The following is a 141597-nucleotide window of genomic DNA, read 5'->3' as shown; positions in this document are numbered from 1 at the left end:
ATCTCCAGTACCGCAAAAAAAAAAAAAAAATTAGAAATGAAAGTGGGAAGAGAAAAAAAGGACTATAAACAAATAGTATTCAACAATAGCAGTTGCCGGACGTGGTGGCACACGCTTGTAATCCCAGCATTCGGGAGGCTGAGACCAGAGGATCGCGGTTCGCGGACAGCCTCAGCTACTTAGTGAGGCCCTTCGCAACTCAGTGAGACCCTGTTTCAAAATAAAGAATAAAAAATTGGGCAGGGGGTGTAGCTCGGAGGTCAAATGCCCCTGGGTTCCATCCCCAGACCCGCCAAAAAAAAAAAAAAAAAATAGCAGTTAACAAATTATATAATCCAGAAGAGAGAGACAAATTCCTTGAAACACACTGTGATGGTGTTGACTGGGCCACAGAGTTCCCAGACATTTAATCAAACATTATTCTCGTGTTTCTATGAAGCATATTTGGATGAAATTAACATTTATTTACATTTAAATTGGTAGATAGACTGAGTAAGGAAGTTTGCCCTTTCTAATGTGTGCGTGTGCTTCCTCCAATCAATCGAAGGCCTGAATAGAAAAAAAAAGGTTTATCTTCCCCCGTATCAGGGATAGTTCTAGGGCAGAGGATGTAGCTCATGGTAGAGTGCTTGCCTAGCATGTGCAAGGCCCTGGATTCAATTCTCAACACTGGAAAAAAAAAAAAATATATATATATATAGAGAGAGAGAGAAGTCTTCCTGCATGAAAATCTTCCAACTAAAACAGTGATTATTTCCTTTCCTCAAGTCTAAACTGAAACGTCAGCTCTAACCTTGTGCCTGTGGACGAAAACTTTAACATCATCACTCTTGATTCTCGGGCCTTTTGACTCAGACTGGGACTAAAACATTGCTCTCTTGGGGTTTCTCTCTTCCCGACTCACTCTTACAATCATGGAACTTGGCAGACTCCATATCAGTTGAATCAGTTCTTTATAATAAAAGAGAGAGAGCGATTACCTAAGCTGACTCTAAAAGAAATAGAAAAACCTCAAAATACTTATGACAAATAAAGAGATTGGATACATAATTTAAAACTTTCCAGACAGGTGTGCTGGTGCACACCCATAATCCCAGTATTTGGAAAGCCAAGACAGGAAGATTGCAAATTTGAGGCCAGCCTCAGCAATTTCTATTTTATTTTATTTTATTTTATTTGGTGGTGGTACTGGGGTTCCTGGAAGCTACCTCTGGGCTACACTCCCAGACCTATTTTTACATTTTTATTTGGAAACAGGGTCTCCTGAGCCAGCACGCGCGGCTGGCTTCAAACCTGCGTGATCCTCCTGTCTCTGCTTCCCAAGCGCAGGGATTACAAGCGTGCGCCACCACGCCCGGCAGCAATTTCTATTTTAAAATTAAAAATTAAGCTGGGAGTGGGCGTGGTGGTGCACGCTTGTAATCCCCACGCTTGGGAGGCAGAAACGGGAGGATCACGCAGGTTCAAAGCCAGGCGCGCTGGTTTAAGAGACCCTGTTTCCAAATAAAAAATATAAAAATAGGTCTGGGAGTGTAGCCTGGAGGTAGAAGGGCTTCCAGGAACCCCAGTACCACAAAAAAAAAAAAAAAATTAAGCTGGGCATGGTGGTGCATGCCTGCATCTCAGTACTTGGGGATGGGGAGCTAAGACAGGAGGATCATAGGTTTGAGCCAGCCTTAGCAGTTTAGCAAGGTTCTCAGTAACTTAGCAAGACCTTGTTTCAAAAATAAAAAGGATGTAGCTCAGAGGTAGAATACCAAATATCCTGGTTCAATCCCTTGTACAAAAAAAAAAAAAAAAAAAACTAACAAAGAAAAGTATTGGTCCAGGTGGCTTCACTATTGCATTCACCAAACATTTAAAGAAGTATTAATACCAATCTCCAATCGTTCTCAAACTTCTCCTAGCCAGATGTGGTAGCACACTGCTATAATCCTAGAGCTGTGGGACTAAGACAGGAGGATTGCAGGTTTGAGACACCCTCAGCAAGTAGCAAGACTCTCGTCAACCTAGAGAGACCCTATTTCAAAAATAAAAATAAAATAGGACAGGGGGTATAATACGCTCAGAGGTAGAACACCTCTGGGTTCAATACCAATTCTCTCTCTCTCTCTCTCTCTCTCTCTCTCTCTCTCTCTCTCTCTCTCTCTGTCACACACACACACACACACACACACACACACACACACACATCCTCCAAAAAATTGAAGAGAAAGAAAACTTTCTAATTCAGTCAATGAGATGAGTATTATCCTCATACTAAAGTCAGATGAAGAACCATTAGAAATGATAATTATAAGCCAGGCGTGGTGGCCCATGCTTGTAATCCCAGCACTCAGGAGGCTGAGACCAGAGGATCCTGGTTCAAGGACAGCCTCAGCTACTTAGTGAGGCCCCCGCAATTTAGTGAGACCCTGTTTTTAAATAAAGAATAAAAAATAGGGCAGGGGGTGTAGCTTGGAGGCAGAATACCCCAGGGTTCTATCCCCAGACCCACCAGAAAAAAAAAAAAAAAAAAAGAAGAAAGAAAAAGAAAAAGAAATGAGGCCGGGCGTGGTGGCGCACGCTTGTAATCCCTGCGCTTGGGAGGCTGAGACAGAAGGATCACACAGGTTCACAGCCAGCCTCAGCTACTTAGTGAGGCTCTCAGCAACTTAGTAAGACTCTGTTTCCAAATAAAGTATAAAATAGGTCTGGGAGTATAGCCCGGAGGTAGAAAAGCCCCTGGGTTCCACCCCCAGTACCACAATAAAAAAAAGAAATGAAAATTATAAATATCCCTTATAAATATGCATGCAAAATCCTCAACAAAATATTAGCATGTTGCTAATATTTTGCAGTCTTAAAATGAGTATTCATCATACGCACATGGTATTCACTAGGAATGCAAGTATAGGTCGACATAGGAAAATCAACTCATGTAATACCTCATATTAATAGACTAAAAGAGGACACCACAAGATCATTCCAGTAGACATAGAGCCAGGATTTAACAAAACCCAACCTTTTCATGATGAGAACTTGAAAAATAATGAACATTCTACAACATGACAAAGAGTATCTATAATTTCTTCAGTTTGAAACAGGGTCTCACTAAGTTGCAAAGTTGTGAAACTCTAACTGACACAAGGAGATATTCAGAACAGATCAATCTATTCAGACAGGAAGTGGACTAATGGTTTCCAAGAACTGGGGGAAAATGAAGAATGGGGAGTATGCTAATAGGTATACCTCCTTGTTATTCATTGTGTGTGTGTGTGTGTGTGTGTGTGTGTGCGCGCGCGCGTGCATGTGTGTGTGTGTGTGTGCGCGCGCGTGCATGTGTGTGTGCGTGTGGTACTGGGGATGAAACCCAGGGGCTTTCTACCTCCTGGCTATACTCCCAGACCTATTTTATACTTTAATTGGAAACAGGATCTCACTAAGTTGCTGAGAGCCTCACTAAGTAGCTGAGGCTGGCTTCAAACCTGCGCGATCCTCCTGTTTCAGCCTCCCAAGTGCGGGGATTACAAGCGTGCACCACCCCGCCTGGCTTAGTTTTTATTTTGAAACAGAATCTTGCTAAGTTACTGAACACTGGCCTTAAACCTGCAATGCTGTGTCTCAGCCTCCCAGTACTGGGATTATAGGCATACAGCACTGCGCCTAGCTCATGACACTTCTTTAATTTTGCATGCTGGGCTTTCTTTCACACATTCCCTACGGGTTTCCCCTCCTGTGTTAACCCCCGCTGCACTAACACTCTCAGTCAGATAGTCCATGCTAAAAAGAAGGGTGCCAAAAAGAAAAGACTAATCAACAGCTGCTTTTCCAAAGGTTGAGCAGGTTTAACGTTACATGGGCCCCTTCTAATGAGCTCGCCAGTCTTGGTTATGTGTGGTGAAAGGAGGAACAAAGAAGTCACAGAAGCCAGGAGTAAAACTGTCCCCTGGGGAAGGCCCTTGGGATATTAGGCTCCACACGCCCCATGCATTAATACACAAGTTCTAGTGGCCGATGACTTTTGATAGACTCGATTATGTAATAACATTTTATACTTAAAAGTGCTTTCTGAGGCTGGGTGTTCATGCCTGTAATCCCATCCATTCAGGAGGCTGAGATGAAAGGATTATTTATTTGAGGACATCAAGAAGACTCCAGGGAGGAATGGAGGGAGGGAGGGAGGGAGGAAGGTTTCCTACCTGTTATTCTATACAGTCTTCGTGCACATGTTGTGAGGGATGCAGGCCAAGAATACCTTAAAGAGGAATCTGAGCCTCAGGGAAATCAAACAATTTGTCTAAAATCAGGACTCAAAAGTTCTGCCTCCAGGTATTTGTTCCACTGCATCTCACACCGCCACCTGGTGGTCAAGGCCCATGGTCGGCTGCGTCTATTATTTCATTCCCAGAAGTGAACAGAGCAGGGAATCTGAGATTCCAGGTTCTAATTACTTCCTTTGCGTTTCCCAGATTAGAGCTTTGTTTGCTGAAAGGAATGGATTCTAAAAGTTCAGAGACTATAGACCTGACCCCGTACAAAAGGGGATATTAAGGTTAACCCTTGAGAGCTCTAAACTGAATAAGCAGAAACTTACCAATAAATGCTCCCTCTTTTGCTCCTCTTCCCTCTGCATTGATGTTGAAAGACAGAAAAAAAAAAAAAAAAAGAATGAATCCAAGAACCCAACTCTCATTCTTAGGCAAATTGTAGACAGTCATCATATGTGAATAACATGATTAAATTAATGAATTTCTATGTTCTTTCTCTAAAGCTCATATTTAAAAATGGATTTAATGTTTCCTTTTTCTGGGTACAGTGCTGTACCAGCCACTCAGGAAGCTGAGTCAGGAGGATCACTTGAAATTTGAGTCCAGTTCAAGCCCAGCCTCAGCAACATAGCAAGCCCCTCCCCCATCTCAAAAAGAGGGAAGGAAAAAGAATCACACAAAAAATTTTTTCCTTTGATTTTGTGGTACTGATGCTCAAACCCAGGAGTACTCTACTTCCAAGCTATACCCCCACCCTACTTTTTGTATGTGTATGGCACTGCAAGTGGAACCCAGGGGCTTTTCTACCTCCGGGCACTCCCAGACCTATTTTATACTTTATTTAGAAACAGGGTCTCACTAAGTTGCTGAGAGCCTCACTAAGTAGCTGAGGCTGGCTTCGAACCTGAGCGATCCTCCTGTCTCAGCCTCCCAAGCGCGGGGATTACAAGCGTGCGCCACCACACCTGGCTTACATTCTTCTTTTTTAACATGTGTATAGGACTAGGAATGGAACCCAGGAGCATTCTACTTAGGGGCTACACCCCCAGCCCTTTTTTTTTTTTTTAATTTTGAAACAGGGTCTTGCTAAGCTGCAATCTTCTTGTCTCAGCCTCCCAAATACTGGAATTACAGAGTGTGCCACTACACTCAGGTTATTATTTGTATTTTGATAATTGTCATTCTGACTGGAGTGAGATGAAATCTCAGTGTACTTTTTGTGTGTATGTGGTACTGAGGAGGAGCCCAGGGACATTCTACCTTGGGGCTACAGATCTATTTTATTTTTTACTTGAAAACAGGGTTTCACTACATTGCTGAGAGCCTCACTTTGTTGCTGAGGCTGGTTTAGAACCTGCAATCCTCCTGTCTCAGCCTCCCAAGTAATGGGATTATAGGCTGCTCCACCACGCCCTGTTCTTTAGTGTACTTCTTTTTTTTTTTTTTTTTTGGGTGGTACTAGGGGTGGAACCCAGGGGATTTTCTACCTCTGGGACGTACTCCCAGACCTATTTTATACTTTATTTGGGAACAAGGCCGAAATTGTGAGAGCCTCACTGAGTAGTTGAGGCTGTGCAATCCTCCTGTCTCAGCCTCCCAGTTGCAGGGATTACAAGCGTGCATCACCACGCCCAGCTTTCTTCAGTGTACTTTTGATTTGCATTCCTCTGATTGCTAAAGATGCTTAACATTTTTACATATTTGTTGACTATTTAAATTTCTTCTTTTGAGAAATGTTCATTTAGCTCATTTGTCCATTTATTGACTGGGTTATTTTTTTTGGTAGAGGTGTTTTTGTGAGGGAGGTTGTCTTGTTTTTGCTTGTTTTGGGTATTAAGTTTTCTGAGTTCTTTATATATTCTGGATATTAATCCTGTCATGAGATAGGAGCTGCCTGTGGTTGGGTGGGCCGGGTTGAGGAGGAGGTTTTGGCCCTAGACCATAGCTTACCTTGGTTATCCTTAAAAGAAGGAGCCCAGGATAGACAGCAAGGCTCCCCAGCAGGGGAGGCATCTCAGAAAGGGCTCCCCGCCACACCCCCTCAAGTGCTCGACCGGGCCCTGGCTGCCGCCTCCTGCAGGGAGGTACAGCTGACTCTGAGAAGGGACCGCTAAACTGCCAGCCCTTCAAGGAGCCATGCTCCGATGCTCCCATTCCCTCCCCTGCAGCTCTCACTGTTGCTGTTCTAGAAGAGAGACAGTTCTTGGCTTCTTGAGAGGCTAGCTTTTGTAGACTGGCCAGTAATCTATTTTCAGTCTCCCATTTGAGTCCCTGCTGTGATTGGTCCTTGGATCTGGGACATGCTTGGTCTATTTTGAACACTGTTTTTGCAGCTCGGTGGGCTTCAGGTGCCAACCGGCTCCTTTCTCTCTGCTGATGCCCCACCTGGCTCTGCAGCTGTCCTCGCTGCCTCAGCCCAGGGCTCAGCAAATGCTGCTGCTGTGGGCTGTAACTGGGGGGGGGGGGGGCTGGACCTATCACCACCCCCAATTAATAAGAGTAGTTGCCAAAGATTTTCTCCCAGGCTCTCTCTTCATGGTATTATTTGCTTTGCTGTGCAGAAGCTTTTTAATTTGATGCCATCCCATTTATTAATCCCTGGGTCTATTTCCTGAGTGTTTCTTTTTACTTATTTCAGAAGTGTCTTTATGTACAGACATCATAAAAAATATACAGACGTTGGATATTTCCCAAAGAATAGAAGCTGAAAATAAATATAAGGGCAATCAGAAGAACTGAAATGGTCCCAGAGACGTTCTGAGGATCACTCTTCCTTAAATGTCCTTCGAGTTCTTCCTTTGTGAACACATGGAAATTCTGGCTATAGGGTGGCTAGCCCTATGTGAGTTGTGTGATAGAGCGAGCCAAGGCCCTAGCTTTAGTGATGCCATAATGTTACCCTAGGTGGTCCCAAGGCACTAATGTTTGTCAACCTGAGGACTTTACTAGTCATGCATAGCTGCCTGTTTGTCTGCTTAGCTTGCACCTGCAGAGTAACAAAGGCCATTAGGGACTTTCTATCCTTAAACAATCAAGAGGTGGGTAATAGAAGGGACTGACATGGGTGGTTGAGCTCCGGCACGATGCTGTTCTTGGCTTCTATACTTTCCACTTGACTTGCACGCTTGCTGAAAGAAGCTGTTGGAATTGTCCACATCTGTGAAAACCTAATTTCTCTCCCAAGCTTGTGATTTTTATATATAAAAGGAGCCCTGAGAAACGGCTCTGGATTGCACTTAGGACTAAACACCCTGCAGTGTAGTCACTGACCAGCTAATAAAGACGTGTGTGTGTGTGTGTGTGTGTGTGTGTGTGTGTGTGTGGTACTGGGGTGGAACCCAGGGGCTTTTCTACCTCCGGGCTATACTCCCGGGCTTATTTTATATTTTATTTGGAAACAGGGTCTCACTAAGTTGCTGAGGCTGGCTTCAAACCTGTGCGATCCTCCTGTCTCAGCCTCCCAAGCGCTGGGATCATGAGCATGGGCCACCATGCCCAGCTATAAAGACTGGTTTTTTTTTTTTTTTTGGTGGTACTAGGGGTGGAACCCAGAGGCTTTCTACCTCCGGGCTATACTCCCAGACCTATTTTATATTTTATTTGGAAACAGGGTCTCACTAAGTAGCCGAGGCTGGCTTCGAGCCTGTGCGATCCTCCTGTCTCAGCCTCCCAAGCGCGGGGTGCACCACCACGCCCGGCTTAAAGACTTTCTATTTGGCTTAAACTAAGTCTGAGCAGTCTTCTCTGTAACCGTTGCATTCAGTTTCTCCTCCGTTACTGACGGGTCCAGCCCAACAGCTGTGGGGCTGAGAGGAAGGTGAGTGCCGACGGCCCCGAACAACAGCAATACACGGAGCCGGGAGGCCGGGAGACGGTCAAGCAGGATCTCGTTTATTTCTCTCAGGCAACCCAATTTAAAGCAAAAAACCACAAGGGGGATTTCCAACAGGAAACTGTTCTAACCTATCATACTAAAGGTCACTCTTGCATGTGCAAAGCACGTAACTTGTAGCCAATTCATGAGCACGGAAGCATTATATGAGCCAATAAGGCTCAACATTACCAAATTGGGCTAGCGGGGGCAAGGGGAGTAGTTGCGCCCTCCAAATCCACTCAGTGCTACATGTTGCAGATGCATCGGAAGTTCTGTCAGGCGGTTGAGCAGACCCCAACATCTCCCCCTTCCTTTTTATATATGAGGGCGAAATGCATGGTCCCTGTCTTAGGTTGTCCTCTTTTGAGGATCTTACTCATCATTGGGCACTCATGCTTGATAGCCACTCATAAGCCACCCCAAGCCCCTGTCTTAGGTTGTCCTCCTCTGAGGATCTTACCTGTCATTGGGTACATGGGGAGCAGAGGAGGGATGTTTATGGTCAGAACGCCAGTCATACTGATTGGGCTCTCTCTCAGTAAGCTTTTGATATTGGATCTCTACTTGATGTATTTTAACTGCCTACAAACTGAACTAATCTATTGAGGATACAGGGGCCCAGGGTACAAACAATCAGGAGAGACACAAGGGGGCACAATAGAGGGAAGAAATCTTGTAGATCTTGCTGGCGTTTTTTAAGGTCTTCTTGGAGTTGCTTTATCTTGTCCTGGACTAAGCCCGATTTCATAAAAAAAGCATTTTTCCTGTAAAAACAAGCATATGCCTCCCTTTTCGGCCATTAACAAGTCTAATTTTTTTCGGTTTTGTAACACTACATTTGCAAGGGAGTCTAAAGGTGGCTTGTAAAATGGATTACTCTGGATAGCCTGTCCATCCACTGGGAGTACTGGGGAGGTACCCCCTCCACAATCACAGGGCCGCCCCATCCTTTTATTAAGGATCTCTCTTGCCTTACCTGGGTCTCCAAATCCTTGTATACTATACCTTACTTGTGCTAATAGGATCAGACCGATGAGGATTTTCATCTCCATTTTGTATCTCTCTTTTTGCAATTAAGAAGAGAGAGCTAATCTCAGGGACCTCCTTTTCCCTGAAATCACAATTATTAGGGCATGGTGGAAGATATTTAATGTCTCTTGCTGGTACCCACAGGGGTCTTTTTTCATCTGGAGGGAAGACACATCCAAATCCCCTTCCAGCCGTAATCAATGGGTCTGGCCCTCTCCACATGCCTGTGAGTGGGTCTTTCCATTTCACCAAGACAGATGTGTATATGATTGAGGATGACCAGTGTTTCTGGAATGGTGAAAGTTCTGGGCTGTATTTATAAAAATTTAATATTCTAAGCTGATCATGTGGGAGTAATGCGTCCCCCATTTATTTTTGTAATTCAACCTTTAAGATATGATTAAATCTTTTTATAATGGCCTGTCCTCTAGGATTATACGGAATGCCCGTAGTATGGGAGCTATTCCAGGTTTGGAGGAAAACAGCAAAGGCCTTGCCCATAAAACATGGTCTGTTATCCATTTTTATCTAAAACATGGTCTGTTATCCATTTTTATCTGGTCGAGCAACCTGAGGGTGGCAAAACATTGTAGCATATGACTAATAGCATGTTTGCTCTTTTCTCCCACATGGGCTGAGGCCCAGCATGTTTGGGAGTAGGTATAGACTGATACAAAAATATATTTTAATTTACCAAAGGGGGAATAATGAGTTACATCAATTTGCCAAAGATTGTTGGGGCGCAATCCTCGAGGGTTGCTGCCCGAGATTTGTAGGGGGTGGTATTTGAAGGAAGGGTTGGCAGGATCGACAGGCACACACAATCTTTTTTTAAATCAGTTGCCGATGCCTGTGGGTATTTATGTTTTAAGCCCCTCCAATTGACGTAAGTTGATGGAATTTGGTGGCCTCCGTTATGGAGAAAATAGAGGAGGCCCGGTAGATTTTGGTGGCCTCACAATTTTCTCAATGCTGCTAGGTTCCATGAGTGGAGAGGTAACTCTTCTCCACAGCTAGGCAGACACATTCTGATCTCTGGACCCCAGTGGCTGTAGAACCAAGCTTCATAGCTTCAAGGGCATATTCCGCTCAAAATAGTCTTCCTTCAAGAGAAAAAGTATTCACTCCCCTGTTGTACTCAGATGGGGTGAGGAACATGGGGAGGAAGAAACAAGGCAGTAGGGGTTAAGCCTGGGATTCTGAGCATCAACACTACTCCACCAGCACCAACTCAGCCACAGCACCAAGCACCCCTATTTTCTGAGTGTTAAGAGTTGTACAGAGGATGTCAGTGCCTGTCTTGCCCCAGTGTTTTTTCTAGCAGTTGTAGTTTCTGGTCTAATTCCTAGGTTGTTGTTTTTTTTTTTTTTTTTTTTTTTTTTTTTTTTTTTTGGTGGTACTGAGGGTGGAACCCAGGGGCTTTCTACCTCCAGGCTATACTCCCAGACCTATTTTATATTTTATTTGGAAACAGCGTCTCACTAAGTTGCTGAGAACCTAAGTAGCTGAGGCTGGCTTCGAACCTGTGCGATCCTCCTGTCTCAGCCTCCCAAGCACATGGATTACAAGTGTGCTCCACCACGCCCGGCTTAATTCCTAGGTCTTTGATTCACTTTGCATTGACTTTTGTGCAGGGTAAGAGAGAATTATCTAGTCTCTTTTTCTACATATAGATAATCCAGTTTTCCCAGCACCATTCTCTCTAATGTATGTCTCCGGAAATTTTGTCAAGGATCAGACAATTCTACTTGTATAGTTTGTCTGTGTCTTCTATTCTATTGGTCTATATGTCTATCTTTATGCCAGTATCATGCTATTTTTATTACTATACCTCTCTTTTGTGTGTGTACATATATAAACCATATATATATATATATATATATATATATATATAGCATGTGTGTGTGTGTGTGTGTGTGTGTGTGTGTGTGTGTGTGTGTGTGAGAGAGAGAGAGAGAGAGAGAGAGAGAGAGAGAGAGAGAGAGAGAGATGGATACGGATACTGGGAGTAAAACCCAGAGGCTTTCTACCTCTGGGCTATACTCCCAGACCTATGTTTTATTTGGAAACAGGGTCTCACTGAGTTGCTGAGAGCCTCACTAAGTAGCTGAGGCTGGATTTGAACCTGTGCAATCCTCCTGTCTCAGCCTCCCAATCACAGGGATTACAAGCGTGTGCCATCACACTCGGTTCTGTTGTATAATTTGAAAGTGGGGATAGTGATGCCTCTAACATTGCTCAGAATTACTTGGGATATTCTGTGCCTTTTGTTTTTCCATATGAATCTGAGGACAAATTTTTCTATTTCTTTGAAGAAAGTCATTGGTATTTTGATGGAAATTGCATTGAATCTGTAAGTTGCTTTGGTACTTTCTCCATTTAGCAATACTAATTCTGCCTATCCCTGAACATGGAAGGTCTCTCCATCTTCTAGTGTCTTTACTTCCTTTTTTAGTGTTCTGTAATTTTTGTTGTAGATGTTTTCCACCTCTTTAGTTAAATTTATTCCTATGGTTTGGGGTTTTTTCCTGTTATTGTTTTGAGGCTATAGTGAATAGAACTGTTTACCTGATTTCTCTTTCAGCAGATACATTTGTGGTGTATTGAAGAGCTACTGATTTTTGTATCTTGATTTTGCAACCTGCTACTTTGTTGAATCAGTTTATGAGCTCTAGAAGTCTTCTTTCTGGTGGAGCTTTTTGGGTCTTTTAAGTATAGGATAATATCATTTGCAAATAATAATAACTTAACTTCTTCCTTTCCTATGTGTATTTTTTTTTTTTTTTGGTGGTACTAGGGTTCCTAGAAACCCTTCTATCTCTGGGATACACTCCCAGACCTATTTTTTTATATTTTTTTATTTGGAAACAGGGTCTCCTAAGTCAGCGCAGCTGGCTTCGAACCTGCGCGATCCTCCTGTCTCCCCCTCCCAAGCGCGGGGATTACAAGTGTGCACCACCATGCCCAGCTGTATATCCCTTTTATTTCATTCTCTTGTCTAATTTCTCTGGTTAAATTTTGAAATATGTTGGATAGAAGTGGTAAAAGTAAACATCTTTGTCTTTTTCCTGATTTTAGAGAAATGTTTTCAGTTGTTCCCTTTTCACTATGATGCTGGCTTTGGTTTTCTCATATATAGCTTTGATGATGAAGTAAGTTCCTTCTAGCCTTAGTTTCTTCCATGTTTTTATTCTGAATTTGTGATGAATTTTGTGGAAATCCTTTTTCTTACATCTATTGAGATGATCTTGTGATCACGTCCGGCTTATTACTCTGCGTTTTAAAAAATATTTTTAAAATAACCAATAAAAAGGCAAACAGGAATTTTAACAGAGACTCCATTGTAAAATCCTCAAACCTAAAACAGAATCCAATTAATTTTTGTGCTGGGGATCAAATTCAGGGCCTTGTACATGTTAATTACACACTGTTACTGAGTTAAGAACACTCCCAACTCCAGAACCCTATTTTTTTATTTAATTTTATTTTTTGTGGTACTGGGGATTGAATCTAGGGGTGTGCCACCATGCCTGGCTCTATTTATTTTTTATTTTTATTTATTTGTGGGAGTTAAATTTTAACTTTAGCCATGTGTGGTGACAAAGGTTTATAATCTCAGTACATGGGAGGCTGAGATAGGAGGGTCATGGGTTTGCAGCCAGTCTCAGCTACTTAGTGAGGCCCTTTGCAACTTAATGAGACTCTGTTTAAAAAATAAAGAATAAAAAATAGGGTTGGGGGTATAGCTTGAAGATATATGCCCCAGGGTTCCATCCTCAGTTCCAAAAAAAAAAAAATTAACTTTAAATTTAAAACAATAAACCGGCCAGGCATGGTGGCGCACACTTGTAATCCCCTCACTTGGGAGGCTGAGACAGGAGAATCACACAGGTTCAAAGCCAGCCTCAGCTACTTAGTGAGGCTCTCAGCAACTTAGTGAGACCCTGTTTCCAAATAAAGTATAAAATAGGTCTGGGAGTACAGCCCAGCAGTAGAAAGCCTCTGGGTTCCACCCCCAGTACCACACACACAAAAATAATAATAATAATAAATAAAATAAATAAATAAAACAATAAGCCAGGCATGGTGGTACACACTTGTAATCCCAGCATTTGGGTGGCTGAGACAGTAGGATCGTGGTTGGAGGACAGCCTCAGCTACTTAGGAAGGCCCTTTGCAACTCAGTGAGACCATTTCAAGATAAAGAATAAAAATAGGGCAGGGAGGTGTAGCTCAGAGGTAGAATGCCCCTGGGTTCCATCTCCAGTAAGACAAAAAAAAAAAAAAATTAAAACAATATATATATTGTTGAACTAATAAAACATATCAAGCCAAGAGTCTTGCTACAGTGCTGAGACAAATCATCCTATCTCAGCCTCCCAGGCACTAGGATTGCAGGTATGTGTTGCCACACTCAGTTTTGTAAGTGAAGTCCATGGCGAGCTGGGGATGTAGCTCAGTGGTAGAGCACTAGTCTAGCATTTGAAAGGATCTGGTTCAATCCCCAACACCGAAAAAAAAAAAAAATACAAGATTCTGTTTCTGGCCATTTAACTACACTATTCTGAACTGATTTCTACTGCAAAACATCCAGTTTCTAGATAAGTTGGTGCAAATACACTTAAACACATTGGTGAGGTCACAAGAAAGTAATGGAAGCTCTCAGTAACAAAAGAAAGGGGCAGAGAACAAGGAAGAAAGGTACAGAAGGAGGGAACGAGTGAGGGAGAAAGAAATCCTAGAGTATTAATTTTTTTTGTGTGTGGTATTGGGGGTGGAACCCAGGGGCTTTCTACCTCCGGGCTTTACTCTTAGACTGGTTTTCTACTTTATTTGAAAACAGGGTCTCACTAAGTTGCTGAGAGCCTCACTAAATAGCTGAGGCTGGCTTCAAACCTGTGCGATCCTCTTGTCTCAGCCTCCTAAGCGCTGAGATTACAAGCCACCATGCCCGGCACTAGAGCTAAAATTAGATGGAAACAGACACCAGGGTTGCCCTAAAAATATGCCCAACCCAGAAACCTAAACCTTTGCTGCTTATCTACACCAGTAAGGAACAGTATTTAGGCTTGACAAAGTAGAAAGTCTGAATCTAAGAATTGCAAATAAGCCAAGTACCCAAAAGGGCTACATCTTCTGTTAAAATGGTGAACAGAGAAGTATGTGTGCTGATTACATGAATCACCAATAATATCAGGAGCTGGGCGTGGTCGTGCAAGCTTGTAATCCCTGCGCTTGGGAGGCTGAGACAGGAGGATCGCACGGGTTCGAAGCCAGCCTCAGCTACTTAGTGAGGCTCTCAGCAACTTAGCAAGACCCTGTTTCCAAATAAAATATATTAAAAAAAAAGGTCTGGGAGTATAGCCCAGAGGTAGAAAGCCTCTGGGTTCCACCCCTAGTACCACCCAAAACAAAAACAAACAAACAAACAAACAAACAAACAAAAATCAATATCAGTATGTTTCTGGTATCAGTAAGATTGGGAGGATAAACAGATTTGGAAAAGTAAGCAAAATGGGCAAAAGTGGAAAAGACTAATAATACTAATACCCAATAATTCTACCTAATCATTTATACTGATGGCCTCAGTCCTATGTAGTACCAGCATTTGAATTTACAGCAGTATGAGCCACCCCGATTCAGGAAATAAATAAGGTCAGATGTGGTGGCACACACCTGGAATCTCAGAACTCGGGTGGCTAAGACAAGAGGATCGTAGCAGGACAGCCTCAGTAATTTAGTGAGGCCTTAGCAACTTCGCAAGACTCTCAAAATAAAATAGGAGCCCGGCGTGGTGGCGCACGCTTGTAATCCCAGCATTCGGGAGGCTGAGACCAGAGGATCGCGGTTCGCGGACAACCTCAGCTACTTATTGAGGCCTTCTGCAACTCAATGAGACCTGGTTTCAAAATAAAGAATAAAAAATAGGGTAGGGGGTGTAGCTCGGAGGTCAAATGCCCCTGGGTTCCATCCCCAAACCCACAAAAACAAACAAAAATAAAATAGGACTGGGGTGTAGCTCAGAGGTAGAATGCCCCCTGGGATTAATCCCAAGTACCAAAAAACATATGTAAATAAATAGAAACAGTTCAATTTGGTAATATCACCTAACACAGGCAAAACCAAGACAAATCATCTCAATTTGGGCCTCTCAGGATTCTCAGAATTAAAGTTCAACCAAATATGAGCTCCTAATAAAACATATCAAGCATACAAGGAAACAGACCTGCATAGGTAAGAATCAAGAGGATACTTAAAATTGAAAAATAAGAGCCGGGCGTGGTGGCGCATGCTTGTAATTCCAGCATTAGGGAGGCTGAGACTGGAGGATCATGGTTTGCAGACAGCTTCAGCTACTTAGTGAGGCCCTCTGCTACTTAGTTTCAAATTAAAATCTAAAAACTAGGGCAGGGAATGAAGCTCAGAGGTCAAATGCTCTTGGGTTCCATCCCCAGACCCGCAACACACACACACACACACACACACACACAATTTGAAAAATAAGACATATAAGCTAGGCATAGTAGCATAGCATTTGGGAGGCTGAGACAGGGAGATTGCAGTTCGTGGCCAGCCTCAGGTACTTAATAAAGCCCTTTGCAACTCAGTAAGACCCTGTAAGAATAAAAGGCCAGGCGTGGTGGTACAGGCTTGTAACCCTAGCATTTGGGAGGCAGATACTGGAGGATTGCGGTTCACAGACAGCCTCAGCTACTTAGGCCCTCCGTAACTTAGTGAGACCCTGTCTTAAAATAAAAAAATTAAAAATTAAAAATAAAGAATAAAAAATAGAATAAAAAATAAAAAAATAGGGCAGGGGTTGTAGCTCAGAGGTAGAATGCCCCTGGGTTCCATCCCTATTGCCGAAAAAAAAAGACATACAGACTATAGATATTAAAATGATAAGAAATGGTATATGAAGTAAACTACCTTAAAGTGTTTTAATTGAAATGACAGAAACAAGCCGGGCATGGTGGGTCAAGCTTGTAATCCCAGTACTTGGAAGGCTGAGAGAGGAGGCTCACAGGTTGACAACCAGCCTCAGCTATTTAGTGGAGCTCTGTTTCAAAATAAAGAATTAAAAGTAGAGCTGAGAGTGTAGCTAGAAGGTAAAATACCCCTGGGTTCACTTCCCAGTTCTGAAAAAGAAAAAAAAAAAAAAAAAAAAAGACAGAAACAAGGTCTATGCAGGACAAAAAAAAAAAAAAAAAAAAAGGCCAAACTGGACCTTCAGGGTAAGTTTCCTGGGAAAATGCTGCCTGAGTTGGTCCAAGAACTACCCAGGTGAAAAAAAAAAAGTAGTGAGGACATTCTAGACTAAGAAATCAAAATCATGAGGAGCGATGACATGGTGGTGCTCAGCAGCCTGGAGGGCTCAGGGCCAGCTACAGGAATCTCTATTACCAGAGCGACACGTGCAGGGAAGGGCCAGGGAGGCTGAGGTACAAGTGAAACGGGGGTTTCTTGCGAGAAAACCCTGGCGAGTTCTTGTCTACAGAGACCGAAGAATGACACCCGCAGACCTCAGGAAGGGGAGTAAAAGGTTTATTGGAAGCAGCAGGGAAGGGGGCAAGGGTGGCTGAACACCCCCAAAGGGGCTGGAACTCTGGATCCAGCAGCTGCCTTCAGGACAATACTTGAGAGTAGCCCAAGCCGAATTGCCTTCAGGTGCAGGCTGCTTTCTTCTGGAGTCCACGCGATTGAAAAGTGGCCGAACACCCCATAGGGGCTGTCGGAACTCCGGGGTCCAGTAGCTGCCTTCAGGGTCACTACCCAAGTGTCGCCCAAGCCAAGTGTCCATCAGTTGCAAACTACTTTCTCCCAGAGTCCAAGCGATCTGCCAGAAAAGAGGTACAGGTCACCCCTAGGGGCCTGGTCAGTCATGATGTCCAGCAGAGGCCTTCAGGTCACTACTCGAGAGTTGCCCAAGCCACGTGCCCTCAGATGCACTCTGCCTTCTCTCAGGGCTAACACGACCTGCAAGAGAGAGAACAGCTCCCCAAAAGGGGAGAGGGTCCCAAGCAGGAAAGTCCCTGCTTTTGCCATCTGATTGGCCGATGCCTGACTGCTTGCAAGTCTGTTTGTGGTTAGGGTGACTTTGGGATTCCAAGGAGAATTTGCATAGGACATTTGCAAGTCCTTTGAAGGGTCTCCTTTCAGGAATGCCAGACTTGCTCAGTGGGTTTGTTGATTAGGAAACTCAGGATGGCTTTGTGAAGCTCTGGCCTTCTTATCTCTGAACCTTTGGAATTTCAGGCATTTGTCGCCCCTCAGGAAACTCAGGAAATTAGCTTTTTTCTACCAAGGCCTTTTCCCTATCTGCCTATTTCCTTTCTATCTCCTCACAAGGAGAGCAGCAGCTCTGTACACCATGTAGGAAGTATGGCCTCACTGAAGGGTTTGAAGGAGGAGCATCCCCGTCAGTTTTGGTTTAAGTAGATTCCTTTGGTAGCAGTGATGGGAAATGATTTCAAATGGGCAAAGCTGAAGGAACAGAGATGACCTAAGAGGCTAAACACAATATATAGGAGAAATGATGAGGGTCTGAACTCCCAGGTAACGGGATGGGGTAGGGGGGAGACAAAACTGAGAAACAGCAGACAAAATTAGCAGAATTTGGTGACTACACATGAGAGGAATAAAGGAGAAGTAGTGTAGAATGGTTCCTTTGTTTCTTGCTTGTGACTAGGTGACACTAATTGACTTGGGGAATACAATAGGACCAGCAGGTTGGAATAGAAGATAATGCCCCAAAGGAATACTTGTGGGAAATCAGGCTTGGGGATTTTTTTTTTGGGGGGGGGATAGAACCCAGGGGCATTTGACCTCCGAGCTACAACCCCAGCCCTAGTTTTTATTCTTTATTTTGAGACAGGGTCTCACTGAGTTGCAGAGGGCCAGGGTAGCTGAGGCTGCCCGTGAACCGCAATCCTCCGGTCTCAGCCTCCCAAATGCTGGGATTACAAGCGTGCACCACTATGCCCAGGAATCTTGGAGATATTTAACAATCAACTGGATTTATGTGACTGAAGCTCATAGGAGAAGTCAGTGTTAAAATAACCATGCTAGCCGGGCGTGGTGGCGCCGCTTGTAATCCCCGCGCTTGGGATGCAGAGACAGGAGGATCGCGCAGGTTCGAAGCCAGCCGCGCTCGCTGGCTTAAGAGACCCTGTTTCAAAAAAAAAAAAAAATGTAAAAATAGGTCTGGGAGTATAGCCCGGAGATAAAAGGGCTTCCAGGAACCCCAGTACCACCAAAATAAATAAATAAATAAATAAATAAATAAATAAATAAATAACCATGCTACCTCACCTAAGGAGAGAGAAACAGAATGGCCCAGGTGTGAAATTCAGAGTTAGGAAAATAATATGAAATTTAGGACAAGCTTTATGGGTTGTTTGTTTTGATACTGGTTATTGAACCCAGAGACATTCTACTTCTGAGCTACACCCCCAGTCCTTTTTAAGTTTTTAAATTTTGAAACAGGGTCTCACTAAATTGTTGAGGCTGGTCTTGAGCCTGAGATTTTCGTATCTCATCCTCCTAAAGTAGTGGGATTACAGTTATGTGCCACTGAACCTGGCGGTTGCTGCTGCTGAATACCAACTCTACATCTACCCCATAGCTCTCTTAAGTTTCAGATCCATGTTTCTGGATCATGCTTCATGGACAGCCTCAGCTACTTAGCGATGCTCCTTGCTGTTGCGGGGGGTGAAATGTGCGTGGTGTGTGTGTGGGAAGAATAATTCCCCCACCACCACCACACAGACAGACAAACAGAAAAACCGTGGATTCTTGTCCTAAGCTAAGAATAAGTATTCATCACTTGGACAGCTGCTGAAGATTTAAAGAAGTTTATTAAAAAGATAGAAATATAGAGATAGGTACATCCCTGTGCCGGAGCAGGGCACAGGGGGCAATTAGAATGAAAATGCCAAAGAACTCCAGTTTACTGAGTTTTTATCCTGTCTAAGTCCAGCAGGTCCCTCTGATTTTGGAGATAATGTTACCCCTTATCTCCAGCCCTGGCTCTGCTTCTGTTATCTCTCCAGCCGGATTTATGGCCTTATGGCCGGAGGGGGAGGCATCTCTGTCCCCAGACACAGGCTTTTACCTTTTGTCTTATCCCCCAAAATGTGTGAAATTGTTCTTAGGAATGCAAGGACACACATTTTTCCTGGCTCCAGCCTTCTTTCCTTTACAAATGGAAATTACAAGTCTCCTTCTTGTTAGCTAACCCTGGCTTTCTTAGTAAAGAAGATATATTATAAAATTGGAAATCTTTCCCAATACTGATACATTAATAAATTTTAAAACCTCTTCCCACTACCAGTACACTTGCAACTCAGTGAGACCCTGTTTCAAACTAAGCCAGGCATGGTGGCGCACGCTTGTAATCCCAGCATTTAGGAGGCTGAGACTGGAGGATCGCGGTTCGCGGACAGACTTAGATACTTACTAAGGCCCTCCGCAACTCAATGAGACCCTGTTTCAAAATAAAGAATAAATATTGGGTGGAGGGTGTAGCTTGGAGGTCAAATGCCTCTGGGTTCCACCCCTAGATCCACACACACACAAAAAAAAGAATAAAAAATATGGCTGGCAGTGTAGCCTGGAGGTAGAATGGCCCTGGGTTCCATCTCCGGTGCTGCAAAATCATCACCATCATCATCATCATCATCATCATAATCATCATCATCATCATTGAATAAAATAAATAAAAGGAAAATCAGGACTGGGTATGATGGTGCATGCTTGTAATCTCAGTACTTGGGAGGCTGAGACAGGAGAATCATGGTTCACAACCAGCCTCAATTACCTAAGAAGTTCCCTCTGCAACTTAGTAAGACCCTGTTTTAAAATAAAGAATAAAGCCAGGTATGGTGGTGCACGCTTGTAATCCCAGCATTCAGGAGGCTGAGACGGGAGGATCGTGGTTCGCAGACAACCTCAGCTATTTAGTGAGGCCCTCCACAACTTAGTGAGACCCTGTTTCAAAATAAAGAATAAAAATAGGGCAGGGGGTGTAGCTTGGGGGCTGAATGCCCCTGGGTTCCATCCCCAGACCCACAAAAAAAATAAATAAATAAATAATAAAAATAAAAGCAAAACCATTCTCATTGCTATGTCATATTAATAATCACTGACTCCCAGCACTGTGCATGCTCCTCTCCTGGGATGTTTGAACTTGGACAACTTTTCTTCCTGTTCTTCTATGCTCAGAGTAGACCTAAATCAAGAGTGTCTGCTCTCGCTTGAAATTCATCACCAGCAGAGAAAGTTGGCACATTCACACTATCTATAAAACCATCAACATGAGCACGAGACAGTGCATATCTGTGCAGCTCACTGCCACCAGAGTCAGTACGTACCCTGCTCTGTTCATCTGAGTCACTTTGCTTTTCAAAGCAGTGTGGATGACTTCTGGTGTGTCAGCATTCCAAACAACAATGAAATTTTTCATCATATCAAGAATATGCCAAGGTCTGGGAGTGTAGCCCAGAAGTAGAAGGGCTTCCAGGAACCCCAGTACCACCAATAAATAAATAATAAATAAATATAAAAAAACAGTAAGAATATGCCATATAATGTGCCAAGTACTTCTGGCATACAATTTTTTCTTTTTTATGTCTCAACCTAATGGCTGCATAGAGCCATGCTGCTGCCAGGTTAAAAAAAAAAAGCTCACATGTATTAATTTAAACCTCCAATGGGTGTATACAGCACATTTATCAATCAGTACAGAACATTCATTTTCTAGAAGCAGGAGCCATAACTCAAAACAACCTGCCAAGCCAGGCGTGGTGGCGCACTCTTATAATCCCAGTATTTGGGAGGCTGAGATAGAAGTTCGCAGCCAGCCTCAGCTACTTAGTGAGGCCCTCCCGTAACTTAATGAGACCCTGTTTTATTTTTTATTTTTTTTTTTTGCAGGTCTGGGGGTGGAACCCAGGGGCATTCGACCTCCAAGCTACACCCCCTGCCCTATTTTTTATTCTTTATTTTGAAACCGTGTCTCACTGAGTTGCAGAGGGCCTCACGAAGTAGCTGAGGCTGTCTGCGAACCGTGATCCTCAGGTCTCAGCCTTCCGAATGCTGGGATTACAAGCGTGCGCCACCACGCCTGGCTTGTGAGACCCTGTTTTAAAATAGGGAATAAAAAATAGGGCTGGGGATGTAACTTGGAGGTAGAATGCCCCTGGGTTCCATCCCCAGTACTGCAAACAAAACAAAACAAAACAAACAAAAAAACAACCTGCAAGACCATTTTCAAAACATAAAAACAAATACACAAAAACCCAGAAGCAGAAATATTTTCTCTAACCTGGCAAAATCATTTCAGCATTCCATGTATCAGGTTGGCACCTCTCACTCCTCTCATTATTACCAACTTCACGTCCTTCTGCTGTTTTTCTTTATGTCTTGTCCTGATGTTCAAGGAACATGCACAATATAAGGAAACCCCATTTCTTTGACCATTTCACTTAGGCTTTTTTCCTTATTCACAGATTTGTAGCTATGGAAAACTTGTGGCCTCATCATCTTTTTTCTTCAATGCCACAATTGAACTCTGCATGAAGCACACAGAAATGGCACCTGCACCGTACATGAGCATTCTAGTAATGGCCACGATGGGGAGACTGGCTTGGTGGGGGAGCTGGAAGTGCAGTACCAACAAAGCAATTTTTCTAAAGTTTAGGACAATAAGGCTGATGTCAAATTTCAAAGTAAGGGCTATTTTTTTTTTTTTTTTTTTTTTTTTTGGTGGTACTGGGGGTGGAACCCAGAGGCTTTCTACTTCTGGGCTATACTCCCAGACCTTTTTTATATTTTATTTGGAAACAGGGTCTCACTAAGTTGCTGAAAGCCTCACTAAGTAACTGAGGCTGGCTTCGAGCCCATGTGATCCTCCTGTCTCAGCCTCCCAAGCGCAGGGATTACAAGCGTGTGCCACCAAAAAAAAAAAAAAAAAGTTCTAAGGATGAAATCATGAAATCCAGGTATGAGGCATCATTGGCTCACTTCTGTATTTGAAGATAAACTTAGCAGTTGATTAAAAGATCCATAGAAAAGATCTAACCAAATAGCAAACTATAGACAGACGTGGTGGTGCACACTTGTAATCTCAGTACCTGGGAGCTGAGACAGGAGGATGGCAAGTTCATGACCAGCCTCCACTCCTTAGTGAGGCCCTCTGAAACATCGTGAGACCCTGTTTCCAAATAAAAAATAAAAAATAGAACTAGAGTAGAATGCCCCTGAGTTTACTCCCCAGTTACACACACACACACACACACACACACACACACACACACACAATAGCAAAGCATAAAGCAGTTGTCCCTGTAAGGAAGCCAGCAACTGTGGAGTTGATATTTCCATCTTGCCTCATTCTCAACTGTTTGGAATTTGTATTCCTTAAGTCTTCTTCAGCATTTAATTAATTCTTTGTTGGTTGAAGGGGCTAGGACTGTTTCTCCACACGTAAATTAATCTTTGTTATAAATAACTTATTTTATTTACTTATTTATTTATTGGTGGTACTGGGGGTGAAACCCAGAGGCTCTCTACCTTCAGGCTATACTCCCAGACCTATTTTTTTAAAATATATTTTATTTGGAAACGGTCTCGCTAAGTTGCCGAGAGCCTCACTAAGTAGATGAGGCTGGCTTCGAACCTGTGCGATCTTCCTGTTTCAGCCTCCCAAGTGCGGGGATTACAAGCATGTGCCACCACACCCAGCCATAAATCACTTTTATAAAGAGAGAGCAGCTAGCACATGTTGCCACGTCTTCTCCATTCTCCAAATCCTCCTTGATAATGAAGAAGTTATTCCCACAGGGGCAAGGGCAGAAATACATTTCTAAGACCTTGTCATATCAGAAGTTTTCGATTTCCGCTTTGTTGTAAAATGCTACCATAGTCACAGGGGCTGGCCAAGGGCTAGAGCCCTTGCTGTCCCACAATACAAAGCTTTGTGGGTCTAACTTTGCTGGTAGCAGCCGGGCTATTAAAAAAAAATTTAAGCTAGGTATGGTGGCACATGCTTGTAATCCCAGTACTTGGGAGACTAAAACAGGAGGATCCAGGTTCGCAGCCAGCCTGTTACTTAGTGAAGCCCTTTGCAATGCAGTGAGACCCTGTTTAAAAATAAAGAATAAAAAATGTCTGGGGGTATAGCTCGGAGATAGAAAGACCCTGAGTTCCATCCCCAGTGCTGCAAAATAAATAGAGTACAAAATTGGGCTGGGGATGTATCTCAGAGGTAGAATGCCCCTGGGTTCAATCCCTAGCACCATACACACACACACACACACACACACACACACACACACACACACACACACACCAAAAACTTAAAGGGGTTGGGGGTATAACTTAGAGGTAGAATACCCTTGGACACAATCTGCAGAATAAATAGTTTTTAACAAGCTGGGGGTATAGCTTAGTGGTAGAGCATCCCTAGGTTCATTCCTCAGTATCACAAACACATACAGGTACACAATGATGGGACAGATACCATCTATTAAAGATGAAATGAGCAGGTATGGTGTTGCATGCCTGCTCTCTCAGCAACTTTGGAGGCTGAAGCAGGAGGATCACAAGTCTGAGGTCAGCCCTATTTCAAAAATTAAAAAGGGGCCGGGAGCGATGGTGCACACTTGTAATCCCAGCATTTGGGAGGCGGAGACTGGAGGACTGCAGTTTGTGGACAGCCTCAGTTACTTAGTGAGGGCCTTCACAGCTCAGTGAGACCTTGTTTCAAAAATAAAAATACTAGGCTGGGTGTGGTGGTGCATGCTTGTAATCCCCGCGCTTGGGAGGCTGAGACAGGAGGATAGCACGGGTTCAAAGCCAGCCTCAGCTACTTAGTGAGGCTTTCAGCAACTTAGTGAGACCCTGTTTCCAAATAAAATATAAAAAAGGTCTGGGAGTATAGCCCAGAGGTAGAAAGCCTCTGGGTTCCACCCCCAGTACCACCAATAAATAAATAAATAAATAAATAAATAAACTTTAAAAAAAAGTGTATCTTGGAGGTACAATGCCCCTGGGTTCTATCTCCAGTACTGCAAAAATAAATAAATAAATAAATAAATAAATAAATAAATAAATAAATAAATAAAATTAAAAGGGCTGGGAGAAGCCAGGCGTAGTGGTGTACACTTATAATCCCAGCATTTGGGAGGCTGAGACTGGAGGATCCAGGTTTGTGAACAGCCTCAGCTACTTAGTGAGGCTCTTTGCAACTCAGTGAGACCCCGTTTCAAAACAGAATAAAAAATAGGGCTGGGGATGTAGCTCAGTGGTGGTGTCCCTGGGCTTAATCTCCAATACCATGAAAATAAATGATGAAATAAGGCTTGTCATAGGGAACTTAAAATTTAAATATAGCATGCACTATGTTCCACATATCACTCTAAGCAGAATTATTTATTCATTTAATTCTCAAAACAACTCTAATAATCACAAGTGTGGTGGCACATGCTTGTAATCCCAGCATATGGGAGGCTGAGACAGGAGGATCACAGTTCGAAGACAGCCTCAGCTACTACTTAGTGAGGTCCCTTGCAACTCAGTGATACCCTGCTTCAAAATAAAAGAATAAGCCAGGCCTGGTGGCGCACGCTTGTAATCCCTGCACTTGGGTGATGGAGACGGGAGGATCGCGCAGGTTCGAAGCCAGCCGGGCTGGTTTAAGAGACCCTGTTTCCAAAAATTAAATTGGTCTGGAAGTGTAGCCCAGAGGTAGAAGGGCTACCAGGAACTCCAGTACCACCAAAAAAAAAAAAAAAAAAAAAAAAAGAATAAAAATAGGGCTGGTGGTAGAATACCTCTGGGTTCCATCCCCATCCTCAGTACCACCAAAAAAAAAAAAAAAGATGGCGACCGAGAAAAGCGGGGCTTAAGAGCCCTGCTAACAACCAATCTCCATTACCACAAAATCAGCGCCTTTCATAGCCAGAAAACACCATCACCAGAGAAACAAAAAAATCACCAGGCTTCAGAGAGAAAGTGGACTGAGAACAGAGCTCAGAGCCACAGAGGAGATACACCGGCCTCACACCCAAGGACGCGGCAGCAGCGCCATACTGCTGGCGGCAGCGGAGAATTCACCGGACGGCTACAGCAAGCCAAGGTGAGCCGCTGCGGAACAGCCAGGCGGGATTTTTCAGCGCAGGGAACATCTAAAGATCCCAGTGGCTGAGCTCAGCACACGCTGCAGGCACTCAGAGTGGAAATCAAAACCAAGAAGAAATAAGCCAGCCTCATGACCGAGGGCGTAGCAGCGGCGCCATATTGCCACCGGCAGCAGCAGCACCGAATTCAATGAGTCCAGTACAGCTACATCTGCAAACTCAAGAACAGTGAGTCAAATTGCGGGCCACAGAGGAGAAATCCCAGTACTGTACTCCCTGAGACTTGACCCAGTGGGGGAGGGGCGGTGGCAGAGATATCACACCATAGGAGAACATGCAACCTGGCACCCCCCATAGTTTAAAGCAGCCTCTATCGACTCCCTGGGTCAGAGACTCTGTGATACAACCCAGTAAAGGAGTAGTGGGGTCTGAGATACTACAGACTCGAGATCAAGAGCACCTTAAGTGAAGTCATAGTAACCCAAGGGAAGAACCCAGAGAAGGCACAAACTTCCGAAATCATGGGAAAGAAGAATAACACTGGAGCAATGAATGCCCACAACCCCACAACATCAGAACCCGATAAAACAGAAAATCAGAGATTTCTAGAAGATCAAATCAGGAAAATAACTGTAGAAATAATAGAGGTGCTTCGAAAAGAATTCAGAGAGAGCCAAAAAGAGATAAAGGATGCAATTAATGAAGTAAAGTCCTCAATTCAAAGCACAAACAACCGATTAGACCACATGGAGAACAGAATCTCGCTCTTAGAAGATGATCATTCCAAAAATGAACGCATAGTTTCTAATCTAGAAAAAAATATCCGAGAGCAGGAATCTGACATTGAAGAAATATGGGCCTATTTTAAGAGAGCTAACCTAAGAATAATTGGAATAGAGGAGGGAAAAGAAAGTGAAACCAAAGGGATCAACAATCTCTTCAAGGAAGTAATAGCAGAAAATTTTCCAAACATAGAGCAAGAGGTTGATACACAGGTCCAGGAAACTTATAGAACTCCCTTTAGACAGGATCGGAGAAGAGGATCCCCATGCCACATAATTGTCAAAATGACCAATGTGGAAGCCAAGCACAGAATCTTAAAGGCAACAAAAACAAAGGGCCAAGTGACATTCAGAGGCAAACCAATTAGAATCACTCCAGACTTCCCAAACCAAGTCATGAGAGCCAGAAGGGCTTGGAGTAACATATTCCAAACTCTGAAAGAAAACAACTTCCAGCCAAAAATTTCCTACCCAGCAAAACTTTCTATCAGATTAGATGGGGAAATAAGAAGCTTCCATGACAAACAGAAACTGAAGGAATTTATGTCTTCAAATTCAGCGCTAGAGAAAATACTCAAAGAGATTAACTACAAAGAAGAAATAGGTAACATACACCAGAACCAGAGAAACAAGATTTTTCATCCAACAGACAACTAAGATTGGTTATCTGTGGAGATTCATTATTTATGTTAGTCTTTTACCTATCTCTAAATTGTATTGTTTGCCTTTATTGTTGTTAATTTTTAGGATTTCTAGTTGGAATATTAATATATCTTCAGATATAGCATTTGGAAATATTTTATCCCATTCTATTAGTAACTTTTAACGCTGTTTACATTGTCTTTGGATATACAATATTTTTTTATTTTTTAGGGAGTTTGTATACTCTTCTGTTGCCTGTGCCATTGAAATCATATCCAAGAAATCACTGCCAATTTCAATGTTGTGAGGTTTTATGACCCAGATTTTCTTCTAAAAGTTTATAGTTTTAAGATTTATATTTAGGTCTTTTATCTATTTTGAGTTAATACTTGTATATGGGATTAGGTAAGGGTCCAATTTTATTCTTTTCCATGTAATTATTATTTTTCAACAATATTTAGTTAAAAGATTATTATTTCCACCACCAAATGTTCGTGGAAACCTTGTCAAAAATAACTTGATAATATAGGGAAGAATTTAGCTCTAGGCTTGTTTTTAACTCCAATGGTTTATATATCTGCCTTTAGAACAGTACTACACTGTTTCAATTATTGTAGCTTTATATGGTTTGAAATCAGAAAATATATATCTTCTAGCTTTGTTCTTTTTTCGAGATCGTTTTGGGTATCTAGAGTCCATATTCCATATTAGGATAGATTTTTTTCTGAAAAATAAATATATAAATATATGATAGTTTCACCTAAAAAAATAGAAAAAAAATATTCTCTAGTAAGAAAGCAAAAAGAAATATTGAAATGTTATCTTTAAGTCATCAAAAGCTTGGTATCAGACAAATGAAACTGTTATGTGAGATTATCATTTTTAATTTTGGATAAATTGCTATAATACTAGATGTCAACCACTAATTCAAGCATGGGAAGGAGGGATGGGGAGGGAATGGGGTGGGGATCGGGTAGGGGCTAACTGGGCGATGTGTGCATGTATGTCTACAAAAGTTTGTATTCCACTATGATGTATGAATACAGTGCACCAATAAAATAAATTAAAAAAAAAAAAGAAAATGGAGGCACTGAAAGAATTTGACTAGGTTTGACTAGGTTTCTTAGGTAGCAAGTGGGAGAGCTAAGATTTAAATAAGGTAGGTCCATGCTAGATTCCATGTTCCTTAATATACCTAAAGCATAACTCTAGCCTTGACAATCAACACAAAAAGGATAACCCATATCTCACTGTATGAATGATGGACAGTTTTCATTTTGGCACTAAATTCAGGGTGAAGGCTGCTAGCCATGGGCCCCAGTGGGGGAGGGGGTAGAGTTCTTTGTTCTGTGACCTCAGGGTAACTGCCACTAGACTGAGGAAAACACAATGGCTACCAGAGGACCTACTCAGGGCTAAGGAAGATATGGGGCTTTTCTGGGATCCTCTGGCCCATGTCCTGGCCTGTAGACACTGTGGCAACAGCTGCTTCCAGAGTCCAGGGAATCTGGTGATATTGTTCTTGTTCATGGTTTGGCAGATCCGGAGATGGTGGCACCTTGGGAGGTGGCAACAGCCCTGGTGCTCTGGGGACATGATGCAAGGCAAGGTGAGTGACCTTTGGCCATGGTCATGCAGTTGGATGAATGAATGTGGACACTACATGTAAGGTTAGGTGAAGGATCATTGGAAGAGATGTGGTTCCTGATGAGTGACTTTAATAAGCCCTAGATTTGAAACTGGGTATAGATGGGCGTGAAAAGGCTTCATGCCTGATAGTATCTTTATTTTATTTTTTTATGGGTCTGGGAATGGAACCCAGGGGCATTCGACCTCCAAGCTCTATCCCTTGCCCTATTATTTTGTTCTTTATTTTGAAACAGGGTCTCACTGAGTTGCAAAGGGCCTCACTAAGTAACTGAGGCTGTCTCTGAACTGTGTTCTTCCTGTCTCAGACTTCCAAATGCTGGGATTACAAGCATGCGCCACCACACTGGGCCTGATAGTACCTTTCTATATACCCAAGGGCCTACCACTTCTTTACTATGTGGCCTTCCTTGATCAATTGTAGAGGCAGAAATCAGAGGAGGAGGAAGAGGAAGAAGAGGAGGAAGAGGAGGAGGAAGAGGAAGAAGAGTTGTCATCTCTGGATCCATTGAAACTATCCTCTCCTCCTAAAGAAGTTCCCACAGCCTCAACCCAGCCATCCTGTGGTTCTAATGGCCTTCCCAAGGTCACAGGGACACCAGAGAAAATACTCACAGAACCCTCAAGCTCCTTAAGATCCTTCCCCACCTTCCAGATCCTGACCAACTTACCTGTGAGGAACAAGACTGCATTGGGGAGCCTCCTACAGCAGAGAAAAAGCCAGCTCTTCTGGGGTCTCCCCTCTCTGCACAGTGAGTCCTTGGAGACCATCTTCCTGAGCTCAGATGGCCCCTCTGTCCTGAAGTTGTCTGTTTGTTCTTCTGTTTTCTTCAACAAGCTTGCCTTCCTGCCTAGGTATAACCTGCTGGTTCCCCATTATCACTCCCCTACCCAATTCTCTACCCATGAAGCCCATACAATGGAGTATCTGGAAAGGATGGCCTTGGATCCTCAGCTAGTTCCCCTTCCATCCTCCCCTCCTGTCTCATCACTGTCCCTTCATCTTAAGCCCTTGCCTACAGACCACAAGGGAGTCCCATCTGGTGCTGAGACACACACACAGTGGCTTACATTGCAGAGAGAGGTTCCTTGGGTCTCGGAGGATCATGTCCTGCACTCACAGCCTGAACTCCAAAGAATTAGACCCTCTAAGCTCTTATCCTCATCTGAGGCCTGGTGGAAGATACCAAAGGACCCTAGTCTTTATCAACATAATCCTGAGTCACTCTCTGCCTCTCAGATGTATCCCTCTAGCCTTCTACAAGTTTCCAGTAGGCTTGAGGCCCAATGGAAAACCATGGGACAAAATGAGCACCCAAAAGCTTCTGAATCAGTAATGCCAGCTCCTAGCCCAACCTCTGCTTCCCTGCCAGAACTCCAGTCAGCCAGCCCTTTGGGAGGCCTGTCTGGATCCAAGGTCCTCTGGGAAACCAGGGAACAAAAAGAGAACCGTCAGATCTCTGAGCCCCCAGTCCTGTCCCTTTGCCAACCTATAGTACCCAAGATAGGACACCAAAGAACTAGCTCCCCAGACATCAAGGAAATAACTCCACTACCTGTTTATAAAGCTCAGTGGGGAACCATGGGCTATAAAAACAGTCTCCAAGCTTCTGAAACCCCAATGTCAGCCTCCTGCCAACCCCCAGCTTCTCTGTCAGAATCCCCAAAAGTCAGCCCTAAAGGAAGACTTTCTGCATCTGAAGACTTCTGGAGAATGGTCACAAAGTTTCCAGTGCTATCCTCCTGCCCTCCCCTAGACTCCCCACCAGAACCCCAAGAAAAGAGTCCCCTAGAATATCCATGCAGAGATGAACCCAAGAGGGGATCTGCAGAGAACCTGAGAAAACCCTGGGCCTTTGAATCCCCAGACTTGGACCTCAACCCAGGACTCTATGAATCCAGTCCTGCATGTGTCCCATCAGGATCTGAGACTCCACGGGAGGGCACGCAGAGTAAAAATCTCTGGGTCTCTAAAGACCCAGTTTCACCTCCCAGCCCTCAATTTCTGTCAGAAGCCAAAGCTTTGTGGAAGACCAAGGTGCAGTGGGAGAGTCCTGGGGTGTCTGATACCTCAGATCCTACCCTGAGAACTCTTCTAGCCCCCTTTATAGAACCACACGGAATTAATATCATGGATAGCCTCCCTAGATCAGAAGCTATATGTAAGGACATTAAGTATTCCAGGAATTCCTGGCCTTCTGAGACCCCTTCTCTGGCCCTCAGCCTACCCCCAAATCTTGAACAAGAGCCACTCCAAATTAGCCCCATGGGAGTCCTATTAGATTCTGAAGTTAGATGTGAGAATGCACAAAGAAGAAAGAATTCATGGGTCTCTGGGCTCCCGGCTCCCAGTTCACCCCAAGATCTGCATGAAGCCAGCCCCCTGGGTGTTCTGTCTGACTCTGAGCCAAACATGAAGCAAAAGGAAACCTGTGGTGTCCCTGTATCCCTACTTTGGGGATCCAGCCTACCCTCAAATTCTATTTCAAAGTCCCACATAAATGAACCTTTTGGAGACCAATGCAAATGTAAGCCTGTGGGGGAAGCAGTGGAGCAGAGAGAGGACTGTAGGGCCTCTGAGCTCCCAGCTCCCAGCACACTCTCTGCTCCTCTAGCAGAGCCATGTACTGACCTCGAATTTGTGTGTAGAAATGAACAAAGAGCAGTTCCCCGTAGCCCCAGTCGACCAGTAGTGGATCCCCTGTATCCAAAATCCTGGTCTTCCACCCTAGCTGAAGCTCCAAAAATTAAACATACCCAAGCTGGTCTACAGAAAGGAGAGGTGTCCTCAGGAGCTGAGGCAGGGACTCCATCCTCCCAGGCGGAGGCTGTCCCAGAGGTACTCACGCACCCTGGGATCTGCACCTGGCAATGGAGTAGGGAGTTGCAGCTCAGGCTGAAGAAACTGCAGCAAAGCCCTGACTTCAGTTCCCCTGGCCCAAGCCAACCATTTTGTAGCTCCCCTGTCCTGAGCTCCACACCACCAGACTCCTGGGGACAATCTCCCTGCTCCCCACAGCAGACTCACCCCTCTAACCTGCACCCTCATTCCTTAAGTTGTCATCTCCAAAAAGTTCAGAGCACAATACCTCAGTCTGTCCAGGCCCTCCACCGTCATCATCACTCCCAGTCCTCGTTCCTGCCTCAGCCACGACCTTCTGGCAGAGCAGAACAAAAGTCTCAGAAAGAGGAGAGGACAGAGGGGAAGATGGTGGCCCAAGTCCCACCCCAGGGGCCATGTGTTCACATGAAGGCTTGTGAGAACTATCCAGGCCTGAGGCCCTCAAACCCCATGAGTCTGGCTTCAGACAAAAAACACAAAGCTTCAGCCTTATCTTCAGCCAAAAAGAGAGAGAGTCCCAGAAAACCCAAAACAGGAGAATGTGGAGGAAGGAATGTAAGACTTGGCTCATCCACAGTCACAGGGAAGAGCCACCCCACCCAGCCCTGGAGACTAGTAAAGGCCCTTGTAAGCAGAATTTCCAAAAGGCCTCAATACAGGGACCAGAGCCCTAGACACAATGCTAAGAAGCTCCTCCCTGAGGCAGCAGGGTCCCCAAGATGAGAGAATTCCAGGGCTAGCAGCAGGTGACATACAGAACCTTTGCCACTGTGAGCACTATCCTTGGGCCCACATGGAGAAGTATCTCCTGTCCCCCACATCCCAAGCTCCCCTTACTGGGCTCTTCAGAGTGTTAAGACATATATCTGGGTACCTGTGGACCCCGGTCCAATAAATCCAGCCAATAGAGAAAGGCTGGTAATACTAGCACACAGTACTCCAAGGCCTGAAACCAAACTGGGTGGAGGGTGGGGAAACAAGGAGACAAGCAGAGAAACACCTAATAAATACCTAATAAACTGGCTGACTTAGACAAATTCCACTCATGTCTTCTTTGGAACCTAGGGGACTGGGATGTGTCAGTTCCCTATTAACTTCTACTGAAGCCATATCCTCCGGATCAGGTCCAAATGTAACTGCAGGGTTACCTTAGCAAACTTTCACAGATGATCACATCTGGAATCCACTCTACAGGGTGAGGCTGGAGCACAGCATAATATTGCCCTTGAAGGGGAAACTTCATAGCAAACAGAAAACACATCCATCTACATGAGCACAACTAGTCTGGGTCTAGAGAATTGTTCCCAGACTAGTACCTTGGACCTGGGTACTAACTAGTCCAGTACCTTCATCCATTTAACTCACATGGTTTAACTCACATCCATTTAACTCATCCACGGTCCCCTTCTTCATCCATTTAACTCACAAATTCTCCATGTAGCTTTCTGACCACGTCCTGTCAACTCTGCTCTGATCTCTTCCAGCTTCAGCTCATCCATGCCAAGGTCACAAGAACAAGTACCTTTTCACATTTTAATAATCATCAGGATTTTTCTTCTATAATTGTCTGTTCATAGCCTCTACTCATTTTTTTTTTTTCATTTCTTTTTTCTTTTTTGCAGGTCTGGGGGTGGGACCCAGGGGCATTGGCCCTCTGAGCTACAACCCATGCCCTATTTTTTATTCTTTATTTTGAAACCAGGCCTCACTCAGTAGCTGAGGCTGTCCGTGAACCGCGATCCTCCGGTCTCAGCCTCCCGAATGCTGGGATTACAAGCGTGCACCATCATGCCTGGCTTATTCACTTCCTTCCTTTTTTTTTTTTTAAATGCGGTACTGGGAATGGAACCCAGGATTCTACCTCTGAGCTACACCCCCAGCTCTATTTATTTTTTTTATTTTGAAACAGGGTCTCACTAAGTTGCAAAGGGCCTCACTAAGTAGCTGAGGCTGGCTTCGAACCTACGCAATCCTCCTGTCTCAGCCTCCCAAATGCTGGGATTACAAGTGTGCGCCACCACGCCCAGCTCTCTACTCACTTTTCTATTGCACAGTTGCATACTATATTAGTCTTCTACTGACTGCTGCTGTAAAAATTACCTCAACACAAATTTTAGACGAGTTTGATGGCACACACTGTAGTCCCAGTACTTGGAAGGCTGAGCAGGAAGATTTTAGGTTCCAGACAAGCCTCGGCAATTTAGTGAGACCCTCTGCAACTTAGTAAGACCCTATTTATTTATTTATTTATTTACTTATTTGGTCTGGGGATGGAACCCAGGGGCATTCTACCTCTGAACTATACCCCTACCCTATTTTTAAATCTTTTTTTGTGTGCATGGGTCTGGGACCCAGGGGCATTTGACCTCTGAGCTACACCCTCTGCCATGTTTTTTATTCTTTATTTTGAAACAGGTTTTTGCTAAGTTGCAGAGGGCCTAAATAGCTGAGCTGTCCACTGTGATCCTCCTGTCGCAGTCTCCCAAATGCTGGGATTACAAGCATACACCACCACATCCGGCTTTTATTCTTTATTTTCTAACAGGCTCTAAGTTGAGGAGGGCCTCACTAAGTAGCTGAGGCTGTCTGCGAACTGCGAACCTCCTGTCTCAGTCTCTCAAATGCTGGGATTACAAGTGTGCACCACCATGTGTGGCTAAGACCGTTTTATTGTTTATTTATTTATTTATTTACTTATTTACTATTTATACAAGTGTGCACCACCAAGCATGGCTAAGACCCTGTTTACTTATTTTTTTTGTGGCACTGAGGGTAGAACCCAGGGGCTTTTCTACCTCTGGGCTATACTTCCAGACCTATTTTATACTTTATTTGGAAACAGGGTTTAAGTTGCTAAGAACCTCAACTCAGTAGCTGAGGCTGGCTTCAATCCTGTGTGATCTTCCTGTCAACCTCCCAAGTGCTGGAAAATCAAGCATGTGCCACCATGCCCAGCTAAGACCCTGTTTATTTAAAAAAAAAAAAAAAAAAAAAAAAAGCAGCCAGGCATGGTGGCACAACACTTGTAATCCCAGCATTTGGGAGGCTGAGCCTGGAGGATCACAGTTCGCAGTCTCAGCTACTTAGTGAGGCCCTCTGCAACTTAGTGAGACCCCTGTTTCAGAATTTTAAAAAATGGGGCAGAAGGTATAGGTCAGTGGTCGAATGCCCCTGGGTTCCATCCCCAGACACGCAAAATAAATTAAATAAATAAATAAATAATAATAAAAAGGAAGCCAGGCATGGTTGTACATGCTTGTAATTCCAGCACTCAGGAGGCTGTGACAGGAGGATTGCAATTCAAGGACAGCCTTAGCTACTTAGTGAGGCCCTTTGCAACTCAATGAGACCCTGTTTCAAAATAAAAGAATAAAAAATAGGATTACGGGTGTAGCTTGGAGGTAATGCCCCTGGATTCTATCCCTAGTACCACAAAAATAAATAAAAAATAATAAAACTGGGCTTAGCAGTGTAGCTCAGAAATAGTATACCCGAGTTCCATCCTCAGTGCCACAAAAATAGAATGATAAAAGGGTTGGGACTGTAGTTCTGTGGCAGAGTCCCCCTAGGTTCCAGCTTCATACTACCAACACACATACACACACAAAATACAAATAAAAATAAAGCTGGGTGTAGTGGTGCACACCTATAATACCAGTACTTAGGAGGCTGAGACAGGAGGAGCACAGGTTTGAGGCCAGTCTCAGCAATTTAGTGATACTGAGGCCCTACACAACTTAAGGAGACTGTTAAAAAAAAAAAAAAAAAAAAACAGGGCTGGGGGTGTACCTCAGATGTAGAATCCACCTGGGTTCAATCCCCAGTATCACCCAAATAAATAAATACATAAAATTAACACAAGTTTTATGAGAAGCCTGATATATCTCAGAACTAAAATCAAGGTCAGCAAGACATTCCTTTCTATAGGCTTAGATAGGATTCAGTCCTTAACTTCTCCAGCGTCTTGGCTCCTTCCTCCATCTTCAAAGCCAGCAAAGGCAAGGCAAGGCCTTCTCACTGTATCACTTGGATCTTTGTGACTACACGGGACCCACCTGGATAATCCAGAACACTATAACTTTAAGTCAGTCAATGGGCAACCTTATAATTCTATCTTCAACTTTTTTTTTGGGTAGTATTGGGGATGGAATCTAGGATTCTACCTTTGAGCTACATCCCCAGCCCTATCTTTTTTATTTTGAAACAAGTTCTCACTAGATTACTGAAGAGTCTTACTAAGTTGCTGAGGCTGGTTTCAAACCTGTGGCCCCCGCCACCTTCTTAAAAATCATTTATTTTGAAGCAGGGTCTAGGTTGTGGAGGGCCTAAGTAGCTAAGGTTGGCTGTGAACCAGTGATCCTCCTGTCTTTGCCTCCCAAAGTGCTAGGATTATAAGCATGCACCACCACATCTGGCTTATTTTATTTTTTTGGTGGTACTGGGGTTCCTGGAAGCCCTTATACCTCCGGGCCACACTCCCAGACCTATTTTTTTTTTAATACTTTTTTATTTTGAAACAGGGTCTCTTAAGCCCGCGCGGCTGGCTTCAAACCTGTGTGATCCTCCTGTCTCCACCTCCCAAGCGCGGGGATTACAAGCATGCGCCACCACTCCTGGCTTGGCTTATTTTGAAACAGGGTTTTGATAGATTGATGAGTCTCACTACTTGCTTAGGCTGTCCTTGAACCTATGATCCTCCTATCTCAGCCTCCCAAACACTGGGATTACAGGCATACACCAAGCCCCCACTAAAAAAAGGTTATTTTAAGTGATTTGTCACCAGGTATGGTGGTGCATGCTTGTAATTCCAGTACTTGGGAGGCTGAGACAGGAGGATTACAGGTTCGAAGCCAGTTTCAGCCACTTGGTGATGCTTTCAACAAACTTAGCAAGACCCTATTTCCAAATAAGAATTAAATAAGTCTGGGGGTGTACCCCAGAGGTAGAAGGCTCCTGGGTTCCATCCCCAATACCCTCCCCCCACACACACACACTCCCACACAAAATTATTTTTCTGGCACAGACCTGTAATCCCAGTAATTGGGAGATTGAGATAAAAAGATTACAAGTTCAAGGACAGCCTCAACAATTCAGCAATACCCCCTTTCAAGACAAAATATAGGACTGGGGTATAGCTCAGATTGCCTCTAGGTTAAAAAAAAAAAAAAGTGAATTGTCAACAGGCACTGTGGCATACACCTATGATTCCAGTACTCAGGAAGCTGAGACCAGAGAATCACAGGTTTGAGGCCAGTCTGAGCAACTTGGTGAGGTCCTCAATAATTCGAGACCCCGTTTTAAAATAATAAAACCAGAAGTGGTGGCGCAAATCTGTAATCCCAGCATTTGTGAAGCTGAGATAGGAGCATTGCAGGTTCAAAGCCAGCCTCAGCAATTTTGCAAGGCTCTCAGCAATTTAGCAAGACCCTGCTTTTTTTTTTTTTTTTTTTGTGGTACTGGGTGTGGAACCCAGAAGCTTCCTACCTCCGGGCTATACTCCCAGACCTATTTTCTCTTTTATTTGGAAACAGGGTCTTACTAAGTTGCTGAGAGCCTCACTAAGTAGCTGAGGCTGGCTTCGAACCTGTGCGATCCTCCTGTCCCAGCCTCCCAAGCGCAGGGATTACAAGCGTGCGCCACCACGCCCGGCAAGACCCTGCTTTTAATTTAAAAAAGTTTTAGGGGTATAGCTTGAAGGTAGATTGCCCCTAGATTCAATCCCCAGCACCACAAAAATAAAAAGTGATTTGTCAGCCAGGTGTGGTGGCATAGGCTTATAATCCCAGCATTTGGGAGGCTGAAACAGGATTATGGGTTCACGGACATCCTCAGCTACCTAGTGAGGTACTCTGCAAGTTAGTGAGACCCTGTTTCAAAATAAAGAATAAAAAATAGGGCTGGGGGTGCAGCTCAGGGGTAGAATGTCCCTGGGTTCCATCTCCAGTACCACACACACAAAAAGAAAAAAGTAAACCGGGCGTGGTGGCGCAAGCTTGTAATCCCTGCGCTTGGAGGCTGAGACAGGAGGTTCGCGCAGGTTTGAAGGGAGCCTCAGCTGGCTTAAGAGACCCTGTTTCCAAATAAAATATAAAATAGGTCTGGGAGTGTAGCCCGGAGGTAGAAGGCCCCTGTGTTCCATCCCCAGTACAAAAAAAAAAAAAAAAAGTGGTTTGTCTATGCACAGCAAAATGTAGGGCAATGTACATGAAGTTGACATTGTACTATACACACACCGGGGGTTGAACACAAGGAGATCTACCAGTTATATCCCAGTCCCTCTTGTTTTTTGAACTTGTGATCCTCCTACTGCAACCTCTGCTGTCTCTAGGATTACATGGGCCACCCTACCCAGCAAATTTTCTTTTGTTACAATAAAAATAAAAAGGTAATAATACTGAAAGCTGACAATATCACTTCCTTACCCAAATTCCCCACCTTTCATACACTCCTAGCATTTGGGGTTCTTTACCACATGGTTCCTGACCTCTCCAACTTTCTGCGGCTTGAGCATGACCTGTATTTTCTGACCTGTGCCTTTTGTTCAAAGTGCTCTCCCCTGCTTTTCCATGTCCATAGTCTACCATCTTCCTTTAAGGCCCAGCTCACACTAACTCCAGCCTTCACAGATTCTCTTATCTTGGTATATTTCCCCCTGCTTAAGCCACACTAGGCTAAAAAGACTAAAAAATAGGACTGGGGGTATAGCATGGAGATTCAATACCTGGGTTCCATTAATGGTACTGCAAAAAAAAAAAAAAAAAAAATTCAGAGAGGAAAAAACTGAAGGCTAAGAAACACCTAAAAGGCGAAAGACCAAAGAGGACCAGTAACAATCTGATAAACTGTCATGGAAAATAAGGGATAGCCAACTTAAATTCCAACTGTAAAAATATCTTAATTCATAACATAAAAGTTCCAAAGCTGGGTGTGGTGGCGCATGCTTGTAATCCCAACATTTGGGAGGCTGAGACCAGAGGATGGCAGTTCGTGGACAGCCTCAGATACTTAGTGAAGCCCTCTGCAACTCAGTGAGACCGTTTCAAAATAAAGAATAAAAAGTTGGGCAGGAGCTGTAACTCGGAGGTCAAATGCCTCTGGGTTCCATCATCAGAACCTCAAAACAAAACTTAAAAGTTCTAGAGATACCCCAGTTTAACCAACCAATTTAAGTGTTTTATATCCTTGACAAGGCCAGATAAAGAGGAGCCAGGTCTTTCTTGTTTAGTGTAGGTTGTAGGATGCCTATTACATACTCTGCTTGGCGGACTAGTTCTCTTTGGATAAGGCATCACAGTACTGATCTCAGAAGTACTACTCTGCTGAATAACAGAACTCTATCCCACCTGTGTTTGGAGAAAACCACACCCCTGGGCTCAGTGGTAAAGCACTTGCTTAGTACACACACAAAATATAGAGCTGGAGTATAGCTCAGAGGAAGAATGTTTGTGGGTTCAATCCTGAGAACCATAAAAAATATGTAAATAGAAAAAACATGGCCAAAAATATAATTGTATACTAGCAAAAAGCTGGTTTTTTGTTTTTTGTTTTGGTGGGTCTGGGGATGGAACCCAGGGGCATTTTACCTCCGAGCTACACACCCTGCCCTATTTTTTATTCTTTACTTCGAAATCGGGTCTCACTGAGTTGTGGAGGGCCTCACTAAGTAGCTGAGGCCGTCTGCGAACCATGATCCTCAGGTCTCAGCTTCCCGAATGCTGGGATTACAAGCGTGCGCCACCATGCCCAGCTCAAGCTGGGGTTTTTAGAATACTAGATAAGGTGGGACATAACTGTAATTGATCCTCAACCAGGGGATCAATGTTTGGAAATTTTAGCAATGAAAAGAGGAAGCTCATTACCACAAAAGGGTCACAGAGAATACTTACCTGCAAACATGAAATTATATCTTTAGAGTTGTTAAAGATTTTAGCATGTACCCCAATCTGGTCCTTGGTCAGGATAATGGAGGTCTGAAGATCTAGCCTTACCATCCACATTAAATAATTAGGTAGAAGGACGCCTCATTCTCCACATACTGCAATTCCATCAGGCTACTACTTCACTGCAGTTCCATCCAGTGATACTGCAGACACATGGCGAGGCAGAAGATGTACCAACAATGTTCAACAGTGACAGAAGATGCAGTCTTACTTCCAGAATTTCACTTTTGGAATTGTGCCTTGCCAGCGAGGGGGGTAGCCCATGGCCCTTCCCAAAAAAGAAGCAGGCACAAGGGCCAGGACTCAGGCTCCATTTTGACCCAACGTTTATTGTCCTTTTACAACATATCAATTTTTGGTTTAGAAACTGCTTGTGATTAGTTTCCCAACAATAACTCAAAAGCATGTAAAATAAAATCAACCTACTCTCTATATATAAACACCCAGCAACTGTGGCCCCTCACCCACCTACCCAGGTTGGCTAGGGGAAGAGAGGGCTTGGGCAGTATCAAGTGAGGTACAGACGCCTTACTGCGGGAGGTGGTGGTATTGCCTTGGTTCATACCGCACATAGGTCCCCTGCACTGCCCCCAACTATAAAAGAAATGGCGTAGGCACAAGGCCCAATTCTCTTGTTGGTAATTCACTCTCCGCCTCCCAAATGAAAATCACTTTTATTTTATCGCTTTTGTATTTTTTTTTGCAACAGAAAACCCCTGTCCAGAGTCTCACTGGTAGCTGAACTGTTCAAACTGAGAAATGGAGCAGGCCGTGGGCACACCCTGGTCCCTCCTGGGCAAATGCTCCCACCCCCAGGGAACAAGGTCCAGCCAGGCCAGCTCGCAGCATGCTGGCCACCATCACTTAGCCATACAGGTCATCGTCATTATCTTCCGTGTACACGCTGCCACCTGTGCCACCTCCACTGCCCTGACTGGGGCCAGCTCCACCCTGGTTCCCTGAAGGGAATCTGTGTATATAAGAGCAGAGACAAAAAAGAGGATTAGGTTAGGTTAGATTAGGGCCTATGTAGTATTTCCACCTCCACCCTCCTTAGGATTCCTACCATTTTATATATATAGGTCCCTAAGGCAACATGGCCCATTACCCACAACCAAGCTACCTGAAGCTGCCGAAACCTCGACTCTGCTGAAGCGTCTGGGCAAACATTTCATACTTCCGAATATCATTGTCACTGACGGAACGACGGGCAAAGCGCATGGCTTCCTCAAAGTGATCTCTGCGGATCTCTGGCACTGGATCATCTTCTTCTACCTCCTATGAAATCGATAAACAGACCACCCAAAGCTGGTTAAGGTTCAGCCTTGACTCTATTCCTTGGCCTCCTGACTGGTCTCTCATCCCTCCAATCCAACCTAATTAACACGCAAACTTCCTAAAACTGATTCACTGCTCTGCCTAAAAACTTATCAGTGCATTCTGGAAAAGGGAAAAGACGCTGACTAAAGTGGCCTGAGAGAACTTTTTGAGATAATATAAATTTCCTTACCGCAACTGTGTAGCAGTTATAGAACTTATATACATTTGTCTAAAAGCACAAATTGGTAACTACAAAGGATGCACATATATATTATTGCACCAATATCATACCTTTATTGATAAACCTAAATTTTAAAAAAATGTCAACAGCTCTCAGGGCTATTAGTCTCTACCTATTGACCTTGCTCCATTAACATAAAGACATTTTTTGTGTGTGTGGGTACTGGGGATTTAATCTATGATAGTCCTACCACTGAGCTACATCTTCAACCCTTTTTATTTTGAGAGACAATCTTACTAAGTTGCCCAGACTGGCCTTAAATTTGCCACCTTCCTACCTCAACTTCCCAAGTTATTGGGATTATAGGTGTGGGCACTACACCTGGACTAGTTATATATATATATATATCTTAAATCCACTGAGTTGCTCCCATTCTGCTACTAAAACAAGCTATCCCTTGATCCAAATTCTACTTTTCAAAGCCCAGCTAAAGCCCTCCCTCTCCTATTGAGAGGCTACATTAGTTCATTAGTAGCTTTTTTTTTTTTTTTTTTTTGGTACTAGGGATTGAACACAGGGACATTTTACCTCTGAGCTACACTCCCAGTCCTTCTTGAAATAGGGTCTCACTAAGTTGCTGGGACTGGCCTTGAATATGCAATCCTCCTGTCTCAGCCTCAAATACTGGGATTACAGACGTGCAACCTCATTCCCAGCTCTCAATAGTAATTTTAAAGTTTTTAGTGGAAGAAGCACTGTAACACACCCCTTCCCTAGAGGTAAAGAAAGTCATTCACTATTTTTAAGTCCAAAACATGGAGCCAGTATATACTGGGAAACGAGATGATGGAATCTTCACCTTTACAGAGCACACACACAAATTTTGGGAGGTCTGTGGATCACCTGCCCCAGTATAGGGATAGATTTTCATATCCCAGGTCTGAAACCCTTTTCCATTTGTTTACTGTACAATCACACTTTGATTTCCTTCAAGGAGCCTAGTTTAAGCTGAGCGTGTAACCTGCCCATTTCTTCTAAACCTTATTCCAGAAAGAATACGTATTCTTTCTGAATACTGGGATCATCATCCACTCCCAGTCCAGTGCTCTTTCTTTTCACATCAGTGAATACTTCAATATTCTTTCTCTTTGATGCTCTGGCTCAACATTTTCTTAAATGACCTTTCTAATACCTTCTACTCTCAACTCAAGGACATACATGGTAGAATATATTCCCTCACTCACTACGGCACATCTAGGGAAAGAACAAAGACTCACCATGGCCGATGGGTTTGTCTGTCTCTCCCTTTCTCGCCTAATCTCACTCTCGATGGATTCACGAATGGCCAGCTTACAAGCACGTTGGCAAATCTCTGTTAGGTCAGCTCCAGAGAAACCGTTCGTCATCTTAGCCAGGAACTCCAAATCCACATCCTAAAAGAAATAACAGAGCTACCATAGCATTGAGCTTTCCCTCTCCTGGAATATATTGATCTCTGGGCTACCCAAGTACTCCCAACTCCAGTTTGCTCTACCTTCTGTCACCCAATTTTATTTGATTCTAGATTATCCTCATACGCCAAATCTCCTTTCCACTTTCCCTTTTGACTAGCCCCAGCCTCAGAAATCCCAAATGGAATCTCATTCAAAAACCAAATAGCACTCCACACCAGCCTCACCAAAGTCCCTCTGGCCCATGACCCTGTACCTGCCTTGGCAACTGGAGACTTGCGCAGGTTGGCCTTAAGGATGGCAACTCGAGACTTCTCATCAGGAAGGGGGATGTAGATAAGCTGGTCAAGGCGGCCAGGTCTAAGGATGGCAGGGTCAATAATGTCAGGCCGGTTGGTAGCGCCAATGATGAACACGTTCTTTTTTGTGGACATGCCGTCCATTTCTGTCAGGATCTGGTTGATGACTCGGTCAGCAGCCCCACCACCATCTCCAATGTTACCACCACGAGCCTTGGCAATCGAATCCAGCTCATCAAAAAACAGCACACAGGGGGCAGCTTGGCGGGCCTATGGAAGAGAAAGATTGACTCAAGCATGAACACACTGGGTCTCAGTCATCAAAGGAAACAAAGACAACCTTCAATGTCCTGGCTAAGCTACCAGCAATGATTCTGACTCAAGAAGCATATGCTCTCCCTACCTTGACACCAAGAAGTAAGAGAGCACAGTCTTTTATAGCTCACCTTGTCAAAGATTTCCCTGACATTGGCCTCAGATTCTCCAAACCACATGGTGAGTAGTTCAGGACCCTTGATGGAGATGAAGTTGGCCTGGCATTCATTAGCAATGGCTTTGGCCAGCAAGGTTTTCCCACAGCCTGGAGGTCCATAGAATAGAACTCCCTTGGAGGGTGTCATACCAAACTTGAGGAATTTGTCTGGGTGTTCCACAGGATACTAGAAGAAAAAGGAAAAGAATTCAAACTTAACTCGGTATTTTGAAAGAAACCTAACCAAACAGAAGCATTTCTTCCACCACTTTATGGTATACTCTACAGTCTAAGAACCAGGTTCTCCAGTGCCTCCAGCTAGAAAATAGCAGATTTCTGAGTGGTGTTCTCATAACTCTTACAACAAATATGCAGATCCCTGAGACCACCCTAATCAATCACATCATACTGAGGCAGTGACTCACTCTAGACCAAGTTACCCTACCTGGACTAGCTCCTGAAGTTCACGTTTGACATCTTCCAGGCCCCCAATGTCTTCCCAGGTTACTTGTGGTACCTCCACCACAGTTTCCCGCAGTGCTGATGGGTTGCTCTGACTCAAAGCCCACTGAAAAGGGAGAAAAAAAACAGTATCACTGCATGGGAGGGAGTCAAAGTTTGTGTGTTTATGCTTCAGGTGAAGATATAGTCCTTACCCGGAAGTCATCCATAGTCACTGCAAGAGAGTTCATGACCTCAGCATCAATGGTCTCATCTTCTAGGTCAATAAGATCCATCTTTTTGCGGATGGCCTGCAGAGCAGCCTCCGAGCACAGGGCTGCTAAGTCAGCCCCCACATGCCCATGAGTTTCATTGGCTACCTGCAGAGAGAAGATATATTGATTAGTCTGTCTCGAAGACTCAGATGTCTTAAGACTCAGATGTCTTAAGCTCAGAGACAGAATCCTACTCCCTTCCTGACTCCTATGTCTTGAGTCCTCTCATCCTTGAACACACATACATTAGCAGATTCCTCATTAGCTGAGGTTTAAGTACTCAAACCTAGATTTGGGTCCTGCAAAAAATGCTGCCCCAACAATTATGGGTTACTTTTAAGGACAATTGCCTGCATTCAATCTTATCTCCCTTCTTCCACCCAGGGATCAAAACCAATCTTCTCTATCTTAAGCTTATGTCTCTATCCATTTCCCTATAACTCTTAGAAATTGAGATATCCTAAATCCAGGTCAGCCCACATCACCACTCCACCTGTTCCAGGTCCACGTCATCTGCCAGTTTCATGTTCTTGGTGTGGATCTGAAGAATTTCCAAGCGTCCTGTAGCATCAGGAATTCCAATATCTACCTCCCTGTCAAAGCGACCTGTGGGATAGTGCATGAACACAGGGCTCATTTTTGGTCCAAAAGGAAAAAGGGATAGGCCTATGGTTCCAACACCTTATCCCAGGGCTGTTCTGATGTTAGCACTGAAAAGTCCAATGACTGGGAAACCCCTCAATCTCAGACAATCAGGGTGGTAGGTCACTCTAGATAGAACACAGAAGGGAAAAGGATTCCTGGGCTCTATCACTGAAAAAAGCTTCAAGAAATCCTCAGGATTAGGTGACTTAAAGGACAGAGGCGGTACCAAGGAGATTATGCCCCAAAGACTCATGATGGCCCTATTAGCAAGGACTGGTTGAAAGAAATCTGGGGTCCTTACCAAATCGCCGTAGGGCAGGGTCAATGCTGTTGGGTCTGTTGGTTGCTGCCATAACTATTACATGTGCTCTCTGCTTTAGGCCATCCATAAGGGTCAACAACTGTGAAACAATTCGCCGTTCCACCTCCCCATGAGTCTGTCAGGACAGAGTGTCTGGTCAGAAGAAAAGTCAGGTACTTTCAACCACCCTCCCTCTCCCTGTTAGGTAAATTCCTACTTTCTCTCTTTTGGGAGCAATGGCATCTAGCTCATCAATGAAGATGATAGCAGGAGCATTCTTTTCAGCTTCCTCAAAAGCTTTACGAAGGTTGCTCTCAGACTCACCAGCCAACTTGCTCATGATCTCAGGACCTGAAAGAACACAGAATGAATGAAGGCAATGAGAAAACTCTATTATTACCTAACCCCAAAAGAAGTCAATTATATTGTTTGCCCAGCCCAGAAATAGGTCCTGGGTGAGAAGGTGGTAACCGCCTACCTTTTCACAGGACCTACCAACCATTATTCCAGGACAGCTACCAGGCTAGGCTAGAGAGAAGCCTCAAAGTATAAAAGATGAGAGTCGGGTGTGGGGGCGCATACTTGTAATCCAAGCATTCGGGAGGCTGAGACCGGAGAGTCACGGTTCACAGACAGCCTCAGCTACTTAGTGAGGCCCTCTGCAACTTAGTGAGACCCTGTTTCAAAAAATAAAAAATAGGGCAGGGGGTGTAGCTCAGGTCAAATGCCTCTGGGTTCCATTCCCAAACCCACACACACACACAAAAAGTATAAAAGATAAGAGTAGATCCTCTGGGACCTCTGGCCAGAGTAGGTGGCAGCTTATCAACTGGACCTCTACCAGTTAAATACCATTCTCAGAGAGCTCAAATATATCCACATATACCCCTCCCTTTTTTTTTGATGTACCGGGGACTGAACCCAGGGGCGATCTACCTTCAAGCTATATACCCACCCCCTTTTTTGTTTCCAAACACAGGGTCTCACTAGGTTTCTGAGGCTGGATCAAACTTTTTATCCTTCTGAAGTACTTGGGATTTGAAGTACTGTGATTATAGGAGTAATTCACCATACTAGGCTAGCATGTATTTTTTTTCTCATTCCAGCTTGTTCCCCCTATATCATAGACTATCCCACAATCCTTCCCAAAGGAGGGGGAAGAGAGAGAGCACCAGTGTAAAATATCTTTCCCTTGCTGTTTATCTGCCTCTGAAGTACAGCTGGATGGTGGTACATGCTTATAATCCCAGTACTTGGGAGGCTGAGACAGGAAGATCCCAAGTCCACGGCCAGCCTCAGCTACTCAGTGAGGTCTTCTGTAACTTAGTGAGACCCTGTTTCAAAATAAAGAATAAAAACTAGAAGTAGGAGCATAGCTTGGAGGTAGAATGCCCACAGGTTCCATCCCCATTTTCTCAAAAAAAAATAAAAATAAAAAAATAAGTAAAATAAAATGGGTTGTATTTAAAAGAAAAATGTCCCTAGGTTCAATCTCCAGTACCAATCAATCAATCAATCAATCAAAGTACCCTACCAGAAGGAGTTAAAGTGTGCACAAGGGCATGATTGAAAAGATGTGTCCATGAACTGCCGAGCTCAGAATAGTGTCTAAACAGACATAATATGAACCAAGTCTCTTACCATTGATCAAGAAGAAGAAAGCTCCAGTCTCATTTGCCACAGCTCGGGCAATCAGGGTCTTTCCTGTCCCAGGAGGACCATAGAGGAGGATTCCCCGAGGAGGCTGGGGACCAACAAAGACTATGATTATATTTAAGACTCCCACTTTCTCCCAATCCCACTCATACTAAAAATGGCTTAACTAGAACTCTAAGAGAGGATGAGAATCAGGGTTCAGCCCAGATAGCATTAATATAAAGCCCCTGCCAGGTGTGGTGATACGTTTGTAATCCTAGTACTATGGGAGGCTGAGACAGGAAGATCACAGGTTCACTGACAGCCTCAGCTACTTAGCTGACACCCTCCGCAACTTAGTGAGACCCTATTTCAAAAAAAGATTAAAAAAAAAAAAAAAAAGACTGGGGGTGTAGCTTGGAGGTAGACTGCCCCTGGGTTCAATTCCCAGTTTCCTCACACACACACACACACACACACACACACACACACACACACACACACCCTTGAGTAGGGTGTGGTAGTGCACACTTGTAATCCTAGTACTTTAGAGGATAAGAGGATCGCAAGTTCAAGGACAGCCTCAGCAGAGTATTAAGTCCTTCAGTAACTTAATGTTATCCTCTTTCAAAAAAAAACAAAACAAACAAGAGCTGGAGATAAAGCTTAAAAGGTAGAATCAACCTCTAATACTAAAGAAAAGAAGCCCTTGAGCAGGAGGCATACGCCTGTAATTCTGGTCTTTTCTCAAGAAAGCTGAGACAAGAGGATCACAGGCTCAAGAACGGCCTTCGCAAGGTTCTTAGTAACCTAGCAAGACCGTTTCAAAATGAAAAAAAATTGGTTTATGCAAAAGAACTTATTAGTCTGCTCTTTCCCCAACTATTAATAGTTTTAATAAATGTAGAGCCTTCTATAAACTCAAAAAAGAAATCACAGCCAGGCATGGTGGTGCATACTTGTAAGCCCAGCATTCCGGAGGCTGAGACCAGAGGATCAGGGTTGGCAGACAGCCTCAGCTACTTAGGGAGGCCCTCCGCAACTTAGTGAAACCCTGTTTCAAAAAATAAATAAAAAAATAGGACATGGGGTGTAGCTTGGAGGTCAAATGCCCCTGGGTTCCACCCCCAGAACCACAACGCAAAAAAAACAACAAAAAAAACATAGACCCTCTCATCAAAGCCATATATGAAAAACATCCCAGGATTAGATACTTCTTAGTCATTAATCACCACCCTAGACTTGATCCCAGAGTACAGGATGCTCACCTTCACACCAATTGCCTTAAAGAGGGCAGGATGTCTTAGGGGCAGCTCTACCATCTCCTTTATCTGAGCCAGCTGCTTCCTACAGCCACCAATGTCATCATAGCCTACTTCATTCAAGGATTCTTCTTCATCCTAAATACAAAGAAACAAAGAAAGGAGAAGGCAAGAATACAGTTATCAGCAAGAGTTGAGTTTCTCCTATCTTAAAATGACTATAAAAATCCCAAGGCAAAGAATTCTAGAATGGCTCTTCCCTCTCACAAGCCCTCAGTCTTACTGGGAAGGACTTGGTAAAACTAAAGGTGGAAATGCTTGAATGGCAAAGGCCTGGATGCCACTATCAGCTTTACTCTAAAAAATTATTCCCAAGCTGGGCGTGGTGGCGCACGCTTGTAATCCCAAAGTTCAGGAGGCTGAGACCAGAGGATCGCGGTTCGCAGAGAGCCTCAGCCACTAAGTAGACCCTGTTTCAAAATAAAGAATAAAAAATAGGGCAGGGGGTGTAGGGTGTAACTCGAAGGTAGAATGCCCCTAGGTTCCATCCCCAGATCCGCAAAAAAATTTAAAATATTAAAAACAAAATTATTCTCAGACTGGGAATGTAGATCAGTGGTATAGCTCTTGCCTACTGTGTACAAAGCCCAGGGTTCAAAGGAAAGCAAGGGGTAGGAAGAGAAAAAAAAATTCCACTTGAGTTCAATTAAAAATTCCTAGTATTGGGTTCTTTCAAAAAACACCTCTATCCAGAAATGAATAGATTGGAGGTTTTCTACTTCCAGAAAGAAGTTTAGTTACAAAAAGCACCAATCTTGATAGCTATACCACATAACTGCCAAACTAAGTAAAATTGGGTACTGGAATCAGGAAGTAATAAACTTACCTCTCGTTTGATAGGCTCTCCTTCACAGTGAATCACTGTATCTGGAGCAACAATGCAGTAAGGGCTGGGATCTGTCTCCACAACTTTGAACTCCACAGCACGCATCCCACCCCGGACAAGGAAAATGTCTCCTATGAGAACAAGCAGTACAAACAAAGTTAGAAGTGTCAAATGCTAAAAGAATTCCTCAGATCTTAGGGTCTAAAATATGAAAGTCATCAGATATTGCCCTAGCTCTTCTCCCCACTCCACCTCCCCTTGTCTTACAGCCAGGCGTGGTGGCGCACGCTTGTAATCCCCGCGCTTGGGAGGCAGAGACAGGAGGATCATGCAGGTTCAAAGCCAGCCGTGCTGGCTTAAAAAAAAAAAAAAGTATAAAAATAGGTCTGGGCGTGTAGCCTGGGGGTAGAAGGGTTTCCAGGAACACCAGTACCACCAAAAAATAAATAAATAAATAAATAAGAGTTACAAGCGGAAAGCCAGACGTGGTGGTGGCACATGCTTGTAATCCCAATACTTGGGAGGTTGACAGGAGGATCACACAGGTTAGAAGCCAGCCTCAGCTACTTAGTGAGGCTCTCAGCAACTTAGTGAGACCGTTTCCAAATAAAATATAAAATAGGTCTGGAAGTAGGTAGCCCAGAGGTAGAAAAGCCCCTGGGTTCCACCCATAGTAACACACACACAAAAAAAAAAAAAAAAAAAAAAGAGAGAGAGAGAGAGAGAGAGAGAGAGAGAGAGAGAGAGAGAGAAAAGAATCCAAGACTGAGACAGAAGGATCGCAGTTCGCTGAGCCGAGTCTCAGGTCCTTAGTGACGCCCTTTGCAACTCAGTAAGACCCTGTTTCAAAATAAAGAATTAAAAAATAGGGCTAGGGATATAGCTAGGAGGTAGAACGCCCGAGTTCCATTCCCAGTGCCGCAAAATAAAATAATCGGGCCGGGCGTGGTGGCGCACGCTTGTAATCCCAGCAGCATTCGAGAGGCTGAGACCGGAGGATTGTGGTTCGCGGACAGCCTCAGCTACTTAGTGAGACCTGGTTTCAAAATAAAGAATAAAAAATAGGGCGGGAGGTGTAGCTTGGAGGTGAAATGCCCCGGATTCCATCCCCAGACCCGCAAAAAAAAAAAAAAAAAAAAAAAAAATTAAATTAAATAATTGTGCTGGGGGTGTACCTCAGACATAGACTGCCCCTAGGTTCAAACCCCAGTACCAAAAAAAAAAAAAAAAAAAAAAAACTGATATGCCAAAAGCCTGTGAAGTTTTTTTTGTTTTGTTTTTCTTTTTTTGCAGTACTAGGGATGGAACCCAGGGACATTCTACCTCCCGGCTATACCCCGGCCCTGTTTTTTATTCTTTATTTTGAAACAAGGTCCTGGCCCTGTTTTTTATTCTTTATTTTGAAACAAGGTCTCACCGAGTTGCAAAGGGCCTAATTAGCTGAGGCTGTCTGTGAACCGCAATCTTCCTGTCTCAGCCTCCCAAATGCTGGGATTACAAGCTTGCGCCACCACACCCAGCTGCCTGTGAAGTTTTAACTTCTGGAGTACAAGCAGCCCAAGCTTTGATTTCATGTAGAGCTGTGCATTTTGTACTATGACACAGCCAAAATGGACCATTTCTCCTTCAGAGATATATGAAATCATTTATTCTCCTGAAGCTCAGAGGGAGGCAGAAAAGAAAAATGAACACATGGCAGTATACATGTGTTACACGTGTATATATAATATATATATGAAAAATGAGACAGATATTCCAAGGTTTACATTCAAGTATTCAGACAAACACCTTAAGCTTACTTCCTAGGATTATCTCTTACCTTTCCGGATGGGCCGGTAAGCTTCAAGGAAGTACGGCTTAAGGTACACCTCAAAAAGATTGCCAGTGATGCCTTCTACAGTGTCATCAATGGGTAGCACGTGGATACGTTTGCCGTACTTCACATCAGGGCATGGCTGGATGCTGAGGATGACAAGCAGACTCTGCATTACCAACCACACTGCAGCCCCAAGAACTGGGCATCCAAAAAGGCCTGGTACAGACAGCTGATGGCAAGCGAAAGAGAAAAGGCAGGGATGGCTTTAGATGAAGAGAGGAAGGCAAACAAGGTGGGAATGAGGGCAAAAGAACAGCCAAGCAGAACTAAGATGGGTCACATTTGGGGTGGAATAGTAAGTAGTAGAAGCCAATAGAACATGTTGCTGCTACACTGAGCCAAAATTAAGAACATTTTGGGGGCTGATTGAGTATACTCGGTGGGAAAGTGCTTGCCTAGCATCTGTAAAGAAGCCCTGCGTTGGATTCTCAGCACTAAAAAAAAAGGGTCTTGTATGCTGTGCATGGTGGTACACATCAGTGATCCCAGTGACTGGAGGCTGAGGCAGGAAGATCACAAGTTGGAAGCCAACCTTGGCAACTTAGGGAGACCCTGCCTCAAAATAAAAAAAGGAGTCAGGCATGATGGTGCATGCCTATAATTCCAGTACTTGGAAATCTGAGACAGGAGAATCAGAGGTTCAAAGCTAGCCTCAGCAACCTACTAAGACTCAACAATGTAGTGAGACCCTGTTTTTTTTTTTAAAAAAAAGTTGGGAGTATAGCTTGGAGGCATAATGCCCAATCCACAGTACCAAAATAAATAAGTCTAAGGAGCTGGGGATTGTGAGCACATGCCTATAATACCAGTAGTTGGAAGGCTGAGCCAGGAAGATCACAGGTTCAAGGCCACCATCAGTAATTTAACAAGACCCTTAGTAACTTAAGTGACACTCTAATTTCAAAATAAAAAATAAGCCGGATATGGTGGTACATGCTTGTAATACCAGCTTTTGGGAGAAATGAGACAGAAGAAGCCGGGTTCTCAGCTACTTAGTGAGGCCCTACACAAGTCAGTGAGGCTGTTTCAAAATAAAGAATGAAAAAATTGAACTGGGGGTATAGCTCGGAGGTAGAATGCCCCTGGGTTCCATCCCCAGACCCTCAGAAGAATAAATAAAAATAAAAAATAAAAATGGCTGGATGTGTAGCTCGGAGGTAGAATACCCCAGGGTTCAATCCTCAGAAATACCCAAAAAGGAGGTCTGAGGATATAGCTCAGTGATAAGAGCACCCCTGGGTTTAATCCCTAGTATTAGGGAAGAGCAATTAGGAAGGCTGACAAAGACATGCACAGCCTAACTACTGGGGTAGTCATCAGTGATATCCAAGGATGGTCTCTTCTACCTAATACTAATGCTAGTCTCAATATTACAAGGGGAGGCCTTTGTCTGAGTGTCAGGGACAGAGAAATAGAAGTGAAAAAAAATAATATAACCTTAGCCACATGGTCAGAACACCTTAAAGTGACTATGCACCCTCAGGAAGTCCATGAAACTTAAGGCTGAGATAATCTTGGTCAGGTGACTAGTGGTTGGGGAAGCCTCTTACCTAGTAATGGGGGAACAGGCAAAATCCTTCACATTGGAGCTATCCTAGGTCTGACTCCAACTATCCTCTTAGGTTAACTTACTTAAAAAAAAAAAAAAAACTACTAAAAGCCCATTTCTCATTCTCATACTTGCTACCTCATTCCAGCCCTACCACAAGCCATTAATTGACTTCTTTGTTTGTATGGTACTAGGGATGGAACCCAGATGCATTCTACCTCCGAGCTACACCCCCAGCCCTATTTTTTATTCTTTATTTTGAAACAGGGTCTCACTGAGTTGCAAAGGGCCTCACTAAATAGCTGAGGCTGTCCTCGAACCCGGATCCTCCTGTCTCAGCCTCCCGAATGCTGGGATTACAAGCGTGCACCACCACGTTCAGCTGTACAAGCCATTAAGGAGATTATTTGGCTGATATACACTCTTCAATGGCATCCTAGGATGAAATGTAGCTCTAGTAGCAAAAAATAATAAAGGCATCAAGAAAGTCAAAGAAGGCCGGGCGTGGTGGTGCACGCTTGTAAACCCCACGCTTGGGAGGCAGAGACAGGAGAATGAATCACACAGGTTCAAAGCCAGCCTCAGCTACTTAGTGAGACCCTGTTTCCAAATAAAATATAAAATAGGTCTGGGATTATAGCCCGGAGGTAGAAAACCCCTGGGTTCCACCCCCAGTACCACTAAAAAAAAAAAAAAAAGTCCAAATATCAACTCGTTCCAAGGGTCATGCAGAGGTAGTTTCTGAAGTCCAGGAAGGCAGAACTGAAACCTAAAGAGAACCCTAAAACATGGGTCTTCCCATAGCTAGCAGACTTCCTGTATCTGCAGCTGCCAAGGACTTTATCCTGGCTAAAATGCAGGAGGGTACTACCTATAATGCAGGCTATCTCTGGCCTCCCATCCCTGAGGGGCCAAGAACCCCACACACACCTGATAACATCCCCTAGGCGTACACGAAGGTTATTCCGAACAACTCTATTCATTCGAATCTTCTCATCAGAACATGTGTCATCAGAAAGCACAATGCACACAGCTTCCCGCCTCTTCTTTCCTTTCAGCAACACTGTGTCACCTCGGAACAACTGCAGTTCATCCATCTTGGGCTAAGGAAAGAAGGTTAAGGCCTTTGGGTCACTGGGTAGAAGAGGGTAAGCAGCAGCCCTGGAGGTTGGGATTCCCAGTAAACCCCATTCTATCTGCAGTCACTGCAAGAAAAATGAGAAAAGAAACCTGGGAAATCCCTCAAGTAAGTACAATGAAGAAAGACTGGACGGTAGACCCAACTTACCTGGGACAAGGACACGACACTGTTGTCCTCGTTGATGGCTTCATCAACAATTAACCGATTAGGACGGTTCTTCTGTTTGAGAATAGCTGTTGATAAGTCATCACCTTTTGAACTAGAAGGAAGAAACAAAGTCAGTTCTGATAGATATTCCAGCCTCAGGGATCATCAGTCTCCAAACTCACACTCATGAATGTGAGAGGTAGATGAAGGCATTCCTATAGGAATACTACAGAGCTCAGATAAAAGAAATTCAGATATAGTTACAAGGAACAATATTTGCCCATATGACACTTCTCATTCTAGCAGCTACTAGTATTTTTGAACACTGCTGTCCCACCTATTAGGTCCCATGTGATCCTGCACCAGGGTTAGGAAACATGGCCCAAGAATCACAGAAGACATAATAGAAGTGGAGGCTGATAACAATTATGGAAATAAAAGTAGTCAGAGCCTGGCGTGGTGGTGCACGATTGTAATCCCCGCACTTGGGAGGCAGAGACAGGAGGATCACGCAGGTTTGAAGCCAGCCTAAGAGCTTAAGAGACCCTGTTTCCAAATAAAAAATATAACAGTAGGTCTGGGCGTTTAGCCCGGAGGTAAAAGGGTTTCCAGGAACCCCAGTACCACAAAAAAAAAAAAAAAAAAAAAAAAAAAAGCAGTCTTAGACTGTATGGGAACAACTGTTAAAGAGTAAGAGCTCTTCAGTCAGACCTGTTACTGTGAATTTCAACCCTGCCAATGCTTAATTGTTAACTTTGGGCAAGTTAGTTAGCCTCTCTGGACTTTAGTGTCCTCATCTGTAAAATGGGGACTAGAGAAGTACCTATCTCAGAGATTTACAGGTTTTTCTTTTTTCTTTTTTAGTTTCTTTAGAGGAACAGTCTACCTGAGCTACACTCCTAGCCCTTTTGTTTTTTTAATGGCAGCACTAGGGATGGAACCCAGGGGCATTTTACCTCTGAGCTACACGCCCAGGGCTTGCTAAGTAGCTGAGGCTATCCACGAACTGTGATCCTCCAGTCTCTGCCTCCCAAATGCTGGGATGACAAGCATGTGCCACCTATTTTACTTTACTTTGAAACAGGGTCTCACTAAGTTGGGGGAAGGCTTCACTAAGTAGCCCAGGCCAGCCACAAACCTGCAATCCTCCTGTCTTAGCTTCCCCAAGTACTGAGATTACAGGTGAGCCTCCATGACCTTAGAGGTTTATAGTTTTGAGATAATGAATGTAAATGCTCAATGTAATGTAAATGCCTGGCACTCCAGAGTAATCTTCCAAGGGAATGTGTGAAACAGACAACTTCCCTTAGAGCCCAGGAAGGTCCCAAGTCTCATCAAGCAAGTCTGGGGACAATGCAAAATTATTAGCACTACCCTCCTCACAAAATCTGTTAAATGCCAGAGTATTTCCTAGTACAAGAATGCCAAGCACCAAACTCATTGTAATCATAAAAAACACGAACAGATCTAGAACATTCAGAAAGAGGTTCCAAGTAGTGGAGGGGGGCACATTTTGTAAACCAGGCTACTCCACAGGCTAAGGCAGAGGATCACATATTGGAGACCAGCCTAGGCAACTTAGTGAGACCCTGTTTAAAAGAAGAAAAAAAAAATTTAAAGGGCTAGGAGTGAGCTGGGCATGATGGCACATGCCTATAGTTCTAGTTCTTGAGAGGCTGAAAAAGGAGGATCACTGGCTCCAAAACAGCCTCAGCCTCCGAAATTTAGCAAGACTCTCATATAATAAATACCCTGTTTCAAAAAAATAAAAAATAAAAAATAAAAACAGGCTGGGGTATTGATCCTATAATGCCCCAGTAACACACACGGGCTGGAAATTCAGAGATAAGAGTATTTGCCTAGCATGCACCAGGCCCTTGTTTAATTCCCGATACCGAGCTCCTCTCCCAAAAAACAAAGAAAGGCTTGTGCTGAAAAGGAGAGTCACAATAATTTCTGCAAAAGCATACAACTCCACAGAGTTCATTCGAAAGTCAAAATCAACATCAGCCAGGTGTGGTGGCATACACCTGTAATCCCACTACTTGGGAGGCAAAGACAAGAGAATCACAAACTCAAGGAGAGCCTCAGCAACTTAGTAAGACCCTGTTAAAATTAATAAATAAAATTAAAAAATAGAGCCAGGCATAGTGATGCACGCTTGTAATCCCAGCATTTGGGAGGCTGAGACAGGAGGATCATGGTTCGTGGACAGCCTCAGCTACTTAGTGAGGCCCTTTGCAACTCAGTGAGACCCTGTTTCAAAATAATGAAAAAACATAGGACTAGGGAGTGACACTCAGAGGCAAAATGTCCCTGGGTTCCATCCCCAGTACTGGGAAAAAAAAAAAAAAAAAGAGAGAGAGAGAGAGAGAGAGAGAGCCAGAGACAGAGAAAAATTAAAGAATAGAAAAAGGTGAGGATGTAGCTTGGAGGTAGAATGCGCCTGGGGTTCAATCCCCAGTACTGCAGCCATCACCACCACACACACACACACAAAATGTCAAAACCAAGATATGCTAGCCAGGAGTGGTGGTACACACTTGTAATCCCAGCATTCGGGAGGCTGAAACTGGAGGATTGCAGTTTGAGGACAGCCTCAGCTACTTGGTGAGGTCCTTTGCAACTCAGTGAGACCGTGTTTCAAAATAAAGAATAAAAGCCAGGCGTGGTGACACACACTTTTAATCCCAGCATTCGGGAGGCCGAGACCTGAAGACTGTGGTTCGCAGACAGCCTCAGCTACTATTTAGTGAGGCCCTCTGCCACTTAGTGAGACCCTGTTTCAAAATAAAGAATAAAAAATAGGGCAGGGGGTGTAGCTCAGAGGTTGAATGCCCCTGGGTTCCAGCCCCAGACCCACACAAAAATAAGAAAGAATAAATAGTCCTGGGGGTGTAGCTCAGAGATAGAATGCCCCTGGGTTCCATCCCCAGTACTACCCCCCCAAAAAAATATAGGACATATGAGACAAATTCAAATTCTTCTTACCCAAAGTAAGGTTGCCTGAGTTTAAACAAACTCAGTTTCTACTGTTTCCTGGAAGTTTTAGCTAACTCATCTCCAGTCTTCACTTAACCAGATTCAGTGTTATCTCCTTTAAAGAGCTACCTCCTCTTACTAAGGCTGAGGAAAACAAAAGTAATAACCATAATAGGCCAAGCAACAAAGGATGTTAAGAAAAAACGAGCAGAAGAACTTTCTTCAAAAAATTGAGTGCCTACTATGCACCAGGCACTGTTCTAAAAGCTAGGGATACAGATTAAAAAAAAAGACAAAGCAATATTTCCTATAGAAATATTTTCACAAGAGAGAGAGAGAGAGAGATACCTGTGTTATAGAACACCAAAGAAACCTCATTTAACAAAGAGAAGCTTTTGCTAACCCTCACTCATAGTCTATATCTTCAACCACTGCTTTTTTTTTTTTTTTTTTGGGTGGTACTGGGGGAGGAACCCAGAGGCTTTCTACCTCTGAGCTATACTCCCGAACCTTTTTTATATTTTATTTGGAAACAGGGTCTCACTAGGTTGCTGAAAGCCTCACTTAAGTAGCTGAGGCTGGCTTTGAACCTGTGCGATCCTCCTGTCTCAGCCTCCCAAGCGCGGGGATACAAGCATGCAGCACCACACCTGGCTCTCAACCACTGCTTTTAATCTAGTTTCCAAGAGTACAGTTTCCTCATCTGTTACTGCCTTGCCTATTTGAATAGTGTGCTGTTCTGGGTGCAATGCTGCAGACTAGACTCCATCAAAGTTTTTAACACTTGAGTATGGTCAATGTGATAGTTAAGGACAATATATGTAAAAATCACCAATTCTTTTATTCCCCCCAACCCATCAAAATACTCTTCTACCCTTCCAGGGGATCCCCATCTTCCTGTTTGATTTACAGGACTGGGACTAAAGAAAAATAAAATACCACATGCCTCAAGTTATCATAGTTTGTATTTTAATCTCAAAGCTGCATTGTAGGAAAACCTTCAATCTGCCTACTGTTCTTGACCCTGATTCTAGAGATGAGTTGGTATGTCCTACACCTAAGGCAAAAACCTTAATTCCCTATCTATGGAGATCAGAGGTGAAAATCTCTCATGTCAATTCCCCCCTGACTATAGACTAAAAGCAGTTCTGGAGTCTTTGGAGGCATCCTCCACTGTCTTGTGCATGACTCAGGCCCTTTCCTGAACCCCAAGAGGCCACCGGGGACTTGGAGAAGGTTCAGATAAGTCATCAAAATGGCCTAGAGGTTAGAAACTGCATAAGATGCCAGATTTCAAGAATTTTAATTTTTAGTTTTAAAAATAAAAGAGGAGAGGCTGAGACAGGAGGATCACGCAGGTCCGAAGCCAGCCTCAGCTATTTAGTGAGGCTCTCAGCAACTTAGTGAGACCCTGTTTCCAAATAAAGTATAAAATAGGTCTGGTAGTGTATCCCGGAGGTAGAAAGCCCCTGGGTTCCATCCCAGTACCACCAAAATAATAATAATAATAATAATAATAATAATAATAATAATAATAAATAAATGTTTGGATATAACTTGAGAAATATTTTAGTATCAAGTCGTCTTTTTAAGCACTCAATTCAGCAACTTGAGAAAAAGGAACACACCTCAAAAAACTAATCTCTTCAAATCAGGAAGGTAATTTACATAGAGTTTCAGTAGGCTGGTTGGGGTGTATGTGTGTGTGTGTACATGTGCGCGTTTCTTGCCTCTCCACCTCTAGATTCTAAACTGAATGGGCTGAGGTAGCCAGGTTTTATCTGATGCTTTCTTGAGAGAGGTGGGTGCCACAAAGCCCCAAGGTCCAGAGAATTTCTCAAGATGTTTGGAGAAAGGGGTGTGTGTGTGTTTCAAAAAATTAGGGCAACCTGAACCTGCAAAGCGAAAATACAGGAAGGCCCAGCAAATAAGAACTGAGATACGAACTTCACCAAGCACCTAAAATAGAGAAAAATACCTTTCTCCCCACCCCCAGGTCGTAAAAGACGAAAAACTGACTGAAGCGACTTCGTGTTTACAACAGGCCTAAAGTAGGAAAACAGGGCCTGGCCCCTCCCTAACAGCCCCTCACCACCCCGGGCGCGGGGGTGCGACTCCGCCAGCTCCCGGCTCGGGGCCCGCCGGCCGAGCCTCCCCCGCCCGGCCTCCGCCGGTCCCGGCCTCCGGGCTCCCGAGGCCTTCACGTGGCCCGGAGTCCACGCCCACCGGGCGGCTGGGGCCTCGGGCTCGCGGGGCCTGCTCCTGGCGGGCCCGGGGTCCCCCGCGGGCGGCTCGGGTGCCCACGGGCAGGCGGCCCGCGGCCGCGGGCTCCGCGCGGGCGGCGTGGGCCCGAACCCCTCGCGGGGCCGGGGCGGCCGCGCCGGGAGCCGACCGGGCCCGCCGGGCCTGCATGACACAGCACGATCTCGCCGGGCTCCGGCCTAGGGGGCGCACGGGGACGCGCCGCTTTCGCCCGGGCCGGCGCTTCTCCCTCCTTCCCGGCTCCACCTCTCGGACGCGCCCCGGGCCGGGCCTACCCAGCCGGCGGGCCCCGCGGTGCGCGCCCCCGCAGCGGCGGCGGCGGGCGCGCGCACACTCACTCGGCTCCGGAGGCCATGGCGCGCGCCTCTCCCGGTCGGCGGCTGTGGCGGCCCGCGGGTAACGGCTACGAGAGTGGCAGGCGACCGACTGGGCCGCGGCTCGGCTCTCCCAGGCGCGGGGCGAGCGGCAGCTACAGACCGCAGGTGGCCTCCCTCTCGCTTCCTCCCAGCGGCACTGGGGCGGCAGGCGGGCGGGAGACGCTGGCTCCTGGTCTGTGAGGGGGTAGCGGCGGCGGCGACTCAAACGACGGCTGCAAACGCTTAGCTGAGACTGAGCCGAGAAGAGCCGAATCATCGGAAGGAAAGCTGCTCTCACCTCAGCCAATCAGCGACGGGCCTAGAAACTCGCGCCCGCCTCTCCGTGCCTCTCCCCAGCAACCCGGGGACCGTAGCCAATCAGAAAATTCGTTTGTGGCCTGGCTCCCGCCTCAGGAATACAGCACGCCTAGTAACGCCACGTCAATTGGCCACAACGCTACGCTTCCTCGATGGATTGGGATTCTCGACCAATCAGCTAAAGGAACAAGGCCAGATCGACTGGTGAAAGGAGAGCCTTTAATCCCTTGGAGGCGGACTCTCCCACTTGGCTCTAGTTCATTGGCTTCTGAGCTTAGCCTTCTGGAAGAACCTGGCACAATGGATTGAACCCTTGTATTAGTCTAGTTCTGTTGTAATGGTAACCCACTCAATTTCTTCCCAACGGGGATCCTCTTACTCCCTCACCACACCAACCCTCCTCCTTGCCTCTTTAACACACTGGCCCCAGCCGGGCGTGGCGGCGCACGCTCGTTGCTCTTTATTTCCAGTACTTTGCAAGTACAGGATTGCAGGTTCAAGACCAGCCTGATAAATTTATTTATTTATTTATTTATTTATTTATTTATTTTTTTTGTGTGTGTGTGTGTGTGTGGCACTGGGGATGGAACCCAGGGGCCTTCTACCTCCTGGCTATACTCCCAGACCTATTTTATATTTTATTTGGAAACAGGGTCTCTTAAACCAGCAAGGCTGACTTTGAATCTGCGTATTCCTCCTGTCTCCGCCTCCCAAGCACGGGGATTACAAGCTTTTGCCACCACGCCCATTTCAGCCTGATTAATTTAGAGAGACCCTGTTTCAATACTAACTGGGGATGGAACCCTGAGGCATTCTATCTCCGAGCTACATTACAGCCCTATTTTATTTTTTTATTCTTTATTTTAAAACAGGGTCTCAATGAGTTGCAAAGGGCCTTACTAAGTAGCTGAGGCTGGCTGTGAACCCGGATCCTCCTGTCTCAGCCTCCTGAATGCGGGGATTACAAGCGTGCGCCACCACACCTGGCTTACCATGGGGTATTAATACTAACAACTGAAAGAGGAAGGGCATTCAAGTCCAAAGAGGTCAAAGGACAACCACAGAACACAACAGATTCAATAGAGCACAGAGCAGCAAGAAAAAATACATGCTGAAATTAGAAATCCCTGGGTCCAAATTGATATCTGGCTCTGACTGTAGTCAACAGGCAACTCTCTGTGGTACGCTAACTCAATTCACCCTTCACCCACTACCCATACAGCCACATTTCAAGACAGGTCAGTTTCCTAGAATCTGGAATTAGAGTGAGGGTGGGGAGTAACTCATAAACTCAAAAGTTCTGCCTGTCCCTCCTATGAATCAAGTACCTGCCCTTGTCTTGAGAAGCCTGCCTAGATCACCCTCCAGACCTAATTTCACCCCCTCTGTTCTCTAACACAGGATCCTGGGCTTTGGAGAGCTGCTTTTAGGCAATGGAAAGGACTAGGGCACTACCTTTTCAGTAAGTGTTAGTGTAGGCTTTTCCTCATACCCAAACCTCCAGTTCATAAAATAAAATAAGTAATGTTGAGAGTATGGGGGTTTACATATTCACATGGAAGGCCCTAGTTGCAATCCCTAGCACTCAAAAAATAAAAATAAAACAGAAACATGATGTTGAGAGAGGGCACCTTAGACAACCAACACTCAAGCAGGCAGCCATGAATCTTCCCATTCATGCTCATAGCTGGGCAGGGTGGCACATGCTTGTAATATCAGTACTTAGGAAGCTTGAGACAGGAGGATCACAGGTTAATGACCAGGCTCAGCTACTTAGGGGGGCCCTCTGCAACTTAGTAAGAACCTGTTTCAAAATAAGGAATAAAAAAATAGGACTGGGGGTATAGATCAGAAGTAGAATGCCCCTGGGTTCAATCACCAGTACCACACACACACACACAAAAGTATATGTAATAGGTAAATTTAATAGGTATGTAATTTACAAGAGGTTAATATGAGATTTTACTCAACATAAGAAAAGGGGAAACAGGAGAAAAAGGTGCCATGAGCAATCAACTACTTGTTGAGCAATTTAGAGAGACCCTGTTGGTGGCAGAGAATTCTTCCACTGGAACCAGAATGGCAGTAAGAAAACCTCACCAGTTATATATAGAAAGATAAAGCAGAAAAACAAAACCCCCAAAAGCCTCCCCACAAAGAAGATCCATTGGGACCCCAGCTCAAACTCTTGGAAACAGGGAAGCTACAGGTCCCGAGGCTCTGGTAGTGATGTCCGAAACTCTTCAAGGAGGGTTTCACAGTCAGGGAGATGGATCCAGCTCAAATAAGTTTCTAGGTACAGGGGGAGAGACCTGGGGAGTGAGAAGAGTGATGCCTAAGAGTGAGAGAAAGTTGGGTATCCTTCCCTCCCTCCATTCCTCATCACTCCCAAAAGGCTGGACGACCTGAGGACTCCAACTGCCCCTCGGCTCCAAGCCAGCGGGCCTCAGCCTCACCAGGTAGCTTCTTCCTGTGGAAGCTGTATTTGGGCTTCTACGCTCCTCCAGAAAGCAGTGGCCTCATCCTTCCTATCCAGCCTCTTCAGAGTTCGAAACAGGTGAAAGGAAGCATCTCTATTACCTGTAGTACCGCCCCAGAGAACAAAGCCTGAGAACTTGATAAAGCCTTATGCATCAGTTTACAAAAATGGAAACTGAGGCCTAGAGAGACTTCCTTGTCTACACTCACACATAAAACTGGGAATAGATCATTCCTATCCCAGGACCCACTGCCTGCCCAGTAAAAAGGGTTCCGTTGTCCCTGTCCCCATGCAACACAGCCCAACACAATCATAAGCTTTGTGTCTAGGAGCACTGGAGACCAAAGAACTCTTGGGAGTCTTGTAGACACTTGTGTATGTTTGTATATGCACACCTGGCTGTATCCTATGTATATACAGCACACTTTTCATTCACCTCTCCTGTCTGGAACCACCATTACACTTAGACCCAAGTACTTCCTCCATGGGCCGCTCTGTCCTTGAACATTGATGCACAGATGGTGTCATACAAGTATACATACCTGGGCACATCTGCACACTGAGAAGAAAGTCCTGTAGAGCTTTGGTATCCTGTCCACAGGCTGCCCATTCCAGCCCACGACTGATAAGGGCAGCCGCCCGAAGATGCTGCAGTGTCACATCTGACCTACATCCCTGCTCACAGTTGGAAGCTGCCCCTGTGGATCATCCCCACAGTTAAAACATGTGTCCCCAGCCACACAGTCACCAAAAACCCAAGTCCCCTTCTGTCTCTCCTTGTGTCCAGTGAAGTCTCTTAAGTCTCCCAGTCTGGTAGGCTTGGACACATAGAAGGAGAATACATTTCCACCACGACAGCACTTCCAGGAGGTAAGGAAAACTGAAAGTCTAAATCACCTTGTTCTTTGTCCTCAGGTATGGCCCGAAAGAGCAGTTCAAGGCACCTGAAGTGAAACATGGAACAGGAGTAAGAGGAATCGACCTCAGAGGCAGGTTAGTCAGTGAGGTGGGCGCTTACCAACCCAGGTCCCAATCAGAAAATCATCCTTCTCCACCTCCCCAGGACTCTGGGTGGTTTCCTGGGCTCACCGGCTGAATTCGCTCACTGCCTCTTTTTGGGCCTTCAGTTGTACCCAGGCCTGGCCCTGAAGCAGGAAAGTGGCAGGGACCCAGAGTGGGCAGCGTGGCACTTCCTTAGTTCCTTTTCTGGCATCATCAGAAAGCCAGGACATCTTGGGAAGCAGAGGTTTTGTGCGGCCCAGCAGCTCCTCACATACAGTCAAAGCATCATGGACTCGGCCTGCCTGGATCAGCGCTGCCGCTGCCTCCAAGAACACCTCAGGCATACTGGGCCCTGGTGGGGAGAGGGGTGGACAGAACTGGGGTGGGAGGAGAATGCAGTGTTTTAAAGAGGCATGAACCAGTATCCCTAAGCTCTTCACTGGGCTCTGATACCATACAGATACCAGTTCCCCAGAACAGACAGGGCACTGGGAAAAACAGAAAACAATAGTTCTGTTCTACTCAAAAGGGACCCAACCATCCCACCTCATTGTGAGAACCTTGAAGACACACCTACCCTTGGCTCTGAGCCATCCAGCAGCAGGGCCAGCAGGTCCAAGTAATGCTCTGCAGCATCTTCTGCCCTGGAGAATCATCACCCATGAACCTCACAGTAGGTTCTGGCAGAGACCCTCAAAGGATTCCAGGAAGAATGTTCTTTTATTGTGTACTGGGGATTAAACCCAGGGGCATTCTACCTCTGAGCTATACCCTCAGCCATATTTTATTTTTACCTGGAAACAGGGTCTTGCTAAGTTACCACATCACCTTGAATCTACTATCCTTCTGCATCAGCCTCCTAAGTACTGAGATGATAGGTGTGTACCACCACACCTAGCTGAGAATGTCCTCCCTTAGCTAATGGAGGGATGCTTATGATCCTTGAGGAGTAAGGGGGAAGGTAAGAACTTGCAGTTCCAAATCTGGCTCAGTGTGAATCTATCCCAGTTACAGAATGGATTAGGGAAGAGACTTCAGCATTTCTTCTTTTGTTTTTGTTTTTGTTTTGTTTTGTTGTGCTACTGGGGGTGGGATCCAGGGGCATTCTACCTTCCAGCTATACCCCCAGCCTTATTTTTTAATTCTTTATTTTGAAACAAGGTCTCACTCAGTTGTAAAGGGCCTCACTAAATAGCTGAGGCTGTTGTGAACTGTGATCCTCCAGTCACAGCCTCCTAAATGCTGGGATTATAGGTGTGCACTACCACGCCCGGTGTTTTCGTTTTGTTTTGAAATCTGTGATCCCATCTCAGCCTCCCAAGTACAAATAAAAATACAGATGTGTGCCACCTTACCTGTCTGAGACTTCAGCATTTCAAAGATAGAAGTTACTGCCTTGATAAAAAGTTCTTAGTTCAGGTCTAGCAATAAGGCAGGAGGTAGCCAGGCGTGGTGGCGCACACTTGTAATCCCAGTATTTGGGAGGCTGAGACAGGAGGATCATGGTTTGCTGACAGCCTCAGCTACTTAGTGAAGCCTTCTGCAACTCAATGAGACCCTGTTTCAAAAATATAAAATAGGCTGGGCATGGTGATGCACGTTTGTAATCCCCACACTTGGGAGGCAGAAACAGGAGGATGGCGCAGGTTTGAAGACAGCCTCGCTAGCCTAAGAGACCCTGTTTCCAAATAAAATATAAAAATAAATACATAAAAATAAATAAAAAATTGTCGGGTGTGGTGGTGCACACTTGTAATCCCCGTGCTTGGGAGGCGGAGGCAGGAGGATTGCACAGGTTTGAAGCCAGTCTCACTGGCTTAAGAGACCCTGTTTCCAAATAAAAAATATAAAAATAGGTCTGGGAGTATAGCCCAGAGGTAGAAGGGTTCCATCCCCAGTACCACCAAAAAGAAAGAAAGAAAGAAAGAAAGAAAGAAAGAAAGAAAGAAAGAAAGAAAGAGTAGGGCTGGGGGTGCAGCTCAGAGGTAGAATGCCCCTGGGTTCAATCCTCGGCACCACCAAAAAAAAAAAAAAAAAAAAAGCAGGAGGCTGAGGAGTGAGGATATATGTCCTACCACTGTCTTATTCATCACTCAACTCACAAGAACTAAAGCAAAGTCATGCCAGGCATGGTGGTATATGCCTAGTACTTGGGAGACTTAGGAGGATTACAGGCTCACAACCAGCCTCCACAAATTAGTGAGGTCCTATTTCAAAAATAAAAAATAAAGCTGGGCGTGGTGGTGCATCGGGAGGCTGAGACAGGAGGATCAAGGTTCACAGCCAGCCTCAGCTACTTACTGAGGCCCTTTGCAACTCAGTAAGACCCTGTTTCAAAATAAAGAATAAAAAATAGAGCTGAGGGTGTCACTCAGAGGTAGAATGCTCCTGGGTTCCATCCCCAGTACCACAAAAACAAAATAAAATAATGTAAAATACATAAAATAGGGCCGGGAGTAGTGGCGCACCCTTGTAATCCCAGCATTCGGGAGGCCGAGACCGGAGTATCATGGTTTGCAGACAGCCTCAGATACTTAGTGAGGTCCTTCACAACTTAGTGAGAACCTGTTTCAAAATAAAGAATAAAAAATAGAGCAGGGGGTGTAGCTTGGAAGTCAAATGCCCCTGGATTTCATCCCCAGATCCACAAAAAATAAAATGGGGCTTGGGTATAGCTGGGTTCAATCCCCAGTATCATAAAATAAATGAGTAAATAATTAAGTAAGTAATTAGCAAGCCAAGTGTGGTGGTGCATGCCTGTAATCCCAGTACTTGGAAGGTTGAAACAGAAGGATTGCAGGTTCAAAGCCAGCCTTAGCAACTTAGCAAGACCCTGTTTCCAAACAAACCAAAAAATTAAAATTGGACTAGGGGTGTATCTCAGAGGTAGAATGCCCCTGAGTTCAATTCCTAGTACCAAAAAATTTAAATTTAAAAATAAATTAAATTAGAGCCAGGGGGATAGCTTGGAAGTACAATGTCCCTGAGTTCAATCCCTTCTACAAAAAAAAAAAAAAAGCCAGGCGTGCTGGCGCATGCTTGTAATCCCAGCTTTCGGGAGGCTAAGACCTGAGGATCACGGTTCACAGACAGCCTCAGCTACTTAGTGAGGCCTTCCACAACTTAGTGAGACCCTGTTTCAAAATAAAGAATAGAAAATAGGGCAGGGGGTGGATGGAGCTCAGAGGTCAAATGCCCCTGGGTTCCATCCCCAGACCTACAAAAAAAAAAAAAAAAGGCAGAGTCACATCCCAGGGAAAGTATCAGAAGTAGGAAGAGAGCCAGGTATGGTGGTGCATACTTGTAATTCCAGTACTTAGGAGACAGGACGACTGCAGGTTTGAAGTCAGTCTCATCAATTTAGTGAGGCTCTCAGCAACTTAGTGAGACTCTGTTTCCAAATAAATATAAAATAGATACAGGGGTATAGGCGTAGAAGAGTTAAGAAAGGGGGAACTCTAGCTGCGTGTGGTGGCCAATGCTTGTAATCCCAGTACTTGGGAGACTGAGACAAGAAGATCATGCAGGTTCCAAGCGAGCCTTAATGAGGCTCTTGCCAACTTAGTGAGACCCTGTTTCCAAATAAAATATAAAATAGGTCTGGGAGGGTAGCCTGAAGGTAGAAAGCCCCTGGGTTCCATCCCCAAGACCACCACCACTACAATAACAACAACAAAAAAAGGTGGGGGAACTCACCTCCCTACCTGCAGGCATCGGCTTGCTAGCAGGTGCTTGGCCTGGCTTTGTGTGCCACAGTAAAGAGGAGAGGCTGGGTCAGGTCGTGGGAGTAGCAATTCTACCTCAATGAGAAGCTGGGGGCCTTCGAAGCTATGGGTAACACTCAAGGCCTAAAAGGGCAAGACAGAAGATGCATATCTATATTTGGGAGCCATACTTCCTTATATGTATGCCTTGACTACTCACCCCAACACTAGCACATAAGCAATCCACCCCCAAAAATCTTCAACTGGCAGTTAGTTCTTTACCTCAACCAACAGCTCCAGACTCTCCAGCTCTGCTGCTGTGTCCCCCAGTTGCTTATATAATCTGGAAGCCTCCAGAAGTGGAAGACCGCAGGATGATCCTTTTTTCAGGGCTGCAATCAAGTACAGCATTGCTCTCTGTGGATTCCCCTAGACAGCAGAAGGACACAGGCCTCAGCTACCCTCACAAAGCAAAACGCTACCCATAATGCCCATGGTTTCCCCTAACACCACTATGGCTGTCTTTACCATTTTACGGAGACAGATCCCCAGGGTTGTGTACACCTGGACCAACAGAGGCCCTGCACAGACACCTGAGGCTGCTTCATGCAGGCTGCTCAATGCCCTGGGGAGGCTTCCTGCGGTCAGCTCCTGGAGGCCTGAGGCAATCAGGGTGGAAGTTTAGAGACACCCATAGGGCAAGGAACATGATGGAAAACAAAAGCACAGAAAAACTCCATGGAGTTGAATGGGCCGTGCCACCCAGCCCAGAGGAGTCCTTAAGCAAGGAGGGGACAAGAGGTTGCTAGCTGACCTTGGCGGTAGGCAAATGCCGTCAAAAGCACATCCTTCAAACCCCGAGCATCCTGCAGAGTCAGTGGGGCATCTGATTTCTCAGGTGGAGGGCTCCACGTTTTTAGAAGCAGCAGCAGATCCTCAGAGGCCTCACTCTGGAGAAGGGCAATCAGAGGGTCTAGGTCTGTAACCACGCCCTCCACCCTCTTCAATGAGCTCAAGCCTCTTCTAGTTCCTGTTCCCCCAATTCTAACAGAAAGACAGCTGTGGAGCAAGGATAAAGAAAGAAAAGTCCAAGCCGGGCGTGGTGGCACATGCTTGTAATCCCTACGCTTGGAAGGCTGAGACAGGAGGATCGCACAGGTTCGAAGCCAGCCTCGGCTACTTAGTGAGGCTTTCAGCAACTTAGTTAGACCCTGTTTCCAAATAAAAATATAAAATAGGTCTGGGAGTGTAGCCCGGAGGTAGAAAGCCTCTGGGTTCCACCCCTAGTACCACCAAAAAAAAAAAAAAAAAGTCCAGAGCCATAGTGATCTTTTCTGGTATGCCGCCTTCTCAGGATAGCCCATAAGGACATGAGGCAAGGATTATCTATGTTCAGGTTACTGATAAGAAGACAGGAGGTGGCTTCAGCAAGATTCCAGAGCCTAGCCTGGTGTGGTGGCGCAGGCTTGTAATCCCCGCGCTTGGGAGGCGGAGGCAGGAGGATCGCGCTGGTTCGGAACCAGCCTTGCTGGCTTAAGAGACCCTGTTTCTAAATAAAAAATATAAAATAGGTCTGGGAGTATAGCCTGGAGGTGGAAAGGCTTCCAGGAACCCCAGTACCACCATAAAAAAAAAAAAAAAAAAAAAAAAAAAAAGATTTCTGAGCCTACCTGAATTCATTAAGCTTTTTTTTTTTTTTTTTTTTTTTTTTTTTTTTTTTTTCAGTAGTGGAGATTGAACCCAAGGAGTTCTACCTGTAAGCTACACCATCTCCAGCCCTATTTAGTATTCTTTTCCTTTTCTTTTTCGCAGTACTGGGGATGAAACCCAGGGGCATTCTACCTCCAAGATATACCCCCAGCCCTATTTTTTATTATTTATTTATTTATGGTGGTACTGGGGGTGGAACCCAGGGTCTTTTTACCTCTGGGCTATACTCCCAGACATAATTTGTATTTTATTTGGAAACAGGGTCTCACTAAGTTGCTGAGAACCTCACTAAGTGGCTGAGGCTGACTTCGAACCTGTGTGATCCTCCTGTCTCAGCCTCCCAAGCGCAGGGATTACAAGCGTGCACCACCATACCCGGTTTTATTCTTTATTTTTGAAGCAGGGTCTAACTAAGTTGTGGAGGGCCTAACTAAGTAGCTGAGGCTGTCCATTAACCCAGATCCTCCTGTCTCAGCCTTCAAATGCTGGGATTACAAGCATGTGCCACCATACCCTGCTTAATGGCTTTTTAAAATTTAATGGCTTTTTTTTTTTCTTTCATGGTACTGGGAATTAAACCCAGAAGTGGTCTACCTCCAAGCTACACTCCCAGCCTGATTTTATTTCTTATCAGGAAACAGTCTTGCTAGGTTGATGAGAGTTTTACTACTTGCTGAGGCTGTCCTCGAACCTGCGATTCTCCTATCTCAGCCTCTCAAATACTTGGATTACAAGTGTGCACAACCATGCCTGGCAAGAACCCAGTATTTCTGACTACCAGTTCAGCAGGTTTTCCAGTACATAATGATGTTCCTGAAGTAGGGAAGGGAGGAGGGTATATATGACACCCTCATATTCAGGTCACTCCCCATTACCTGGCTGTTATTCAGGGTCTGCATCAGCAAGGTCAGGTCCTCAAGACGGTCTGTGCTCAGCCAGAGGGCAGCCTGCAGACCAGCCAGGTGGTGTAGGGGGGGTAGCAGCTCCGGCCAAAGAGAGGAAGTATGGAGGACAGAGTCCCACAGCTTTCTGAGATCCTGTTTTAACCTGGGCCCTTGATGCTCCTGGGTCTCCAGCACTGTACAGTACACAGACACAAACCTAATGTACAATCGTCCTCCATCTGCCCATACTGTCTGGCTTTCCTCTTCTGCAAGAGCCCAAGGATTACAACAATAATCCCTTGCCCTGTCTAAGGAGCACAAAGATTAGAGGAGGGCTCCTGCTTCCCGGGAAGTATCAGACCTTGTTGTTTCACCCATCCCCATGGAAAGACTTAAATCCAGACTGAAGCTGGCAGCAGAACAGGAGGTAATCTCTGGTTCTCACCTCTCTCTAGGGTCCGTTGGATATCCTGGGTCTGGTCTTCAGTGAAACCCTGGGCCAAGCTCGCCCTCAGGATAATAAAGTTACAGGTGATAGTCAGCTCCAAGGAGAGAACAGGAACAGCCGCCGGGAGCCCTAAAGCAACAGAGGCTGGTCTCACAGGTTCGGTCTCCAATGAAATATGCCCCAAATAAGATTCCAACCCAAGCCAGGCACGGTGGTGCATGCTTGTAATCCCAGTACTTGGGAAGCTGAGACAGGAGGACACAGGTTTGCGACCAGCCTTAGCTACTTAGTGAGACTCTGTTTCCAGATAAAGAAAAAAAAATAGGACTGGGGGTATAGCTCAGAGGTAGAAAGCCCCTGGTTCAATTCCCAGTATTGAAGAAAAAAAATCCAACCCAGATTTCACCCCACTCCAACAAAAATCACCTCAATAAAGAATACAACCTACCCTAGCGCTGTGGCACATGTCTGTAATCCCAGGACTTGTGAGGCTGAGACAGGAGACTTAAAGGTTTGAGGCCAGCCTCAACAACTTAGAGAGACCTCTGGCAACTTAACAAGTCCCTGTTTCGAAATAAAAGATAAAGCTGGCGTGGCGTGTGCTTGTAATCCCAGCATTTGGGAGGCTAAAACAGGAGGATCACTGTTCAAGGACAGCATTAGCTACTTTAATGAGGCCCTTTGCAATTAGTGAGACTGTGTTTCAAAATAAAGAATAAAATATAGGGCTGGGGATGTAGCTTGGAAGTAGAAGGCCCCTGGGTTCCATACCCAGTACCAAAAAAAATAAAAATAAATAAGCCGGGCATGGTGGCACATACTTGTAATCCCAGCAGTCGGGAGGCTGAGAACGGAGGATCGTGATTTGCAGACAGCCTCAGCTACTTAGTGAGGCCCTCTGCAACTCAGTGAGACCCTGTTTCAAAATAAAAGAATAAGAAGTAGGGCAGGGGGTGTAGCTCAGAGGTTGAATGCCCCTGGGTTCCATCCCCAGACCCGCAAAAAATAAATAAATAAATAAATAAATAAATAAATAAATAAATGGGCTGGGAAGCCGGGTGTGGTGGCGCACAATTGGGAGGCAGAGACAGGAAGATCGTGCAGGTTCGAAGCCAGCGGCGCTGGCTGAAGAGACCCTGTTTCAAAAATATAAAATAGGTCTGGGAGTGTAGCCCGGAGGTAAAAGGGCTTCCAGGAACCCCCGTACCACAAAAAAAAAAAAAAAAAAAAAAAAAAAAGGGCTGGGAGTGAGCCAGGCATGGTGGTACATGTGCAATCCCAGCATTCGGGAGGATGAGACCAGAGGATCGTGGTTCCCGGACAGCCTTACATACTTAGTGAGGGCCTCTGCAACTCAGTGAGACCCTGTTTCAAAATAAAGAATAAAAAATAGTGCTGGGGTGTAGCTCAGAGGTAGAATGCCCCTGGGTTCCAACCCCAGTACTGCCAATGACCCTGGGTTCAATCTCCATACCAAAACAACAACAACAACAAAAGAAACCATCCTAGCCAGGCATGGTAGGGCATGCTTGTAATCCCAGCGCTTCTGAGGCTGAGACAGGAGGATCACGCAAGTTCGAAGCCAGCCTCAGCTACTTAGGCTCTCAGTAACTTAGTGAGACCCTGTTTCCAAATAAATTATAAAATAGGGCTAGGGATATAGCCCGGAGGTAGAAAACCTGTGGGTTCCACCCCCCAGTACCAGAAAATAAATAAATAGGTAAATAAAAAATAAAAAAAAAAAGAAACCATCCTGCCCGGTGTGGTGTCTCAGCATTGGGAGGCTGAGACAGGAGGATTGCGCAGATTCAAAGCCAGCCTCCGCTACTTAGGCCCTTTGCAACTCAGTGAGACTGTGTTTCAAAATAAAGAATAAAAAATAGGGCTGGGGGTGTCTCTCGGCCGTAAAATGCCCTTGGGTTCCATCCCAGTATAGAAGGAAAGGAAAGAAGGAATCCAGAGGAGGAACTAAGTCTCTGGAGAAAGGGAAGTGGCCATCCTAGGGAGGACCCTGCTTACCTTGCAGACTGTGGAGGAGCTCCCTGAGCCCTTCGAGTGTGTCCTGGGCCAAATACTGTCGCTTCAGAGACTGACCCGAGTCCTGAGCCACCTGCAAAAGTGGGAGGGGCGCGGCTGAGGCTCAGTCCTAGCGGCGAGGGGATGATCCCTCCTCAGGAGTGATTCTCTGGTCACTTCTGGCCCTTTGGGTCAGTCTCTGTGCCTTTCCCTAGGGTGAGACCACTGCGAGCCCGGCTTCTGGGTCCTCGGGGCTGCAAAGCCAGGGTCCCCGTGAGCGGTTACCTGGGCCTGTCGGACGAGCCGGTCGTTCTTCTCCCTCCACAGGTCCAGGCAGCTGGCGCGGGGCGACGAGGCGCTCACCGGGACCTGCTGGGCCTCGGCTCCCGAGGGTGAGCCCTCGCCCGGGCCGGGGGCTTCCGAGCGCTGAGGCTGGGCCCGCGGGAGCTCGGGCGCTGACGAGGGGCCTGCGCATTCCCACTCCGCGTCGGACTCCTCCGAGTCCTCCGAGAACCCAGCCCAGGACACCCAGCCATCCAGGCTGAAAGCCCGACCAGGCTCTCCACTTCCCGCCCGGCCGCGCCCCCCGCCCCCGGGGGTTGGGGGCTGCAAAACTCTCGACTGCGGCTGCTCCGCTTCAAAATGTGGTCCCCCCGGGGGCTGGGGCTGCTGCTCGGGGGTACAATGCTCGCCTAGCATGCGTGGACCCCGGGTTCAAACCCCAGTACAGGGGAAGAAAAAAAAAGAAAAACTACAAGAGTTGCTTCCCGCGCGAAACGGGAAAGAAACGAGTCCGGACCGACCAGAGGAGACAGGCTACAGGTGGTGTGCGTGTCGGGCCCCGCGGAGACACGGCATCGGGGAGGAGCTGGCAGGAAGCCGCGCGAAACCCAGGGGCTGGCCCGCCGCTGCTGGGTCCTCGCAGTCACAGTCCTAGAGCCGCGGAGCCCCCGCTTCCCAGCCACCTCGGGGCCGGCCCGCGCGGTGCATGCTGGGGGTCGTAGTTCATTCAGCCGAGCAAGTCCGCCGAGGCCGGAAGCGCATCCTCGAAGGCGCAGGCCTGTAATCCTAGTGTTTGGGATGCTGAGACAGGTGGAGTGCAGGTTCGAGGACAGCGTCAGCTACTTAGTGAGGCCCTCCGCAACTTAGTGAGACCCTGTTTCAAAATCAAAAATAAAAAACAGGGCTGGGGTGTAGTCCAGAGGTAAAATGTTCCTGGGTTCCATCCCTAGTGTCACAGAAAAAAAGAAAAAAAAAAAAAGCTAGCCTGTATCATAGCTGCTGGTGAGACTGAGACCAGAGAATTGCAATATGGAGGCCAGCCTCAGCAATTTATGGAGACCTTGTTTCAAAGTAAAAACATCTGTGGATGTAGCCCAGTGGCAGAGCACCCTTGGGTTCAGTTCCTTGTGTGCCAAAAAGAAAAAAGAAAAAAAATAGAAAGGAAAACTTGTGCTAAGAGACATCATTATGAAAATTCAAAAAAAGTAAAAAAATGGGGCAAATTACTAGCAAGTCACATGTTTCATCAGGAACTGATATCCATAACATATAAAAACTCTCAAACTCAAAGATTTTATTATTATTTGGGGGGGAGGGACTAGAGATTGAACCCAGGGGCATTCTACCTCTGAGCTACACCTCAGAAGCTGGGAGGCTGAAACAGCTGGCCTGTCACAGTTCTAGGACACTAGGCTACTTAGTGACGCCCTTTGCAACTCAGTGAGACCCTGTTTCAAATTAAAAAATAAGAAATAGGGCTGGGGGTGTAGCTTGGAGGTAGAATGCCCTTGGGTTCTATCCCCAGTACCACACACACACACACACACACACACAAAAAAAAAAAAAAAAAAAAAAGGAGGGGGCAAGGCATGTAGCTCAATGGTAGAATGCTTTGCATAGCATGTGTGAATCTCGGTTCATTCCCCCAGAACTCCCTGCTCCCCAAAGAGGGGGAAAAAAATGAAGAGACCGCTGCAATGTTGTGAAATACATCTTTATCCACTTCCCCAAGGAAAACCATAGAACTGTGATCTTTCCCTGCCTTACCTGGCCATAAAGAAAATCTCTCACATTCCTGGTCTAAAAATAGATTATAAGCCGGGCATGGTGGCACATGCTTGTAATCCCCGCGCTTGGGAGGCTGAGACAGGAGGATTGCGCAGGTTCGAAGCCAGCCTCAGCTACTCAATGAGGCTCTCAGCAACTTAGCAAGACCCTGTTTCCAAGTAAAATATAAAATAGGTCTGGGAGTATAGCCCAGAGGTAGAAAGCCTCTGGGTTCCACCCCCAGTACCACCAAAAAAAAAAAAAAAATAGATTATAAGACACCAATTTCCAGAGGATCCTGTCCCATGCCTTGGAGGAAGAAATACTGCAGAAACATCCAAAAGAATTTATTTATTTATTGATTGATTGATTGATTGATTGATTGATACTGGGAATGGAACCCAGGGACATTCTACTTCTGAGCTACATCCCCCAGCCCTATTTTTTATTTTTTATTTTGTAACAGGGTCTCACTGAGTTGCAAAACATCTCACTAAGTAGCAAGGCTGTCCTCCAACCATGATCCTCCAGTCTCAGCCTCCCAAATGCTGGGATTACAAGAGTGTGACACCACACCCAGCTCCAAAAGAATTTAAATAGACAGTCCTTGCTGGATTTCCCCACTCAATCTATTAGTAATCATGCCTGTGCAACCAAGTCTCCATAAGTGCCCAAAAGGACAGGGTAACAGAGTTTGGAGGTAGAATGCCCCAGTGTGTGTTGTGTGTGTGTCTGTGTGTGTGAATGGTGCTGGGGATGGAACCCAGGGTTTCACTAAGTTGCTGAGAGCCTCACTAAAAAGCTGAGGTTGACCTCAATCCTGTGATCCTCCTGTCTCAGTCTCCCAAGTGCTGGGATTACAAACATGTGCCATCATGCTTGGAAATTTTTTTAATTTTGAAACAGGGTCTCACTAAGTTTCTGAGGCTGGCCTTGAACATGATCTCTTCCTGTCTCAGCATCTAAAATACTAGGATCACAGACATACACCACACCTGCCTAGCCCTTTTTATTTTGAAATATAATTTTTTTGCAGTATTGGGGGTTGAACCCAGGGTCATTCTATCTCCAAGCTATACCTCCACTCCTATTTTTTATTTATTTTGAAACAGGGCCTCACTAAATAGCAGAGGCTGTCCTAGAACCTGCGATCCTCCCGTCTCAGGGGATTATAGATGTGTACCATTGGTGCCTGGCTTCAGGGTTTCTTTTTGCATGATGAGAATGTTCTCAGAGAATTTATAGGGCTGCATTCAATAACTACACTACAAGCTGCTGAATCATGCTTTTTTTTTTTTTTTTTTTTTTTGCAGGTCTGGGGCTGGAACCAAGGGGCATTCGACCTCCGAGCTACAACCCCTGCCCTATTTTTTATTCTTTATTTTGAAACAGGGTCTCACTGAGTTGCAGAGGGCCTCAGTAAGTAGCTGAGGCTGTCTGCGAACCGTGATCCTCCGGTCTCAGCCTCCCGAATGCTGGGACTACAAGTGTGCGCCACCACGCCTGGTTAACTGAATCCTGCATTTTAAAAGTTAATTTTTAGCCGGGCGTGTTGGCGCACGCTTGTAATCCCCGCACTTGGGAGGCAGAGACAGGAGGATCGCGCAGGTTCGAAGCCAGCCGCGCGCGCGCGCTGGCTTAGGAGATCCTGTTTCCAAATAAAAATGTAAAAATAGGTCTGGGTGTGTAGCCCGGAGATAGAAGGGCTTCCAGGAACCCCAGTACCACCAAAAAAAAAAAAAAAAAAAAAAAAAAAAAAGTTAATTTTATATGAAATTTAACTCTATTTTAAAAAAGAATGTTATATGTTGCTACATAAAGCTCAGAAACATGCTAAGTCAAAGAGGCCAATCACAGAAGGCCTCATGTTATATGCTTTTTTTGTGTGTGTGGTACTGGGGATGGAACCAGGGGCTTTTCTACCTCTGGGCTACACTCCCAGACCTTTTTTATTTACTTATTTATTTATGTGGTAATGGGGATTGAACCCTGGGGCATTCTACCTCCAGGCTACACCCTGGCCCTATTTTGTATTCTTTCTTTTGAAACAGGGTGTCACTACATTGCAAAGGGCGTAACTAGCTGAGGCTAGCCACAAACCACAATCCCCCCATCTCAGCCTCCCAAATGCTGGGATTACAAGCATGTAATACCATGCCTGTCCCAGATCTGTTTTATATTTAGTTTGGAAACAGTATCTCATTAAGTTGCTGAGAGCCTAAGTAGGGGAGGCTGGCTTTGAACCTCCATGATCCTACTGGCTTAGCCTCCCAAGTACTGGAATTAAAAGCCTGTGCCACGATGCCCAGCTTGGAGGGGTATATTTTCTCTTTCTCTCTCTCTCTCTCCCTCCCTCCCTCCCTCTCTCTCTCCTTTTTTGGCTGTCCTGGGGATGGAATCGGGGCATTCAACCTCCGAGATACCGCCAGCACTATATTTTTGTTATTTATGTTGAAACAGGGTCTCATGAGTTATAAAGAGCTTAAGTAGCTATGGCTATCCTTGAACCGTGATCTTCCTGTATCAGCATCCTAAATGCTGGGATTACAAGCATATACTACCACACCTGGCTTTGGAGGGGTATATTTCTAAAGGTATAATTTCTTTTTCGGTTGATGAAAATATAAAATTGCAGGCATGTTGGCGCACGCTTGTAATCCCAGCATTCAGGAAGCTGAGACAGGAGGATCATGGTTTGCAGTCAGCCTCAACTACGTAGTGAGGTCCTTTGCAACCCAGTGAGACCCTGTTTCACAATAAAGAATAAAAAATAGGGCTGGAGGTGTAGCTCAGAGGTAGAATGCCCCTGGGTTCCATCCCCAGTACCGCAAAAAGAAAAAAACTTCATAAAATTGATTGTGATGGTTTAAAAACTCTCTGAACACACAAAAACTACTGAATTACATATTTTATTTTATTTTTGCGGGTCTGGGGATGGAACCCAGGGGCATGTGACCTCTGAGCTATACCCTCTGCCCTATTTTTTATTCTTTATTTTGAAACAAGGTCTCACTAAGTTGCAGAAGGCCTAAGTAGCTGAGGCTGTCCCGGAACTGCGATCCTCTGGTCTCAGCCTCCGGATTGCTAGGATTACAAGTGTGTACCACCATGCCCAGCTAAGAATTTTTTATTTTATTTATTTATTTATTTTTGTAGTACTGGGGGTGGAACCCAGAGGCTTTCTGCCACCGGGCTATACTTCCAGACCTATTTTTTTATATTTTACTTGGAAACAGGGTCTCACTAAGTTGCTGAGAGCCTCACTCAGTAACTGAGACTGGCTTCAAACCTGCGCGATCCTCCTGTCTCAGCCTCCCAAGCGCGGGATTACAAGCGTGTGCCACCACTCCTGGCTTTTTTCGTGTTTTTTTTTTTTTTTTTGGTGGTACTGGGGGTGGAACCCAGAGGCTTTTTACCTCCGGGCTATCGTCCCAGACCTTTTTTTATATTTTATTTGGAAACAGGGTCCCAACATTTGCCAGGCTGAGACAGGAGAATCACAGTTCAAGGACAGCCTCAGCTACTACTTACTGAGGCCCTTTGCAACTCATTGAGGCCCTATTTCAAAATAAATACTATGCCGGGCGTGTCAGCCCAAGCTTGTAATCCCAGCATCTGGAGGTTGAGATAGGAGGATGGTGGTTCAGGGAAAGCCTTTGCTACTTAGTGAGGCCATCTGCAACTTAGTGAGACCCTGTTTCAAAATAAAGAATAAAAAATAGGGCAGAGAGCTGGGTGTGGTGGCACAGGCTGTAATCCCAGCATTCTGGAGACTGAGACCAAAGGATGCATTCTGGAGACTGAGACCAAAGGATCGCGGTTGAGGAGCAGCCTCAGCTACTAAGCGAGGCCCTTCACAACTGAGACCCTATTTCGAAAAAATAATAATAATAATAATAGGACTGGGATGTCGCTCACAGGTAAAATGTCCCTAGGTTCCATTCCCAGGAACTGCAAAAAAAAAAAAAAAAAAAAAAAGGCAGGGGGTGTAGCTCATAGGTAGAATGCACCTGAGATCCACCCCCAGACATAAATAAATAAATACATAAATAAAATGGGGCTGGGACTGTAGCTAAGAGGTAGAATGCTCCTGGGTTCCATCCCCAGTACCACAAAATATAAAAAATAAAAGAATAAAAATAAAGGGTGTTCTAGAGCAAAAGGACACATCTGGGAAAGGAACACAACACTATCAGGGCTTCACTCAAAGTGTGTGCTCGTGATGCTTAGGCTTGTCTTCTCAATCTTCTCTGTTATCAGCCAAAGCCAGGGACTTCCTAATTGTGCTGAATGGATAACAAAGGGAAATGGCAGATGGGATAATAGGAGTAACTTGCGAAAGAGGTGTAAGTAACTGAATTCAGACAAGTAAACTCAGACAACTGCAACCTCTCTTTTTTTTTCTCCTTTTGGTACCAGAGATTAAATCCAGGGGGCATTCTGCCTCTGAGGTATGCTCTGAACCCTATCTATCTACCTACCTACCTACCTACCTATCTGTACTGGAGATGGAACCCGGGGGCATTCTACCTCTGAGCTATACCCTGCAGCTCTATTTTTTATTCTTTATTTGAAACAGGGTCTTGCTGAGTTGTGTAGGCCTCACTAAGTAGCTGAGGCTAGCCAAGAATCTGTGATCCTCCTTTATCAGCTTCCCAAACATTTTTATTCTTGAAACAGGGTCTCTCCAAGTTACCAAGACTGGCCAAGAATCTGCATTCTGCCTGTCTCAGCCTCCCAAGTACTAGGATTACAGTCATGGGCCACCACACCCAGCTCCAACTCCAATCTGCCCAAGGCTCTTACCTGTAACCAGGACTACCTAAGATGACTGATCCAATATGTGCCTGTGGGGAGAGGAAGCTGACCCTCCCCTCAGCCCTTATAGAACAGTGGGGCTCCCCTGTATCTCAGACACATATATTTATGTTATTATTTTATTCCACCCTGGAGACCCACCACCTTGTCCATCAAATGTAACCAAATCAGGAGTTAGAAATCAGGCTCCACTGTGATTATGAATTATAAAATAACAAAGTCCAAGAATCAGCATCCCCTGGCTGCATGGTAGTAAAAAGTGTGATTGAGCCTCTTTCGCAGATCAGCTAGCACCTGCACAAGTCAGGCTATGTTATGCTTCAGTTCTCTATGTGGACAGGTACAAGCATCCAGCGCCTTTGCCACTCTACTGGGCCAGAACTAGATTTCTGAACCAGGAGCTCACAGCACCATCCACTCGCATCACCAAAGCTATGCCCAGGAGAAGTCCCACGCTGCTCACAATAAAGCCTATTGCCTCAAAAATGAACCTGCAAAGAAAGGTGGAACACCTCAGGGGCCAGTGCACGTCTTTCCTTCAAAGGCATACCATGTTCATTAAACATTTATGCTTTGCTCTAAGCTTCCCCCTTCCCACCACCTCTCCTTAAGCAAATCCACTCACTTGGGGGCAAACACCTTCCAGACCACGAGATGCCTGCGGAGGACGGAGGCTGCCAAGGTACAAGCTAGAATCTAAGGGAAGAAAGGAGGATCCCAGTTACTTGGAAAAGGGAGGAGGAAGCATGGCAGTGTTGCTTTAGGCCTCTGTGACAAATGAGAGGAGGAGCAAAGAGGTGTGTGTCACTAGAAAAAACCCTGGGCTAGGAGTTGCCCTGGCCAAACTACTGATTCAGTGACTTGGGCAGGTCACTATTCATCTGTAATGCTAACACTCAGCCTCTGCCTCCCAGGTGGAGGAAGATGTCCACCCTTTCTGCCTCCAAAAAGGAATGAGATTCTATGATCACAGTTTGGGAAACAACCCTGGCAATCAGCTCAGACTTTCCAGTACGTCTATTAATGGAGTAATATCCAAATGCAACTATTAGGGTCCACAGCTAGGCTGTAGAGAGGAAATGCCCCGGGAGCAGGATATGAAAATCCAGGTTCAAGTCTCAGAACTGTCACCTGAGGTCACTGGGCCTGGGAACCTCTTCACTTATCTGTACCTCAGTCAAGGCTCTCTCTCAGGGGTTGGTTTCTTTTTGAGAAAAAGTCCCAGTATGTTGCTCAGGCTAGCTTTGAACTTATGATCCCCTGCCTTAACCTGGGATTAGAGGCATATGTTCCAGCATACCTAGTTCTCCCAAGACTGTGTGTGTGTGTGTGTGTGTGTGTGTGTGTGTGTGTGTGTGTTACTGAAAATTAAACACAGGGGCATTTTACCTCCAAGGTACAAACCCAGTCAACATTCATATATATATATATATATATATATATATATATATATATATATATATATATATTTTATTGGTAGTACTGGGGGTGGAAGCCAGGGGCTTATTCTTACCTTCGAGCCATACTCCCAGACCTATTTTATATTTTATTGGAAACAAGGTCTCACTAAGTTGCTGAGAGCCTCACTAAGTAGCTGAGGCTGGCTTTGAACCTGTGCAATCCTCCTGTCTCACTCTCCCAAGCGTTGGGATACAAGTGTACACCACCACACCCGGTCCCAGTCCTATTTTTATTTAAGTTGTGGAGTGCCTTACTACGTTGCTGAGGTTGGCTGCAATCTGCAATCCTCCTGTCTCAGCCTCCCAAGTGCTGGGATTACAAGCGTGCACCACAACGCCCAGCTCTCCCAGGTTTTTGAAAATATGAAAGAACATGAAATATACAATGAAATGGTCATAGCTCCCTGATCTCTTCCCCTATACCCACCTGAACACCAAGGACGAAGAGATACTTGAGGCCCAACTGCAGTAACGCTGCATTGAAATGGTGAGGTGCATCCCGGAGCCGCATCTCCATTAGTGGCTCCTCCTCCTCCTCCTCTTCCTCCTCAGGCTTGGTTCTGCTCTCAGCTTCACTCCCTGGGGGCTGCCGCCTCTTCCTTGGCCCTTGACTCTCACACAGGAAGGGCCAGAGCAGGAGCAGTGGGCAACCTACTGCCTCGGGGGAGCACATGGCTGGCATCAATGGAGGACCCAACGACCAGTCCACCCTAATCTCCAACCACCCTACTTGAGTTCAGGCTCCAATTTGCTTAGGCCAATGGATACTTAGCCAAGTTCTAACAAACCACCTCTCCCCACCCAAATCCAAAGTTTTCCTTTCTTTCCACAAATCCAGAGTAAAAACTGAAAGCAAGGGAAGTACCTGCAAAAAGGAGGTGGGAAGCAAAGGTGTTTGCTCCCACTAGCAAAGCAGGCAGCCAAATGGAGGAGCCATGACCCTCTGGGAACCCCACAAAAGCTGCATGCCAATGGATGGCTGGAAAGACAGGCTGGTGGCCTGTGGAGTAGAAGGTCTGTGTGGCCAGGAGGGCCCACGCTGACACTGCCTGCCACGGCACAGTGAAAGGACCTGGAGGGAAAGATACGCTTCCTTACGAATCACATCTCATTCTCTAATCCAGTCTACTGCCCCACTCTCATATCCTCCTCCACTTCAGTGCCAATTCTCACACCCATGCTCACCACCTAGCCTCCCTAACCTTTCTGGCACTAGGGACTGCACCCAGGGGCATTCTACCTTCCAGCTACACCCCCAGTACTTTTCATTTCTTAATTTGATACAGGGTCTTACTAAATTGCTGACACAAGCCTCATGCCTGCAATCTTCCTGTCTCTACTTCCCAAATACTGGGATAACAGCTACCATGGCCCACTTAGGCAACACTCTTGCTATTCTAATTCCCTCTGTGGCACAAACCCAACCATGCCCGATCAGAATCTCACTGTGTTCAATCTCTTTCATATATGCACAGCTCACTCTGTCGTAATATACTCATAATTTGCCTACCACTGAAAAGTCAGGAAGTGCGCACTTCTGTAAGAAACAAATCCTGGAGGAATTCTTACCCCGCTGTCCTAGCCCCATGCACCATGGGAGCTGACAGATGGCAGGGATTAGCTTGGCTATGGCAGGTAAGTGAGAATAAGATCTTCCCAATTGCAAGGGACATAGACTTTGTGTCGAGGTAAGGAAACACAAGGCACAATATCTCCCTGAAAACAAGAGGGTCTGGACTCACACCACTATTGTCTTAGATGAATCAGGGCTGAAGTGTGTATTTACCAGGGGTGGTGATGGGTATCCCAGCAGCAAGCAGATGCAGGAGAAGGAAGCTCTGCAGAAACAGAAGCAGGAACACAAGGCTGATGCGCTCTGCATGCAATAGCAGAAGCGGGAAGGCCAACAGGGTAAGGGCCGTGACCATAGCAGCTGAGTAGACACTCCCCAACTGATAGGCAGCTACAGTCAAGGGACCCTGAGATTTGGTCCTCTCTATCCGGCCTCGGAACGCCTCCTGCATGTGTCGGTAGATTTGAGGGACCACATACTCCAGGTCAGCCTGAGAAGTGGGGGGGCCTGAGAAGGGAGTGAGGACAGTTCTGGTCCTTGAGGCACCTGCCCCGACCTTCACCAGCACTGTCACGGGTCTCCAGAGCAGCAGCAGGAGCCCCGCAGCAGCTAGTCCTGCCACTGCCCGAGGAAGCACAACTGTGGCCCCAGCAACCAGGGCCCGGAGACGTGGGGGTGCTTCATCCGCCCCCGATGCCAATGCCCAGTAGGCAGCAGTGCCCAGTGCCATCAGAGGCAGCCCCCAGCGAACAAAGAGCACAGGGGGCTCAGGACTCTTGAGATTGCCATAGCGACGAAGCCAGAGGCGCACAGCAACTAACAGGGCCACCAGTGCCCCCACACAAGCTCCGTACCACAAATTCTTGGCTCGACTGCCCACCATGGATGCCAGAGGACTCAACCAAGGAGAGGAGTGGCAAACAGGTGTCTCTTCAGGGCAGCGATGAAAAAGCCCAGCTAGCCTTGTACATAAAAGCAACCCAACTCCAAGCCTCAGGGCATAGGTGCCACTGTGCCGAAGGGGGCTTGTTGGAGCAGAGGAGCCGAGGCGGCATTTTGGGAGGAGCCTAGATGGCAGCATTTGGCCCTCCCAGTGAAGCTGGGCAACCAGGAACAAAATGAGTGAGCCCAAAAGGAAGGAAGTGGCCCTGGCATCAGCTATAACAAAACTATCAGAGAAAGCGGCAGCCAATCGAAGGAGCAGGAGTATTAGGACAGGTCCAGGGATGGGAAACAGGATTGCCAGGGGCCTCTTAGACCCCCAACCAGGCATGGTTTTCCACAGAAAAGGTGGGAGTGAGCTTGTTGCAGCTATGGCCCCTAGAATCACAAGATCCAGCTTCCACCCCGCAGTTACCAGGAGTCCGGCACAGATCATGGCCCCAGCCAGGCCCCAGGACACAGTTATAAGCAGTAGAGTGCGATAGTGGAAGCTTGGGGATGTTGACCACTGGGATATGAGCAGACAGAGAAAGCAGGCAGAAGCCAGGAGAGCAGCACCCCCTGCCATGCGGACCAGAGAGAACCGGGCCCAAGACTCGATGCAGGTGGCCCGAGCTCCCCGAAGGAACTGCTGCAGCTCAGTAATCACAGTCTGCAGTGTCGCCTCAGCCTCCTGAGGATTCTGCAGTAGCCACTGATAGTCAGCAGAGGCCTTGGTGAAAAGGTTCTGCAACTGATGAAGCTCCTTAACTTGGAGGTCCTGAGTAGCAGCTGAGTAGGTATGAAGAAATCGGGAAACCTGACAGAAAAGATCAGAGGCCAAGGACACAAGTCAATTATATATAAACTGGCTGGGGGCGGGGATAACTATTGCAAAAGTGAGTACCTGGAAATAAGGGACTAAAATGTCCAGGGCATTAGGGAGGAAGAATAAAAGGGGGATATGGCTATGAAAGGTGAGATGAAGACTAGACAAGCCGGGCGTGGTGGCGCATGATTGTAATCCCAGCATTTAGGAGGCTGAGACAGGAGGATCCTAGTTCATGGCCACCCTTAGCCATTTAGTGAGGTTATTTACAACTCAGTGAGACCCTGTTTCAAAATAAAGTATAAAAAATAGGACTGGAAGTGTAGCTTGGAGGTAGAATGCCTCTGAGTTCCAAACCCAGTACCACCCAACAGAAAAATAAAAAAGCTGGACAAAGGGCAATGGAGTGGTCATTATCCTCTTAGGCCTACCTTATCTTTACCACTCAGAAACCCAGCCCGCTTACCCACCTGTTGGGCATTGAGATGAAGAGCTTCGGCTTGAGCTAGAGCAGAGGAGTGGGGCTGGGAGTCCTTGCTCTCTGAAAACAGCTCAGCTATCACCTCCCCGATGTTTCCAAATGGGATGGGCAGGCCTAGCAGCAGGGCCAGCGTGGGCACGAGACTGATCTGAGGAATCACTTCTGGCTCCTAGAGAGGAAGGACAGGGTCAATGAGATCATCACAAAGTGTTTGGAATGAAAGAAACAAGTGGAGCATACCCAACATCATGGATATGGGATCCTAAAACAGAAGGACCCATGAGGATGCTGTGATCTCGACATGGGCTGAACACTGGGAAACCAGAAGAGGCACACCCCAGGCCTCACCTCTGGTGGGGTGCTGGGGAAAAGGGCTGTGGGGCTGTATAGAAAGAGTGCAGCCGAGACCTCCAGCTCACTCTCCCCTCCGTGGTCCCCAGTCACCGTCATCCCGTGGTCCCCAGCCACCACCAGCAGTGTGTCATTCTCCAGACGATCCATGAGTCCCCTGGGGATCAAGAAATGAGTCAGGGATAGAGATGGATGAAGATTCTTCTCAAGGGCTCTACTAATGGAAATCATGACTGACTTCCATTAGTAGGGCCTAGACCTCTGGCAATGAAGACACCTCTTCAGCCATAACCATACTGCAGCAAACCTCACAATGAGCCTCTAGCTTCAGAAAAAAGCCTCGAGAAGATAGAATTCAGCTAGGAGGGGTTTTATTTAATAACTCTATCTCCTAGGACCACATATCCTAAGATTCTCAGCCACAAACCCACTCCCCCAGTCAATATCCCACACTCACTGGATCATCTGGTCCATCTGGCTAAGTTTCTTGGCCATTTCAGGGTGGTAAGGGCCATGCGAGTGGCCACAATGATCCACACCCATGAAGTGAGCAATCAGCACGTCCCATTCACCACTGTCCACTGTGAAGGGGAGAACACTGAGTATGGGGGACTAGGCCCACTCCTCATCCCAGCCAGGCTCTGACACGCTTTTGTGCCCAGGGACACAAGCCCAGGTCACCGCACCCATGGGAGACTCAGAATCTCAGACTAGAGCAGTTTCCCCTAGCTCCCAGTCTAAGGGACTAAGTGCTCTGGCCCCGTGCTCACTGGTGGGATAGAGGTGTTCTAGGATGCCATTGTCCACTGTGTGTAGGTCTTTGATGTTGGAGGACGAGAAGAAGAAAGCTTTGGAAAAAGCTCCAGGGAAAAGGTCTCTCCAGATGCCATCTCCCATGAACACTATACGCCTTCCTGCAGGGATATAACAGAGTGGTTGAGGGGAGAACAGGAGAGGAGACCCTTTAAGACCCATAAGAAAGCTAAACTATGCATCCTTAGGTACACCTATTCCATCCAACAACTCTCTCTTCTTCTTGGCCTAACATTCCCCTGGGGAAGCCCATACTCAGACTTCTCACTCTCATTCCTACAAAATGATCTACTGGTTCTCAGTACCAGCATATCTCTGCTAACCTGTTTTTCCTGGGTATCTCCTACTTTTGTAAGTTCACTCACTTACTTGGAAAGGTAGAGGCCTGGATCCCTCTACTTCCTTCTTGACATATATGAACCAAGACTGTATTCTCTTCATTTCTATCTTTCCCTTTCCTGAGAGTTCCCCAATAGTACAAAGCCCTTTGTCCCCCAAACTGAGTTCCTTATACACAAAGCTTTAGTCTCTTTCTCCTCCCAAACTATCCCTCTGCCTCAAACACACACCCTAGCCGGGCACATGGCTAGGCACACAAAGTTCTTACTCCCTGACTTCTGAAGAAAAACAATCTGCCCAGGTACTCTTGGATTCCAGAAGGTGCACACTGACCTGCACGGGTAAGCTGCTTAATGAGATTGTCTTCCACTATGGCATAACTAGCAAAGTTACTGCCAGCATCAATAAAGGTAGGCAGTGAGCCTGTGGTGAGGGCCTTGAGACGCTGCACGGTGATAGTTGGGGGATCGACCTGAGATCGGTAGAGCCGGGCATGGTGGGGCTGAATCTCCAGGATCCTCTGCAAGGAGCCCAGTTTTCCCAGGAAAGGCAGGGAGACAGGAGGCTCTCCAGACACGTATGAGCGCTGGGGCTGGGCAAAGTCAAACCTCAGGGCATCTATCAGCACGAATACAACCCGGGAGAACCGCGAAGCCATCCAGCAGGCCCCAGGCTTCCCTTGGCTCCCCAGTGGCAGGGATCCAGGGCCTGGGGGTTCTTGGCAGCTGCTATGGTTGGAGAGTTCCAAACGGATGAGAAGGAAGCCACTGGTGAAGAGGGCAATGCCAGCATAGAAGAGGAAGCCGACCCAGGCCAAGATGAGTAACACTGAGACCTTCTGCATCCTGGTAGGGGCAAGGAGGGAATTCATTACTGTAGGGAAAAAGAATCAGTGCACATTCTAGTCCCTCAAAACAGTGCTGAATTAGAATCACCTCCTATTAGAAGGGTTTCTACACATAAACAGCCTCGGAGCCAGTCCATTCAATATTCCCCTCTATTAATTATACCTGCTTGTATTTTTCTTTCTTTTTTCTTCCTTTTTTTTTTTTTTTTTGGTACTGGGAATTGAGCCCAGAGGCATTCTACTCCCACCCCAATTTTACTTTTTATTTTGAAACAGTTTAAGTCGAGGAGGGCCCCACATTGTTTGTGAAGCTGGCTGCTAAACTGAGATCCTCCTGTCTCAGCCTCTTTGATTACAGGAATGGGCCACCACAAACAGTTAGTTATACAAGGTTTTTTTTGTTTTGTTTTGGTTTTTTTGGGGGGGCAGGTTTGGGGATGGAACCCAGGGGCATTCGACCTCAGAGTTATACACCCTGCCCTATTTTTTTTTTTAATTCTTAATTCTTAAATCAGGTCTCACTGTGTTGCAAAGAGCCTAAGTAGCTGAGGCTGGTCGGGAACCTTGATCCTCTGGTCTCAGCCTCCGGAATGCTGGGATTACAGGCATGCACCACCACACCCGGCTTTTTTTTTTTTTTTTTTTTTTTTTAAAGAAAATGTCCCCAGACTGTACACATCAATCTGGAGCTTCAGTTAGAAACAGTATTTCCAGCCGGTTGTGGTGGCGCACGCTTGTAATCCACGCGCTTGGGAGGCAGAGACAGGATCGCGCAGGTTCGAAGCCAGCTGCGCGCGCTGGCTTAGGAGACCCTGTTTCCAAATTAAAAAAAAAAAAAATGTAAAAATAGGTCTGAGAGTGTAGCCCGTAGGTAGAAGGGCTTCCAGGAACCCCAGTACCACCAAAAAAAAAACAAAAAACAAAAAAAACTATTTCCAGCCGGGAGTGGTGCTGCACGCTTGTAATCCCTGCGCTTGGGAGGCTGAGACAGGAGGATCGCACAGGTTTGAAGCCAACCCTAGCTATTTAGTGAGGCTCTCAGCAACTTAGTGAGACCCTGTTTCCAAATAAAATATAAAAAAGAACTGGGAGTATAGCCCGGTGGTAGAAATCCTCTGGGTTCCACCCCCAGTACCACAAAAAAAAATAAAAATAAAAAATAAACAGTATTTCCAGCGCCCACTCTACATCTACTGAATCAGGGTCTTTGAGGTAGGATATAGAAATTTGCACAAGTACAGCCCTGAAGCTGCTAATGCTGAGAAAACCCAGTCCACGAGGAAAACTTATTCTTCCTGTCCCAGCTCACACTGTCCAGGGGAATTCGGACCCAGCCAACCGCGCCGCCTGGTGGGGACCAGGGTCGAGGGGGCGGAGTCACGCTGCGCTTCCGGATCAGGATCGAGCCCCCGGGCGAGACCTCGCCGGCCGCGGGGCAGGACCGGGGCCTCGAGGCGGACGGGCTCCGGGACGCAGACGTCCAGGCGGCTCGGCCTCCTCCGAGGGCTATCCCGATTATGCCTGGGCACTCTGGCCCCAGTACTGGGCATCCCTGGCGCGGAGGAAGGGCTCCCTTGCTTTGGGGGGACGCTAACACAGGGTTCTCGAGAGAAGCCGGCTCACAGAGGCGCGCCCGTCGGGCAGAGCGGCTCACGCGAGGAGCTTCGGCGCCCCCTGCCGGCCACTGCGTGCAAGTTCGGCAGGGGGACAAAGCTGGATGTGAGATTCTGGAACTTAGAATGGGGAGCAAGGAAGTAAGCTAGAAGAGTGGAAGGGACCGCGGTCCATTCTTGGTTGGAACTAAGCGCACAGCTTCTGGAGTCGAATTGGACCTGAACGCTCCCTCGGCCGCTCATTGTGATGATTTGGCAATGTCATATGTAAAACTGGGAAAATAATATTTACTCTTTCCTCTTTACTTAGCCGACTTCAAGTAATCGATTTTGCTATTTCTCTCAGTGCTACTAAGTAATAAATTATTGTCTTATAAACAATAAATAAGTTCATTAAGCTGGGCCAAGTGGTGCACTCCTATAATTCCAATACTTGAAAGGCTGAGACAGTTCGAGGCCAGCCTAGGCAACTTAGCCTGACCCTGAACCAAAATAAATAGCCGTATGTAGCAGCACATGCCTGTAAATCCCAGTACTTGGGAGGCGGAGACAGGAGGATCTCAGTTTTCCCCGCCAGCCTCAGCAACTTCATGAGGACCTCGGCAACTTAGTGAAACCCTGGTGCAAAATAAAATACAGCTGAGGGCCGGGTATGGTGGCGCACACTTGTAATCCCTGCGCTTGGGAGGCTGAGACGGGAGAATCGCGCAGATTCGAAGCCAGCCTCAGCTACTTAGTGAGGCTCTCAGCTACTTAGTGAGACCCTGTTTCCAAATAAAATGTAAAAAAGGTCTGGGAGGGTAGCCCGAAGGTAGAAAGCCTCTGGGTTCTACCCTTGGGGGTGGAAAATACAGCAGAGGATGTAGCTCAGAGGTAGAAGGCCACTGGGCTCAATCCCCAGTACCAAAGTAATACAGAAACAAATAAATTGGGCTGGGGGTGTGGCTTGAGGTAGAATGCCCTGGGTTCAATCCCAATTACTCTGCCAAAAAAAAATTATAAAGCAAGAAATCCACCTTAAAAATGAACATGCAATCAGACTAAACCCTTCTCAAAAGAGGATACCGAATAGCCAATAAACATGGCATGATGCTCAACATCATTAGTTATCAAGGAAGTCCACTAGGAAAACCCACTAGCATGACTAAAATAAAAAAGACAACGGCTGGGGGTGTAGCTATAAAAACAGAGCACTTGCTTAGCACACACAAAGTCCTGAGCTCAATTTCTAGCGCGCACACACACGCACACAAATATCGGCAAGGAAGTGAAGAAATTGGGACCCACATACACTGCCAATAGGATTGTAAAATGGCACAGCAGCTTTGGAAAACAGACCAACAGTTCTTCAAAAGGTCAATCCGTTATCATGTGATCCAACAATTTCACTCCCAGATATATACTCAAGAAAAATGAAAACATGTCTAAACAAAAACTTGTACATGAATGTTCATAGTAGTATCCACAATCGCCAAAAGGTGGAAACACAAATGTCCATCATGATGAATGGAAAAACAAAATATGGTGTACCAAACAACAGACTATTGAGTATGGAGGAGGGTGAAGAAAATGTTCTAAAATTGTGGTGGTTGCACAACTCCATGAATACACTAAAATTTATTTTAAGAAATGTACAAGGCCAGGCATGGTGGTGCACCCTTTAATCTCAGGACTTGGGAGGCCGAGACAGGAGGATCACGGTTTGTGCACAAGCTCAGCTACGATGCCCTCCGACTTAGAGAAACCCGGTTGAAAAGGTGGTTATGGTGGCACACACTTATAATCCCAGCATTTGGAAAGCTGAGACAGGAGGATTGTGGTTCTAAGACACCCTCAGCTTTGCAACTCAATGAGAACCTGTTTCAAAATAAAGAATTAAAAATAGGGCTGGACTTCAAAAAAAAAAAAAGGGGGGGAAGTGGTGATTTGGCCCGGGCCACCCTCCCCCCTCATGCCATTTTGGCATGGGGCTGTAACTACTTCCTGTATTTCTATTTTCTGTATTTCTATCTTTTTAATAAACTTTTTTAAATCTTCAAAAAAAAAATAGGGCTGGGGGTATAGCTCAGAGGTAGAATGCCCCTGGATTTCATCCCTAGTACCAAAAAAAATAAAAATAAATACATAAATACATAAAATGCTGGGAATGAGCCGGGCATGGTGGTACACACTTATAATCCCAGGATTTGGGAGGCTGAGACCAGAGGATCGCGGTTCCCGGACAGCCTTACATACTTAGTGAGGGCCTCTGCAACTCAGTGAGACCCTGTTTCAAAATAAAGAATAAAAAATAGTGCTGGGGTGTAGCTCAGAGGTAGAATGCCCCTGGGTTCCAACCCCAGTACTGCCAATGACCCTGGGTTCAATCTCCATACCAAAACAACAACAACAACAAAAGAAACCATCCTAGCCAGGCATGGTAGGGCATGCTTGTAATCCCAGCGCTTCTGAGGCTGAGACAGGAGGATCACGCAAGTTCGAAGCCAGCCTCAACTACTTAGGCTCTCAGCAACTTAGTGAGACCCTGTTTCCAAATAAATTATAAAATAGGGCTGGGGATATAGCCCGGAGGTAGAAAACCTGTGGGTTCCACCCCCCAGTACCAGAAAATAAATAAGTAGGTAAATAAAAAATAAAAAAAAGAAACCATCCTGCCGGGTGTGGTGTCCCAGCATTTGGGAGGCTGAGACAGGAGGATTGCGCAGGATCAAAGCCAGCCTCGGCTTAACTTAGTGAAGCCCTTTGCAACTCAGTGAGACTGTGATTCAAAATAAAGAATAAGCCGGGCGTGGTGGCGCACGCTTGTAATCCCCGCGCTTGGGAGGCAGAGACAGGAGGATCGCGCAGGTTCGAAGCCAGCCGCGCGCGCTGGCTTAGGAGACCCTGTTTCCACATAAAAATTTAAAAATAGGTCTGGGAGTGTAGCCCGGAGGTAAAAGGGCTTCCAGGAACCCCAGTACCACCACCAAAAAAAAAAAAAAAAAAAGATAAAAAATAGGGCTGGGGGTGTCTCTCGGCCGTAAAATGCCCTTGGGTTCCATCCCAGTATAGAAGGAAAGGAAAGAAGGAAGGAAGGAATCCAGAGGAGGAACTAAGTCTCTGGAGAAAGGGAAGTGGCCATCCTAGGGAGGACCCTGCTTACCTTGCAGACTGTGGAGGAGCTCCCTGAGCCCTTCGAGTGTGTCCTGGGCCAAATACTGTCGCTTCAGAGACTGACCCGAGTCCTGAGCCACCTGCAAAAGTGGGAGGGGCGCGGCTGAGGCTCAGTCCTAGCGGCGAGGGGATGATCCCTCCTCAGGAGTGATTCTCTGGTCACTTCTGGCCCTTTGGGTCAGTCTCTGTGCCTTTCCCTAGGGTGAGACCACTGCGAGCCCGGCTTCTGGGTCCTCGGGGCTGCAAAGCCAGGGTCCCCGTGAGCGGTTACCTGGGCCTGTCGGACGAGCCGGTCGTTCTTCTCCCTCCACAGGTCCAGGCAGCTGGCGCGGGGCGACGAGGCGCTCACCGGGACCTGCTGGGCCTCGGCTCCCGAGGGTGAGCCCTCGCCCGGGCCGGGGGCTTCCGAGCGCTGAGGCTGGGCCCGCGGGAGCTCGGGCGCTGACGAGGGGCCTGCGCATTCCCACTCCGCGTCGGACTCCTCCGAGTCCTCCGAGAACCCAGCCCAGGACACCCAGCCATCCAGGCTGAAAGCCCGACCAGGCTCTCCACTTCCCGCCCGGCCGCGCCCCCCGCCCCCGGGGGTTGGGGGCTGCAAAACTCTCGACTGCGGCTGCTCCGCTTCAAAATGTGGTCCCCCCGGGGGCTGGGGCTGCTGCTCGGGGGTACAATGCTCGCCTAGCATGCGTGGACCCCGGGTTCAAACCCCAGTACAGGGGAAGAAAAAAAAAGAAAAACTACAAGAGTTGCTTCCCGCGCGAAACGGGAAAGAAACGAGTCCGGACCGACCAGAGGAGACAGGCTACATACAGGTGGTGTGCGTGTCGGGCCCCGCGGAGACACGGCATCGGGGAGGAGCTGGCAGGAAGCCGCGCGAAACCCAGGGGCTGGCCCGCCGCTGCTGGGTCCTCGCAGTCACAGTCCTAGAGCCGCGGAGCCCCCGCTTCCCAGCCACCTCGGGGCCGGCCCGCGCGGTGCATGCTGGGGGTCGTAGTTCATTCAGCCGAGCAAGTCCGCCGAGGCCGGAAGCGCATCCTCGAAGGCGCAGGCCTGTAATCCCAGTGTTTGGGATGCTGAGACAGGTGGAGTGCAGGTTCGAGGACAGCGTCAGCTACTTAGTGAGGCCCTCCGCAACTTAGTGAGACCCTGTTTCAAAATCAAAAATAAAAAACAGGGCTGGGGTGTAGTCCAGAGGTAAAATGTTTCCAGTATCACAGAAAAAAAAAAAAAAAAAAAAAAAAACAGAAAGAAAAGGAAAGAAAAATGAAAAGCTAGCCTGTATCAAAGCTACTGGTGAGACTGAGGCCAGAGAATTGCACGCTTGAGGCCAGCCTCAGCAATTTATGGAGACCTTGTCTCAAAATAAAAAGATATGTGGATGTAGCCAGTGGCATAGCACCCCTGGGTTCAGTTCCTGTATGCCAAAAAGAAAAAAGAAGAAAAAAAAGGAAACTTGTGCTAAAGACATCATTATGAAAATTCAAAAAAAGTCATGAAATGGAGCAAATTACTAGTAAATCATATATTTCATCAGGAACTGGTATCCATAACATATAAAAACTCTCAAACTCAAAGATTTTATTTTATTATTATTGGGGGGGGGAGTGACTGAAGATTGAACTCAGGGGCATTCTACCTCTGAGCTACACCTCCAATCCTATTTTTTTAATTTTTAGTTTGAAACAAGTACTCACTAAGTTGTGGAGGGCCTCACTAACTGAGACAGCCCCCACTACAAGCACACTTGTAACCCCAGCATTTGGGAGGCTGAAACAGCTGGCCTGTCACAGTTCTAGGACACTAGGCTACTTAGGGAGGCCCTTGGCAACTCAGTGAGACCCTGTTTCAAATTAAAAAATAAGAAATAGGGCTGGGGGTGTAGCTTGGAGGTAGAATGCCCCTGGGTTCTATCCCCAGTACCACACACACACACACACACACACACACACACACACACAAAGGAGGGGCCAAGGCATGTAGCTCAATGGTAGAATGCTTTGCATAGCATGTGTGAGTCTCTGGGTTCATTCCCTGAACTCCCTGCTCCCCAAAGAGGGGGAAAGAAAATGAAGAGACCACTGCAATGTTGTGAAATATGTCTTCATCCACTTCCTGGCTTATAATTCCCTCACCAAGGAAAACCATAGAACTCTGATCTTTCCCTGCCTTACCTGGCCATAAAGAAAATCTCTCACATTCCTGGTCTAAAAATAGATTATAAGACACCAATTTCCAGAGGTTCCTGTCCCATGCCTTGGAGGAAGAAATACTGCAGAAACATCCAAAAGAATTTATTTATTTATTTATTTACTGGTACTGGGGATGGAACCCAGGGACATTCTACCTCTGAGCTACACCCCCAGCCCTATTTTTTTTTTTTTTTTTTTTTGGTGGTACTGGGGTTCCTGGAAACCCTCTACCTCTGGGCTACACTCCCAGCCCTATTTTTTATTTATTTATTTATTTATTTTTGGTGGTACTGGGGTTCCTGGAAACCCTCTACCTCTGGGCTACACTCCCAGACCTATTTTTTATATTTTTATTTGGAAACAGGGTCTCTTAAGCCAGCGCCTCTGGTCGAACCTGCGCGATCCTCCTGTCTCCGCCTCCCAAGCGCGGGGATTACAAGCGTGCGCCACCACGTCCGGCCCTATTTTTTATTTTTTATTTTGTAACAGGGTCTCACTGAGTTGCAAAAGGTCTCACTAAGTAGCAAGGCTGTCCTCAAACCATGATCCTCCAGTCTCAGCCTCCCAAATGCTGGGATTACAAGAGTGCGACACCACACCCAGCTCCAAAAGAATTTAAATAGACAGTCCTTGCTGGATTTCCCCACTCAATCTATTAGTAATCATGCCTATGCAACCAAGTCTCCATAAGTGCCCAAAAGGACAGGGTAACAGAGTTTGGAGGTAGAATGCCCCAGTGTGTGTGTGTGTGTGTGTGTGTGTGTGTGTGTGTGTGTGTGAATGGTGCTGGGGATGGAACCCAGGGGCTTTCTACCTCTGGGCTACACTCCCAGACCTATTTTATATTTTATTTGTAAACAGGGTTTCACTAAGTTACTGAGAGCCTCACTAAGTAGCTGAGGCTAGCTTTGAACCTGCATGATAATGCTGTCTTAGCCTCCCAAGTACTGGAATTAAAAGCCTGTGCCACCATGCCAGGCTTGGAGGGGTATATTTCTTTTTTTGTTTGTTTGTTTGTTTGTTTGTTTGTTTGGCAGTACTGGAATGGAACCCAGGGACATTCTTCCTCCGAGCAAGCGATACCGCCAGCACTAATTTTTTTTTTTTTTTTTTAGGGTCTGGGGATGGAACCCAGCGGTATTTGACCTCTGAGCTACACCCCCCGCCCTATTTTTACTCTTTATTTTGGAACAGGGTCTACGTTGCAGACGGCCTCACTAAGTAGCTGAGGCTGTCCGTGAACCGCGATCCTCCAGTCTCAGCCTCCCAAATGCTGGATTACAAGCGAGCACCACCACACCCGGCTTTTTTGTTCTTTATTTTGAAACAGGGTCTCACTGAGTTGTAAAGAGCCTAAGTAGCTGTGGCTGTCCTCGAACCACAATCTTTCTGTATCAGCCTCCTGAATGCTGGGATTACAAACATGCACCATCATGCCTGGCTATGGAGGAGTATATTTCTAAAGGTATAATTTCTTTTTCGGTTGATGAAAATATCATAAAATTGCAGGCATGGTGGCGCACGTTTGTAATCCCAGCATTCAGGAAGCTGAGACAGGAGGATCATGGTGAGGTCCTTTGCAACTCAGTGAGACCCTGTTTCACAATAAAGAATAAAAAATAGGGCTGGAGGTATAGCTTGGAGGTAGAATACCCCTGGGTTCCATCCCTAGTACCTCAAAAAGAAAAAAAAATCATAAAACTGATTGTGATGATGGTTTTTTTTTTTTTTTTTTTGGTGGTACTGGGGCTCCTGGAAGCCCTTCTACCTCCGGGCTACACTCCCAGACCTATTTTTACATTTTTATTTGGAAACAGGGTCTCCTAAACCAGCACACGTGGCTGGCTTCGAACCTGCGCGATCCTCCTGTCTCTGCCTCCCAAGCGCGGGGATTACAAGCGTGCGCCACCACGCCCGACAATGATGATGGTTTTAAAACTCTCTGAACACACAAAAACTACTGAATTGCGTATTTTATTTATTTATTTATTTATTTATTTATTTATTTATTTATGGGTCTAGAGATGGAACCCAGGGGCATTCAAACTCCGAGCTATACCCCCTGCCCTATTTTTTATTCTTTGGAAACTGGGTCTCACTGAATTGCAGAGGGCCTGCCTCACTAAGTTACTGAGGCTGTCCCCGAACCGCGATCCTCCGGTCTCAGCCTCCCGAATGCTGGGATTACAAGTGTGTGCCACCATGCCCGGCTCCATATTTTATTTTATTTTATTTTATTTTATTTTATTTTTGTGGGTCTTGGGATGGAACCCAGGGGCATTTGACCTCTGAGCTACACCCTCTGCCCTATTTTTTATTCTTTAATTTGAAATAGGGTCTCAGTAAGTTGCAGAGGGCCTAAGTAGCTGAGGCTATCAGCGAACTGTGATCCTCCTGTCTCGGCCTCCAGATTGCTGAGATTACAAGCATTTTTAATTGTGTAAATCAGTGTACTAATATGTCTTTCTTTAAAAAGATCTTGTAGATCAAGAAAACGAAAAATAGCTGGGTGTCGTGGCACATACTTTTAATCCCAGTACTTGAAAGGCTGAGACAAGAGGATTACAGGTTCATGGCCAGCCTCAGCTACTTAGTGAGGCCCTCTGCAATTTAGTGAGACCTTGTTTCAAAATAAAGAATAACATCAGGCATGGTGGTGCATGCTTGTAATCCCAGTACTTGGCAGGCTGAGACGGGAGGATCATGCAGGTACGAACCCAGCCTCAGCTAATTAGTGAGACCCTCTTTCCAAATAAAATATAAAGAGCCAGGTGTGGTGGCACTCACTTGTAATCCCAGCACTTGTGAGCCTGAGACAGGAGGATCACACAGGTTTGAAGCCAGCCTTGGCTACTTAGTGAAGCCCTCAGCAACTTAGTGAGACCCTGTTTCCAAATATAAAATATAAAAAAATAGGTCTGGGAGTATAGCCTGGAGTAGAAAAGCCCCTGGGTTCCACCCCCCAGTACCACAAAAATAATACATAAATAAATAATAAATAAATAAGTAAAATATAAAGTAGGTCTGGGAGTGTAGCCCAGAGGTAGAATACCCCCTGAGTTCTATACCCAATACCACACACACACACAGAATAAATAATAGGGCTGGGTGTGTAGCTTCGAGGTTGAACACCCCTGGGTTCAACCTCCAGTACCACACACACACACACACACACACACACACACACACACACACACACAAAAGGGAAGGAGAAAGAAAGAAAGAAAGAGGAAATAAAAAGGGAAATAGACAGTGGCTGGTAGATCAGAAGATTATCCTTAGGCTCTAGGAGAGGGGCCCCTGAGCAAAGTAGGTAGGGCCTAGAAAAGGAGGTGATGAAGACAGGAGTCTGAAGTCCTTCCCACGGGATGGGAAGGGTCTGCCTTTCTTTTCACAAAGGTACTGTTTATTCACCAAACTATGTTCAGGAGTGGGGCCCACCAGTTTGGGGAAGAGTTTTTTCCCAATTCATTCTACAGGCTAGCTGGGGCCTAACTTTTCCATCTTGCATTATTAAACCTGTTTCAACCAGGGTAACCAATGGCCTATCCTTTGCTTTTGCTTTTGTGGTACTAGGGATTGAACCCAGGGGCACTGTACCTCTAAGCTACAGCCCCAGCTGCCACAGCTCCTTTCCAATCTGGACATGAGCAAGGCTCTGTCTAGTGGATTCCTGCAAGGCAGAAGATTCCAGGAAATGAGATGTGGCCTCTCCTTCTGGGGAAGAGTTTATATTGTGGGCTTCTCAGGAATTGCATCCATAACCTGTTTGATATTAACTAAAAGTAGATTTTTGTGTGTGTGTGTGGTACTGGGAGTGGAACCCAGGGGCTTTCTACTACTGGAACTATTTTATATTTTATTTGGAAACAGGGTCTCACTAAGTTGCTGAGAGCCTCACTAAGTAGCTGAGGCTGGCTTCGAACCTATGAGATTCTCCTGTCTCAGCCTCCCAAGCTCGGGGATTACAAGCGTGCGCCACCACACCTGGCATTAAAAGTGGATTCTGAAAAAATGTTACAAAAAGCAAAATGCATCAGGTGATATAAACCACCCCTTGGTAAAAGCAGGACAAACTATTCCACCAGATATGCCTAACAAAGTGTTCTGGGACAAAGATGGTAATAAGATGGTAATCAATAACAGATGGGTTCCAGGTCACATAGTAAGATCATGGGAAAGAATAAAAGATTAGGGCTCATTGGTGTTTGTTAACCTAACAGATTAAAAAATGTATTCATATTAGACATTAACCTTTATTGCAGGAACACTGGGCACCCAGAACGGGTACAGATAAAAATGATATAAAGTAACTGATAGAACATGACCTTATAAACTTTCCAAGAAATCTTATAAAGAATCTAAAAGATGTGCTTAACATAGGACAAAAGGCCATGGTAGGGTCAGTGGCTACAATATTTCCGATTGTGACTTCTTTCTGTAAAACTGCAGAGCTTCTTCATATGACAAACAAGGATGGATAAAAACTGCTTGCTTAGTATGAATAAAAGAGACCCTTCTAAGCTGGTGTGCGGTCTCATTCTTCTTGGTCTACTCAAGTCACTCCACCAATCAAAGACCCCCGACTCCTGCTAGGGCTGGACCCCGGCAAACAGCCTTTTTTTTTTTTTTTTTTTTTTTTTGCGGGTCTAGGGATGGAACCCAGGGGCATTCGACCTCTGAGCTACACCCCCTACCCTATTTTTTTATTCTTTATTTTGAAACCGGGTCTCACTGAGTTGCAGAGGGCCTCACTAAGTAGCTGAGGCTGTCCACGAACCACGATCCTCCGGTCTCAGCCTCCAGAATGCTGGGATTACAAGCATGCTCCACCACGACCAACTTACCCCCAGCCCTTTAAAATTTAGTGTGTGTGTGTGTTACTGGGGATTGAACTCCAGGGATATTCTACCTCCAAGATAGACTCCCAGTCCTTTTTTTTTTTTTTTAAACAGTCTTGTTAAAGGCCAGATGAAACTGGCCTTGAACTTGCAATCCTCCTGTCTCACTGCCCAAGTCCTGAGGTAATAATCATGTACCACAGTGCCCAGATATGGCCTATATTTTTATGTGTATGTTATGTGTGCTTTTGAGGATTAAACCCAGGGGCAGTTTGTCTCTCAGACATACCCATAGTCCTTTTTGTTGTTTGTTTGCTTTGAAACAGGATCTAACTAGGTTACTGAGAGGCTCACTAAATTACTGAGGTTGGCCTTAAACCTGTGATCCTCCTGTCTCAGCCTCCCAAATATTGGGATTACAGGTGTGCACTACCACACCTGGCTTAGCCTCATGGTTTTATTTTTATTTTTGTGGTACTGGGGATGGAACTCTGGGGCATTTTACCTCTAAGCTATTTTTTTACTTTTTATTTTTATTTTTTGGTGGTACTGGGGATGGAATCCAGAGGCCTTCTACCTCCGGGTTACACTCCCAGAGCTATTTTACATTTTATTTGGAAACAGTGTCTCACTAATTTGCTGAGAGCCTCACTATGTAGCTGAGGCTGGCTTTGAACCTGAGCGATCCTCCCGTCTCTGCCTCCCAAGCGCGGGGATTACAAGTGTGTGCCACCACTCCCGGCTATTTTTTATTTTTAAGCAGGGTCTCACAAAGTTGCAGAGGGCCTCACTAAGTAGTAGTTGAGGCTATCCTTGAACCACAGTCCTCGTCTCAGCTTCCCAAATGCTGGAATTCCAAGCATGTGCCACCACGCCCAGCCAGCCTCATAGTTTTATATACATCTTTAGTTACCTCAGTGCTGGAGCCAGCTGGCAAAAGTATGGGTTCTGAAAAGAGGTATAAGGATGAAGAATTCAACTCTTAGAATTTGATTCCAATAATTTTTTTTTTAATTCTAAAGTGTGGGAGGGGACAGCCTACTATCTCTACTGGCCAAGCCCTGCTCCTGGTAAATATCTCTACTGGTCGATGACTACTCCTGGGTCAGTATTCTCTATTGGGCCAACAATGGGTTTATTTTTCTAGAGGTATTTATACAGTTACAGGTCAATCAATATCCTCGTGCTATCACCACCAGAATGCAATAAAGACCAATCCAAAGCACATACATTACAGGTAGGTTAATCAATACCCTCGTGCCATCACCACCTGATCTTCTCTCAGACCTTTACTTTGAACCTTCTATGACCCCAAACCTTGTTGACTCTGGGCAAAGGACAGTCAGCTGAGTCAGAAATATTCTTTTAGGGGAAAACCTAAAAGCTTAAAAGGCTTCTCACAATTCCCCCTTTCTTATTATATTCAAAGAAGACTGTGCCTGTCTTAGGTTGTTTCCTTTGGGTATCAAGGATTACCTGTCTTTGGATAATACAGAGCTAAGCTGTATATCCTGTCTTGGTTTCCTTGTCCCAAAGAAATCTTACCTGTCATTGACTACCAGCCTCTTAAATGGGAGTACCCTTCAAACGTAAATTGTGCACTTCTGCTGAAAAAATGTTCTCACTTTGACCTAAGACCACACTTTGTCCTGAGTCTTTAACAAACAAGGTATTTGGAATATTATGTAAAATAGGTATTTCAGTAAGACATTTTCTCCAATTAACACTATGATTTTTACATGTCAAATCAGTTTAACCGGGTAAACAAATAAATGGTGGGCTAACATTTTTATCTTTCTTCCCTGTGTAACCAGGGCCCCACAGTACCAAACCTTTAATAGCACAGTTACTACTTGTCTGTAATACCATGGGTGTCAGCTGCAGACATCCCATCTTCTTGACATCCTTAGAAAAATATAAGAGTATACCAGTTCTTTGTCCAAAATAACCAAAAGTACATTCTTTGTCCAAAATACAGTTACTACCAGTCTCTGTACTATCAATTCTCAGTCCAAAATAATCAAAAGTTTCTGAATAACACAGTTACTATCAGTCTCTGTACTTGTCTGCAACACCACAGGCATCAACTGTAGACATTTCATCTTTCTGACATTTTTAAAAAAACATAAGGGTGTAACAGTTACCAGTTCTTTGTCCAGAATAACCAAATGTTTCAGGAATGGGTGTAAAATTCAAAGCCAGAAGTCCCAGCAGTCCTGAGTTGTTACTGAAGACAGTGATCTCCTGTTGTTCCCAAACAGCTGGATGAAGTATGAGATGACCCAGAACGTAAACCCATGTTTCAGTCATCAGCATTAATCCGAGAGTCTTCTATTTTTCTTTGATCCATCTGTCTCACCAGCCGCTCAGGTATCCACCGTGCATTGTCTTCATCCTGTGAAAAAACACAAACATGCCCTCTTCCCCATATTAGTACGGGGTCAGTACCTTTCCAAATTCCTGTACAAGGATCTTTCCATTTTACTAGAGCAAAATTGCTTTTGGAGGATGGATGCCAATATTTATCTGCTGCTCTGTGACCAGTTTTGTCAGCATTCAAGAAATTAAGAATAAAAAGAGCATGATTTAAAGAGTTCTGTGGTGAATGGGGATAAAACTCCCCCTTGTTATTTATTTTCAAAAGGGTTGTTTTCAGAGAATCGTGGGTTCGTTCTACAATGCCCTGTCCTTGAGGGTTATAGGGTATGCCTGTAATATGTTGAATACTGTATGTATTGCAAAATCATTTAAAAGCCATACTAGTATATCCTGAACCATTGTCAGTTTTAATGCAGGTAGGAAGACCTATCTACAATGGGAAATCACGTTTAGCAGCCTCCCCAGTTTGGGCTGTAGCCATAATAAAATCTGAAAAAGTGTCAACAGACACATGAACATACTTTTGCTTACCAAAGGCAGAAATGTGCGTAACATCCATTTGCCATAGATTATTGGGAACCAATCCCCATGGATTTATACCTAAATAAGGAACAGGTAAATACTCTGGACATATAAGACATTGTTTAACAATTTGTCATGCTGTTTCTTGAGTAATTTAAAACTGCTTACACAGACCAGTACTTTTTTTTTTTTTTTTTTTTTTGGTGGTACTGGGGATGAAACCCAGGGGCCTTCTATCTCCAGGCTACACTTCCAGACCTATTTTATATTTTATTTAGAAACAGGATCTCTTAAGCCAGCTGAGGCTGGCTTCAAACCTGTATAATCCTCCTGTCTCTGCCTCCCAAGCACGGGGATTACAAGTGTGCGCCACCACACCCGGCAAACCAGCACTATTTTGATGATTTAAAGAATGTGATCATTGAGCTTGTTCCAATTGAGAGGGGCAGACAAATTTTGTAGCATCATCAGCAATTTGTTTTTTGTTTGTTTGTTTGTTTATTTTGGTGGTACTGGGGTTCCTGGAAGCCCTTCTACCTCTGGGCTACACTCCCAGACCTATTTTATATTTTTAAATTTGGAAACAGGGTCTCTTAAGCCAGCGTGGCTAGCTTCGAACCTGCGTGATCCTCCTGTCTCAGCCTCCCAAGCGCGGGGATTACAAGCGTGCGCCACCATGCCCAGCGCATCATCAGCAATTTGATTACCTTCTGCCAAAGGACCAGGTAAAGCAGAATATGCTCTTATGTGCCCAATAAAACAAGGATGTTGGCATGATAAGATCTGAGTTTGAATTTGAAGAAATAAATTACCTATCAATTTATTATGCATAGCAATATATGGTACAATTTCCAATGCTTGAAGGGCATTAGCTATATATAAACTATGAGTATATAAATTAAAAGGTGTATCAAATAGATGTTGAAAAACAGCCGCTACTGCAGCAATTCTACAACTTGAGCAGACGTAAAGGATGTTTGAATTATAGTACTATGTTTATTAATTACATAAGATTCCTTACCATTTGAGGAGCAATCGGTAAATACCAAGACCACCTGAGATATGGGAGTGGCATAAATTATTTTAGGAAATATAAAAGCATGTTTATTAACAAACTGTAATAGTTTATCATGAGATAAATGATTATCAATTTCTCCAATAAAGTATACAAAAGCAATAGCCCATGAATCAGCATTCTGAAAAAGCCATTGCACTTGTTGTTTAGTAAAAGGAACACTAATAATTGAAGGCTCTTTTCCAAAATATTTTATTGATTCTGATTTAATAGAACACACCAAGCAGGCAACTAATTCCCAGTATGGCATTAAAACTCTGCTTGGAGTAGTGGGTAAATGTATCCACATTAATGGTCCATCCTGCCACAAAACAGCAGTGGGTGTATGTGCCGATGTTAATATATAAGCAGCCCATTCTTTAGTATAATCAATGTACTGTTTTCTTTGACATTCAATAGCCAATTCAACTTTTTTAAGAGCAGCACATCCTTCCTCTGTTAAGATCTGAGAGGAAGTTGGGTCTGGGTCACCTTTCAAGATATCAAATAAAGGTTTTAATATTCCAGTAATTAGCCGGGCGTGGTGGCGCATGCTTGTAATCCCCGCGCTTGGGAGGCTGAGACAGGAGGATCTCATGGGTTCGAAGCCAGTCTCAGCTGCTCAGTGAGGCTCTCAGCAACTTAGTGAGACCCTGTTTCCAAATAAAATATAAAAAAGGTCTGGGAGTATAGCCTGGAGGTAGAAAGCCTCTGGGTTCCACCCCCAGTACCACCAAAAAAAAAAAAAAAAAAAAAAACCTCCAGTAGTAATATTTAAAGATGGTCTTAGCCAATTAATATCTCCTAAAAGTTTCTGAAAATCATTTAAGGTTTTTAAATTATCTTTACATAATTGAATTTTTTGTGGCTTAATAGTCTTGGGATAAAGAATGTTTCCCAAGTGAGTATATGGCGGTTCTCTTTGTACTTTTTCTGGAGCTATAATCAAACTATTATTTTGTAATGCAGTTTGTAAACTAGCATAATCTGATAACAAAATTCCTTCATCTATATGTGCTAATAAAATATCATCCATATAATGTATCATATATACAGATTTATAGGATCTTCTGACAGTAGCTATAGCCTTTGCAACAAATTTTTGACAGAGTTGGACTATTGGCCATTCCCTGAGGTAGCACTTTCCACTGATACCTTTGCATAGGAGCTCTATAATTTGTAGATGGAACACTAAAGGCAAATCTCTTACAACCTTGTTGTGCTAAAGGTATCGTATAAAAGCAGTCTTTTAAATCTAAAAATATTTTATAAGTGTCTTTGGGGATAGCTGATGGATTGGGTAGTCCAGGCTGTAAAGCTCCCATTAATTCCATAGTTTTATTAACTTGCCTTAAATCCTGTAACAGTCTCCACTTAATAGAATTTTTTCTTAATGACAAATATGGGTGAATTCCAAGGGGAGTTAGAACTTTCTATATGGCCGTAGTCAAGCTGTTGCTGTACTAACTGCTCTGCGGCTTTTTTTTTTTTTTTTCTTCTAAGGTTAGGAGCCATTGATCAATCCAAACTGGTTCCTTGTTTTTCCAAGTAATAGGATCGGCATGGAGTACAGGCTGATCAACAGCCTCTTCTAAAAATATCCTAGACCTGCCCGAGGGGGTTGTAAATGAAGCTTTAAAGGCTCTATAATACCCTTATTATTTATCCCTAGACCTTCCTCTTGTAAAAGTCCTTGATCTAACATTTGGGGTGTCACTATAGGGCTGGGGCTATAAAGATATACACCCTCGTTCTGCATAACATCTCAGCCCCATAAGTTGACAGGAAGTCCATTATGGCCTTCCTCATCTCTCCAAGTAAGCCAGTCACTGCTTTGTTCAGGGTTTTGCGTCTGTCCTATGCCTTTAAGGTGAGTGAGGGAAGAATGCTTAGGCCATTTGTTAGGCCATAGATCAGCTGTTATGACAGAAACATCTGCTCCCGTGTCTAATAACCCTGAAAATTCTTTCCCATTAATAAACAATTTTAATTCTGGTCTTTGAGTTCCAATCACTTGGACCCAAAAAGCATCTGATGAGCCAAATTCCCTTTTACCCCGCTTAGGTCTCTGAGCAATATTATTTGTTTGCACCTGAGGTAGCAATACTAATTGTACCAGTCGTTGACCTGCATTAATAACAGCTATCCCTTGAGGAGAATGTATCATAATTTTTATTTCTCCTTCATAATCAACTACTCCAGGGGCTACTATAATTCCCTTCATGGTGACACTACTTCGTCCTAACAACAATCCTACTGTCCCTTTAGGTAACACCAGTAGGAAGGGCTTGCATTCCCATTTCGGTAGTTAATACTGTATAGATGGAGACACAGAGGTCCAATCCTGTGCTGCCTGGGATGCTCTGAATAAGTCCTGAACAGACTGTTTTGTTGAGAGTTGTCCTGCTGTGGTACAAATGTCTGAAGTGCCCCATAACATTGTTGCTGCGGGGCCTAAGGTGGGCCCTCCTCCCGTTTCCTGACAGGTGCTGATTCTCTTGTGCATCAGTCCTTGATTTACATTCCTTAGCCCAATGCTTCCCTCTTCAACATCGAGGGCATAAGCCTGGCTCTCGTTTATTACTAGCACTCTGCCTCTGTGGACAGTTCTTAACTAAATGACCATTTTGTCCATACCCATAGCTTTTAACCATATTATTCTTAGGTCCCGATTTTTTATGTTGTTGGAAACGGATTTCTTGTACAGTTTTCCCTTGTAATGCCGCAGCCATAGCTAGTCCCTGTGTATATGCAGGTCCTATATCGGAACATAACCGAATATAATCAGACAGGTCTATTTTCTTTCTAAAAGGACATAAGGCAGCTTGACAAACAGTATTAGCATTCTCAAAGGCAATTGCTTTACTGCTTCACTGTCACCTTTCAGTCGGCTAGCAGTTTGTAACAGCCTAGCTACAAAATCCTGATATGATTCGTCTGGCTCTTGTCTTTTTTTTTTTTTTTTTTGGACCTGCCCCCAAGGGCACAATTTATTGAACAGCAACTGGGGAATCAGCGATTGGACTTGGCCACACGCTCCAGCTCGTCCTTCTTCTTAATGGCATAGGAGTTGGAAGAGCCCTTGGCAGCATTGATGAGCTCATCTGCCAGGCACTCAGCAATGGTCTTGATGTTCTGGAAGGCAGCCTCCCGGGCACCAGTGCACAGCAGCCAGATAGTCTGATTCACCCGACGCAGTGGGAACACATCCACAGCCTGCCTCCTCACTGTCCCGGCTTGCCCAATGCGTGTTGAGTCCTCCCGGGGGCCACTGTTGATGATGGCATTCACTGGGACCTGTAGAGGGTTCTCGCCAGTGAGCAGGTGGATGATCTCGAAAGCATGCTTGACTATGTGCAGTCATGAGCTTCTTGCCTTTGTTGTGGCCGTGCATCATCATGGAGTTGGTGAGGCGCTCCACGATGGGGCACTGTGCTTTACGGGAGCGCTTGGCAGCATACCATCCTGCGCTGTGGGGCAGGTACTTGGCATACTTCTCCTTCACTGCAATGTAATCCTGAAGGGAAATGTCATTGATTTGCACATCATCAGTACTCCATTTCCCCAAAAGCTTGATATCAGGGGTCTCTGCCACTACCGGCGTGGATGTTTCCCACTCGGTCATCCTGAGAGTATAGCTGGGGCGGGGGGTCTCAGTCTCTCCGCGTGCTCCACACGCCACCCAGTTACAGACAGCTTCTTGTCTTATCTTGAAAGATCTTTAGTTTGCTTTCCTGAAGAAGTCAACTTGTTCCATGCTCAACTCGCAGCAGCATTGGTCTGAGAATAAGAAGCTAAATTTTTTTTTGTGTGTGTGTGTGTGTGTGATACTGGGGATGGAACACAGGGGCCTTCTACCTCCGGGCTACACTCCCAAATCTATTTTATATTTTATGTGGAAACAGGGTCTCGCTAAGTTGCTGAGAGCCTCACTAAGTAGCTGAGGCTGGCTTTGAACCTGTGCGCCACCACGCCCAGCTTAGACTAAATTTTAATTGCTGAGCAGTCTTCCTAAATTGTCCTTCTCCTGCTAACATATCAAAATTTATGGGTATTCCCTGAGCTATTTATTTATTTATTTATTTATTTATTTATTATTTTTGGCGGGTCTGGGAATGGAACCCAGGGGCATTTGACCTCCGAGCTACACCCCCTGCCCTATTTTTTTTTTTTTTATTCTTTATTTTTGAAACCGGGTCTCACTAAGTTGCAGAGACTGTCTGTGAACCGCGATCCTCCAGGTCTCAGCCTCCCAAATGCTGGGATTATAAGTGTGCGCCACCACACTCAGCCTGAGCTATGTTTAAATCTGCTGTGGATTGGCATTGTTCTGCAAATTCAGACTTCCATAATAAAAAATCACCCGTTGATAAATAAGCTCTGGCTATCTGTTTCCAATCAGGACACAAAGCCTCCATGGAGAGATTCTAACATGGCTTGAGTAAAAGGTGCCGTTGGCCCATATTGAGCACAAGCCGTTTTTAATTCTTTGTTTGAAAGGAAAGGGACTATGTCCTCTAAGAACACCTCCGTGACCATCAGGGTCTTCAGTAACTGGAAAAACTCTGAATCCTCTAGTATCTTCTCCGTTTTCTGCAGCCCGACTTATAGCCGCTTGACGCGGTGATATTAAAGATAAAGGTCTGTGTTTTTCATTGCTTTGCTTAGCAAATGCTATAGTGGGAGAATTTCGAAGGCTCGTATTGCTGATAATAGAATATTGTTGAGATCCTTCTTTTTCACTATTTGAAGGAGCGATCTGATTTAATTGTTTAATTAAAGTCTTTATGGCTACTTGTAACTGCTTTATACAAAAATCGGGCTCCAGTGATTCCGTTTTTGGAATATCTGGATAAGCCCCTAACTCATTTCTATGGCACTGAGCAGCAGTCTCCTCAAGCTGCTCCTCTTCTTCAGTATCTAAAGTATCCTCATCTTCCTTAGGAAGTGAAGGCAAAGAGCCTTTATGTTCTCTCTTAAGTTTCTCTAACAAAAAGCATATCTTATAACCTACGTACCAAAAACATAAAACTAATCTTCTGACCCATTGTATATTACAATTCACACGTTAGGTGCCTTCATTTTCTATCTTAGTTTCTTTAGCACAAAGCATCTTTTAAAATGATCTATTATATATTACAATTCCCACGTTTCACCACCACCACAAGTCTCTGAGCGTGCTCTTTTTCTTTTTCTTTTTTTGGTAGCACTGGGGTTCCTAGAAGCCCTTCTATCTCCGGGCTACACTCCCAGACCTATTTTATATATTTTTTATTTGGAAACAGGGTCTCTTAAGCCAGTGTGGCTGGCGTTGAAGCTGTGCTATCTTCCTGTCTCCGCCTCCCAAGGGCAGGGATTACAAGCGTGCTCCACCACGCCCGGCGGGCACACTCTTTTTCTATTCAGCAGTGTCCTTCACGGGATCCTCAGTTTCAGAATTTCCCCTAACGGGCACCACCTACTGGAGCCAGCCAGCAAAAGTACAGGTTCCGAAGAGAGGCATGAGGATGAAGAATTCAACTCTTAGAATTTGATTCCAAGAATTTCTTTTTTTAATTCTAATGTGGGTGGACCGCCAGCCTACTAGCTCTACTGGCTGACTCCTGCTCCTGGGTCAATATCTCTACTGGTCGATGACTACTCCTGGGTCAGTATTCTGTATTGGGCCGACAATGGGTTTATTTTTCTAGAGGTATTTATACAGTTACAGGTCAATCAATCTCCTCATGCTATCACCACCAGAATGCAATAAAGACCAATCCAAAGCACATACATTACAGGTAGTTTAATCAATACCCTCGTGCCATCACCACCTGATCTTCTCTCAGACCTTTTACTTTGAACCTTCTATGACCCCAAACCTTGTTGACTCAGGGTGAAGGACAGTCAGCTGAGTCAGAAATATTCTTTTAGGGGAAAACCTTAATGGCTTCCCACACCTCAGAAGGACACATCTTTCATCTTTCCATTTGACCTCCTTAATACCAGGGCCTACTTATTGCTACTTTATCAACCTATAGCAGTGAGTGCTTCTACTTCACAACCATGGCTTCTCAGTTTCCCTAGTTAGGTGTTGTCTATGCTTTTATTTTTTGGTGGTACTGGGGGTGGAACCCAGGGCTTCTTCTACCTCTGGGCTATACTCCCAGATGTATTTTATATTTTATTTGGAAACAGGGTCTCACTAAGTTGCTGAGAGCCTAAGTAGCTGAGGCTGGCTTCAAACCTGTTCGATCCTCCTGTCTCAGCCTCCCAAGCATGGGGATTACAAGCCTGTGCCACCACGCCCGACAGTGTCTATGCTTTTAGCATCTGTCCTTCAGGGATTCCATATCCTCCTGGTGGACATGCCTCCAACCTCAAACCCCAGGCCTGACCCTTCTCTCCAGAGCTTTTCCCATCTCCTTTTTTGTAGTACTGGGGATTGAACCCAGATTTTTTTTTCCTCCACGAACACTCCCAACCCTAGTTATTTATTTACTGTGGGGCTGGTGATTGAACTCAGAGGCATTCTACCTCCAAGCTCCATTCCCAGCCCTGTTTTGTTTGTATTTATTTTTATTTCTTTATCTTTATGGTACTGGGGATGGAACCCAGGGGCATTCTACTTCCAAGCTACACCCCAGCCCTAGTTTTTATTTTTTTCTTTTGTGGTAGTGGAGACATTCGAGGGCACAGGAGACATTCAAGAGAGGCATTAGGTCGGGCGTGGTGGCACACACTTGTAATCCCTGCGCTTGGGAGGCTGATACTGAGACAGGGAGATCGTACAAGTTCAAAGCCAGCCTCAGATACTAAGTGAGGCTCTCAGCAACTTATACTCTGTTTCCAAATAAAGTATTTGGAAGTATTTAAAGTGTAATTGGGGATTGAACCAAGGGGCATTCTACCTCTGCGCTACGCCCACAGTCCTCTTTTATTTATTTACTTTTTGTGGAAATAGGGTCTCACTATTTGCTTCAAGCTGTTCTCAAACTGTGATCCTCCTGTTTCAGCCTCCTAAGTACCTGGAATTACAAGTATGTACCACCACACCTGGCTGATACAAATGGTGTTCTACTGCTGTGCAGTGGCATTCACCTATAATCCCAATACTCAGGAGGCGGAGACAGGAGGATTGCAAATTCAAAACCAATCTCAGCAATTTAGCAAGATCCTATTTCAAAAAATAAAAAAAGAGCTGGGCATGGTGGCACATGCTTGTGATAGCAGCATTCGGGAGGCTGACACTGGAGGATCGTGGTTCGCGGACATCCTCAGTTGCTTAGTGAGGCCCTCTGCAACTTAGTGAGATCCTGTTTCAAAAAAAAGAATACAAAATAGGGCAGGGGGTGTAGCTCGGAGGTCAAATGCCCCTGGGTTCCATCCCCAGACACACATACATACATACATACATACATACATACATACATACAGGGGCTGGGGGTGCAGCTCAGAGGCAGAATGCTCCTGGGTTCCATCCCAATATGGATTTTTTATATTTTCCATTGCAAAATATAAAAAATAAAATAAAGGGTGTTCTATAGCAAAAGGACACATTTGGGAAAGGGACACAACACCATCTGGGGCTTCACTCAAAGTTTGTGCTCGTGATGCTTAGGCTTGTCTCCGCAATCTTCTCTGTTATCAGCCAAAGTCAGGGACTTTCTAATTGTGCTGAATGGATAACAAAGGGAAATGGCAGATGTTATAATAGGAGTGACTCAGGAAGAGGTGCAAGTAACTGAATTCATTTTATTTATTTATTTTTTTGGTGGTACTAGGGGAGGAACCCAGAGGCTTTCTACCTCTGGGCTATACTCCCAGACCTATTTTATATTTTATTTGGAAACAGGGTCTCACTAAGTTCCTGAGAGCCTCACTAAGCAGCCAAAGCTGGCTTTGAACCTATGCGATCCACTTGTCTCAGCCTGCCAAGCGCGGGGATTACAAGCATGCGCCACCACGCCCCAAGTAACTGAATTCAGACAACTGCAACCTCTCTCTCTCTCTCTCTCTCTCTCTCTTTCTCCTCCTTTTGGTACTAGGGACTAAATCCAGGGGGCATTCTGCCTCTGAGCTATGCTCCCAACCCTATCTACCTACTTACCTACCTATCTATCTATCTATCTATCTGTACTGGAGATGGAACCAAGGGGCATTCTACCTCTGAGCTACACCCTGCAGCTCTATTTTTTATTCTTTATTTGAAACAGGGTCTTGCTGAGTTGTGTAGGCCTCACTAAGTAGCTGAGACTAGTCAAGAATCTGTGATCCTCCTTTATCAGCTTCCCAAACTTTTTTATTCTTGAAACAGGGTCTCTCCAAGTTACCAAGACTGGCCAAGAATCTGCATTCTGCCTGTCTCAGCCTCCCAAGTACTAGGATTACAGTCATGGGCCACCACACCCAAGTCCAACTCCAATCTGCCCAAGGACTGTAACCAGGACTGCCAATCTGTAACCAGGACTACCTAAGATGACTGATCCAATATGTGCCTGTGGGGAGAGGAAGCTGACCCTCCCCTCAGCCCTTATAGAACAGTGGGGCTCCCCTATATCTCAGACACATATATTTATGTTATTATTTTATTCCACCCTGGAGACCCACCCACCTTGTCCATGAAATGTAACCAAATCAGGAGTTAGGGATCAGGCTCCACTGTGATTATGAATTATAAAATAACAAAGTCCAAGAATCAGCATCCCCTGGCTGCATGGTAGTAAAAAGTGTGATTGAGCCTCTTTCGCAGATCAGCTAGCACCTGCACAAGTCAGGCTATGTTATGCTTCAGTTCTCTATGTGGACAGGTACCAGCATCCACCGCCTTGGCCACTCTACTGGGCCAGAACTAGTTTTCTGAACCAGGAGCTCACAGCACCATCCACTCGCATCACCAAAGCTATGCCCAGGAGAAGTCCCACGCTGCTCACAATAAAGCCTATTGCCTCAAAAATGAACCTGCAAAGAAAGGTGGAACACCTCAGGGGCCAGTGCACGTCTTTCCTTCAAAGGCATACCATGTTCATTAAACATTTATGCTTTGCTCTAAGCTTCCCCCTTCCCACCACCTCTCCTTAAGCAAATCCACTCACTTGGGGGCAAACACCTTCCAGACCATGAGATGCCTGCGGAGGATGGAGGCTGCCAAGGTACAAGCCAGAATCTAAGGGAAGAAAGGAGGATCCCAGTTACTTGGGAAAGGGAGGAGGAAGCATGGCAGTGTTGCTTTAGGCCTCTGTGACAAATGAGAGGAGGAGCAAAGAGGTGTGTGTCACTAGAAAAAACCCTGGGCTAGGAGTTGCCCTGGCCAAACTACTGATTCAGTGACTTGGGCAGGTCACTATTCATCTGTAATGCTAACACTCAGCCTCTGCCTCCCAGGTGGAGGAAGATGTCCACCCTTTCTGCCTCCAAAAAGGAATGAGATTCTATGATCACAGTTTGGGAAACAACCCTGGCAATCAGCTCAGCCTTTCCAGTAGGTCTATTAATGGAGTAATATCCAAATGCAACTATTAGGGTCCACAGCTAGGCTGTAGAGAGGAAATGCCCCGGGAGCAGGATACGGAAATCCAGGTTCAAGTCTCAGAACTGTCATCTGAGGTCACTGGGCCTGGGAACCTCTTCACTTATCTGTACCTCAGTCAAGGCTCTCTCTCAGGGGTTGGTTTGTTTTTGAGAAAAAGTCTCAGTATGTTGCTTAGGCTAGCTTTGAACTTATAATCCCCCTGCCTTAACCTGGGATTATAGGCATATGTTCCAGCATGCCTAGTTCTCCCAAGATTGTGTGTGTGTGTGTGTTACTGGAAATTAAACACAGGGGCATTTTACCTCCAAGCTACAAACCCAGTCATTCATATATATATATATATATATATATATATATATATATATATATATATATATATATATATATATTTTTTTTTTTTATTGGTAGTACTGGGGGTGGAACCCAGGGGCTTATTCTTACCTCTGGGCTATACTCCCAGACCTATTTTATATTTTATTTAAAAACAAGGTCTCACTAAGTTGCTGAGAGCCTCACTAAGCAGCTGAGGCTGGCTTTGAACCTGTGCAATCCTCCTGTCTCACTCTCCCAAGCGCTGGGATTACAAGTGTGCACCACCACACCCGGTCCCAGTCCTATTTTTATTTAAGTTGTGGAGTGCCTTACTACGTTGCTGAGGTTGGCTGCAATCTGCAATCCTCCTGTCTCAGCCTCCCAAGTGCTGGGATTACAGGCGTGCACCACAACGCCCAGCTCTCCCAGGTTTTTGAAAATATGAAAGAACATGAAACATACAAATGAAACTGTCACTAGCTCCCTGATCTCTTCCCCTATACCCACCTGAACACCAAGGACGAAGAGATACTTGAGGCCCAACTGCAGTAACGCTGCATTGAAATGGTGAGGTGCATCCCGGAGCCGCATCTCCATTAGTGGCTCCTCCTCCTCCTCCTCTTCCTCCTCAGGCTTGGTTCTGCTCTCAGCTTCACTCCCTGGGGGCTGCCGCCTCTTCCTTGGCCCTTGACTCTCACACAGGAAGGGCCAGAGCAGGAGCAGTGGGCAACCTACTGCCTCGGGGGAGCACATGGCTGGCATCAATGGAGGACCCAACGACCAGTCCACCCTAATCTCCAACCACCCTACTTGAGTTCAGGCTCCAATTTGCTTAGGCCAACGGATACTTAGCCAAGTTCTAACAAACCACCTCTCCCCACCCAAATCCAAAGTTTTCCTTTCTTTCCACAAATCCAGAGTAAAAACTGAAAGCAAGGGAAGTACCTGCAAAAAGGAGGTGGGAAGCAAAGGTGTTTGCTCCCACTAGCAAAGCAGGCAGCCAAATGGAGGAGCCATGACCCTCTGGGAACCCCACAAAAGCTGCATGCCAATGGATGGCTGGAAAGACAGGCTGGTGGCCTGTGGAGTAGAAGGTCTGTGTGGCCAGGAGGGCCCACGCTGACACTGCCTGCCACGGCACAGTGAAAGGACCTGGAGGGAAAGATACGCTTCCTTACGAATCACATCTCATTCTCTAATCCAGTCTACTGCCCCACTCTCATATCCTCCTCCACTTCAGTGCCAATTCTCACACCCATGCTCACCACCTAGCCTCCCTAACCTTTCTGGCACTAGGGACTGCACCCAGGGGCATTCTACCTTCCAGCTACACCCCCAGTACTTTTCATTTCTTAATTTGATACAGGGTCTTACTAAATTGCTGACACAAGCCTCAAGCCTGCAATCTTCCTGTCTTTACTTCCCAAATACTGGGATAACAGCTACCATGGCCCACTTAGGCAACACTCTTGCTATTCTAATTCCCTCTATGGCACATCCCCAACCACGCCGATCAGAATCTCACTGTGTTCAATCTCTTTCTCTCTCATATATGCACAGCTCACTCTGTCGTAATATACTCATAATTTGCCTACCACTGAAAAGTCAAGAAGTGTGCACTTCTGTAAGAAACAAATCCTGGAGGAATTCTTACCCCGCTGTCCTAGCCCCATGCACCATGGGAGCTGACAGATGGCAGGGATTAGCTTGGCTATGGCAGGTAAGTGAGAATAAGATCTTCCCAATTGCAAGGGACATAGACTTTGTGTCGAGGTAAGGAAACACAAGGCACAATATCTCCCTGAAAACAAGAGGGTCTGGACTCACACCACTATTGTCTTAGATGAATCAGGGCTGAAGTGTGTATTTACCAGGGGTGGTGATGGGTATCCCAGCAGCAAGCAGATGCAGGAGAAGGAAGCTCTGCAGAAACAGAAGCAGGAACACAAGGCTGATGCGCTCTGCATGCAATAGCAGAAGCGGGAAGGCCAACAGGGTAAGGGCCGTGACCATAGCAGCTGAGTAGACACTCCCCAACTGATAGGCAGCTACAGTCAAGGGACCCTGAGATTTGGTCCTCTCTATCCGGCCTCGGAACGCCTCCTGCATGTGTCGGTAGATTTGAGGGACCACATACTCCAGGTCAGCCTGAGAAGTGGGGGGGCCTGAGAAGGGAGTGAGGACAGTTCTGGTCCTTGGGGCACCTGCCCCGACCTTCACCAGCACTGTCACGGGCCTCCAGAGCAGCAGCAGGAGCCCCGCAGCAGCTAGTCCTGCCACTGCCCGAGGAAGCACAACTGTGGCCCCAGCAACCAGGGCCCGGAGACGTGGGGGTGCTTCATCCGCCCCCGATGCCAATGCCCAGTAGGCAGCAGTGCCCAGTGCCATCAGAGGCAGCCCCCAGCGAACAAAGAGCACAGGGGGCTCAGGACTCTTGAGATTGCCATAGCGACGAAGCCAGAGGCGCACAGCAACTAACAGGGCCACCAGTGCCCCCACACAAGCTCCGTACCACAAATTCTTGGCTCGACCGCCCACCATGGATGCCAGAGGACTCAACCAAGGAGAGGAGTGGCAAACAGGTGTCTCTTCAGGGCAGCGATGAAAGAGCCCAGCTAGCCTTGTACATAAAAGCAACCCAACTCCAAGCCTCAGGGCATAGGCGCCACTGGGCCGTGCTGGGCCTGTTTGAGCAGAGGAGCCGAGGCGGGGTGTTGGGAGAAGCCTAGATGGCAGCAGTTTGCCCTCCCAGTGGAGCTGGGCAACCAGGAGCAAAATGAGTGAGCCCAAAAGGAAGGGAGTGGCCCTGGCCTCAGCTACAACAAAGCTGTCAGAGAAGAAGGCAGCCAATCGAAGGAGCAGGAGTATTAGGACAGGCCCAGGGATGGGAAACAGGATTGCCAGGGGCCTCTTAGACCCCAAACCAGCCGTGGCTTTCCACATAAAAGATAGGAGTGAGCTTGTTGCAGCTATGGCCCCTAGAATCACAAGATCCAGCTTCCACCCCGCAGTTACCAGGAGTCCGGCACAGATCATGGCCCCAGCCAGGCCCCAGGACACAGGTATAAACAGTAGAGGGTAGAAGGGGAAGCTTGGGGATGTTGACCACTGGGATGTGAGCAGACAGAGAAAGCAGGCAGAAGCCAGGAGAGCAGCACCCCCTGCCATGCGGACCAGAGAGAACCGGGCCCAAGACTCGATGCAGGTGGCCCGAGCTCCCCGAAGGAACTGCTGCAGCTCAGTAATCACAGTCTGCAGTGTCGCCTCAGCCTCCTGAGGATTCTGCAGTAGCCACTGATAGTCAGCAGAGGCCTTGGAGAAAAGGTTCTGTAACCGATGAAGCTCCACTTGGAGGTCCTGAGTAGCAGCTGAGTAGGTATGAAGAAATCGGAAAACCTGACAGAAAAGATCAGAGGCCAAGGATACAAGTCAATTATATATAAACTGGCTGGGGGCGGGGATAACTATTGCAAAAGTGAGTACCTGGAAATAAGGGACTAAAATGTCCAGGGCATTAGGGAGGAAGAATAAAAGGGGGATATGGCTATGAAAGGTGAGATGAAGACTGGACAAGCCAGGCGTGGTGGCGCATGCTTGTAATCCCAGCATTTAGGAGGCTGAGATAGGAGGATCCTGGTTCATGGCCACCCTCAGCCATTTAGTGAGGTTATTTGCAACTCAGTGAGACCCTGTTTCAAAATAAAGTATAAAAAATAGGACTGGAAGTGTAGCTTGGAGGTAGAATGCCGCTGAGTTCCAACCCCAGTACCACCCAACAGAAAAAAAAAAAAAAAAAAAAAAAAAAGACCGGACAAAGGGCAATGGAGTGGTCATTATCCTCTTAGGCCCACCCTATCTTTACCACTCAGAAACCCAGCCCGCTTACCCACCTGTTGTGCATTGAGATGAAGAGCTTTGGCTTGAGCTAGAGCAGAGGAGTGGGGCTGGGAGTCCTTGCTCTCTGAAAACAGCTCAGCTATCACCTCCCCGATGTTTCCAAATGGGATGGGCAGGCCTAGCAGCAGGGCCAGCGTGGGCACGAGACTGATCTGAGGAATCACTTCTGGCTCCTAGAGAGGAAGGACAGGGTCAATGAGATCATCACAAAGTGTTTGGAATGAAAGAAACAAGTGGAGCATACCCAACATCATGGATATGGGATCCTAAAACAGAAGGACCCATGAGGATGCTGTGATCATGACATGGGCTGAACACTGGGAAACCAGAAGAGGCACACCCCAGGCCTCACCTCTGGTGGGGTGCTGGGGAAAAGGGCTGTGGGGCTGTATAGAAAGAGTGCAGCCGAGACCTCCAGCTCACTCTCCCCTCCGTGGTCCCCAGTCACCGTCATCCCGTGGTCCCCAGCCACCACCAGCAGTGTGTCATTCTCCAGACGATCCATGAGTCCCCTGGGGATCAAGAAATGAGTCAGGGGTAGAGATGGATCAAGATTCTTCTCAAGGGCTCTACTAATGGAAATCATGACTGACTTCCATTAGTAGGGTCTAGACCTCTGGCAATGGAGACACCTCTTTGGCCATAACCCTATTACCCCAAAGAAGCACAATGAGCCCCTAGCTTCAGAAAAAAACCTGGAGAAGATAGAATTCAGCCAGGAAAGGGTCTAAATAAGAATTTTATCTCCTAGGACCACATATCCTAAGATTCTCAGACACAAACCCACTCCCCCAGTCAATATCCCACACTCACTGGATCACCTGGTCCATCTGGCTAAGTTTCTTGGCCATTTCAGGGTGGTGAGGGCCATGCGTGTGGCCACAATGATCCACACCCAGGAAGTGAGCAATCAGCACGTCCCATTCACCACTGTCCACTGTGAAGGGGAGAACACTGAGTATGGGGGACTAGGCCCACTCCTCATCCCAGCCAGGCTCTGACACGCTTTTGTGCCCAGGGACACAAGCCCAGGTCACCGCACCCATGGGAGACTCAGAATCTCAGACTAGAGCAGTTTCCCCTAGCTCCCAGTCTAAGGGACTAAGTGCTCTGGCCCCGTGCTCACTGGTGGGATAGAGGTGTTCTAGGATGCCATTGTCCACTGTGTGTAGGTCTTTGACGTTGAAGGATGAGAAGAAGAAAGCTTTGGAAAAAGCTCCAGGGAAAAGGTCTCTCCAGGTGTCATCTCCCATGAAGACTATACGCCTTCCTGCAGCGATATAACAGAGTCTCAGAGCCTGTACTGGAGCTAGGCTCTATGGGAGGGGAGGATAGGAAAGGAGACCCTTTAAGACCCATAAGAAAGCTAAACCATGCATCCTGAGGTACAGCTATTCCATTCAACAACTCTCTCTTCTTCTTGGCCTAACATTCCCCTGGGGATGCCCATACTCAGACTTCTCACTCTCATTCCTACAAAATGATCTACTGGTTCTCAGTACCAGCATATCTCTGCTAACCTGTTTTTCCTGGGTATCTCCTACTTTTGTAAGTTCACTCACTTACTTGGAAAGGTAGAGGCCTGGATCCCTCTACTCCCTTCTTGACATATATGAACCAAGACTGTATTCTCTTCATTTCTATCTTTCCCTTTCCTGAGAGTTCCCCAATAGTACAAAGCCCTTTGTCCCCCAAACTGAGTTCCTTATACACAAAGCTTTAGTCTCTTTCTCCTCTCAAACTATCCCTCTGCCTCAAACACACACCCTAGCCAAGCACATGGCTAGGCACACAAAGTTCTTACTCCCTGACTTCTGAAGAAAAACAATCTGCCCAGGTACTCTTGGATTCCAGAAGGTGCACACTGACCTGCACGCGTAAGCTGCTTAATGAGATTGTCTTCCACTATGGCATAACTAGCAAAGTTACTGCCAGCATCAATAAAGGTAGGCAGTGAGCCTGTGGTGAGGGCCTTGAGACGCTGCACGGTGGTAGTTGGGGGATCGACCTGAGATCGGTAGAGCCGGGCATGGTGGGGCTGAATCTCCAGGATCCTCTGCAAGGAGCCCAGTTTTCCCAGGAAAGGCAGGGAGACAGGAGGCTCTCCAGACACGTATGAGCGCTGGGGCTGGGCAAAGTCAAACCTCAGGGCATCTATCAGCACGAATACAACCCGGGAGAACCGCGAAGCCATCCAGCAGGCCCCAGGCTTCCCTTGGCTCCCCAGTGGCAGGGATCCAGGGCCTGGGGGTTCTTGGCAGCTGCTATGGTTGGTGAGTTCCAAACGGGTGAGAAGGAAGCCACTGGTGAAGAGGGCAATGCCAGCATAGAAGAGGAAGCCGACCCAGGCCAAGAAGAGCAACACTGAGACCTTCTGCATTCTGGTAGGGGCAAGGAGGGAATTCATTACTGTAGGGAAAAAGAATCAGTGCATATTCTAGTCCCTCAAAACAGTGCCGAAATCGAATCACCTATTAGAAGGGTTTCTACACATAAACAGCTTTGGAGCCAGTCCATTCAGTATTCCCCTCTATTAATTATACCTGTTTTTCTTTTCTTTTCTTTTTTTGGTACTGGGGATTGAGCCCTGAGGCATTCTATTCCCACCCCCATTTTACTTTTTACTTTGAAACAGTTTGACTAAGTCAAGGAGGGTCCCGCTCTGTTGCTGAAGCTGGCTGTGAACCTGCGATCCTCCTGTCTCAGCCTCTTTGATTACAGGAATGGGCCACCACAACCGGTTAGTCCGTCCTTCCTTCCTTCCCAGCGCTTGGGAGGCTGAGACAGGAGGATCGCACAGGTTTGAAGCCAACCCTAGCTATTTAGTGAGGCTCTCAGCAACTTAGTGAGACCCTGTTTCCAAATAAAATATAAAAAAGGACTAGGAGTATAGCCCGGTGGTAGAAAGCCTCTGGGTTCCACCCCCAGTACCACAAAAAAAAAAAAAAAAAAAAAAAAAAAAGAGTATTTCCAGCGCCCACTCTACACCTACTGAATCAGGGTCTTTAAGGTAGGACATAGAAATCTGCACAATCACAGCCCTGAAGCTGCGAATGCTGAGAAAACCCAGTCCACAAGGAAAACTTATTCCGAGTGCCACACTGCTGTCCGCTAGGCGCCTCCTCCCTGTCCCAGCTCACACTGTCCAGGGGAATTCGGACCCAGCCAACCGCGCCGCCTGGTGGGGACCAGGGTCGAGGGGGCGGAGTCACGCTGCGCTTCCGGATCAGGATCGAGCCCCCGGGCGAGACCTCGCCGGCCGCGGGGCAGGACCGGGGCCTCGAGGCGGACGGGCTCCGGGACGCAGACGTCCAGGCGGCTCGGCCTCCTCCGAGGGCGACCCCGATTACGCCTGGGCACTCTGGCCCAGCACTGGGCATCCCTGGCGCGGAGGAAGGGCTCCCTTGCTTTGGGGGGACGCTAACGGAGGGTTCTCGAGAGAAGCCGGCTCACCTGCTGCGGCGCCCGGAAGTGCGGCTGCGCGCCGGCGGCCTGACACCACAGAGGCGCCCCCGTCGGGCAGAGCGGCTCACGCGAGGAGCTTCGTCGCCCCCTGCCGGCCACTGCGTGGAAGTTCGGCAAGGAACGCAGGGGGACAAAGCTGGATGTGAGATTCTGGAACTTAGAATGGGGAGCAAGGAACTAAGCTAGAAGAGTGGAAGGGACCGCTGTCCATTCTTGGTTGGAACTAAGCGCACAGCTTCTGGAGTCGAATTGGACCCGAACGCTCCCTCGGCCGCTCATTGTGATTATTTGGCAATGTCATATGTAAAATTGGGAAAATAATATTTACTCTTTCCTCTTAGCCGACTTCAAGTAATCGATTTTGCTATTTCTCTCAGTGCTACTAAGTAATAAATTATTGTCTTATAAGCAATAAATAAGTTAATTAAGCTGGGCCAAGTGGTGCACTCCTATAATTCCAATACTTGAAAGGCTGAGACAGTTTGAGGCCAGCCTAGTCAACTTAGCCTGACCCTGAACCAAAATAAATAGCCGTATGTAGCAGCACATGCCTGTAAATCCCAGTACTTGGGAGGCGGAGACAGGAGGATCTCAGTTTTCCCTGCCAGCCTCAGCAACTTCATGAAGATCTCAGCAACTTAGTGAAACCCTGGTGCAAAATAAAATACAGCTGAAGGCCGGGTGTGGTGGCGCACACTTGTAATCCCTGCGCTTGGGAGGCTGAGACCGGAGAATCGCGCAGGTTCGAAGCCAGCCTCAGTACTTAGCGAGGCTCTCAGCAACTTAGTGAGACCCTGTTTCCAAATAAAATATAAAAAAGGTCTGGGAGTGTAGCCCGGAGGTAGAAAGCCTCTGGGTTCTACCCCTAGGGGGGGGGAAATACAGCAGAGGATGTAGCTCAGAGGTAGAAGGCCGCTGGGCTCAATCCCCAGTACCAAAGTAATACAGAAACAAATAAATTGGGCTGGGGGTGTGGCTTGAGGTAGAATGCCCTGGGTTCAACCCCAATTACTCTGCCAAAAAAATTATAAAGCAAGAAATCCACCTTAAAAATGAACATGCAATCAGACTAAACCCTTCTCAAAAGAGGATACCGAATAGCCAATAAACATGGCATGATGCTCAACATCATTAGTTATCAAGGAAGTCCACTAGGAAAACCCACTAGCATGACTAAAATAAAAAAGACAACGGCTGGGGGTGTAGCTATAAAAACAGAGCACTTGCTTAGCACACACAAAGTCCTGAGCTCAATTTCTAGCGCGCACACACACGCACACAAATATCGGCAAGGAAGTGAAGAAATTGGGACCCACATACACTGCCAATAGGATTGTAAAATGGCACAGCAGCTTTGGAAAACAGACCAACAGTTCTTCAAAAGGTCAATCCGTTATCATGTGATCCAACAATTTCACTCCCAGATATATACTCAAGAGAAATGAAAACATGTCTAAACAAAAACTTGTACATGAATGTTCATAGTAGTATCCACAATCGCCAAAAGGTGGAAACACAAATGTCCATCATGATGAATGGAAAAACAAAATATGGTGTACCAAACAACAGACTATTGAGTATGGAGGAGGGTGAAGAAAATGTTCTAAAATTGTGGTGGTTGCACAACTCCATGAATACACTAAAATTTATTTTAAGAAATGTACAAGGCCAGGCATGGTGGTGCACCCTTTAATCTCAGGACTTGGGAGGCCGAGACAGGAGGATCACGGTTTGTGCACAAGCTCAGCTACGATGCCCTCCGACTTAGAGAAACCCGGTTGAAAAGGTGGTTATGGTGGCACACACTTATAATCCCAGCATTTGGAAAGCTGAGACAGGAGGATTGTGGTTCTAAGACACCCTCAGCTACTTAGTGAGGTTTTTTGCAACTCAATGAGAACCTGTTTCAAAATAAAGAATAAAAAATAGGGCTGGGGGTGTAGCTCAGAGGTAGAATGCCCCTGGGTTCCATCCCCAGTACTGGAAAGGAAGGAAGGAAGGAAAGAAAGGAAAGAAAGATAGATCGGGCTGGGGTTGTATCTTGGAGGTAGAATGCTCATGGGTTCAATCCCCAGAACACCACCAAAAACAAAACAAAACCGTACTTTGGTTCTTTTTTATTCTTTTTTTGCAGTACTATGGATTGAACCCAGGGGCATTCTACCTCAGAGGTACACCTTCAGGCCTATTTTTTTCCATCTTTATTATTTTGAAACAGGGTCTTACTAAGTTGTGGAGGGCCTCAAAAGTTGTTGAGGCTGGCTACGAACCTGCAATCCTCCTGTCTCAGCCTCCCAAGTACTGAGATTACAAGAGTGGGCCATCACATCTGTCTTTTCTCTCTCTCTCTCTCTCTCTCTCTCTCTCTCTCTCTCTCTCTCTCTCTGGTACTACGGATTGAAGTGAGGGGCATTCTACCTCTGAACTGTATTCCCAAACTTTATTTTTTATACACATACTTATATATATGCACAAATATATTTTAGTGAAGGTACACTACCATGCTGAAATACAAACAGAAATCAAAGGTCTATGTAAAAAGGCTAAATGTAACATCTAACACAGTCCTAGAACCAGGTGCAAGTGGGAAGGGAGGAAGAGGGATGTCATCTGGACACTGTGTACATGCCTTGTGATGAAAAAACAACTGACTCACTTCATAACACTGGCCCACAGGAGAATGTGATGCATCTCAGGTATGCAATAGACTCCTACCTTGGTTTTGTACAAACTAAGCTTGGTAGGCACCCAGGACTATGAGTTGTCTTGAAGACAGAGGACTGCTCCTGGTTGCTACTAAACCTTCTGACCCTAGGAATCCACCAGCTTTTCCTATCCTTTTAGGTTTTTTCCTACCCAACACCAGAGCCTGAGGCCTGTCCAAACCCCCCCCCACACACACACACAGGACTACTTTCCATTTTGAAACAAGTCTCACTAAGTTGCTGAGGGTCTTGCTAAGTTGCTGAGGCTGGCCTCAAACCTGCAATCCTGTCTCAGCCTCTCAAGTACTGGGATTATAGGCACCTGGATCCTTTTGTTTCCTATATGAATAAAAGCCTGCAGCAGCCCTACACAGCCTTAGAAATTAACACAGTAGCTCCCTTTCCTCTCTAATTCATCTAGTTGCCACTTTTTTTTTTTTTTTTTTTTTGGTGGTGTTAAGAATCAAACCCAGGGCCCTGGGTTTCTTAGCATCCTACAGGCTAAGCAAGTACTCTCTCACTAAACTATATCCCCAGCTTTCTTTTGTTTAACTCTGTTCCATCCACAGCAGCTCCTTTGCCCTGCCTCAAGGCCTTTTTATTTGCAATCTCCTTTGTTTGCCTCACTCCCAGAAACCCAAATGAACTTTTTTCTTTCATACCTAAACTCAAATATAACATCAGTGAGGTTTCCTGGGACCCTTTACTTAATATTATAGCCCCTCCATCAAAACACTTATGATAATTTTTTTTTATACTGGGGATTAAACCCAGGTGCATTCTCTCTCTGAGCCACACCCTTCAGCCCTTTTTATTTATTTTTGAAACAGGATCTCAGTAGGGTTGTTGAGAGTCTAAGTTGTTGAGGCTGGTCTCAAACCCATGATCCTCCTGTCTCGGCCTCTTGAGTACCGGACCATTCATGACTTTCTATCACTATCTGCTTCCTTATCTTCCTAAAATGACCTTGTATTCTGTGAAAACAGGGACCACTAGATCTCAGTTGTTTTTGTAATCCCAGTGCCTACTGCTGATCTTGACACATGGTAGATATCACTAAATATTTTTGAATGAATGAATCAGATTTGCCCTTCACTCCTAATGACCAAGTAAGCACTCAGCAGTACTATCCTGCAGGACAGTTCTCTTCACTATGTAAAATCCTCAAACACACAGCCCCACTTAGCAGAGAGGTACCACACTCCTCAATGGCAGCCTGATAGACAAATGATTTAATCCTCCCACACTATCCCAGTTTCTCTCTTTCCCCCTTAGTACTAGGGATTGAACCCAGGGGCATGCTACCTCCAAGTTACACCTTCAGCCCTATTTTTTATTCTTTATTTTGAAGAACGGTTTCAACTAAGTTGCTGAGGGCCTCAGCAAGTAGTTGAGGCTGGCCGTGAACCTGGGATCCTCCTGTCTCAGCCTCAGAAGTACTGGGATTACAAGAGTGTGCCACTACACCTGGCCCGCAGTTTCTCTTCAAGACAGAAAGGATGATTTCATTTCACACAAAGTTCACTCTTGCTCGTGGAGACTTCAGCTCCTGAGACCTGACAGGTCTAGAGGGTGGGAGTAAATATTCACAGAAAACAGCAGTGGCTTTCCCAACTCATTCCCAATCAAAGAGGACAGTTTCCGGTTTCCTACCAGTTACTTTATTACATGATTAATAAGCTCAAATAAAAAAATAAAAACCAAAATCATGGCAGGGAGCCTAGAGCCAGAATCTAGGAGTGCAACTTCCCTATCCCCAGACTCCCTGGCCAAGCCCAGCGTTACTAACTCAGTTTGACTCGATCAAGTTCCTCATTGAGATTTGCATCAGCGCCCTGGACATCTCTGCTGTTCCTGCTGGAGACCGAATTCTGGGCCCCCGGCACTGGGGCTTTGGTGAGGGCTCCATATACGCCCATGGCCTGAGGAGAGGAATAGAGAGAGCCATGAAGATACCTGGCAGAAGGTATAGCCCAACCTACTAATGACTAAAAGGTGTGGCTAGGAGCGTGCTTTTTCTTTCTCCCTCCCTCAAGCCTCAGTCTTAAAAGCTCTGGAGTCAGTTCTAGGAATCTTACATACCACCAGAGCAGGGTGACCTTCTCTACACCAGCATAGGTATCACAGAAAGAAGGCATCTCACGAGTGTCCTTGTTTGCAGGTGTGAGTAGAAGTGACATCTCTCCACCTCTGGATGTCTACCATCCCTTCTCTACCAGGAACAAAGGGAGGTCTAGGGCCACGGCAGTCTGAAGATCTCTATGCTGTGCAAGTAGTGCTAGAGGTTGTCGGGTCTCAGTCCCTAACAAGGGTGCTCTGTGCTGGGCCCTCAGGGAGCTCTAACCTGAGCCACCATACTGGTGACATCGCCAGGATTGGAGGGCAGTAGGATAGTGTTGGAGTCCTTGGCCAGTTTGGAGAACGCGCTAACATACTGCTCGGCCACTGTCAGTGAAGCCGCTGCATCTCCATTCTGTGGCCACAGAAGGATAAAATCAGAAATCAATGATTTGGAGAAGGAAAGTTGGGTTTCTAGAAAGAGAGTATGCAGGTCACAATACAAGAACTCATATCATCTGGCCCAATAGAGCCCACAGAAGCAGGCACTTCCCGGTAGGGTAGATGAGAGAACCCCTTCCATTGTCAATTCTGGTTCCCCACTCCCATCCAGGGGCTTCTCACATGTTGTGTCAGAGCTGTAGCTAGAATGCGAATAGCTTCAGCCTTAGCCTTGGCCTTGGCCAGAACTGCACTGGCCTCTCCTGTAAGAAAGAAACAAAACTTAACCCATAAGGTTAAATACTCCAAAGCTACTGTCCCAGCACCAGCCTTCAAAGACCCATGACCTGCTCCCCCCTCAGCCTCTACCCTCTGCTCACCTGCTGCCTGATTTATTTGTTCAGCCTTTTCTGCCTCAGAGGCCAGGATCTGGGCCTGTTTCTTCCCCTCTGCCACATTGATGGCCGACTCTCGGGTCCCTTCAGACTCTAGAACAGTAGCCCGTTTCCGCCGCTCTGCTTCTACCTGGAAGCCCCCAGCAACTCTCACCAACAAGAAGCCAGGGGAAACTCTTACACAAACCTACAACTATACTCATCACAATAGGGAAAGTGGTATAGGTCCTCTGGGACCGGAATTCCCTGAGGTCTTCTTCCCCACCTGCATCTGCATGGACTCTTTCACCCGAGGTGGCACATGGATATCCTTGATCTCATAACGAAGGCAGCGGATACCCCAGCAGTCAGCAGCCTGATTGATGGCATCCACAATGTTGGCATTCAGGGACTCCCGCTCCTAGAGGAAGAGAGGTATAAGCTTCACAGCCTTTACCTATCTATCAGCGTCCTAAGTTGAGAAGCATCTGGATTGATCCTGATCCCCAGAAAAGGCTGACAGTGTCAGGCATGTGCCTTCAAAGTCTGTCTCCATCTGCTTACCCGGAAGACTTTGTCTAGAGAGAGTTTGCCGAGCTCTGATCTCATGGTTGTCTGAGCCAGCTGGGTAACAGCATACTCGGGGTCCTCTACACCGTAACTTGCCTGAAAGGGCAGGAATATGTAAGAAACTTGGATGCAGGATTTTAGTGAGGAGAACAACTTGGAAGGCTGGATAAGGAAGGAGGAAGATACCTTGTAAGGGTCCATGATACGTAGGTAAAGGACACCATCAATTTGCAGAGTTACATTGTCTGCAGGAAAAGAACAAGGAGAGAAAAGGAAAAAAGTCAGTCCTCTAGGTCCCAACCAGCCCTTTTTCCTAAGCTCTGAATCTACAGCAAACACATCCTAATGGTCTCAGAGCACCCGTGTCACCCTGTACCCCTCACCGAGAGTCACAGCCGACTGCTCAGGCACGTTGATGACAATTTCCTTGAGACTCTGCACGTATCGGATCCGGTCTAACACAGGGATGAGGATGTTCAAGCCCTGGGAAGAGGAGTCATGGGTCCTCAGAAGGATGGGGGTAATTGGGGTCGGAATCTAAACTAGTCCTAGAGTAGGTAGAAAGTCGAGTCAACATACAGAATGTTCCCAGAAAAGCTGTATCCCCTGCCAACAGATATCCTCAGGGGCTGGGGTGTCACTGACAAGAACCAGGAACCCAGGAATGTAAGCCTAGGCCAGGGGATGGAGGGCAGGACCAAGGGAATGGAGCCAGCAGATTAGCTGCCTCTGGGCAGACAGGTAGGGCTGAGAGTGTGAGTAGCACAAAGAATGGGGCCTGTAGGATGTTAAGGTAATAGGAAAAAGGGGGAACCTAGGGGATTAAGGGTAACAGCCTGGGCCCTGCTAGGATTGGTCCCGGGTGTTGAAAGCTAATGGTGCACCCAGGCCCCAAGGAGGTTTCACTCCCACTTGTAAGGGATCCCGGTATCTGGCTGTCCCGAGGTGAACAAAAGAGGTTCTCACAGGCTCCAGGATCCGGTGGAATCGGCCCATTCGCTCCACCACCCAGGCCTCCTGCTGCGGCACAAACAGTACCACGGTGTTTCGGGGTAATCCAGAGGAAGCGCGGCGCGGAACGCGGACAGAAGGCTGCACAGAGCCCTGTAGGAAAGACGAGGGTAGGTTGAGACCCCTGCCGGCACGGCACCCCAGCCCTGGGCGCAGGAAGCATCTCCCTAAACAGAGACCCACAAGGGTTCTAGGAGAATGGCTCACGTGGAGACCATGACCTCTGACCCCAGTCCTCTTTCAAAGTTGGAATTCCTCTCCTTCCCAGCCAAGGACCCAGGTGATCTGTATCCCAGCCCCCCGGAGAAGGTTGTTTCGCTCTCACCCTCAGCAAAAGGGCTCCTGTGCCCCGCGCCGCGCGCGCCAGCATTTCCCACAGCCACAGCGACCTCCGGAACCAACGAGACGCGAGACGCGGAGCAGAGAGGAAGCTCAGCCCAGCCGGAGCCTGTCCTCTCGCGGTTCCACTCCCCCGGATGTACTTCCGCCGCCCCTTCCCCCATCCCACACTCGCCCCTTCGGCTTTGCTGGGAGAACGTGCATCAGGTTGTTCCCTTAGAAACGCAGACCTCCGAGAGTCGGCCGGCGTCCGCAGCTAATTCTGGTTCTCCTCCAACTCAAGATCCCAGGCATCCTGGCTGAAATGCAAGCTCTTTTCCGCAGGCAGGTGATCCAGAAACACCTCCCACCGCGTTCTTCACCCCCACCCGAGACTCAGTTTACCCTCCAGAGTGTATATAGCCCCCATCTGTCACCATAGCGACCAGTGGATTGGGACTGACTCGTTGCCATGGTTGCCATAGTGACAGTCGCGGGTAGGCCTGCTGTGTTGTGCCCAGCCCACCCACTGGGGACTGACCCCATTCTCGTTGCCATGGCAGTTGGGCCCAACTTTGCCAGATGATTGGACCGAGATTTTCCCCCTCCCCTTTTTTCCCAAGGCACCGCGGCTCTTTCCACCTCTTCGCAATCGGAGTCTGTCAGACCCGGTTCCCTTGAAATCTAGCAAACAACCGTAACCTGGTCTGAAGCATGTCAGGATACACAAACCTCTAATTCTGCGGCACAGCTTCCCCCCCCCCCCCCGGCATGGGGATGGAACCCAGGGGCATCCTACCTTCGAGCTGCACCCCCCAGCCCTATTTTTTTATTCTTTATTTTGAAGCTGGGTTTCACTGAGTTGCAGAGGGCCTCACTAAGTAGCTGAGGCTGGCCGCTAGCCGTGATCCTCCTGTCTCAGCCTCCCAGATGCTGGGATTACAAGCATGTGCCACCACACCTGGCTTCTGTGGCACGTCTTTAAGATGCCTGTATGATAGTTATTCCCATTGTACATATAAGGCACTGAAGTTCAGGGAGGCTAAAGTTATTAACAGAACCAGTACTAATAAGAATCCAAATCCAAGCTGGGCTTGCTGGCGCACACCTGTAATCCCAGCATTTGGGAGGCTGAGACAGGAGGTTCACAGGTTCACTGCCAGGCTTACCAATTTACTGAAGCCTTCCACATTTGGTGAGACCTTACCTTAAAATTTAAAAACAATTAAAATAGGACTAGGGCTTTAGCTGAGAGGTAAAATGCCTCTTAGCTTAATTTAATCCCAATTATTATTAAAAAAAAATCAAATCCAGCCTGGTGCAGTGATGACAGCCTGTTAATTCTAGTACTTGGGAGGTAGAGGCAGCCTGAAACAAGAGGATTGCAAGTTCATCTGGCCATGGTGGTGCACAACTGTAATCTCAGTATTTAGGAGGCTGAGAAAGGAGGATCACAGGTTCATAGCCAGCCTCAGCAACTTAGTGAGGTCCTCTGCAACTTAATGAGGCCTTGTTTCAAACTAAAAAATAAAATAGGGCTAGGATGTAGCTCAGAGGTAGAATGCCTCTGAGTTTCATCCCAGTAGCACCAAAAGAGAGAGAGAAGGAAAAAAAAAAGAATTACAAGTTCAAGGTCATGTTGGGCCAATTTAGCAGGATCCTGCTTCAAAGTAAAAAGAGATGTGGAGCCTGGCGTGGTGGCACACACTTGTAATCCCAGCATTTGGGAGGCTGAGACTAGAGGATCGCGGTTCACGGACAGCCTCAGCTACTTAGTGAGGCCCTCTGCAACTTAGTGAGACCCGGTTTCAAAATAAAGAATAAAAAATAGGGCAGAGGGTGTAGCCTGGAGGTTGAATGCCCCTATGTTCCATCCCCAGACCCACACACACACAAAAAAGATGTGGGTATAGCTCAGTGGTAGAGTATGCCTTGGTTCAAACCTCAACCCAGATCCAGCCAGGCATAGTGGCGTGTGCTTGTAATCCCAGCATTTGAGAGGCTGAGACAGGAGGATCATGGTTCGAGGATAGCCTCAGCTGCTACTTAGTGAGGCCCTTTGTAACTCAGTGAGACCCTGTTTCAAAATAAAGAATAAAAAAAATAGGGCTGGGGGTATAGCTCAGAGATAAATGCCCCTGGGTTTCATCTCCAGTACCACAAAAAAAAAAAACCAGGTCCACAGAGAGCTTAGCTGCTATTGCTGAGCTTTACCTACTACCCCCAGCAACCTCATTATCTGAAAAAAATCAGACCGTGCTCCAAGAATCAGTGGGATGGAGCCTAAGACTTCACAAGCCCACGCTGGAGAAAGCTCAAGTCTCATTTCTAGTGAAGCCGTCCATCCCTTCACATCCTCCAAAAGAAAAAGTAGAGCTTAGTTCAAGTTTTCCAAACAAGAATTTATTCTCTTTTAAATTTATTTTTCTAAAAAAAGTACCAGATACAGTTTTTTCCTGTTTTTTTGTTTAAGTTTGTTTTTTTTTTTTCAAGTTTCAGCAAATGCTTGTTCCCCGCAGCTAAGCCCCAGGAGTCAAGGGCTGAGGCTGGGTCAGAGTCTGGAGTGGGGAAGAGGGGAGTTGGGAGCCACGTAACTGAGTTTGAGGAGTGCCCCTCATCCCAGCTGAGGTAGGTGGGTCAGAGTCTGGCCAGGTAAGAGGAGACACCCCAGTCCTTGGCCCTGACTCTGCCCATGGACACCTTCCTCAGTCAGGACCCCAAAGCAAGGAGACACAGGCAAGAGGAGAGGGACAACTGAATCTGGAGCCCTAGGTTTAGGGTGGTTAGCCCCTGTGTGTGTGCATGTATGCACGTTCTCTCTCACACACACCTATCACACAAACTTGTGCACATGCACACACACACACATACACACATATAAATTGGCTTTCAAAGATGGGTCAGAGGGTAGGGGAAGTGGGGGAATGGGGAAGGATGGGGGAAGCTGAGTCTTTGGCTAGTGACTCAGTCCCTCTGGGATGACCCCTCTGCCCTCAGCTGAGGGACAGCAGTTCTCCCCCTGTCCCCACATCAGCCTCTTCATCTCCTGAGGTTGGAGCAATATCTGAGAGTGGGGAAGGAGGAGGGGTGGTGCCAATTATCAGGTTTGGGAGGTTACCAAGGCAATCCAATTTGAATAAATTATAAATTAAAAATAAATAAAATAATAAGTGGCCCCTGCCCAGGACAGGGAGGCAACGCTGGCATGAACTTGCCTGGGAACTTGGGACAATCTCAGGGTAGCTCTGGTTCCTCCCTACTACCTAAGCTGGCCTGGGAAACCCAAGGGAGGGGACAGGCACATGGAGTACCCGGAGTAGGATAGGGTGTGGAAGGATCAGAAGCTTTAAACACCCAAATAATCAATTTGGGCATGAGCGTGGCGAGGACTTTAATTGAAGCCTGAAGGGGTTCTCGCCATCTCTCCACTTGTTTCCTCTGTCTAGGATGGAGCAGAATGGGCAGGCTTTTGGCCCACCTTGGTTCAGAGCACTGACATTCAGGGCAAAGGTGAAAAACGTGGATTGTGGGGGACCTCGGTCTCAGCCTGCAGTTCATAGGGGAGCCCTGTGTCCAGCTCCAGGCTCCGGCGGGAAAAAAGCAGGCGGATATCTCCATGCAGGCTTAATCGGCCTGAGCGGGAGCTCCGGAACCTGGGGGAAGACAGTATGATCAAAACACGATTCCAGAGCTAGAAAATCAAGGAGACATCTTAGGCAGGGAAGGGATACCTGGGCCTGCCCCACTGTCCCTGGCTTGCTTCTCACCTGAGGTGCAGCAAGTAGCAGAGGAGGCGGTGGGTGGGGCTAGCATTTCCCTCCTCACCCACAGGCACCAAGAAGAGGCGATGGCGTAGGAAGGTCATGTGGGCAGCAGGCATGTCCGAGAAGTCAAAGGTCACAAGGAACATCTTCACCACAGTCTGGTTGGGGTTAAATAAGGTCTGGGGGCAGGACAGTCATGGTTGGTAGGGCCTAGGGGATGTTTTCTTCTCTCCCATGTCTACTTCCTCAGGGCAAACTTACCACTTGGATGGTGCCCACCTTGGGCACGCTGTAACCCTTCCTCCCCAGGGGGTTCAGGTCCACGACACCCTAGGAAACCCACAGAGCCATCAACTAGAGTGGAGACTAGGAGAACCCTGAACCCTGATTATTATTTTTTATTATTTTTATTTTTTATTTTTGGTACTGGAGATGGAACCCAGGGGCATTCTACCTCCAAGCTATACCTCCAGCCCTATTTTGTATTCTTTATTTTGAAACAGGGTCTCTCACTAAGTTGCAAAGGGCCTCACTAAGTAGCTGAGGCTGTCCGTGAACCACAATCCTCCTGTCTCAGCTTCCCAAATGCTGGGATTACAAGGGTGTGCCACCGCACCTGGCTGAGCCCTGGTTATTAGAATCTATCTAAAATCTCTCACTCTGGACTCCCACTGACTTATACCAGAATTCTCCCCACCTGATCCTGACTCACTCTTAGGTGAGAACCGCTTCACCCAGCCTTTGCTCCTCCCCCTGTCCTAACCCTCCTCCACCTGAGAAGCTAACTTTGGGTTGGAGTCAGGTCATACCAGGAAGGGGGCCGGGGCATTTTGCTCAGAAACATCAAAGAAGGTGACGGTGACAGGCAGCGTGACATGCTGGGGACAGTAGGACCCGCTAGCTCCAATCTCTGCTGTGAAGCCCTCAATGTGGCCAGATGGTGCAAAGCGTCCTCGCAACAATGATTCCTGGTGTCAGAGCGTGGAAAACACGTTATAAGAGAGATGCTTTCTTTTCCTTATCCATCCAACCATATCCCACCACCCCACTCCTGCCAGGACCTCCCAATCACAGTGCCCTCGGGGAGCTACCTCAAAGTTGCCCAGCAGGGTACGGCTGACAGCAGGGGTAGGAACAGGGGAGGCACTGAGGGGGCTCAGCAGGCCTGGCCCCTTCCGGAGGCTTCGAAGGGAACTCCTGGTAGGGGAGGGGACATACAGTGGGTTGGCTTGAGGTATTCTGGAATTCCTGCTTATTATCTTTGGGATCCACCATTTGCCACTACCTAGGTTCCCATCCTGGATTCTCTACTCTCACAGAGGATTACAGACTCCCGCTGCCACTCTCAGGGACAGGGACAGGGTAGAAGGAGAAGCTGGTCACTTACAGCTTCAGGCGACGGGCACCTTTTAGCCTTGGCCCCATGGGACTGCAGTTTGTTGGGTCCTATGAAAACAAAAGATTGAAAAGAGATATTGGGGAAGTCAGGTATACTTGGGGCAGGGGCTCATCACAAGCTCTCAAAGAAGCATCTCCATAGGCCTCCACCATCATCCACATAAATATCTGCTTAGGAGTAGATGAGCTTACCAGAACAGGCTCCTTGGGCCCAGGCAGCAGGTGGCTCCAGAAGGGTGTGGCTTTGGCATCAGAACTGTTGGCAGCAGGAGGGTGGCCCAGGGTACCCCGGCGCCTCCGAGGGGCTGGCCCCTCATCCTCAGAGCTGACATCCAGGGATTCTCCAGCAGGAAGCAGCCTTCGCTTGGTGGGGCAGGGGCCTGGAGGTCCAGGACCAGGGGGTGTGTGCTCGGGACTGTGCCCATTGGCAGTGCCAGGGGGCTCCCTAGGCTGGGGGCTGCCCCCATTGCCCACCCTAGCCACTGGACTCTTACTCCCTATTTGTGCAAGACTGTGCAAATCAGTGTCAAGTGTGTGCAGCTGGCCTGAAGGAGCTGGCCCTGGAGACCCCCCTAGGGATCCCTGTCCCCCTGGATCTGGGGAAGCCCAGTCTCTGGTGTGCAAAGTATTGCAGGAAGCATTTGATGAGGGCCAGGGGGAACTTCGGGCCTCTGAAGTCCAAAGTGAGTTGGCATTACCTCCCTCTTCTACAACACGGAGACCATGATGGGAGAAATGCTGGCTGGCCACACCCAGTCCCAGGCCCAGTCCCTCTGGGGCCAAGAGCCCCACAGTAGATGGTTCTTCAGGGGGTAATCCCTCTCTGACCCCGAGCCCAGGGCCTCTCTTAAGCTCTCGGGGACCCTCAGTGGGTGGAGCCGGCCGCTTCAGAGCCCTGTGAGGCTCAGAGGCACCAGCTGGAGGTGAAAAGATGGATACCTGGTAGACCCCGGGGGATGCTGCCCCCCCTGCTGGGCTGTAACCCATGAGCAGACCACCCTGGAGGGCCCCCTGTCTGACTGGAGGCTGTGAAGGGCCAGCCTCTGGCTCTGAGGATGGAGACGGCTCCGCCTGCACGTGGCGCATGAAGCCCCCCCTTGGGTCAGGGGGGCCCCCCCACACGGCCTTTATGCTGGGCCTGGGTTGGGGGGCCTGGGGACATCTGTGCAAGAGAAGAGAAAAAAAGAAAAGGTGGTCAGGAGAATCGGTGAGTCCTCCCAGCTGAGTTTCAGACCCTTCCCTTGGCCTGCAGAGGTGGCCTTGAGGGGCTCTTGGGAGTGAAAGTCTCCAAATCCCTAGATGGATTAATGGAAATATACAGGCTACTGAAAATTTCTGAGAGGGTGACTTCACTTAGGTACTGGCTTCCCACTCCCCCTTCCTGGCACTTACCCCGATGAAGAGGCCTCAAGCCTAGCTGTGTGTCCCCTCTTCTTGACAGATGCCTTGCTCCCCTAGCTTGCAGTCTGGTCCATGCCTGCTGCACTGGCAAGGTGACTGCCACCATTCCGTGCAGCTCCTGGGCTCAGCTGGACCCTGATGAGAGAACAGACATAAGCCAGGACCTCGGAGCCAGTTGTAAGGCTCCTCCCAGATTGTGGGCTAAAGGAGCATACTCTAGGACATCCTCCTTCCACGTGATGAGCTCTTCAGAAACAGAAGGGGCAGGCTCTGGATCCAGAGCCCAGGAAATAGAGTCGGGCTACCTGAGAAGTCACAGAGAGGCAGGTCTTGGTGCAATGTAACACAGACGTTAAGAAGTGAGTGGAGGTAAGATAATCACTTGTCGGGGCTACCATCTAGTGGACTTCTGCCCTGAATGGGAGTGGGATGAGCTACCCTCAAGAGCCAAGAGACAGTGCCGGCTGGGAGGTAGGCAGAGGAACAATTTAGCTTTCTTACTCAGGGCCATTGAGTTGCACAATTCCTTCCTATATGTCTATCTCCAAAGGGACAAGTGCCACCCAGAGTGCTAAGGGCAGAGGTCCTGCAGATGGTCACACCCCATCACACACTCCTTAGAGGTACAAACCTCAAAGCCATTTCTATAGCCCTGAACTCCCAATTGCCCCAACAATCTGTTTTTAACGTGAGACAACAAATCTAATAAAAAAAAAACAAGTTGTAGGGGAGGAAGGGACACCACCCAAAGACACTTTCCAGAGCCTACCCGCCCCCCAGGTCCTGCAAACTAAAGATAAGGCAGTAGCAGGCAGTCAGCTGGAAGCAACTAGGAATATCTCTCCATACCCCTCCCCCAAGGCTGACACACCTCCAAACTCCCAAACCCAAACCACTGCTTTCCTAGCAGGGCACAAGATGGTTCCTCAGGACCCCATGCTAACTTAAGGAAACTTTCAAGCCAAAGGCCAACTCCCGCCAGGGTGAGCCCTCTTCTTGGGCAGTAGCTTGTGCTGCCTGCCATCCACAATGCTCTTTCCTCTTCAAGGAGAGCCCTTTGTATATCTATCTAAATGCTACTCTTTCTCCTTGGCTAAGCCGAATTCCATCCCCTCTGGAAATTCAGCTCTCAGCCTGTGGATATAACTCAGTGGTAGAGGCCTTGCCCATGTATGGGGCCTTGGGTTTGATCCCCAGTATATCAACACACACACACACACACACACACACACACACACACACACTAGGAAGTCTGCTCTCCACCCCAGGCCGGCCACAATCGCTCTCTTCTGAGACCTCACCTATGGCTATCACTATCTCCTGTAACCCAGTGGCAATTGTGCTCACAGTGGGAGCACCTCCAAACTGACCGCAGGATTCCCCAGGAGAGCTCTGTGCACCACCAATCTGCCCAAGTCCAAGCACAGAGGAAAGCACATAGCAAAAAAAGTAGAAAGCAAGCCTTGGAGATCTGGGCAGCAGTCCTGAAAGTGCAGAGGAAACCCTGAGTGAGAGAAGCAGAGAGATGAGCTGTAGAGGGAGAACCAGCAACGACAGGAGTGGGGGTGGAAGGCAGAGAGAAAGGGAGCACACAGGGACTGAAAAGCTTCCCTACACCAGTTATTCTCATTATTGCATCTGCATTTTCCCATTTCATCAAGTCCTTGTCTGGTTCCTTGTGGTGGGTGGGGTGGCTGGAAAGCACAGAACACCAATAGTCATGTTGTCAGAGGGTAAAACCTGCACTCTGCTCCACCTTTCCATACAGGTTCCCACCAGCCATACAGGTTCAGGAAGGGCCTTTCCTTACACCCCCACTTCCAGGTCATCCAGTTGCCCTCCCTTGCCCTGGGGAAGCCAGGTGATGACATGATTCCCTTCCTGACCCCAGCATGCCTGGCATCTGATTATTACCCCAGAGACCTCTCAGTTCCTGCCCTGTCAATGGGATGCACTAGACTCATTCCCCTGCCACCCAGCAGGTCTGGCTTTAGACCATGGCTTCAAGCTGACTCATGGGGCAGGACTGCAAGTGGGGGGCAGGGCACCATAGGCCAAACCTCACCCTTCATGAAGGAGGTGGGCAGCAGCTGGCATCAAATAGCTGTGCCAGGCTGTGGCTGGCAAGGACTACAGCTCCCAACATGCCAAGGGAGCAAGGCCAGCAAAAACAACAAGTCCCAGGATACCATGAGATCTGTACCCTCAGACACCTGCTAGGCCTGGGTAGTGAGAGAGGGGGGTGCTGGTATAGGTAGAGCTCCCATGCTCATTCTCCCCTTCCTTCCCTTCAATATTAAAGATACTAATTTCTGCTCTGACCAAAGAGGCTGACAGAAAGGACTCCTATTCATGTGCTTTCCACCTTCATCCTGTGCAGAGAGAACTGCTCCTAGCTGCCTCTACATTTTGTCTGCAGAAGCTAGGGTGACTGTTCCCACAGACCACCACCGTAGGTAGGTAGATCAGCCTCTGCTCTCACCAACCCCCTTGGTCACTGGCCTAGAGCTCTCCACTCTCAGAAAAGAGGGATCAGATATCAGCAAACCCTCCAAATTAAGCCCGGCAGACTCACCTCGGCTTCTGGAACTCCTTGTTCTGGAGGATCTCCCACCCCCTCCTTAGCCTCCCAAGTCCTTTCTCACTCCTTTCCTCCCCACAGCCTGGGACAGGCCCCATACCCTACTGTGGCTTCAGGGATTTGCTCTTTCCCCCTAGCACACACTCACCCCGCTCCCAAATTGGCTCCGCTGTGGTGGCTGCTGCTCCGGCCCTTCCGTCCCGTCCCGTCCCGGTCCCTCCCCTCGGATCCCCGGTCCTCCCTGCCACGGGCCCCTAACCCAGACAAAGGGTGGCTCAGCCTGAGCCCTGCTCTGCTAAGCTCTTCTCTGATCAGCTTCGTGTGCAACACTAGCGGGCTCTGGCGCCCGCAGCCCCCCAGTCGCTGCTGCGCCCCTCCCCGCGCCGGTCCCTCCCCGGGGCCGCCCCGGCTCCGCGCCACCGACTCCGCTGCCCCTCTGACTCACAGGCCATTTCCTACCAGCTGATGGGGCCGCCCGCCCCGCCCAGCGCCGCACCACCCCCGCCGCGGCCGCCACGCCCCCCTCAGACCACGCCCCCAGACAGCAACCAGACTCATTGGTCTAGAGGAGGCCAGCCTCCCTGCGACCCCAAGTGTGAGTCACGCCTTCTCCAGGAGGTGTGTGCCTATTGGCCCACGAGGGGGCAGGCCTACCCAAGGTCTCCCCGCCCATCTCCTTAACCCCTTACCAGCCCGGAGTCCAAAGTGACGCTGCCCTGCCATTTAACCCTTTCAAAGGCGTAGGCCTCAGGCTTCTTAAACCTCCTTCCCCACCCTTCCTGTTCAGAGGCCAAATAATAGGAAGTTATGGGGCTTTCTTGGACACAATTCATCCCCAAAGTCAGACTGCTTTCCTCATACCAGACCCTACCCCAAATACCCCCAGTCCCATTCATCTCTCTTCGAATTCCAAACCAGAGCTCCCATGCCATAGGACTGTGGGAGCCCAGGAAGTTTCTTCCTTAATGTCAGAGCAGAGACCTAAAGTAGTACCCTATTTTCATGATGGAAAATAGTATTCTTGCTCTTTCTTACAGCTAAATGATGTTCCTCTGCTTTGTTAGAGTGGTCCCAAAAGCTCCTTTTAATTCCAGGGGCCCGGGCATCATTCCTTCTGTCTCTGAACTCCTATTCTGAGATCAGATTTCCCTGTTCCTTTTGCCAACGCTCTTCACTCATAGTCCCCTTGCTCAAGGAGGCAGATCTCCGTAGGAAGCCGAATGGGAGGGCTTCTGCCCAGAGTGGGGGAAATGAACCCAACTCTTGCAATGGAGCTTGTCCTTGTGACTCATCAGTCCCTCGAAACTCCCCACCCTCCTCCTGAGTCACTGGGCCCCAGGCCCAGCCCAGATTCAGTCAAATCAAGTGGCAGCAGAATCAGCATCCCTAGTCCTTATCCTATTCTTTAAATGACTGAGAGGAAAACTTTTGCAAGGACTGGACATTTAAAGACACTTTTTAGAGGGGCTGTTCTAGAAGCAACAAGAAAATGGATAGTCTTGTCTAACATTGTGTTTGTGTAAGTGATACTGGGGGTTGAACTGAGAGGCATTCTGCCTCTGAGCTGTACACCCAGCTCTATTTTATTTTTTTGTTTTTGAAACAGGGTCTCACTAAGTTGCAGATGGCCTTGCTAAGTAGTTGAGGCTGTCTAGGAACCTGTGATCCTCCTATCTCAGCCGCCCAAGTACTGTATTACAGCTGTGTACCCAGCGTCAAAGATACCTGTTAGGTAGGTTTCTCTAGAGGCAACCTAAGAAAATGGAGAGCCCTGTCTATCTTGCCCTCTGGACTTGTCAGCAGGTCAGACGGTCAGGCTTCTTCTCCCTGCCATCCACAGAGGCAGGAGGCAAATACTGAAGGCAAAAGAAAGGAAGTCCAGTCTTCTATAATTCAGAGGATACATAAGGCCCACAGTCTTTGTTTCTACTTTGCCTCTGATTGAGTCCCCAAAGAAGGCCATCAAGCTGTCTTGTGACAGTAAATAGAAGCTCCCTTTCCTCTACTTCCTCTTTAAGCTCCTGATTTAGAAGACAAGTAAGGAATTGTTCTTCTAGGTTCCCTTCTCTTACTTTAGAGGTTTGAGTGTGTGTGTGTGTGTGTGTGTGTGTGTGTGTGTGTGTGTGTGTGTAAAAGCACCCAGTTCCCAACCAGTGCAGTAGCACACACCTGTAATTCCAACTACTCTGGAGGCTGAAGCAGTAGGATCACAAGTTCAAGACCAACTTTAGCAATTCAGAGAGAACTTGTCTTAAAAAAATAAAAAGTCCCTTGGACTGACTTTCTTACTGGTTCCCTAATGCTAAGGAACAGAATTAAGGAAATTCTCAACAACTTGAACAGTATTGCATGGTTTCAGTGTAAGAGCTATTTGTTTTAGTAAAAGTTTAGTAGACTCTGGTGTGTGGCACACTTGTAATCCCAGTACTTGGGAGGCTGAGACAGGAGGATTGTAGATTCATGGCCAGCTTCAGCAACTTGTGAGGCCCTCTGCAACTTAGTGAGATCATGTTTCAAAATAAGAAATAAAAAAGGGCAGGGAGCATAGCTAGTAGGTAGAATGCCCCTGGGTTCAATTCCCAGTACCACACACAAAAAAATCTTAGTAGAATGACAGAGACAGAGTACTGTAGAAAAGAAATAATCCCTTTGCAACAATACCTTTTTATATCTCCTCCTTCTACCATAGGCCCAGGCTTAGTTACTTACAAAGGTCAGGGGCAGTAATTCAGGGGGAAGGATCAAAGATGTTCTAGGCCTCAGTGTGCCCTGGGAAAGTGGCATGGTACAAGAGGTCTTACATAGCTATCCTAAACTTGTAACTTGGTTTGTTTATTATTAATTATTATTATTATTATTTTGTGGTGCTGGAGATGAAACCCAGGGGCTTTCTACCTCTGGGTTATACTTCCAGACCTATTTTATATTTTTATTTGGAAACTGGGTCTCACTAAGTTGCTGAGAGCTTCACTAAGTAGCTGAGGCTGGCTTTGAACTTGCGTGATCCTCCTGTCTCAGCCTCCCAAGTACTAGGATTACAAGCGTGCGCCACCACAGCTGGCCCTGTTGTTGTTGTTGTTGTTATTAGCAGTTATCACAAGCTGACCTACCCCCCTTTCTTTCACACACACACAATGTTTTTCTTCCTTTATTAGAATGGAAGCTCTATGAGAATAGTAATGTTGTCTGTTTTTTTGTTCATGCTTTTATTCCCAGTGCCTGGCACATAATAGGCACTCAGTAAACTTAGGTGAAGAAAGCCATGCTCCCTTGAGCTGGTGAACAGCAATCAGATCTGGATCTCAATGCCTGCCTGCGCTTTCACTAGAAGACCCAGGAAATCAGTCTGTTTTGTCATAAAATTCCAAATCTGTAAAATCAGGGTTTTGTATAAACAATGACCACTGAGGGCCTCTACAGTTCTGGCCTTATACTTCTAATGGCTGTTGTTCACTCATCCGCTTCAGAGGATGGATTTGGCATCTGAACTGGCTGCCTGCAGAAGCAGAAAGGCCAGCACTCCAGCCTCAGCACCCTTTCTCTTTAGGCCCCACCCACCCACACAAAATGCCCCAGTCCTGAGGAAGCTGGAGCTTTCTGTCCTGGGCCCGCCCCTCTGGCACACTGTCTGGGAAGCAGTGTTGCCATAGCAATCAGCTTCTCTTCAAAAGGCTTCAGCTTGCCCTCCTTTACCCCACCCCACCCCACAGCTTTGTCTGGCCGCAGCAGCCCCTCTTCCCGGCCAGTCTCCGGCTGCTGTGTGAGGAGGCTGGCTTTTCAGCCACACTGTCACACTCATTCAGTCACGGCGTGGAAGGCAGCCCTTTCCCACCCTCTCCTGCCAGCAGAGGCAAAAACAATTCTGGCACTACATCAAGTTCATGCAGGGAACCAGAGGAGCCCCCAAGAGGTTCTAGTCTGAGTTCTGACAGTTTCCAAGCCAGGAGTGTGGGGGGCACTCCCTTTTCCTCTGCTAGCCAGTGGAGGTTCCAGCCTCACACCTTTCCCACGTTCATTTCACAAGAGTGACTCACCTCTCAAAACATACATCATAGACCCTCAATGCCCCTCACTCACCACTTCCCAGAGAAGCCGGGCTTTTCTGAGGGCCCTAGGATTCCCCACCCAGTGGGAGGGACAAGGATGGAGAAAATCAGTTTCTGGCAGGTGGAAAAGTGTGGCTACCAGCCACTTGGGAGTCAGCTGGGAGTGACCTTGGTGGTAGTAGTGGGGTGAGATCTGAGCCTTGCTGCTGGCTACCAGGGTCTCTGGTCATTGAGGACAAAGTCCCAGGCAGGACAGAGATTCGGGCAAGGACCAGGCCAACCCTCAGGGTGAGGAAGGAAGTGGGAAATGAGCACACCCAGAGCATAGGGCAGGGCAAAGTGGGGGAGGGGGGAGACCGAGGCTTCTGGGAGGAACAGGAACTAGGGTGAGGGGTTGACAGGAACCCCGTGGGGGAAGGGTCTCCAGAGACATCAGTCAGGGGAAGAAATCCCTGTCCCAGCCCCAAAGACCCAAAGTAGGCTGCGGAGACAGTCACACAAGCCCTGGGGGCAAGCTGGCCGAGCTCCTCCTAGCGCCCAGGCCAGAAGGTGGAGTTGAGCAGCCAGCAGTGCTGCAGACTAGTGTCTTGGACCCCGCTAATTCCATCACCCTCACTCCCAGAACACAGAACACAGAGCGTTCCTGGGTCCCTACGATGCCCTAAACTTGTTTTCTCAAAGTACTGGGGGTTCTCCCCCCATCAACCAGAGCCTCCAACCGTTCCCCTCACAGCGCCCACAGACCCATCCTCTTTTCTTCAACACAGCCCCTCCGCCCCGCCAACACCCTGGACCGCCGACCCTTCTCCATCACCAGCCCCTCTCCCCCAGAGCGTTTCCAAATCCCCTCCCCCTCAGGCTTCGCCTCCAACCCTCCACACCAGACAGCGCCCCCGCCCCTAAGAGTGTGCCTCCCACCTCCACAAAGCGCGCCCGCCCTTCCCCCACAAGGACCCTGGAGAGGTCTTTGCCCTAACTGCTCCCCCAACTTCGTGTCCATCCCCCACAGCAATCTGCAATTCTCTTCATCCCTAACGGTGCTCCCCACCTCCTGTGTGCTCAAGCGTACCCTCATCCTCATCCCATTTTACACGCGTACCCCGCACCACACCTGCAGTTCCGTGGTCGCGTTGCACTTAAGGAGATAGTGGTTTGGGGCAGTTACTGAGCAGCCCAAGCTGCAGCCTCGGTCTGCAAACCTCGCCCCTTGGCCCCGCCCCCGCCCCCTGCCTCCCGCAACACCCCGGCCCACCCTCTGTTGTCCCAGCTCCCACCTCCCCGGAGTTGGTACCCTTTCCTCGTTTTTTTTAATCCTTCAGGCTCCACCTCTGTAGTCCAGGCCCCGCCCCTAGGTGGCCCCGCCCCTCTCGTCTTTGCATTTCCCCAGGATTCTCCGCTTTCCCCAGGTCCCACCCCTCTTCCCCGCCCCCTTTTGGTCCCTCCGCCTTTCACCAGGGCCCGCCCCCTGGGTTTCCAGGCTGGCAGAATCCCCGCCAGCCCCCTTCCACCCCAAGCCCCCTCCCATCTCCGAGGTTTCCTCCCCGCCCTTCTCTCTACTCTCACCCAGGCGCTCACGCTCCAGCCCCGACCCGCTGGTTCTGATTGGCGGTGGCAGCCCCAATGGGTGACGGAGGAGACAAAGTGATGGCTGTAGGTCGCTTGAGGTCCCACCCCGGCCACGTGCGGCTTCTGTGATGACAGGTCTAGATGGGCGGGGCTTCGGTCCGCCGGCTGCATGCCCAAAGCTGACACTATCTGGACAGGGTTGGAGAGCAGCAATCACTGCCAAAACGCAAGCCTCGAGGACTGCTAGCCCTGCCGGGACTCTCGAAAGCTTTCTTGCTGGCTTGACCTGCTTGCGAAACTTGAGCCTCTTTGTAGGGACGTCTGGGTTAGCAAGTGCATTTGCTGTAATGGGAGAGGTCAATGGGATTTGCATAGTACTGCAAGGAATCTTAAGGTCTGTAAAATTAGGGGAATATGGGCGGTGAGGTTTCAAGCTTGTGAGTTTGAGCGGTTTCTGAAGTCTACGCTGTGAGAGCGGGTCTGAATTTCGGAATGGGTAGATGAGGGTGAGATTTGTACCTGTTGATGTGTGTCAGCGAGGAGATCTGTAGATTTCACGAGTCTCAGTATTGATATGAAGTTAACATGACCTGCGATATTTGGAGAAGAGGTTCTTTTCCTTGTACAGGTGTCGAATGAACTGTGAACTGTGTGAATTACAGATGCGTCCTCTACAATCTTCCACTGAGATACAGCAGAGGAGGGCGGTGCTTCCAGACACCGCTAGATGGCAGCACAGGACACTTACAGAATTAAGGCA

General features: G+C 46.7%; 8 protein-coding genes and 1 pseudogene across 15 annotated transcripts; 2 read left to right on the top strand and 7 right to left on the bottom strand.

The window, feature by feature from the left end:
• Window positions 1-28112: 28112 nt before the first annotated feature.
• LOC308272167 (spermatogenesis-associated protein 31G1-like) lies at window positions 28113-29638 on the top strand (the record flags this gene model as incomplete). Its single annotated transcript, XM_080708942.1, is given in 4 exon segments — window positions 28113-28226; window positions 28743-28784; window positions 28788-29447; window positions 29618-29638. Coding segments are annotated over 4 exon segments (807 nt in total). The 5' UTR covers window positions 28113-28142.
• A 991-nt stretch (window positions 29639-30629) lies between these two features.
• On the top strand, window positions 30630-32100 carry LOC308272166 (spermatogenesis-associated protein 31G1-like; the record flags this gene model as incomplete). The annotated part of the gene is given in 3 exon segments (XM_080708941.1): window positions 30630-30660; window positions 31096-31882; window positions 31884-32100. Coding segments are annotated over 3 exon segments (1035 nt in total).
• Window positions 32101-40009: 7909 nt separating this feature from the next.
• On the bottom strand, window positions 40010-52841 carry VCP (valosin containing protein; the record flags this gene model as incomplete). The annotated part of the gene is made up of 15 exons (XM_080708726.1): window positions 52669-52841; window positions 50133-50275; window positions 48314-48444; window positions 47434-47565; window positions 46172-46274; window positions 44748-44881; window positions 44531-44666; window positions 44078-44190; window positions 43525-43689; window positions 43314-43436; window positions 42843-43055; window positions 42358-42666; window positions 41924-42079; window positions 40269-40423; window positions 40010-40115 (listed from the first exon to the last, which is right to left on the bottom strand). The coding sequence occupies exons 1-15, from the start codon at window positions 52833-52835 to the stop codon at window positions 40010-40012; spliced, it is 2286 nt and encodes a 761-aa protein (XP_080564852.1). The 5' UTR covers window positions 52836-52841.
• Window positions 52842-61147: 8306 nt separating this feature from the next.
• FANCG (FA complementation group G) lies at window positions 61148-71886 on the bottom strand (the record flags this gene model as incomplete). Its single annotated transcript, XM_080708939.1, has 14 exons — window positions 61148-61256; window positions 61401-61524; window positions 61966-62121; window positions 62321-62367; window positions 62513-62802; window positions 63003-63069; window positions 66122-66273; window positions 66412-66558; window positions 66658-66788; window positions 66944-67079; window positions 68715-68917; window positions 69169-69300; window positions 71191-71281; window positions 71473-71886. The coding sequence occupies 14 exons, from the start codon at window positions 71884-71886 to the stop codon at window positions 61148-61150; spliced, it is 2199 nt and encodes a 732-aa protein (XP_080565065.1).
• A 6535-nt stretch (window positions 71887-78421) lies between these two features.
• LOC308272709 (GPI ethanolamine phosphate transferase 3-like) lies at window positions 78422-85665 on the bottom strand (the record flags this gene model as incomplete). Of its 3 annotated transcripts, XM_080709644.1 has the most annotated exons (11): window positions 78422-78545; window positions 78680-78750; window positions 79942-80168; window positions 80380-80586; window positions 81301-81352; window positions 82604-82828; window positions 83308-83487; window positions 83667-83826; window positions 84127-84250; window positions 84440-84579; window positions 85151-85665. In XM_080709644.1, 11 exons carry the CDS (start codon window positions 85663-85665, stop codon window positions 78422-78424), a joined length of 2025 nt encoding a protein of 674 aa, XP_080565770.1. The 3 variants fall into 3 exon arrangements, with proteins under 3 accessions (XP_080565770.1, XP_080565768.1, XP_080565769.1); XM_080709642.1 differs by having other exon boundaries at window positions 81301-82828; XM_080709643.1 differs by having other exon boundaries at window positions 80380-80514; window positions 81301-82828.
• An 18766-nt stretch (window positions 85666-104431) lies between these two features.
• Window positions 104432-105044, bottom strand: LOC308272440 (small ribosomal subunit protein uS7-like; annotated as a pseudogene). Its single transcript has one exon. The product of its transcript is annotated as a small ribosomal subunit protein uS7-like (transcript).
• Window positions 105045-110235: 5191 nt separating this feature from the next.
• Window positions 110236-117519, bottom strand: LOC308272331 (GPI ethanolamine phosphate transferase 3; the record flags this gene model as incomplete). 3 transcript variants are annotated; one of them, XM_080709091.1, is made up of 11 exons in its annotated part: window positions 110236-110359; window positions 110494-110564; window positions 111750-111976; window positions 112188-112394; window positions 113114-113165; window positions 114417-114638; window positions 115133-115312; window positions 115492-115651; window positions 115953-116076; window positions 116266-116405; window positions 117005-117519. In XM_080709091.1, the coding sequence occupies 11 exons, from the start codon at window positions 117517-117519 to the stop codon at window positions 110236-110238; spliced, it is 2022 nt and encodes a 673-aa protein (XP_080565217.1). The 3 variants fall into 3 exon arrangements, with proteins under 3 accessions (XP_080565217.1, XP_080565215.1, XP_080565216.1); XM_080709089.1 differs by having other exon boundaries at window positions 113114-114638; XM_080709090.1 differs by having other exon boundaries at window positions 112188-112322; window positions 113114-114638.
• Window positions 117520-123093: 5574 nt separating this feature from the next.
• Window positions 123094-126166, bottom strand: STOML2 (stomatin like 2; the record flags this gene model as incomplete). Of its 3 annotated transcripts, XM_080708725.1 has the most annotated exons (10): window positions 123094-123231; window positions 123654-123782; window positions 123992-124071; window positions 124189-124333; window positions 124469-124603; window positions 124747-124848; window positions 124939-124997; window positions 125136-125235; window positions 125719-125856; window positions 126089-126166. In XM_080708725.1, 10 exons carry the CDS (start codon window positions 126131-126133, stop codon window positions 123094-123096), a joined length of 1071 nt encoding a protein of 356 aa, XP_080564851.1. The 3 variants fall into 3 exon arrangements, with proteins under 3 accessions (XP_080564851.1, XP_080564849.1, XP_080564850.1); XM_080708723.1 differs by lacking the exon at window positions 124469-124603 and having other exon boundaries at window positions 126089-126133; XM_080708724.1 differs by lacking the exon at window positions 125719-125856 and having other exon boundaries at window positions 126089-126133.
• Window positions 126167-129580: 3414 nt separating this feature from the next.
• ATOSB (atos homolog B) lies at window positions 129581-132329 on the bottom strand (the record flags this gene model as incomplete). Its single annotated transcript, XM_080709328.1, has 7 exons — window positions 129581-129734; window positions 129849-130024; window positions 130107-130175; window positions 130655-130813; window positions 130937-131042; window positions 131233-131291; window positions 131436-132329. The coding sequence occupies 7 exons, from the start codon at window positions 132327-132329 to the stop codon at window positions 129581-129583; spliced, it is 1617 nt and encodes a 538-aa protein (XP_080565454.1).
• Window positions 132330-141597: the final 9268 nt, after the last annotated feature.

This window comes from Muscardinus avellanarius, assembly GCF_963383645.1.
Source record: "Muscardinus avellanarius genome assembly, chromosome: 13".
Taxonomy (NCBI): domain Eukaryota; kingdom Metazoa; phylum Chordata; class Mammalia; order Rodentia; family Gliridae; genus Muscardinus; species Muscardinus avellanarius.
The sequence above is the reverse complement of the archived record's forward strand: the minus strand, read 5'-3'. Positions and strand labels throughout refer to the sequence as shown.